The sequence below is a fragment of the Eptesicus fuscus genome, chromosome 6 (assembly GCF_027574615.1).
Source record: "Eptesicus fuscus isolate TK198812 chromosome 6, DD_ASM_mEF_20220401, whole genome shotgun sequence".
Lineage (NCBI taxonomy): Eukaryota > Metazoa > Chordata > Mammalia > Chiroptera > Vespertilionidae > Eptesicus > Eptesicus fuscus.
The window spans coordinates 103,611,563-103,752,402 of NC_072478.1; the positions used below are offsets into that span (position 1 = coordinate 103,611,563).

At 48.3% G+C, this 140,840-nt stretch overlaps 5 protein-coding genes and 1 non-coding gene across 9 annotated transcripts; 4 read left to right on the forward strand and 2 right to left on the reverse strand.

Moving 5' to 3' along the window:
* The first annotated feature begins 207 nt into the window (after positions 1–207).
* Positions 208–4,155, forward strand: RPL26L1 (ribosomal protein L26 like 1). The gene is made up of 3 exons (XM_008147605.3): positions 208–420; positions 2,756–2,896; positions 3,846–4,155. Exons 1-3 carry the CDS (start codon positions 262–264, stop codon positions 3,966–3,968), a joined length of 423 nt encoding a protein of 140 aa, XP_008145827.2. The 5' UTR covers positions 208–261; the 3' UTR covers positions 3,969–4,155.
* Positions 4,156–12,494: 8,339 nt separating this feature from the next.
* Positions 12,495–36,644, forward strand: ATP6V0E1 (ATPase H+ transporting V0 subunit e1). Its single transcript, XM_008147604.3, has 4 exons — positions 12,495–12,691; positions 17,073–17,120; positions 27,663–27,785; positions 36,168–36,644. The coding sequence occupies exons 1-3, from the start codon at positions 12,588–12,590 to the stop codon at positions 27,754–27,756; spliced, it is 246 nt and encodes an 81-aa protein (XP_008145826.1). The 5' UTR covers positions 12,495–12,587; the 3' UTR covers positions 27,757–27,785; positions 36,168–36,644.
* Positions 36,645–45,559: 8,915 nt separating this feature from the next.
* CREBRF (CREB3 regulatory factor) lies at positions 45,560–91,200 on the forward strand. Of its 3 annotated transcripts, none has more exons than XM_054718153.1 (10): positions 45,560–45,640; positions 62,926–63,113; positions 65,146–65,271; positions 66,234–67,323; positions 73,157–73,351; positions 74,802–74,991; positions 76,319–76,392; positions 80,268–80,390; positions 85,497–85,578; positions 90,728–91,200. In XM_054718153.1, the coding sequence occupies exons 2-10, from the start codon at positions 63,105–63,107 to the stop codon at positions 90,783–90,785; spliced, it is 1,947 nt and encodes a 648-aa protein (XP_054574128.1). In that variant the 5' UTR covers positions 45,560–45,640; positions 62,926–63,104; the 3' UTR covers positions 90,786–91,200. The 3 variants fall into 3 exon arrangements, with proteins under 3 accessions (XP_054574128.1, XP_028010374.1, XP_028010376.1); XM_028154573.2 differs by lacking the exon at positions 85,497–85,578 and adding an exon at positions 85,609–85,744 and having other exon boundaries at positions 90,728–90,792; XM_028154575.2 differs by lacking the exon at positions 85,497–85,578.
* On the reverse strand, positions 72,488–72,594 carry LOC114233790 (U6 spliceosomal RNA). Its single transcript, XR_003619938.1, has one exon. It is a non-coding gene; the product is annotated as a U6 spliceosomal RNA (small nuclear RNA).
* A 3,468-nt stretch (positions 91,201–94,668) lies between the features above and the next one.
* BNIP1 (BCL2 interacting protein 1) lies at positions 94,669–103,399 on the forward strand. Of its 2 annotated transcripts, XM_008147601.3 has the most exons (6): positions 94,669–94,824; positions 96,856–96,948; positions 98,733–98,824; positions 101,464–101,565; positions 101,765–101,883; positions 102,809–103,399. In XM_008147601.3, the coding sequence occupies exons 1-6, from the start codon at positions 94,741–94,743 to the stop codon at positions 103,003–103,005; spliced, it is 687 nt and encodes a 228-aa protein (XP_008145823.1). In that variant the 5' UTR covers positions 94,669–94,740; the 3' UTR covers positions 103,006–103,399. The 2 variants fall into 2 exon arrangements, with proteins under 2 accessions (XP_008145823.1, XP_054574130.1); XM_054718155.1 differs by lacking the exon at positions 101,464–101,565.
* A 26,578-nt stretch (positions 103,400–129,977) lies between these two features.
* NKX2-5 (NK2 homeobox 5) lies at positions 129,978–132,471 on the reverse strand. Its single transcript, XM_008147600.3, has 2 exons — positions 132,141–132,471; positions 129,978–130,618 (listed from the first exon to the last, which is right to left on the reverse strand). Exons 1-2 carry the CDS (start codon positions 132,469–132,471, stop codon positions 129,978–129,980), a joined length of 972 nt encoding a protein of 323 aa, XP_008145822.1.
* Positions 132,472–140,840: the final 8,369 nt, after the last annotated feature.

Here is a 140,840-nt window from a genome sequence, read left to right on the forward strand (position 1 = left end):
GAACTGTGACCTCTTGGTTCATGGGCCGATGCTCAGCCACTGAGCCACGCCGCCAGGCAACGCCCTGCTGGGTTTTCACACCCAAAGCCATCACCTGTCCCGCTCTCCCCCATCAGTCGCCTCCTTCGAGGCCACCCCTCGTAGAGCACTTGGGGAGGAGTGCCTGATGGGGAGGAGTGCCCGATGGAGGGCAGGCCCTGCCTGGGTCTCCCCTGAACGCCGCTCCCATCCCTCCCTCGCGCTCTTTGCAGAGGGTCAACCATGAAGTTCAACCCCTTCGTGACCTCGGACCGCAGCAAACGCCGCTTCAACGGCCCCTCGCACGTGCGCCGCAAGATCATGCCTTCCCCGCTCTCCAAGGAGCTGCGACAGAAGCACAAGGTCCGCTCCATGCCCGTCCGCAAGGACCGTGAGGTCCAGGTTCGTCTCCCTCGGGCTCTAAGGACCCAGACGCGGAGCACGCAGGCCCCGCCTTGGCCTCAGAATGCCGTGTGTGCTTGGACGTGAGGGAGTCCCAGCCTCCCTTCACTTGCCCTCAGCACCTCCAGCCAGTACTGTGCCCCTGCCGAGGTGTTAGACCGGAGATGGGGGCCCAGGGCCACCAGAGAGCACCTGCCCAGCCTAATGAACAGCATTCACGTTCAATTCTCTACTAATAATTTATTTTAAAAAATAGTGTGTCCGTTGCCCTGACCGGTTTGGCTCAGTGGATAGCGCATCGGCCTGCGGACTCAAGGGTCCCAGGTTCTATTCCAGTGAAGGGCATGTACCTTGGTTGCAGGCATATACCCAGTAGGGAGTGTGCAGGAGGGAGCTGATCGATGTTTCTCATCGATGTTTCTAACTCTCTATCCCTCTTCCTTCCTCTCTAAAAAAAACAATAAAATAAATTTAAAAAAAAAAATAGCGTGTCCGCCAAGCAAGCTGTGTTTTGGTTAGCCCCTGGCTGCTAGTGTGCCAGGCAGTGCTCAGGGTAGCTCTTTGCACCGGGCTTTCAGGAGATGCCTCCCAGGCCTTTGTTGCGGACCCAGTTGGCCCTCTTGCTGTTAATAGAATTTTTCACTAGAATGTATGTCTCCAGGTGCCAACAATTCAGCATATTTTCTCCTAAAATCTGTTTCCTCCCCCCATGCTCCATGCCTCTGGGGAAGAACGGCATATCCATCCATCCATCCAGTTGCCCAACCAGACCCTGGGTGCCATCCTCACCTCTTCCTCACCTTTTCAGTCCGTTGGATTTCGTCTTGCCCACCCCACTGGGTGAAGCGCTGGTCTGCTTCTCCATCCCAGCTGTTCCTCTGGACTCGCTTTATCAACACCTTCAGTCTGGATCATGTTCATAGAGCTTCTCCCCAGACCTCCGTGGGAGTCTCTGGTCACATAGAGTGCGGTGGGCTTTCACCGTGGTAAGTAAGCTCTGAACAACCTGGGTAGACATTTCAGGAGTATTGAGATTCTCCAATTCTTTTTTTTTTTTTTTTAATTTAAATTCTTTATTGTTGAAAGTATTATAGGAGTCTCCTTTTTTCCCCATTGACCTCTCCCCGGCCGCTCCCACCCCCCAGCACATGCCCTCACCCCCCTACTGTCTGTGTCCATTGGTTATGCTCATGTGCATGCACACAGTCCTTTGGTTGATCTCTTACCCCCGCACCCTCCGCCTTCCCTCATAGGTTGTACAGTCTGTTGGATGCTTCTATTCTCTGGTTCTATTTTTGTTCATCAGTTTACGTTGTTCTTTATATTCCACAAATGAGTGAGATCATGTGATATTTCTCTTTCTCTGACTGGCTTATTTCACTTGGCATAATGCTCTCCAGGTCCACCCACGCTGTTGCAAATGGTAAGAGTTCCTTCTTTTTTACAGCAGAGTAGTATTCCATTGTGTAGATGTGCCTCTCCAGTTCTTTATATGAGGTATTTCCTCTGTGCTTATTAATGAACATCACCTATTTGTCGCTACTGTTTAATAGGCTCTTGCTTTCAGGGAAACCATAATCTGGTTTATTTTTTATTTATTTATTTTTGGGGTTGATTTTTTTAATAGAGTTGGAGTGTGAGCAGTTTTTCAGTATGCAAAAATAGCCCACAAGGTTTTAATTGAACATTAAAATTGTCTTGACTATAAAGTATTTGTATTAATTGTAGAAATCTTAAAATTTGGAAGAATTTAAATTTTAAAAATAGTCATTTGTAATTCTACTTCCTGTCTACTGGCAGCCATTATGGACATTTGGATACATTTCAATCTCATCATGTTATGTACTATATATATGAAACATATACATACAAGATTCAGATTCAGACTATGTTCTATATGTATAGCTTTGTATTCTCCTTTTTTCTCTAAAGCATTTTTCTAGGTCATAAATTATGTTTTGAAAACATAGTCTTTAACCGTTCTTTGTTTAGGACTTCAGAGTGATTGTATTTTTTATATAACTGATATATAACATTGTATTAGTTTTAGGTGTACGGTGATTATATCTTTTACTCTAAGGATTAGTTCTGTGATGGCCATCCTAGTTCAAGGAATTTTTTGTCCTTCAGATATGAAAAGAAAAAAATTCAGGTAGAGAAATTCCACCTGACTTAGAATAACACAAAGCAGATTTATACCTAAAAAAAGCTGACTTTTTGACTGCCTGGATTAATCTGTTTTGTATAAAGTGTGTTGGCCTGTGTGTTCCTGATAGTGTCCTCACTAATGTCCATGCGTTGGAAATGTGTGGGTTTCTTCTGTATTTTCTCTCAGGTGGTTCGAGGACACTACAAAGGTCAGCAAAACAGCAAGGTAGTGCAGGTGTACAGAAAGAAATACGTCATTTACACCGAGCGGGTGCAGCGTGAGAAGGCTAACGGCACAGCTGTCCACGTGGGCATTCACCCCAGCAAGGTGTGGCCGGGCCTGGGCAGTGGTGGTCACACAGCCTGGTGCAGCTGTGAGAGTGGTTGACGTGTTGGTGCAGTTTACACGGCTGACCCTGGCAGGGACCTCCCGGGGGAGATCAGGAAGGCTTGATAGAGTCACTGGCTTATGATATCAAGGACCAGATTGGTTTCTTGTGTTTTTGTCATCCTTGGTGAAGGCTGTCTTCAAGCAGGTAGCAGGGGGTTCCCTGGCATTCCAGACCTCACTTCCCCACTAGATGATGTCCAGAGGAGAGAACATTTCTTCCCGGGGCCCTCACACCCACCCTGTGGGATATAATGTTCCTCCTCTGCACTCCCACTTTACACACTGTATTGTAGGGTGTCTCCCCAGTTTCAGATCCTTAGGGCAGAATGGTCAGGCTCTTACCTTATGATCTCTGTGTTGTCCAGTAGCTGGCAGGGGAATGCAGATGTTTCTTTTTTTTTTTTTTTTAATTGATTTTTTACAGAGAGGAAGGGAGAGGGATAGAGAGTTAGAAACATCGATGAGAGAGAAACATCGATCAGCTGCCTCCTGCACACCCCCTACTGGAGATGTGCCCGCAACCAAGGTACATGCCCTTGACCGGGATTGAACCTGGGACCCTTCAGTCTGCAGTCCGAAGCTCTATCCACAGAGCCAAACCGGTTAGGGCGGAATGCAGATGTTTCTTGATGCATTTGCCAGCCAACGGAGGATAGGCAAACCAGAAAGATGCTGGTCATGTAATTTCTCCCAACCCGAATGAGATTTCATATCACTAAACTCTCTAAGCGGTGTCCTGGTCCTCGGGAATTAGAGGGCTAGGAGGCTGGGTGGCAGGAAGAAGCTAGGCTGGTATTGTTGAGGGGCCCTGCTGTGCAAACTGACCGCGGTTATAAACCCTTCACACGCACAAACAAAGGTCTGTTTGTTTTCTCACTCCTGAAAGGTGGTTCTCACCAGGCCAAAACTGGACAAAGATCGGAAAAAAATTCTCAAAGCCAAATCTCGACAAGTTGGAAAAGAGAAAGGCAAATATAAGGAAGAACTTATTGAGAAAATGCAGGAATAAATGTTACCTGTTGTGTAACCAATGTTTAGCTGTAGGTTTTTAGCCTGGTGTGTATTCCTTTAAAATCGTTCAAGATGTCTCTGGAATGTATTGTTTCCTTCCTGGTTTGTTATTGATATGTGGCTCTGTATATCTATTGTTGCTGTTTGGGTTAATTTTATGAATAAAAATTGGAAATGTTTCCTAATTCAAATAGACTTTGCGTTGTTTTATAGATAAAGTCCATCTCACTATCAATCCCAGTTGCCATCCTTTCATAAGTTTAATCTGTGGAGCAGCAGAACAGCTGGTGGGATGGCCTGCTCCTGCCTGGACCCTCACACTGATGGGGTGGACAGGATAGGGCTGCGGCCTGATGCAGGGGTTGGTTCCACTCAGTGGCCATCATGATGTGAACTGAAATGCACGGCCCCAGTGAGCAGCTGGTGCTGTTTTGCATACCCACGTCTAGGGCCTGGCGGATTGCCCTGTAGCTCCTCTCCCTGTGCTCCCACCAAACCAAATGGCCTGCAGCTCCCTAGCCAGGCTGCCCTGCCCTAGGCCTTGACTTTGCAAGTGCCATTTCCATGTTACTAAAATGTCCCTCCTCTCTCCTAGGGCTAACTCGGAAAATAGATGGCCTGTAGGCAAGGATCAGCGCACAGATAGATTTGGTTTGCCCTGTTGCTTTTCACGATTTTTAAAAACTAATTTCCAACATTTAAAACTTAAGAGACCCGTAGAGAAACGTCGGTCTTGTGCTTCCTCTGGCTGCACGGGGCCCTGACGCTGCGCAGGATCGGCTGTGGAGCCAGGGGCTGGCCGTTCCCTTTCCAGCTCACCCATGTCCCTGAGTGCCTGGCCCCACTGCCATCTGAGTTTCAGATCCCACATCTAACTTAAAATTACTCTTCAAGATTCAGCTCCAGGGCCACGTCTGAAATCCTGCCTTTCCCCTGTGATAAACGATCTGTTCATTAAAATGCATCAGGTAAGACTGGGGAATTGTGGATTAGAATATCCATAATTTACACAGCATATGAAATAGAGAAGGTGCCCCACACAGCAGCTATGTTATTAGCATGCTGAGCTATATGTCTAGTCAGTATCATCAGTAGGTCAACCAGTAAGGTCTGTAGTTTGCTTGTATTTGAGATTTGTCTTTATTCTCTTTTTTTTTTTAATATCTTTTTAATATTTTTGTTTATTGATTTCGGAGAAGGGAGAGAGAGAGAGAAACATCAATGATGAGAATTATTGATTGGCTGCCTCCTGCACCCCCCACACTGGGGACTGAGCCCACAATCTGGGCATGTGCCCTGACCGGGAATTGAACCGTGACCTCCTGGGTCATTGGTCGATGCTCAACCACCAAGCCATGCCGGCCGGGCTGTCTTTATTCTCAAGCAACATGTTGTAGAACCCCAAAAATTGCATGCAAATCAGATTTCATACTAGATTAAGTTTAAGGATGACATTCTTTTTTCTTTTTGTAATTGATTTTAGAGAGAGAAACATTGATTTGTTGTTCCACTTATTTATGCATTCACTGGTTGATTCTTGTATGTGCCCTAACTAGGGATCGAGCTCATAACCTTGGCATATCGGAATGACGCTCTAACCAACTGAGCTACCCGGCCAGGGCACGCCAACATATTCTGATGCCTGTCGGAGCCCTAGGCTCCAGCCAATCCTGATAAAATTGTATTTTCTAGTAGTCAGACTTGGCTTGCTTGCAGCAACTTGCTCAATACAAGTGATACAGATAAGAGCTTGAGAGCTTATTCCTTGAGATTCTGCATGTAAAGCACAGAGTTGAGCAAACTTTAGCTATTGTCTCTCACAGGAGAATGGAAGTGGGTTTGTTTGCAGGCGCAGAGGGAAAAGTTTTTCTCAGGGAAGTTCAGACAAATGCTGGTTCTTGAGTGAAGGGGCGGGTTTGAGGGTAGCAGTATTGTGTTTTGGCTGCAGGAAATGGGGGCTGGAGAATGCCAGCTGGGTGGGCCTGCCTGTCAAGGTTCAGGCCCTGGGCTATTAGCGTGTTTTCTGGAATGACTGGATTAAGCAGTTTCCTACTGACCTTTTCATCAAATTTGCACATGTCCATTCCCTTGAGTGAGTCCCCTTGTGCTATTTTGGGAAGACTCCAAACTGTGAAACTTCAGACAGACGCTCCTGAATGCCTGCTTTCATACCGCACTCCGGCACGAGATGTTCAGCCACAGAGCTGCCCGTCGAGCTGGGGAGGCACGAACTGAATCCTCTGACGACCAGACAGAGCTCTCCTGACCGAGAGAGCCGTTCCCATCTGGTGCTAGCCTGGGTCGTTGGTCATTGTTCCTTTAAATTAGCATTTTTTTAAAGAATACTTATATATGACACAACATCAAAAGGTACAAAGGCACACAGTGAAAAGTAAGCTTCCTGGTCACTTTGACTCTCAGGCACTCACCTCTCCCCGGAGGAGCCACTGTTTCCAGTGCCTTTTGCATCGGGTGTTTACTAAAAGTTTGATCTAGGAAGAAGTCTGACGAGAAAGCTAGGCCATCCAGATTGAAGCAGCTGCGTGAGGTTGATTTATTGCCTGAACACCTTAATTGAAATGGAAACAAGCCGCCCTGGCCAGTGTGGCTCAGTTGGTTTGAAGCATCATCCTGTTCGCCAAAAGGTGGCGGTTTTGATTCCTGGTCAGGACACACGCAGCTTTGATCCCTGGTCCAGGAGCATGTGCAGGGGTGGGGGGTAGGGGCAGCCAATCTGTGTTCTCAAATCAATTCACATCGATGTTTCTCTCTTCCTCTCACTACAAATACACACACACACACACGCACACACAGAGTGGCCAGATTATTATGACCACCCCATCAGTACTTCGTTGGGCCACCTTTTGCCTTCAATACTGCGGCGATTGTTCTTGGCATTGACTCCACGAGATGTTGAAAGGTGATGTGAGGAATCTGACACCATGCCTCATGAATAGCACTGTCCAGTTCTGTGAGATTTGATGGCTGTGGAACCAGCTGCCTGATGGCTCTTTTAACTTCGTCCCACAAATGCTCAATTGGGTTGAGATCTGGTGATTGTGGGGGCCACCTAAGCAAGGTCAAGTCTCCCTCACGTTCTTGAAACCACTCCTGCACAATACGAGCCCCGTGGCATGGCGCATTGTCTTGTTGGAAGAAGCCTTCTCCATTGGGATACGCCATCAACATGATAGGATGAACTGGATCAGCAACGATACTTAGGTATGTTGTGCTATTCAGATGTTGTTCCATATGAATTAAAGGGCCCCGATCATGCCAGGAAAACATGCCCCAAACCATAACACTGCCCCCACCAGCTTGAAGGGTTGTACTCATGCATGTGGGGTGCATGCTTTCATGCTGTTTCCGCAAAATTCTCACTGGAAACGTGATTCATCGGACCACATGACTTTTTCCAATGCTCGACTGTCCAATCCTTGTGTTCCTGTGCGAATTGGAGACGTTTTATCTTGGTAACTGCAGACAGCAAAGGTGTTCGAACAGGCCTTCGGCTTCCATATCCCATACGATGCAGTGTACGGCTAATTTGCCTACAAATGTCAGGTGGTCATAATAATCTGGCCACTCAGTGTGCGCACAAATATTAAATAAAATATTCTTTGTCCATTGGAAATAGAATCAAGCACACCCTAAATCTGGAACGGGGTCAGAGGTCTCATTTTATGCAGTAAAGGTCTCTCTCTGGTTAAGAAGTGTGTGCTTTAGGGGTTTTTGCTGACTTACTATTTGAACTAGGAGGGGCAGCATGGCTTAGTGGGAAGAACAGGAGCTATGAAGGCTCCCATTCAGATCTCAGTCTGCCATTTAAAACAGCCACCCTGCCCTAACCGGTTTGGCTCAGTGGATAGCACGTCAGCCTGTGGGCTCAAGGGTCCCAGGTTCGATTCCGGTCAAGGGCATGTACCTTGGTTGCGGGCACATCCCCAGTAGGGGGTGTGCAGGAGGCAGCTGATCGATGTTTCTCTCTTATCAATGTTTCTAACTCTCTATCCCTCTCACTTCCTCTCTGTAAAAAACCAACAAAATATATTTTTAAAAAATTAAAAGCAAAATAAAATAAAATAAAAAAACAGCCACCCTTTGGGCAAGTTACAAATATGAGTCTCTTTCCCTACTATGTCAAATGGACTTCATAATCTCTGTGGTAGGTGTTGTGAGCACTGAATGAGGCAGGTAATGCAAAGCACCTCGTTCAGTGGCACATGGGTGTCACTCACATGGTAGATGCTGTAATCATTGGTGGCTGCCCACAGCACATACTCCATACACATGTGCTGAGCAAATGAGAAGTGAAGCATGCTGGGCCTTCAGCCTCTCCTGTAACTTCGGGCCTTCCAGGTCGGCTTAGGAGGAGCCTCGTGACTCCGTGGCCTTGTGACTCAGCGGGCCAGGCTTTATTTCCGGGGCTGGGCTTGGGAAAGGGGCTGCTCGGGGGTCGCACGACAGCATTGCGAGCAGCTCTTTTGTTTACTTCATCCCACTGGGGCTGCCTCTGAGGCTTTGCCTCTACGAGTGGCTCTCACACTTCTGGGTCTCAGCACCTATTTCCACATCTTGAAATTATTGAGGACCTCAGACGCTCACATTTATGTGGGTTCTATCAATCACATGATTCGCCACATTAGAAATTAAAACAAAATCTTGACCCTGAAATTCATTTAAAAATAATTTTTAAATGTAATAAACCCAAAGCATGTTAACAGAAACTAACATTTTTATATAAAATAACTATCTTTTCCAAAATAAAATGAAAAGAAAGTAGCGAGAAGAGGGACATGGTGTTAACATTGTTGCAAAATTCCTTGATGTCTGACCAGTGGATTCCTACAGTGCTTCTTTCTGCCTTCAATCTGCCAAAAGATGTTTTGGGCGAAGCTCAGGAAGGAAAATCTGCATCACAGATTGATGGTTGGGAAAGAGAGGCCCTCGGGGCGGCAGGGAGAGCCCCAGGGACTGCCCAGGGGTCCCTGGTGCACACTGCCCAGAGTCTGATTTATTTGCTGAAGTTGACTTGAAACGCCTTGAAGGCAGACAATATTTCTGCATTCGGTGTCACTCACATGGTAGATGCTGTAATCATTGGCGGCTGCCCACAGCACATACTCCATACACATGTGCTGAGCAAATGAGAAGTGAAGCATGCTGGGCCTTCAGCTTCTCCCATAACTTTGGGCCTTCCAGGTCGGCTTAGGAGGAGCCTTATGACTCCGTGGCTAAATCCTAGCTGGCTTTCCCTTTGGACAGTGTGATACAGTGTTTTTGACAGATTCACTGGTAGAGGGAGCTATTGGCCAATACTAGATCACAAATATAATGCCGAGATTAAGAATTTTTCTCATTTCACAGAGGATAAAGCGGACAGAACTGGTATCTGACCGTCACTTCCCTGTGCTCCTCGACATCTGCTTCTCAAAAAGGCTGCCAAAAAGGAAGACACAGTTAGGCTTAACGAGATCAACTTAAAAATATATACATTTGCATCGATTTAAGAAACAGGAAAAAATTCACAAGCGTCAAAAAGTGAAAGCAACCCAAACATGCATTGACAGGTGAGTGGAGAAACAAAGTATGGTCCATACATAGCAGAGGAATGTTATTCAGCACTGTGACCTGGGCTACAAACGGATGAAACGTCAGGACCTTACGCTAAGTGTCTTAAGCCGGATGTGTGTTAAGACAAATGCTGTATGATTCTACTTATATCAGGCATCTAGAGGAGTCAAACTTACAGAAACGAAAATGAGGATAGTGGTTGCCAGGGCTTAGGGAGGGGCATGGGGAACGGGGAGTTGTTAAATGGGTATGAAAAGATCTGGAGATTGTCCGCACAACAATGTGAATATACTGAACACTATTGAACTGTACACTTCAAAATGGCTGAGACAGCCAATTTTATGTTACATATATTTTACCACAATTAAAAATAAATGTAGAGATTTGACTTGGGGTGGTGAACACACAACATACAGTTGATGTGTTATAGAATTGTACAAGAATTGTATACCTAAAACTATATAACTTTATTAGCCAATGTCACCCCCAATAAATTCAATTAAAAATAAATTAATAAATAATTGAGTAAACTTTAAGAAAGGACATGGGAAGTAGCCTGGCGTTTCCTCTAATTTAGTTTTGGCTGATCTCACCCCTTCTTCACTATTCAGTTCAGTTGTACTAGTGTTTATTGAGCTCATTCTATGGATAAAGTGTCCCTAAAGGGCATAGATCGGTTAAACAGTGCCTGTTCTCAAGGAGTTTGCCCTCTTCTAGAAGGTTGGTTAAGATACACACATTGCCCTAACCAGTTTGGCTCAGTGGATAGAGCTTTGGCCTGCGGACTTAAGGGTCCCAGGTTCGATTCTGGTCAAGGGCATGTACCTTGCTTGCGGGCACATCCCTAGTAGGAGGTGTGTAGGAGGCAGCTGATCGATGTTTCTCTCTCATTGATGTTTCTAACTCTCAATCCCTCTCCCTTCCTCTCTGTAAACAATCAATAAAATATATATTTTTAAAAAAGATACACACAAGGCTATAGCTGGTTTGGCTCAGTGGATAGGTTGGCAGCCCATGGACCAAAGGGTACTGGGTTTGACTCCGGTCAAGGGCACGTGCCCGGGTTGTGGGCTTGATCCCCAGTAGGGGGCGTGCAGGAGGTGGCCCATTGATGTTTCTGTCTCTCTTCCTCTCTGAAATCAATACAAATATATTTTTAATTAAAAAAGACACACACACACAAACAAGTTCAGTGCCACAGAAGATGCACTAACACCGTGGTCAGCAAACTGCGGCTCGCGAGCCACATGCGGCTCTTTGGCCCCTTGAGTGTGGCTCTGCCACAAAATACCACGGCCTGGGCGAGTCTATTTTGAAGAAGTGGCGTTAGAAGAAGTTTAAGTTAAAAAAATTTGGCTCTCAAAAGAAATTTCAATCGTTGTCCTGTTGATATTTGGTTCTGTTGACTAATGCGTTTGCCAACCACTGCACTAACAGAATGAAACAGGTCTTGGAGAAGGAGGTGCTCGGACTGGAACTTAAGGACAATAGAATGTCTACCGAGGCTGTTTTGGGGGAGCAGATAAAGGCTTGGCATCATGTCTGAAGTGTTGGTACAGAGTTAAAGATTGTCGGTCCAACTTCCCATTTAACTCAAGAATCCATTCTAGTTGATGAAGAAAGAAATCAGGAAGTGAGGTGAGGGGCGGAAGTGTGACTTGCAGGGAAACACTGGATTTGGTTTATTGATCTGCTTTCCTCCTTGCCTCTGCCCGTGAGCTTTATCAAGCTCCTTAACCTCTCTGAGAATTGGTTTACTCCTTGTTCCAAGGTTGTGGCATGCTGTAATTAGCACATGTGAGAATCTGTGGCAAGCAGTAGAAACTCCAGGTTCATCTTCTCATTGTCCTGGCTAATCCCTACTCCTCTTTTAAGGCTCAGCTCAGGACTGGCTGGGGTGGAAAGTCCGACACTACTGTCCACTGTACCTTCCACTGCCATTGAGTGGCCCTTGGCAAGTCCATCTCCTCACCAGCCTGTGAACTCCCGGAGGGGGTTCTGATTGGTTCCTGGAACCCCAGAACCTGGCACGGTGCACAAGACGCACAATAGTGCAGTATAAGAGCATTGCTTTGCCCTGGCCGGGTGGCTCAGTTGGTTGGAGCCTCGTCCTGTACAACAAAAGGTTGTGGGTTTGATCCCCGTTCCGGGCACACATAGGTGGATGTTTCTCTCTCTTCCTCCCTCTCTCTCTCTCTTTATCTCTCTTTCTCCCTTGCGCTCTCTAAAATCAATGAACATATCCTCAGGTGAGGATTAAAAAAAAAAAAAAAGCACTGGCTTTGAATATCACACCATGAGAAGTTGAATCCTGGCTCAGCCACGTACCAGGCTTTGGGCGAGATCCTGAACCTCCTGCCTGAGCCTTAGTTTCCTCCCCTGCAAAGTGGGGATAATAACTACAACTTCCTCATAGGCTCTAGTGAGGTGCTTAAAACGAGTTCAGAGATGTTTCCTAAGTTACAGCTCAGACAGGAATTTATGAGCTTTAACGGTAACTTACAATTGTTAAGGTTTGCTGTATAAAAAGAAGAGAAAGCCCGGCCTGCGTGGCTCAGTAGTTGAGTGTCAACCTGTGAACCAGGAGGTCACGGTTGGATTCCTGGTCAGGGCACAGGCCGGAGTTGTGGGCTTGATCCCCAGTGCGGGGCGTGCAGGAGGCAGTCCATCAATGGTTCTCTCTTATCAATGATGTTTCTCAATTCCTCTCTCTGAAATTAATAAAAATATATTAATATTAAAACAAAGATAAAGCTGTAAATATGTAACTACACTCTTTTTTTTACCTAAAAGGGCCACGTTCTTAATGAGAAATACCTTGCAGAGCTCCTAGTGACTTGACCCTCGCGTGAGTGACGTCCCTCCGCCAGGTGAGGGCGGAGCCTGTCTCCCCAGACCCCCCGAGGGGCGGAGTCGGCGCGCGGGTCACGTGAGGACGCGGGAGGCGGGCCCGGCGCGCGCTGGTCACGCGGCCGGGTGTTGACACTTCCGGGTGGGACCCGAGCGCGGCGGTGGGGCAGGGGCTGTCGGCTCGGCGGCCAGCATGGCGTACAGCGGCCTCACGGTGCCTCTGATCGTGATGAGCGTGTTCTGGAGCATCGTCGGCCTCCTGGTGCCCTGGTTCATCCCCAAGGGTCCCAACCGGGGGTGAGTGCGCCAGGCCCGCTGGCGGAGGGGGGCCGCGCGGCCGGGAGCGGGCGGGGGAGGGGCGGCCCGCACCGCGGAGACCTCGCCGGGGTGGCCCCGACCCCGAGCTGGCCGCGATGAGCCGGTCGCCGCAGCGTCGGTGGCTCCCAGCCGGAGCGCGAGGAGGGTGACCTCCGGCGGGCCATTCTTGGGCAGCAGTTTTGGGGGAATTTTTTCTCGTCACCGTCCTGGGTGGGTGGGTGGGTGTCGTCGGAAACGGGTTTATACCGACCCCAGAAGACGTTGGGGCTCGGTCTGCTGCTCTCCACCCAAACGAGGCCTCGTTTGCCCCAAGGAAGGGGTCAGACAATAGAGCAGACATTGCCCTTGCACTTCACACGCCGTCGCAGCCGCTCGGGGCAGGCTGTGCAGCGACGTCCAGCCCAGGCCTCGCCTCCCGTGGGCGCCGGGAGGTCGTGGGGCCCGGTCCACAGCGAGGTTCTGACCGGAGAGCAGGAGGTGCTGTTGAGAAACCCCTGCGTCATGCCTTCTGGAGGGCGCTCCCCGCGACCTTGCGTGTGAGAAACACGTTCTTAGGGTGACTGGTTAAGAAATACACTCCCCCCCCGCCCCCCATGTCAAATAGAGCTTAACCTGTTTTGTAAGTAAACTTTTATTGTATGAAATAGAGGCTTATCTTCAAAGGAGCCTTAGCACACTTTTTTTTTTTTTTTTTTTGCCTTTTCGTTCCTCTTTTGCCTCTGAGTCATTTTTTCTCTGCACGATCATGTGGGGTGAAACTTAGACTGAAGTCACCGTTTGTCAGGGACACCATTTTTCTTTGAAATGAACTGGTGGCTTCACAGTGCTCCGCATGCAGAGCAAGCATTCACTAAGTGTCCCTTGAGTGGATAATTCCATGGCCTTTAGTCAAGAAAAGAAAATACTGTTACTTCCTTAATGTTTTGTGACCTGAACCCTTTCTTGCTCTCTTAAATAAATGTGTATTATTAGACCTGTTACTTCCAACTAGTTTAAAAGTAAAACATCATGCAAGAAGGAGAAATGGTACATGAATTTCTACCCGGTCCCCCTTACCTTCCTCCCTCTCATCTTCCCAAGCAGTAATAGATGAAATAGAGGGTCAGAATTCAGGGGTTACGAAGGCAGTTTATATTAACCAAATGTAAGTTCTTAGACTTGTTTCTCCTACTGGAGTTAGTGTTTCTGTCTTCAACGATGTCATTACGGCAGCGATGGTCAACCGCTGTGCCACAGGCATTTTTAAAACATGAACACCTGACTATTTAGTCAGGGGCTCTGACCTCTTCCCCTGGGATTGCCAAATAAAAAAAGGACAACGGCCAACACAACCATAGCCGGCCAACACAACCATAGCCGTCAGGTGAGAATGCCCTGTGATGAACCATAAATATAGGTCATATGATCGAGTTGCATCTTATTGGTCAGGTTGGATAAGGAGACATCTGATTGGTTCATTCTTGGTACCAAAAATCCTTAGACAGGCACCTGATTTTTTAAAAAAAGTCACTTTGGAGCAAAAGGGGTAGATAATTACTATTATTTATTAGTTTTTATTTTTTTGTAAATCAAAATTACACCTATATTTTTGTCAGATCGGCAAAAATATATATATTTTTGTGTGCCACAGAATTTTAGTAATTAGTTTCCATGTGCCATGAGATGCAAAAGGTTGAAAATCGCTGCATTACACTACTGTCTGCCTTTGCAGCCTTCATACTCAAAAGCATTTATTAATGTGTTGGTAGCATTACCACTCCTTTCTTAAAGACCCCCATGGGGGTCCCACCCCCTCACCCACCCCCAGCCTCGGGACTTGATGCCCATGCTGTTATCCAGGGTAATGAAATGCCTCCTAATGTGCATGGCTTCAAAGTTTCTAGCCCTAGTGTCATGATTCAAGTTTGACCTGCTAGTGACACATTATCCGGGTGTAAGCCACAGCCTCCCCCCCAATCCTTGTATTTCCTGCTCTTGGCAGGATTGAGCAGGTCTTAAAACACAGTGCCTCCTAGGAGTCACTGTATTACATTTTGAGAAGCACTGCCCCTAGCTGGATGATCCCTGTGACCTTGACCAATTTAGTTAACTTTTCCACATCCCCGTTTCCTCATTGTAAAGTGGAAATGTTAGTACGGAATTAGTACTGGTTTTCCTTTGCCTCCTGAAAAGACTGCAAATTAATTTTTTAAAATACATGAAGGAGATGAATTGCTTCAAGGACTATGGTGAATTTTTAAAACAGGAGAGCCTTTTTTAATATATATATTTTTTTATTTTAGAGAGGAAGGAAGAGGGAGAGAGGATAGAAACATCAATGATGAGAGAGAATCATTGATCTGCTGCCTCCTGCATGCCCCCAGTGGGGATTGAGCCCGCAACCCAGGCATGTGTCCTTGGCCGGAATTGAACCTGGGACCCTTCAGTCCGCAGGCCAGTGCTCTATCCACTGAGCCAAACCAGCCAGGGCCAGGAGAGCCTTGTTGATTTGAAGCATTGAGACAACTTCATTAAGGAGATAGTAAAGTAAAGCACCTTCATAAAGGTGCCCTGTGTGAGGAGAGGAAGGAAGACTTAGATGTTACATCCTCTTTCCTGCGAGACCCCTGCACATCAGAAGACAGAAAATTGGGTGATGAGGTTTTCAGGACCTGGTGGGGCAGGGAGAAAAAAGGGCAAAAGGGAGAATTTCTGAATCTATGTGTACCTAAAGCCCCTTCCTCATTCTCCTCTGTGACGGAACAAGTGTAGGATAAAAGGGTGAAATCAGGTCTGTGCCTGAATCAGCTTTCCTGGCCATTCCTGTTTTCAAGGTTTCCCTTGTTTCTCTTTAGGCATCCACACATCAAAGTTTCAGGTTTGTCGCGGTGGCTCCCTTAGCAGTAGGTTGGGGAGGGGATGAGGAGGAAGCACAGGAATTGATGTGCCAAGAGTTATAAGCTCATTTTTTTCAAACATACAGGACATTTTCAGACATACAGAAAAGTAGGAAGAGTAGTATGACTACTGTTTACCACCACGTAGATCCAGTAATTGTTATGTATTCACATTTGCTTTATCTCTGAATAAGAGTGTGTGTGTGTGTGTGTGTGTGCACATTTCATAGCACTTTTATCTCAGACTCCGCTGTACACCCTTATCCTCTATCTGCATTACTGACCTTCTGGCATATACTTGTAGATGGCATATACTAGTAGATAGATAGATAGATAGATAGATAGATCTTGTTTGTTTATTGTTCCACTTGTTTGTTGTCTGTCTTCCCCCACGATTACGTAGACTTCACCAGGGCAGGGGTTTTCCCCTGTTTCCTTCACTCCTGTCTCCCCAGAGCTTGTACATACCAGACACTCAATGAAAATCTGTCGAATGAATGAATGGATGTGCCAGTATAATAACCATAGAGAACACACACCCACAGCACTTCTAAAGGATGAGTTAAAAATATCACTCGGAGTTCTGATCTTTGCTTCCCGCCTTCTAGGAGACAGTCCTTCTTACTCTGTGTGGAGTGGAGACCTTTCTTTGGACACGACTCTTAGGGATGGGGGGGCACTGAGAGGTGTGAAGCCGCAGGGTGATGCGATGAAAGGAATATTTTAGAACGATGACTCCAGGGTGATTGCCGATAGAATGAAAGGGAAGGAAGACGCTTTGTGCCGCCAGTTAGCTGGACGAGCTTGATAAATTTCCGTGCTAAGGTGGGAACGGAAAGGAAGGAGCCCACACAGGGAAGGATGCTTTAGAAGGACTAGCCCACAGCGTTTGGTGACTCCGAGGGTGCAGAGGAGGCATGAGCAAAAAGATGACAGATACGAGGGTGGGGTGGTGGGTGGAATGGCAGAGCTGCTTCTGGGGCGCAGGAGATTCAGAGGAGAGCCTTTGGGAGGCGAAATGGGAAGAGATTAGCATGGAGCCAGTTTTAGAAGTGCTGACATTCACCAGATTTAACTGTTTTTCAGAGAGGAATGGAGATGGGGAGAGGTCAACACTAGAGCGTCACATTTTTAGAAGTACAGTGTCATTTTGTGGTAGAAATGCCAAATGGGGTAGTTACTTGGATGTCAGAATGAATTGTCACTGCAGCCTTTGCGTTCAGTTTCAGGTGGGTTTGGATTAGACATCTAAGCAGTGGCATAAGTGCGTATCCCTTTAAATACAAATAACGTTTAGTTATTTACTCTAACTTCTACCGAATCACCCCAGGGTGCAGTGCAGTGTGGGTGTTGGGGCAGATTCAGGGGCCTTTTCTGGGTGCACAGTCCCTGCTTGTTAGATCACTTGGGAAGGGACTTGAGCCATCCTGCAGTGTCTGCTTAGTTTGCAGTGATCTAATTGTTTGCTTGTTATTGTTTTTTAGAGTTATCATCACCATGTTGGTGACCTGTTCAGTTTGCTGCTATCTCTTGTAAGTATGTTTCTCTTGTAAGTAATTTTTTCCTAAAATAATAAGCATTATTCGTGGCATTTGTAATGTATGTGATGGGAAATGAAATAAGTGGAGCATGGTTGTTGTGAAACTTTACAGCTTTGTTACAATGAAGCTTGTTCTCATGTGTGAAGAATAAAATAATATCTGAAGAATAAAAGTAGCACACTTTAAAAAAAATTTTTTTAAAAAACCCCACAGAATTAAAAAAAAGAAAAATAGCACACATTTTCTATGTTCAATATTTATATTTACATAATTTTGTAATTATGCCATTACTTACATAATCTATACTAATAAAAGGGTATGCTAATTAAACCGGGAGACTGGACATCTTTCTACCTTCCTTCTGGACAAAGCCACAGTGGTGGGGGCCGAGGCAGAGGCGGTTAGGGGCGATCAGGCCAGCAGGGGAGGGCAGCTGGGGGCCATGGGGCTGGCAGGGGAGGGCAGCTGGGGGCCATGGGGCTGGCAGGGGAGGGCAGCTGGGGGCCATGAGGCCAGCAGGGGAGGGCAGCTGGGGGCCATGAGGCCGGCAGGGGAGGGCAGTTGGGGGCCATGATGCCAGCAGGGGAGGGCAGTTGGGGGCCATGATGCCAGCAGGAGAGTGGTTAGATGGCGATCAAGTCGGTAGGCAGGCAAGTGGTTGGGAGTCAGTGGTCCCGGATTGCGAGAGGGATGTTCGACTGCCGGTCTAGGCCTAAACTGGCAGTTGGACATCCCCCGAGGGGTACCGGATTGGAGAGGGTGCAGGCCGGGCTGAGGGACTCCCCCCTCCCTGCATGAATTTCGTGCACTGGGCCTCTAGTTAAATATAAGTATATTTACATAAGAACTGTACAGATACTCTCTCCCTTTCCAACCCAAGTACAGTTTATACTCACCAGAAATTGTCATTGTAGTGCTTTGTATTTCACTATTGTGAAATATTTAGGCCTCATTTCACTTAAATATCTCACCATCTCACTTAAATAAAGCAATTCTTTTTTGTTTGTTTGTGTCCATGGACTATGCATATATGTTCTTTGGTTAATCCCCCCGCCCCTGTAAAAGTCATACTTTTTTTTTTAAATATATTTTATTGATTTTTACAGAGAGGAAGGGAGAGAGATAGAGAGTTAGAAACACCGATCAGCTGCCTCCTGCACACCCCCTACTGGAGATGTACCTGCAACCAAGGTACGTGCCCTTGACCGGAATCAAACCCGGGACCTTGCAGTCCACAGGCCGACGCTCTATCCACTGAGCCAAACCGGTTTCGGCATTCTTTATTATGACTGTTCATCTACTGAACTGAAGTTGAGCTAGAATTGTAATCAAGTAAGAGTAAGAACAATTTTTTAAATTAAAAGATTTTATTTATTTATTAATTTATTTATTTTTCTGAATCCTCACCAGAGGATATTTTTTCCATTGATTTTCTTTGGAGAGGGTAGAAGGGAGTGAGGAGGAAGAGGAGGAGGAGGAGAGAGAAAACACATTGATGTGAGACAGAGAGACATCGATTGGTTGCCTCCTACATCCACCCTGACCGGGGCTGGAGATCGAACCTGCAACCCAGGTAAGTGCCCTTGACCAGGAATTGAACCCATGACCCTCCAGTGCACAGGCCAACACTCCAACCACTTAGCAATCCAGGATGGGGCAAACATTTTTAAATTTAAAAGTGTAATAATTAGCATCTATTTGAATAGATTATATTCATTTATATAAACTGTTGAGTAAAAACTATTTTTAGGGTATGTAAGGTAATCCTCAACATATGTTTTTGGGATACTGTTATTTAGCCTCATGAGTGGCAGAACTGCAGTTTAACTGTTTGAAAGATGTTTCCAGCTCTTGTCCACCATGTCCCCTTCAGTGGGGAGTGGCACCAGGCAGGCCCCGGGAAAAATCTGAATATTAGTCAGTTCATGGAGAAAACTTCAGAGTATTCAAAGGCGAGCTCTTACCTCTTCTGCCTACATTTAGACCATTTTCCCCTTCGCACCAACGTGTTGTGACAGCTGTGTTGACTGGGTTCATACTGTCATCGGTGTGTTCACAGAGGTAGTGCACAGATTTCCAAAATTAGGTTTTTCTTTTCCTTGAAACCTGATTATATGTCCTACTTATTAGCAAGTTACCTGTCTCAACATTGGGTGTAACTTAAACCCTAAATATTTTACATACCTGCTTCCACAAAGGGGTGGGATTCTGCAATAAATCACAAAGTCAAAGAAAGCTTCACTGTTTGGTGCTAGTAGGTACCAGTTATTTCTTGAAAGTACCTCTCGTGAAGGAAGACACACCCAAAGAAACTGGATTTTCTAGACAAGGTCATGTTTTGAAATACATTCATGGACTTTTTAATTGCCTTCTGTTTGTGGCAATATTTTCCTCTTCCCAGTTTGTTCTAGTTGAAGGTTAGATTCTGTGGGGCGTGACGTGTGTGAACTCTGAATAAGCCAGGATCTCTGCCGGTGTGACCAGTTTGTGTTCATAGTTCAGCAGAGGAAAGTCGATTTCAAAACAGAAATCCAACTGGGGCCCGGCCATCGTGGCTCAGTGGTTGAGTGTCGACCTATGAACCATGAGGTCATGGTTCAATGCCCAGGTTGTGGGCTCCGTCCTCAGTGTGGGGCATGCAGGAGGCAGCCGATCAATGATTCTCATCATAGATGTTTCTATCTTTCTCCCTCTCCCTTCCTCTCGGAAATCTATAAAAATATATTTTTTTAAAAAAGAAATCCAGCTGGGGACAGGCTAAGATTGCTGGTGAAATGTCAGATGGGAAACTGGATATAAGGAGCGATAGCTGAGGGCCTGAGACTAATGTCCTCAGGCAGTGGTTGTCTACTGGGGCTGCCACTGGCATCCGGTGGGCAGAGGCCAGGGATGCTGCTGTACTTCCTACAGTGGACAGGACAGCCCCCTCCTCCCAGCAAAGAGCTATTCAGCCCCAGATGTCAATACTGCTGCCGTTGAGAAACAGCCCTAAAAAAGAGAGGCCAGGGCCAGAGCTCAGGAATGCCAGCATTTAGGTGCACGGATGAGGAAGGGCCAGAAAACGGCACCCTTGAGCCTTCCCTGTTGAAGTAGGGGGAGTGGCCAGAATGTATGAAGGAATCAGAGGGTAGTAAACTCAGCAGGCATGCACCCCAAATTGGAAGTCAGTATTCCATAAGAGTGGGAGAGAACTCTCTGGAGGCAGCATGGGGGGGGAAGGGGGGGGGGCAAAGAAGTTTGTACTCCCATCGCCAAGCCTGAGCCATCTGGTGTCAGCCTTTCTGATTGAGAGCTTCCGGGAGCCAGGCTTCAGGCAGCTGGAGGCAGCCTCAGGGTGAGAATTGGAGGAGGTGTGTGAGTGAGTGAGTGGCAGCTCTTGGAGCAAGTTGCCGAGACCCAGTGGAAGCGGGCGGGAGAGGGGGAGGGCGGATGTTGGATCAAGTTGTGAGATGAGCAGACAGTCTGGGGAGGAGTTTAGATCATGGTAGATGGTCCTGGGAGGTTTGGGGAAAAATATTTTTTCTGGCAAAAATTGAGATAAAGAGGATAAGAGATCTGTTGAGCGTAGCTCTTACAGTTCCTGCTGTTGGGCCAGAACTGCACCTGAGGCTTCCATCGCGGGCAGTCGAGAGGCCTGGCGGTTGGGCACGCTGCTTGCCAGCCCCGGCACTAGGATGTTGGGGTCGGGCTTGGTTTTGTTTCTGTAGTTTGGTTTCCCAGCACAACTGCACCGTTGATTGAAGAACTTCCTTTCTCCATTCAGTTGCTTTGGCATCTTTGTTCAAATGACTTGACCACATACGCGTGAGTCTATTTCCAAACGATCTGTTCTGTTCAGTGACCTCTTTGTCGAGCCTTTTGACATACCATACTGTCTTGGGTATTGTAGCTTTGTATTGAGATCAGAAGTCTGAGTCCTCCGTGTGTGTTCTTCAAGGTTACGTGGCTATTGTAAAGTAGCCACGTACGTTTCAGAATCACCTGGTCAGTTTCTCCAAAAAGGCCTGTTCACTATTTCTTCTTTCGTCTCCAATCTGTTAGTAGGCCCACCCAAAGATTTTTTTTTTTCAGTTTGTGTATTATACTTTTTAGTTCTAAAATTTCCACTGGGTTCTTCTTTTCATTGTTTTAATTTATTTTCTGAGATTCCCAATCTCTAGTACCATCCAGTAGTTGGTTTTCACATTTTGTTATTAGAGTTTATTAATATACTGTCTATAGGATGAGTTCGATACTGCTATTATCGGAACCAGAACCTCACCTACGACATTTTTATTTTTAGGTAGTACAGTTTTTATTTATTTTTCTTTTTTTTTACAGTTTTTATTTCTATAGACGTTCTTCTGCTTCTTTTACAGTTTTGCTTCCCCCTCCCTTTTCCTTCCCTTCCTCTTTCCCTCCCTCACCCTCTTCCTTCTTTCTCCTTGCACATATTTTAAGCTTATCTTATTTCTTAAGACATAGTTTATTTATCATCTGTATCTGATCATTCCAGTATCTAAAGCCCTTCCATTTCTGTGTCTGCTCTTTGCTGCCTTCTACTCATGGTACCTTGCTTCCGTATGTGTTCAGTTATGGTTGACTGCAAGCTGTTAATTTTCCCTATAATTTTATATGTATCCCTTCTTCGAGGTCTGGTATGAAGGTGGGCCCCTCCTAGAAAGGATTCACGTGGCTTCTGTTAGATGCCTAAGCATCACCAGTGTGGCTTAAATTAAGTAAAATTCTTGATATGTGTTTATTTTTTAGAAACCAGAGAATGAATTTGATTTGTAAACCATTATGATAACCAGTTCTCAGTGATGACCAGTTCTTCCTTCTTGGTACTTATATTTAAGACAGGTGATTTTCCTGGCATTTCTCTTGAGGTGGTTCTGCTTGATTTGTCTTTACCTTGGGGTCTTGATTTTTTGTGGGGAGGTATGTGAACATTGTATTCGATTCTTTGCCTTGGCTGGGCCCTGGGCTTTATCTGCTGTTCCCCATGTCCTGTGAGGTCTCAAGTTCATCTGCTTTAGTATATGGTCTCAAGGAACAGAAAGCTATCTGCAGTCACTTTTCTTTCCTCTCTGGATACTTGCCTTCACTCAGCTTTTTGGTCTGAGAATTACTTACACTTCTCTCATGGATACATTGAAAATATTTGGCTATCTTGACTATTTATAGTGGAAGGGAAATCTGCTAGATGAAAAAGTTTATTTTTCTTATTCTGACTGTATAATTTTTTCCCTTTATAATTTGGCAGGTAAGAGTATTGTTACAGACTTTGAACTGGAAGGCCTGGTATAGAAAGTATGGAGAAAAGAAAGGAAAGATATTTCAAGAGCTGGCAAAAATAGGGCATATCCCTGCCGTATAAAAGGGTCATTAAAGATAGGGTTGGCATAAGGTTAATGAAAAATCATTTTGTGCCTTCTCATCTGGAGCTTGGGGTCCTCTTCTAAGCTCCCATGGCTGTGGCAGAATTAAGTTCCTTGTGGTTGTAGGACTGAGGTCCTACAACCTGCTGGTTATTCGTTGCGGGTCATTCTCAGCTCCGAGAGACTACCCACATTCCTTGTGGAGCAGCCCTTCCAACTTCAAAGCCAGGAATAGAGTCTCCTTGTGTAAAATCCTTCTCATCCTGTAGCAGTCTGAGTCTAATGAGATAAAAACCACACAGTAGCTTAGGCAGAGGAAGTGGAACAAAATTATTATAAGCTCTGACAAAAGAGTGTAAGATATAAGGAAACCCAATATGATCCTCGGGCTGCGGGAGACCCAAGGAAAGACAAACTTGAAAGGGATTCGGACCTCGTTGGAGAAGGTGTGGCTCAGCCCACCCGACAGCAGAGGCAGTTTGTTGGTGTGGCCAGGCTGGAGTTGGTGGGCTAGCAGTATGCCACCTCCTGAGTACAGGCAGGGGAGCAGGTGGCCAGGGCCCGGGTGTGTAGCCAAGTTCCTGTGCCAGTGCAGCAGGCCTCCAGAGCCTGCGGCCACGCAGGGCCTCTGGTTTGGGGGTCAGAGGGCTGCAGGGAGCTTATTTCCAGGCTGAGGCTGTGAGACCAAAGAGCAAACATGTTCTGGGCCCGAGCCTGCTCGGGCTTCACCAGATGTCCTCGTACCCACTCCACAGACTCCCTATCCCCGCCTGCAATTTCCCTCCAGCTCCCTCTACCGAGACAGCTTATCACTGTGCTCTCTGTAAGGAGAGAAAAAGGAATTCAGTTGTTTGTCTGAGTGCATACTAAAGGAAATGTTCGGAGCTAATCACTCATAAGTGATACACACGCTCCACATGCCTTTTGTCAGGGAGAGCCTGTCCCTTTTAGGAACTCTCCCAAGTAGGTCACGTCCACTCAGGATGACTTCCCTTTCCTCAGGCCAGCTGTCTGTTAGAAACTGATCACAGGAGTGACCATCATCGTGTTCACTCTCTTGGGTTTAGACAGGGTGTGCATGCCAGGGGTTGGTTATCTTGGGGGACATCCAAGAATTCTGCGTACCACAGAGGGGAGGGGTGGGAGAAGAGGCAGAGACGAGGATGACTCAGTGCTGCATGAGGAACTCCTTTGTGCAGTACACAGGTTGTATTTCATTCCGTGCCTCAAAGCATTGTAGCTGTCTCATGGGAAAGAGAAGGAGTAACTAGTATTTATTAAATGTCCGTTTGTCAACTACTCCATAGAGCACTTTCATATACTAGTATTCTCTCTTTATTTCTTAACATCTGGAGGCAGGGATTATTATCTTCATTTTACAAAAGGGGAAACTAAGGCTTGGGGTTGTAAGGCCACTTGCCTGGAGACAGTTGGCTAATATTTATGACTAGTGACCCAGTGCACGGATTCGTGCACATTGAAAGGAAATTAATTAGAAGGGGCTGGTGGGGCAGGACTGAACTAGATGGGCCAGACACGCCCTGGAGCCAACCTTCCGCAGTCCCTGGTCCCTCCCTGGTGTCTGTGGAGTAAGCAGGGGTCCCTCTGGCAGGTGGGGTCCCTTGGCCTGCCTGGCCTGCGGGGATTGGGCTGAAACTGGCTCTCCGACATCCCCTGAGGGGTCCCCGAGTGTGAGAGGGCACTCTGCAAAGTTGTTGTTGTACAGTGTGTGGAACGCAAACGCAATAGTGCAGTAAACCAGATTTGGGGGCCAACAGTGCCCCAGCAACAACATAACCCACAGCCGAAGGTGAAATCGCAAGGCCCCTTGAGGAATTGGGTTCCCTCTTATCTGGTTTTGGGATGTGTCACCGGAGAACCACCGCTGCCAAGTCACTGCAGCTCAGCAGCTCCTGTGTTGAGCGTCTGCCCCCTGGTGGTCAGTGTGCGTCATAGCGACTGGTCGGACGGTCAGACACAGCACATTAGCCTTTCATATATATAGATAGATAGCTGGAATTAAAACCCAACCCTGCCCAGTACTGAATCCATATTTTCTAATAGCATCCAATAATATGTGTCTTTGAACAGGTTTGTGTCAGTGGATTGGGATGAGGGCAGATAATGGAGATAGTGCAAGTTGCTCTTCTGTGTCTCTGCTGTCTCTTAAGAAAGCCACTGATAGAGGTCACTCGTGTCATCGCCCTGGCTGGAGAGACAGTGGATCAGAAGAGAAGTCCTTGCCAACAGGGAAGCTAGGCATTTATCCGCTTGATCTGTGCGTCACCTGGAGGTAACCATGCCTCTCTGTTTCCTGTTCTCATATCTGAATGTGAAACAAAAGAACAAAGCAAGATTTGAGAGAGCTGGGTGTAGCCTTATCTGTGGGGGAGGACATACTGTCTGGTTGGAGAATCCTGATAATCCAGAGCTGAGCTCCTGACCAGTGGCCAGGGAGTGTGTGTAGAATGAACGCTCCCAGAGCCCAGCCCCCTTCTGTCCTGGCTTCTCTCTCACAAGCTCATGGGCCCCGCAGGGCTTGGTCCCTCTTCTCATTCCTCTTTGCATCCCCAGAGCTGACCTGGAGCATGGCATTGGTAACGATTGTGGGATAAACCAGGACCTTTGTGTCAGCTGGTACAGTGGGACTCCAGAGCCCTGGTCCCATCCGGCCCTTTCACAGATTCACTGGGGTCATTATGCTCTCTAGGGCTTAGTGTCCTGTCTTTAGAATAAGGAGCATGGACTTGACTTCTGGCCCATGCCAGCTCTGCAGACTGATGTCACCGCCCCATAGCTGCCCCAGGCATTTGAATAATCTCAGATGGTCGGTTATGAGGCTGGACTTAGGTTATGGGGACATGTGGAACAGCTTGGCAGATTTGAAGGGTACATTTCGTTCTCTCTTCCTGGACACATGAAATAATAGGATCATTAGAATATGACCTCTTCCTCCACCCACTTCCATCAATTCAGACTGGATTTTCCCCTCCCAGTTCTCCGCCGTGTTTGTGGAAATTTCAAGTCGGGTCGGAGTCGGAAGGGCAGGCACAGAGCTCAGCTGGCCAGAGGGGGACAATTCCCCCATGAAATTTCAGAGGAAAGGCCTGGCCGTTTCCCAAGGAGCTTTTTGGAACTGTGGTTTGTTGGGGTTTTTAAGTGAGATGTTTTGCTTGAATCAAAACATTAAAAATAGTATGGAAAATTAAATTCAAAAAAGTTTCTCAATATGACCTGAGCAAGCAAAGTCGATTTTGTTCTCGCTTCTAGATATTTCTTCCTGACCTCAGGTACCGAAGGCTTGTCCTGGACTTAATCGATAATCAGCAGATGGCTTCTTTATCTCCTTATCCCCCAGATCAATTTAGATTTTGCTAATCGGATGCCTTGGAAACGTCAGTACTTCAGGTAGCTTTTGTAGTGGGAACATCAGTCCGACTGGTTTCTGGTTCAGGAGCTGCTGCCACCTAATGAGCATCGTGAGCACAGGCAAATCATGTAGCCTCTGCCTGCCTCAGTTTCCTTAACTGCGTTATGGGAGGATTAAAGGAAAGGTTCCGGCTGAAGCAGAGCGTCAGGAGTTTCACAAGCGCTCTGGGTCACTACAGTGTGCAGCCAGGAGGGAGGACCCGCCGCACAGCATCACAGAAAGTGCTGGGAGCTGGTGTGAAGACAGGGGACAGTCTAGTTCGGGTGCTAACATACTTTTTAGTCAGGTGTCCAAGCCTTAGCCGGTTACTCCAGTCTCTGATGGAAGGACGGGCGCTGCTTTTACAGTCGGCTTCTCTTGCCTGCTGGGGTTGGGGAAGTCCTGGGCCTGTGTGGAATTTTCCGTGACTGAGCTCTGCACCATGAGTGAGTGTTCGCTGCAGTCACAGAGCGTTCCAGTGTGTCTGCCTGTGCTGTCCTCCCCTCTTCTGTTACAGTGTCAGAGAGCTGTTACACCCCAACTACACGGTGTTTTGTTTGTGTTTAATACTCTCGTTCTCAGCACAGATCAGAGAATCTCCTCTGAATTAGCTTTTTGTTTATAAAGTGAGTCAGCTTGAGGTATCTACTCTGGCCCCATCTTCTCAGGTGTCATGTTACCTGTCACAAAACCACCTTTTGTGGGGGGGATGGGGAGGGCAGGTGCACTGTTTCTGTAGGCGCAAGCTTCTGTGCGGTGCTGGTCATAGGTGATCAGAACCGGCCTTTGGATCCTTTGATTGGAAGAATTCTAAAAATGACAGTAAATGGAAGAATAGAGATCCACCGGATAAAGGCCTGGCTGGGTTAGGCTGGTTCCCCTCTCATAGGGGAATTCAAGGTCCTAACACTTCTTTGTTCTAGCTCCGTGGTTCTCAGACGTCATTGGGTGTGTGAATTATTCTTCCAGATATAAAATCGCTGTGAGCGGTAGGAGACAACGTTAAAGACCATCTTGCTGCTGTTCACGTCTCACCCTGGGTTCTGTGGAACACCATTGTGCTTCCTGCATAAGCAGTCCGTAACCCAGAGCCACTCCTTGTCACGTACAGTCCGAAGTGAGCAGTTGTTAAAGCCAACCACTTGGTTCCGCTTTCCTGGGGCTCATCTTAGTGGCGATGGTGGTTAGAGAAGGGGCACTCAAGGGTTACAGCCTAATTGGGAGATGGTGGGCCGAAATGTAACCTGGCTGTACCGGCACAAATGGGTGTGGCATGTGGGCTGTGGGTCTTAGCGTTTGTAGAATGGATAAAGGAACACCCGTTTTTCCTGAGCTGGAGATTAGGTAAAAACACTCTGAGGGGGCAGCGGGGTGGGCTGGAGGGGGCCAATGGGGGGAAAAGGAGGACTATGTAATACTTTCAACAATAAAGAATAAAAACAACACTCTGAGGTAAAGACATGTGAATTCAGGAAATCTTAGATACTTCGACTAGGAATTGAGAAACTGAGAAAAGACAGCTGTACTGTGAGGAAGCCTCGCTGCTTTGTGACGTGTGTCGAAACCAAGGCCAGGTGTGTCCTGTGGGACAGCTGTGCTCCCTAATTTAGCACGATGTGCTATGAACTTGCATTGAAGGTTGGTCTGAACAGAGGAGACTTAGGTTTTATTAAAGCTCCTTTCCCCCCATCCTAATTGAAAAGGGTCCTGTTCCCGCATGATTTCACCACTTTCGTTGTCATTCCTCCCCCATTATTCTTTCAGTTGGCTGATTGCAATTCTGGCCCAACTCAACCCTCTGTTCGGACCGCAGCTGAAAAATGAAACCATCTGGTATCTCAAGTATCACTGGCCTTGAGGGAGAAGACCCGCTGCCCAGCCATCGAGGTGACTATACCCTTGACCTTTCTCATCAGTGTTGTCAGTCACTCAGCTGGAGTTTGCCTTGACTTTTTCTCCGAGTTTTGTGGCCACTTTAACACTTGGCAAGGGCAGGCACTGAAAGCAAACATGATCTCATGAAGAGCAGACGTAAATTTGGGACGTAGGTCATTTCCTTTACCAAAGGATTTATCCACGAGATTCTCTTAAATTCTACTGTGACCCGGCCGTTTAAAACCCAGTTTGATGTACAGGATTGACTTGGCATGCCGTCTGTTAGACACGGTTCCGGAAAGCGACCACTGGTAGTTGCTGTTACAAGACCCAGAAGCTTCAAGAAGTGGCCGGCAGATTTGACATTAGCATTTCTGAGTGCTCTGGATAGAGAGAGACAGGTGGTTTTTGAAAATTGGTCTTCAAACTGCAGCTTTTATTTGGTTCTGAGTATTGGCGGTCAGGAGTGGTAGAGCGGAAAGATTGAAACACCAGCTGAGAGGCAGGAAGCCTGTTGTGTGGTTTGTTCCTCTGTCTCCATCGTTTTGATAAAGTGGAGTCAGCGCTAACTGTTTGGGTTCTGGTGCAGCGTTGGGGCAAGGGCGCCTCTGGTGGCACTGGGCCTGTCAGGAGACACATGGTGTCCGGCTCCCCGGCTTTAGTGATGCCAAATGGGTTCAGGTAACGGCAGCCTGGTCCTCCAGTCGTGAAGTTCTCTGTCGGCCTTTCACCCAGTGATGTTATCCATTAATGAGTGTAGTCTGAATTGAGTGTTACCGTAGAAATTGCAAAATGGTGAGTTTCTAGTTCTACATTTGATTCGATGACTCTTTCTATAAGAACTTCCCCTCATCAAGGAGGATTATTGAGTAACCTTGAAATATAGATCATACAGGAAAAGCAGAATACATTTAACTTAAATTTTTAAAAATTTTCAGACTACAAGTTGTTGGTGCTCAAGTTTCTTCGAGGGTACCCAGTGAGGTTTCTTTTTTTCCCCTTTTTAATTGTAAGCAATTACATTTATTATCCTTTTTATGTTCAACTAGAGGCCCGATGCATGAAATTCGTGCAAGGGGCTCCGCCCTCGCAGCCCCGGCTTCGTTCGGAAGGTCGTTCGGCTGTCCGGTCTAATTAGCATATTAACGCTTTTATTATTATAGAGTGTTCTTTCTTTGGCCGATGGGAGCCTGTCTAGATGGGCTTCTATGTCCTTTTGATACTGCTCTTTGTTCGTCTCCTTACTTTCTGGCAACATCAAGATGTCCCAGACCCCTCTTGTATGTGTCCTGGCCCAGGCTTCGAACCAATTGCTCCTCCAGTTGCTTTCTGAATTCCCCACAGAAAGGATCCTGGCTCACTCGTCAGTCCTCCAGCCCAGCTGGCCCTGGTTCCTTTCAGTGGGAATGGTATTTACAAGTCAGGGTCTGATTGCTAGGTGCGCCTGTTCCTGCTGGGGTGTTGTTGCTTCTAAGTCTCTACAATAGACAGAGCCAGAGGTGTGTACTTTTAAGAAGAAAAAGGATCACGAGTTCATGTTAGCATTTCTAGTTCAAATTTCACGTGACAGCTTCTTTACTTCTTTGGTTTTACACTTGAGTATCATTCACATATACTGAAAATCTTAGTTCCTAAAGACAGTAACTTAATTATTTACTTTCCTTATCCTATAATACATGTAAAATAGTTTCAAAATAACACCATTATAACTACCAACTATAACTTTATTGAGTGCAGTTTAGGATATCTTTTCTGCTTTATTGTTTTTAGAACAAATAAAGAACAGGATGCTGTTTTCTGAAATCCTTGAAATAATTATTTTTTCTGGGGGTTATCAATTTGATATGTAGTTAGATTAAGTTTTATTTTGTGTTTAATTCATGGTAATTTTTTTATTTGCTGCTATTTTGAATATGTAAAACATATTTCCAAAGTCAAAATTATAAGCAAGATATATTCAGAGAAGTCTATCCTTTGGGTGTTTCATTTTGCTTAGGATAAGCAAATACATACGTGTGTGTGTGTGTGTGTGTGTGTGTGTGTGTGTGTGTGTGTGTGTGTTTTATCTCCATTCCCCCCCACACACACACACATACACAGCTATTATGGAAAACATATCTATACTATTCTATAGCTTGTTTTTTCCCTGAACACTGAAGCCTAGAGCTTGCTCCTATCAGTGAATAGAGATCTTCCTCAAGTCTTTTCATAGCCATTGATGTCCTTCTGGGTTTTTCTAGTCTTTTGCTATTGTTAATAAAGCCACAATAATATCCTGTGCATATGACATTGTATTTTTTTTTAGTCATCACCCAAGGACATGTTCATTGATTTTTTTTTTTTTTTTTTGAGAGAGAGAGGGGAGGAGAGAGGGAGAGAGAGCAAAAAGAAAACACATTGATATGAGAGAGAAACATCAATAGGTTGCCTCCTATACACACCTAACCGGGGATCGAAACTGCAACCTGTGCCCTGACTGGGAATTGAACCCACACCTTGCAGTGTATGGGACAGTGTCCCAATCAACTGAGCCACACTGGCCAGGGTGACGACGTATATTTTTGCTAGTGATCTTTGAGTTGGATTCCCTGAAAATGAAATCTCTGGGTTAAAGTTAAAAATACTTTTTTTAGATATACACATTTCCTTCTCTAGGGATTGTGCTGTTTTTGTATTCTCACTAACAGTATAGCCTGTTCCTCAGCTGGATTTGTGCCAATCTGATAGGTAAATAGTCAGCTTTTTTCCTCTTTGCCCAAAGGCGTTTTGATTTCCCTCTTACATGGATTTTTTTTAAAAGATCGGATTCATAACATTTTTTTACCTGCCTTTTTTTCCCGCAAGGTCTCCAGTTTTCTAACCTTTTTAACTACAGTGAATGTTAGGTAAGGATGCCCATGAGGCTTTAAAGCTGAGAACTTCCAGCACTGCCTTCATGACCTCTCCGCGCCTCACCTCCTTCCCTTAGGATTGGGCTTTCTGGCCCTGAATACACTGGTGTGTGGATCTGAAGGTTTCATTGGCCGTCTTTTCATTCTCGTGTGTGTGTGACCTAATTGATGAATTCCTAACGTTTGCACTCTGGTCCACAGCACCAACTGGGGCTGCTGCTTGAAACCCTTATATTAAAAGGTGGTTCCTTTAAAAGCAAAGTGCCAGGAAGCAGAAGGGCACAGCCAGGCGAACCCTAGTTACGTTTATTCCACGTCCGAGGTGGTGATTATGGCAGTACCAGGACTTGAGGCCTGTGGAGTGACCACATCCAGAGATCTAGTGTGTGTAGCATTGGAGCAAGCAGAACTCTTAAGACAGGACTTCACTGTTCTTGGTGGTAAACTCAAAAGATTGAGCTGATTTTGAACTTTGAACTTTTATGATGAAGTGGGATGATGAAGAGGTGCGGAACCCAGATGTAGGCCTTCTTCATCTGGTGAGGAACAGTGTTTGATCTTGTGCATGATTTGTTTAAGAACCCAGGTTTGGAAATCAGCAGGTGTAAGTTAGACATGGTATTCAGCAAGAGGAAAATGAGAAACAGTTGTGAAAGCTTTAGAAAAATTTTATACAGGTGAAGTTGACTTGATCTGAACAATACAGTTGAACACCTCGTCCACCTTTTGCTCCTTTCATCCCTCTCCCTGCCGTGATTTTCTTCCATGTGTCGATAGGCCGAGTGCTAGCATGTTATACTCATTGGCTGCAAGTTTTGTCCCGAAGTGGCCAGAACAGTGCTCTCTCCATCTTCGCCCCCGCCAGTCTTATCCCCTCACTATGGACCTGTCACAGCAAGGCTGCTGGTTTTGTCCATGTCCCGTTTTCCTACCGCCTTGGGGTGTCATGCTAGTCTGTAGTCTCCTGGGAGTGGATTTGGCTTCAGCCCCAGTGTCCTGCAGTTGGTTGGTTTGCCACGTCATGGTACTATGTTAGATGAGCTTATATAGTTTGCCCTGGTCCTGAAGGGCAGAAATTCTGTTTTAGTCCAAAGTCTAGACGGGGCGGGGGGGAGAAAGGGTATTGGTAATTAGGCCCCTGCCCTGGGGGAGCTGTTTTTCTGTGCATTCCAAAAATATTTGAGTGCTCATGAGACAAATAGCACTGAGTGGGCATTTCAGCGAACCCTGTGAAACAAAGCCATGCCTGTGGCAAGCGAAGCAGTGCGAGCTGCTGTGGGTGCCAAGTGTGTCTTTGATCTGATCTCTGCATATTCTGCTGCCACTTCAAACTCAGCCACGTCTCCACTTCCGTTCCTGATGTCACAGTTTTCTCTGTCACTTAGCATCAGAACCTCTCGATCACTTCTTTCTCCTCTTCCTCGAATCCAGTTGATCCTGTTGATGTCTCTGTGTCTGTTCCTTCGGACACCCTCATTTCTGACCCAATCACTCAGCTCCGAGTTACTGCAGTGGCTCCTCATCCAGTCTCCCTGTTCTTACATTCAGTGTGTCCACAAACCTCGCCCTGTGTGTCTTCCTGGTAGAGCACTTCCTGAAGCAGCTCACGGCCTGCCCGGAACCCTCGTCATTCTCCGTGGGCTGTAGCAGGGTCTTTTTAACCTGAGGCCCTGGGTGCAGCGGGTACAGGCCCCTTGACATGCTCTGTAACATGTTGTAAGCTCAGCTTTGTCAGGGTCACCAAAGGTCCCTGAGCCACAAAAGATAAGAAGGACTAGTCTGCAGGTATGTCCAGCTTTCTAACGTGGCGGTCAAGGCCTCCCGGTCTGCCCTCAGACCACGTTGGCAGCCTTTGCTCCGCTTCCCTCCGTGACCTATGGTTCCAGCCGCACTGTTTTCATGTTCTTGACCTACTTAGCTGTACTTACCCTTTCCTGCCTCTCGCTACCTGCAACGTTCGTTAATTTAGATAGCAGGTTAGTAAACACCACTTTTCATTCTTCTGTCTTATTCCGCTCCCCCGTTCTCTTGCGGTTCTTCCTGGTGCTTCTTGGTGAGTGTCCAGCCTGCAAGGCCTTGCACTTCTTTCCTGGCCACTTGGTTTCAAAGCAATGTCTTCCCCCTAAATGTGTTTAGCTCCCCAGCTTTTGCCATTCATTTGACTTGCTAAATACTAGGACACACCCTTGGTTTGCTTGAATACTTCTTGTTGTTCATCTCCTGCCGTAAGTACATACATTACACATAACAATAGACAGGGAATTATTTTGTGAATTTGTGATATCTATCTTTGAATAAAAATATATTCAGCCCTAGCCGGTTTGTCTCAGTGGATAGAGCATCGGCCCTCGAATGAAGGGTTGTGAGTTCGATTTCGGTCAAGTGCCGTACCTCAATAGCAGGCTTGATTCTCTGGCCCTGGTCGGGGTGCATGCAGGAGGTGACCAATGGATGTGTCTCTCTCACATAGATGTTTCTCTCTATCTCTTCCTTTCCCTTCCACTCTCTAAAACACAATGGAAAAATATCCTCGTATTAGGATTAACTATATATATATATCACTCATCCTTCCCTGAACAGATTTTCTGGTCTGCCTTGGTGCTTTGATGTTGTCTTCATTCTCAGTTTTATCTGAAAGTAGCCTTAGTGATCTTCTTACCAGGTGTACCGGTTAATAATGTGGATTTTATAATCAAAATACCATAATCTCAAGAGAAACATCAAAAGTGCTTTATTCAGAGTAATGTCCATCGCTAGCTACACATTTCCCCTATCTTTCAGGTAATTTGTGGATACCGTCCCAATAGAACTTTTCTTGTTTTGAGGCAAACCATTCAGAGACCCAATTTTCCACTTCTTTGTACGTTTTGAAGTGCTGCTCAGAAAGTGCATGTGCCATCGATCGGAACAAGTGGTAACCTGAAGGAGCAAGGTCTGGTGAATACAGCGGGTGGGTTAATACTTCCCAGGCAAGATCTTTTAACGTGTCTTTAACTGGTTTTGAAGTGTGTGATGGTGCATCATCATGAAGCAAAATTACTTTGCTGTGTCTTCTGGAACATTCTGGTCATTTCACCATCAAAGTGTGGTTCAAATTGATTATTTGTTGTCGGTAGCAATCAGTATTAACGGTTTCACATGGTTTTAAAAGCTCATAATACACCACACCTTCCTGATCCCAACAAACGCAGAGCATTGTCTTCTTTCCGAAGCGATTTGGCCTTGCAGTTGATGTTGATGGTTGACCTGGATCAACCTATGATTTTGTGCATTTGGGATTCTCAAAATAAATCCACTTTTCATTGCCAGTCACAATTCAATGCAAAAAAGATTGTCTTTCGTGCCGTTGAAGCAACATTTTATTGATGACTTTTTGGTTTTCCATTTGTCTTTTGTTCAGTTGATGTGGCACCCATTTTCCTTCCTTTAAAATCTTGCCCATTGCTTGTAAACGATCGGAAATTGTTTGCTGAGCAACTTTTAATCTTTCTGCAAGTTGTTTTTGAGTTTGACACGCATCTTCATCCAATAATGCTTGTAATTGTTGGTCTTCAAATTTTTTCAGTTGACCTGGACGTTCTTTGTCTTTCACATCAAAATCATCACTTTTAAAGCATTTAAAGGTGTGTTCACAAGTATCTTGAGATGGAGCATGTTCATCATAAGCTTCCTGAAATATATGATAACTTTCAGCAGCACTTTTCTTCAAAATAATGAATTAAAACTTCCAGCAAGTGTTCTTTTTTTGGCACGAAATTCGACATTTTTAAGCGTAAAAATATCTATGATGTTAACACCTTCAGAAAATTTGACATACGAAGTTTTCAAGCTTGTTGTCGATACAACAAAATAGAATACATATCAAGTCGCATATATATCAACATATGTGTAACTCCATCTATTGAAAAAAATCTGCATTATTAATCGGTACACCTGGTATTTTATAAAACGAGGGTGTGGGCTTTGTCAAGTTCCTTTCCCCCATCCCAGTCTAAGCAGAGAGATAATTAGAATACGGGCTTCCTTAATTCACTCCAAAAGCAAACCATAAGTGTATGCCATTTAACATTACGCTCACTCACATTTATCTTAAATTGGCTATCATTGAGCTTGAGTGAAAATTATTCCCGGATTCTCTGGTTTTTCAAAATTGAAGACCTACTTTTTCATTTCGTGATTATTTGTCCAAAAAAGCCTAAACGATGAGGAGTCTAACAAGTATGTTCTTCCTAGAAAATGAGCAGACAGAACATCTTCAGTGTCCTCAAGTGAATTCCTACTGGGCCTGGAGCTCAGGTCTGTGCAGAGAAGCCGTGCTGCTGGCCGGGGGAGGAGAGAAATGCTCCTTAGATGGGAGAGAATGTTTATGAAGCTGGAGCGCGGGGGGGGGGGGGGGGGGTGGCCTACAAGAGCCACCGGCTCTGGAACTGCCCCTCTGCGCCTGCTGTGGTTCTTTCCTGCTACATTGTGAAACTGGTGCTCTGATTCCATCTTGGGCTGAATGTACCTGCGGCAGGGTGTCCCGGCAGCCTGGTCTTGCCACCACCCAGGGCGGTTGCGCTGCCCCAGCTTGTACCAGTCTCTTGTCTACTTCTGGGCGCCTGGAGCCCGGGCCTGGGAGCCTTTTGCCACGCTGCCCTGTGGGTTCCCCTGGCTCTGCCCACTGACTTGCAAAGCCTCAAGGGCCCATCAGATCTCTCTGCGCACTGTTTGACCTTCAGTCTTGTCAGACCTGCCTGCCACAACCATGTCTCATCCAAATGTAACTAGCCCCTCCCACTTGCGCTTACCCTCAACCTTCTGGCAAACTGTGGTCATAACCAGCTCGTTCTCTTACCGCCAGCTCAGCCGTGTGTGGAAATTGCCTTTGAAGGACATTTTCTCTTACTTGCTTATTTAACTTCAGAAGTAGCATATGTGGCTGTATTTATATAGAGTTATAAAACAGGCTTTACATAAAGGCGTTTCCGCAACCACGTTAGCAGTTGGATGTGTGAAGATGCCTGGTCTGGATGTTTACTGGCTCTGCAAAGGTGGGGTTGCAGCTTGAAGCTTCTAGCAAAAAGGACTCATCTTTGTCACCTACACTTGTGGTGGTGAGAACAGGGAGCTCGCTAGGAGCAACTTCAAGCTCCAAGGACAGGGGATCTGCTCCTAGGAGTCGGACAGAACAGCTCGCGGGAGCCTCGCTTCCTTGCTGTGAGAGGGGAAGGGAAATAGACTCTTGAAACCGAAGTGAACGCATTAGATTCCAGTACGATCGGTCTTAGTCACTTCGCTCTTCCTCTTTCTGTGACACGGTCAAACCTACTTGTGATTCTCAGTGTAGCAGTGTCCTTGGTAATGGGACCTCTTGTCACAGCCCTGCAGCGCCTACCCATGTTTGCAGGTTAACTGAGCACCTAGGCATTACAAGTGACTGCCCGATGGACTCGGTTGATGTCAGCCTGTGCCCTCCTGCGGGTGGGGTGGGACCAGTGACTAGCCCGGCTTTGTTTTGCAGGTCATGACGAGAATTCCTCTAGATGTGCAGTCACCTCCACACCGGGCCGCCTTCCTTGGCTCGCCTGCTCTGGCCATCCTGCCTTAAACACCCACAGCACAGTTGACTCTCATTCTCCAGTGCAGTGTTTGTCCTGTTAGCCTTTTTACACTTTGATGAATCATGTGCCTCCTTAATCGAAACGGTGCCGATGCCATCAAATGTTTATGCACTCCTCTGAGACAGAAGGTGCTCGGGAAACTCGGCATCTCCTTGGGACTGTGGACCTGAAGATGGCTCCTGCCTGCTCATGACACGGGGACCGGTGACGTGTGCAAACGCTGTCACGAGACAGTAAGACTCCGGTGCGGCAGCCGTAGGAGAGCATGTTCAAGGGGAGATCTGTCCCGACAGAATTACACCAAAGTCTATTTTCAGGATGAATTTCTTACTTCTGCCATCTTTTGGAATAAATTATTTTCCTGCTTTCTATGGAAATCTGGTGTTTGTGTTTGTTAAGCTCATTTTTACAAGCTTCTGTGTCTCTAAATAATGCCTTTAAAAAAGGCCTTGCAGTTCGAACTCAGGTTGGATGGATAGCAGTGGCCATGTAGTTTGAGGTGCCAGAAGAGACTGGTAAGTACTTTTCTTAATTGTTCAGTAAGCATTTGAGGGCCTGCCCTAGCCAAGGCACTGGAGGAATCAAAGATGTAGAATTTGCGGTCTGTGCAAGTTCAAGAGCTGTTATGCTATTTGGAGAGGAAGATCAGTCTACATAGGGCCGTTGTGCATAAAAAAGTGGTTATGAGGGTGAGCAGGTAGCAGGTCGGTACCAGCCACAGGGACAGCTTGGAGCCAGGGGTTCATTGTACCATCACACCCTCAGACGTGGGACTGAAGAAACCCAGAGTGAGTCAAAAAGCCTGGCACGGGGACAGTAGTTCTTAATAGCAAGCATCTCAGTAATGCACTATTTGGGGGGCTTTATTCGTTTTAAGACATTAAAATGGATCTAAGTTTTCACCAGCTCATGGCTTTTTGACAGCCAGCCAAGAATGGATTTCCTGTTTTGCAATTTGTACTTTTCTATTCCTCCCAAACTCTGAACTCATTGCTTTGCTAGTCTCACGACCAAAGAGAGTTTCAAGTTGAAATGACTCTTCTGCTTTCATTTTTTTCTTTCCATTCTTTTCTTTGCTTTTGAACATGAAGTTTTCATGAGCGTTAGGCAATACCAATACTTTACATTTCCAGCAAAGGAGCCTGTTTAGCTAATTTCATGGAATCCATAAAACTGACAATTTGATGCCAAAGGGACCATAGTGGTATATGCTAAGCCCATTGTTTTATAGGTAAGGGATCTGAGCCCAGACAGGGAGAATCATTCGCTCAATTCAGCGCAGCTGGTTAGACACAGATGGGGAGGGGTGGGGGAAGGGGTAGGGGGTAGGATCGACAGCATTTCCCACTTGCCACCTTGCCTCACAGTTGTGGCCAGGAACCAGCTCTGTGTCTCAGTTCCATCAGAGCAACTTACTGACCCTTAATCAATCTTTGTAATCGAAGAAAGCAGTGCTGGTGGTTACTGTGGCCACATAGGATGCCGCAGTCTCTGAGCCCTGACCTCGGAGGGAAGTGTGGCCAGCACAGCTGTGCACCTGCATTCTCAAGTCAGTGCATTGCCGCTGGGGATCAGTCTGAAACCTTCCCAGCTCCCACCATGGTTTTGGATCTGAGCCTCATGCTGTCCCTAACGTAGGGGCACTTCCCTTGAGTGTTGCTTTTGCCTCTGTTGCGTTCAGCATCGGCGGTAGCTGCTAGGGAGCCCACAGGTGTGGAGGGCTGCTGGGGGCCTCTTCTCAGTCATGATCATGGTCCCTGCCTTGGCCTCATTCTGTGCTGATCGTTTTTCTACCTTCATTTGCTCTAAGCTGAATAGTGGGAAGTAAACTAGATTACATTGCTTTTTGCATTCGGGCTTGCTTGCCATTTGGTGGAATCTGGTTCCTGTGAGTGTGTTGACTACACGGGGACGGGAGCACCGAGGGCCTGGTGTTGTGCCAGGGAGGTTTGATCATTGGGGACATGGGGCTCAGTGAGCTTTCTAGGGAGAGAAAGGCCCTAATAAGGCAGAATTCAGGCCCGGACCTAGAGCGTTCTCTCCAAACCCTACTGGGACTCCCAGTGGTGGCCTAATGGTCTCAGCATACAGCCTGGGAAGAAGAGCTCATTTTCTAGCCAAACTGGAGATCAAAGCCCTTCCAGGAAGATCGGTTGCAAGTTCCTAGCGGCCAGGTACTGTGTCTGTCACCACCTCGCTACATCGCTGTTGTTGAAATGAGGGAATGATGAAATCAACTCAGATTTTGTGTGGGAAATGCAATAAAATTTCCTCCCCCCCCCCCCCCCCCGGGTCATTTAACCCTTGAGCCTGTTTCCTCGTTTAGGGAATGCGTGAGAATATTAAATGCAATTAATAGGTAAATTCAGATGTGTATTTTCTCCTCACCTAATCCCTCATAACTGACCCATTAATTACAATATGGCCCAGCATCTGAGGTGGCTGCCGTGAATCATTTTTCTTGACAGTTCCCTTGCTCCTGGGCTGGTCCGGCTCAGAGGGAAGAAGCTCCCTCCGGCCCTTTGAAAGGATTCTGGAGAGGTCCCTCTCCTGCAAAGCCTGTCCAGGTGGACCTGGCATGGCCTCTTGGGGTGATCGTTAGACTAGGAGAAGCCCTAACTTTGCAATCTTACTCCATCACTCGCTGGCTATGTAACTTGGGGCAAATCATTTCATTACTGAGCCTTAAGTTTTTTCATCTCTAAGAAGGGGATAACACTGCCCTTTCTGCTGTGTGAGGGTGTTACCAAATGAGATGCTGATGGTGAAGATGATTTGTAAATTATAATTATACTCAACGGGTATTTCCCAAAGAAATGACAAAATCCCTGGGACCTCCTGACAGTCCTTTTCTTTCTTTTTTAAATTTTATTTTTGTACTTTTCTGTAAAGATATGCCCCAGAGGGGCAGCCGGCTGATTTTTTCCCTTTTGTTTTGGGGTTACAGAAAAAGTAAAGGCATGTGCCAGGCTCCAGGCCTGAGCTCCGACAGGGAGATGGATCTCTTAGAAACAGTCAGAGTTTAAGTGGCGGAACCATGTCCTCCCAGGTGCCTCCAGTTCCTGTATGAGAATGGGAGTGTTCCCGGCATGCTTTTTGAAGATGTAGTTTGCAGGGTCATTGTTTTTGTTGTTTTCTTTAAACATCTAATGATGTCTACACCCTTGTCACTGACCTAATGATTATTTTCAGTCATGCTACATCCAAATGGAGGAGTATTGTGGTGCATTTAATAATTTCCCCTGCCCCAGAATACATGCTTAGAAAAGAGGTTGAAAAGACAACAAAATTATTTACGCTGCCTCTGCGTGGTAATTGCAGATGATTTTAATATTTTTTCAGCATTTTCTCCAGTGAAAATGTAACACTTCAGTAAAAAGAAGAAACAATAAAAGTTACTAACGAAAGATAATAGAACATTATGTTAAGAGAAAAAAACCACGAGATTTTAAACTTATGTACATAGCAAAAATCCTGGCAGGAAATAGATCAAAATGTTGATACTAATTTCTTTTACAACTTTGTGTTTTTTCCAAATTTTCCACAAAAGGTATGTGTTAGTATTATAATGAGGAAAAAAAATGGTGGGTTTTGGGTTTTTTTTTGGGGGGGGGAAGCAGGAAGCAATAATAGTGTTAGTACTTCCTTCAAACATATAATTCACACCCCCTTTTCTTAAAAGTAATTCAGGGTCAGGGGAAGTGAAGTCAGATTTATTCAAACACTGAGGCTATTCTCAACGATGAAAATTAGCGCGTTCACACAGCAGTTCTGATGAACTGTGTCCATGGTGGAGGGCAGAGCGCAGAGCACTCAGCGTATAAAACTGACCTCCTTTTGTATAGGTGCTCATAACGACAGCACCGGGAAATAAAAAGGGAACATCGATTTGGACTCAACCCACATAGACAGGTGGGAGCCCGGGGTATTCACGTGCTGGGGTACTGCCTGGGTTAGAAAAAGCCCGCTGCTCTTCCACTCCCAACTGCTCCGGCAAGTCTTCCATTCAGGCTGCTCCGGGCAAAGCCTCCTCCTTGTGTAATGTATTTCCCCAGCTCCTCCTCCCCGCTCCCAGGCAGCTCCCAGCAGGAGAATGCTAGTGGCTGAGGATGCTCTGCAGGTCGTGGCCCTGAGGGTTCCCACGGCATCCTTGGCTTCTTCTGCCATCACTACTGTCTAATTTACAGGGTGTTTTCCCCCCTGAGATTGCAGAAACCTTTGCCGGACAGGATCTCTGGCTTATTCAGCTGTGTGATCCCGGCAGCCTTGCACAAAGTAGAAAAGGAGGTGCTCGATCAGTTTGTAGTGAGGCGCTGACTGGGTGGGGCAGCGGGAAGGAGCTGCAGTCCGCTCCCAGGACTCCCGCAGCCACAACCCTCCTGGCTTGAGCCCGAGTGACACCACCCAGGTTGGCAGGTAGCAGGTGCCCTCAGGGTGTGTGTGGAAAGGCAGGCAGCCCAGCAGGAGCCCAGGTGGGCACTGAGTTGTGGGGGACCCCTGGTACTGCCCCTCCTACCAGGATAGCATCCACAGTTGGCGTGCGGGTTTGTTCATGTGTTTATGCTCCCTGTGACTGGAGTGTGAATGCAGGTACAGCCTATCGCACCCACTCACACGTCCCACTCCTGGCCGGGCTGGGCTTTGTGAACACGGGATGACACCTCAACACGGGTGGGCACCATCCCTGGTTTTGCTGCAGCGTGAGGGAAATTTACGACCTTGTGAATTTCTGGGGGGAACGCCCGCCTTAGATACAAAGGACCCTCCAACCTCACCTCCATTCTGTGAATGTTTTACTATTCACTCCGGCCCTCTGTCTGAACGGTTTACTTCCTGTAATGGAAACCCAGCTTCACAGTTTTCCCCAGATTGGGTCCTTCAGAGTGTGTGTCCAGTTGTAGTTCAACAAACTGTTACTGGCTCCAGGTCTTGGTTCCTGCTTCTTATCAGTCTGTTCCTCCACTTTCTGTTTTTATCGTCCTCCTTCTGGCCAAACCAGCAAGAATGTGTCATTGTACCTGTCCTTCGGGAGTCTTTCCTACAACAAACCCTGCATTGTTCTCGCTCCCTTGGCTTCCTGCTTTGCTATCAGTTAGAGTTGCTGATCCCAACTGTACATTAAGCTCAGCGCTGACAAGACACCAGACCGAACCAAAGAGCAACCCCCCACAGAAACCATTAGTTGTCCTAGAAGTTTTCAGTCCTAGGGAAACAGACAACACAATTTGGACAGGAATGCTGAAGACGGTGAACCCTGAAACAGCCTGAGGGCTTGCCACCTGCTCCGGCCAGGAGCTTTCCCTTCTCTGCTGCTGCTCTTCTCAGAAGCTTCCAGGCGCATCCCCCCTGGGAGGGAGAGTGGGAAGGTGGGAACCCGTGCTGTTGAGCACCCATTATGCAGCAGCTCCTGCATTTAATCCTCAGAGGCCACTTATGACAGAAATCAGGGAAAAGCCAGGTTAGTCACTTACCCAAATACATTGGGGAGAAAATGGCCCTGAAATACACGTCACGTTCTTGACAACCTCCAGAGCCTCCCCTCTTGTGAACGCTCTTGTATTGTCGGCTTTCCATGTCAGTCTGCCTCGAGAGGTTCTGAGTCCCTCCAGGGCCAGGACTGTGTCTTCGTATACCGTTAGACACTCAAGAATGTCCTTTCACTTCCCTTCCCCTGTTCATCACTTAATACAGGCTTGCACATGCTGTCTAATGATGCACCTCGCATTCCCCATAATCCAAGGATATATTAGTTTTTAGGCAACTTGATTTAATTGAGGAAATATCAACATACATGATGTGGATATTAAAAGCAATGAGTACATTAAGGGCTTAATTGGATGGTAGAAGAAAGGAGATTAATGAGAGCAGAAATAGATGTAGTAGCAATAGGTTTTGTGAAGGATGTGGGATCTCAAGTCATGGAGGGTGAATAGGATTTGGATGTTAATCTGTGCATTCAGACCACAAGCTGCTATTAAGCTCCTGTCCCATGGTGGGCCTAGTTCTGGAGAGTGAGGAATCAGGTTAAATAAGTACATGATGGGCTAGGGAAGGGCGTTTGGGCCTGAACTTGGTGCTTTCTGGGAGAAGTAAGAACCTGAAGCTCAGAGCTGTCACATAAAGAACACTGTTTCCTCTTGGGACGTTAAGGCAACGGGAAGATGTGATCTTTCTCCTTCCTCAACGAATACCTTCTAGGGGAGATGAATGAGGGATGGGTGCCAACTGCGAGCCATCCATTAGTATGTCTTTCAGACTCACCCTCAGCAAAACCCCAGTCTGCTCAGGCAAGAAACCGTTTTTACAAGTGTCAGAAGGCCACAGCTTTTCCTGGAGACCTCCCGGCTTTGATTTAATTAGTCTCAGTTCTGAAGCTGTGAGATCTTAATGTATCACACCGGCCCAGAGGGTCTGGAAGGAAGACACTGAGATTCAAATGGATAGCACTCGTTTAGAAGGCATGTGCATGGACTGTAGGTAGGGCTTAGTCTGGTTTCCAATGAAGAATGACACAAACTCTAGGTCACAGAAAAGTTAGGACCTGTGGCAACTATTTTAATTTTTTTCAGGAGAGCTCAGTGTTCGAGTTAGAAGGATTGGAGAGAACATTCAGTTCTAGTCCAGATTCCTGCTACTGAAGAAGCTGGAACACCGAGAGGGCCAGCCCTCACCCTAAGATCTCATATTTGGTCAAGCTCAAATTGGGGTCTTGGGTCCAAGAACAGTGTTCCAAATACATTGCGGTTTAAAGTGGGTCAATGTCGCATATACAAAGAATATCTCTAGAAGGATACAGAGTGAGGGCAACTGTGGTTGCTTTTGAGAAGGGGAACATGGGTGGGAGGGAAATTTAATAGTCACTGAAAACCTTTTTGTACCCTTTGAATTTTGTGGCATGTATATGTTACCTAATCAAAAAAGAATTAATTTAGTTTTAAGAATTCAATGGGGTCCTAAGTATTGCTTTGTTTCCCCATTGTCTCGTGTTTCTGTGAAACAGTTTCCTGACTCAGGCTATCCCAGTATGTAAATGCTTCTACAGGAGCAAGGTTAAGCACTTTGGAAGTGGTGATGGCAGTTGGTTACTGCTTTGTGGTTAGAACAAGAAGAGCCTCCTGAACCTCAAGCCAGTGCTATTCCAGAGTCTCAACTTCCTGCCAACTTTGACTGTGGCACAATCTGGCAGGATAAAACCCAGAGAAACACAAATCAATGAGCAGTCAGTGATTTCATTCACTTCAGAGCAGGATACAGTCATTAACAAACCTTGATGGAAAGGTCTCTGTTAGCCAAAACTCTGTCCTTTCCAAGACAACGGGAGATGCAAAGGCGGGAATCCACTGTAATTCACTAGTAAGCCCATTCAGTGTGTAGAGCCTTGTGCTCTCCTTGACCCAAGGAGCTGTTGCCCAATAGAGGCAGTGAAAATGTCTGTGTCCAGAGGGCAGTGTAACAGAGGAAGAGCTAACCATCTGTTGGGAGTTTTTCCAAAAATAGTATTTACGAGAGAGGATAGTATGTGATGTATTCCAAGGAGATTTAATGCATGAATCTCATTGAATGAGTAAGATAACCTGGCTCAAACTTTCCAAGCTAGTTTTTCAATTGGGATTTCAATTGAAACTCTAGATGATATGGAAAATTAGAATGTATATGTAAAACTTAAAATACTACTTTCTGGGTAGTAGTGAAAATACTTATTTTCTCATTGGGTATTGAGAATCTATGGCATGTTGAAGGATACAGAGGTGAGATTAACTTTCCTCTCAGGTTTCTACATATACCTCCCTATTATTGTTTACAAAAGCATGATTTTAGTGGCTGTTAACTGCTAAATCTAGAGCTATCCTTACTTGCTATTTAGCCCACAGTAGATCTTCTAAATGATGTCCTTGAAACAATCTAGTAATACTATCATTTATTAGTTGCTCACTATATGTAAAGCACTGTGGTGCTTTATATTATGTTTTTCACTCAATTCTCACTTCAATCCCATGAGATACTTACATGGAAGCCTCACAGAGACCAATTTGTGCTGTTTCACACATGGTAGAGCAAGGATTCAAATCCCAGGTTGTTATTCAGCCAGTATTTAAGACTGCATACATGCCAGGCAGGAAAGGTAGAGGATAAACAACACAGCTAATCCTGCCCTTTTGAAGCTTGTGATCTATAGAAGTCTTTCTGATTCCAAAGTCCATAGTTTTGACATCGACATTATACTACTTCCCTAGATCTGTGCAAAGATGAGCCACATTTCAAAGGCAATTACTCCTAAGAGAAAACTGGCATCCTGAAGGAATCTGGCCAAGCATTTCTGCTCCCTAATCCAACATTCCCTATGCTTACTAAGGTCAGATTTCTGGTCTGTGCTCAAAATACATAGTCTGAGACCTTAAGAAGTCCAAAGAGCAGTCTGGAAGCACAAGCTGTGATAGCTGGATCATTTACTAGCTGCCTGACCTTAAGCAAATAACTTAATCCCTCTGAGTTTTTATTCCTCCATCTGAAAGTTGGTATATTACCAGTACATGTGCTTGTAAGGATAACTAGATAAGGTGATAAGCCCACCCCATAGGACACGTTCAATAATAAAGGATCGCTGTTGTTACTATAGGATTAGGGAGCCCAAGAAGACCTCAAGCCACTATGTTATAAAGACTTGAAATTGTGTATAGTTCTCTCTCTCTTAAAGGTGCACACAATCTGATCCCTGTGTCTGGGACAGCCTTACGCAATGAATAGTAGTTGAATGAATGAACGAACGAACAACTGAAGGCAAGGTCAGTCTCAGTGACTTAAGTTCAGATGGATAGGGCATTTATAAAACAGAAAGTCGATACAGTCCCCCTTTAAATTAATGCCCGCTGTTCCCGTGGACCCCTTCAAGTTTCAGTGAACTTAAACTGTAAAATGGGCATGCCGACACTTGAGGCCCAACCGCGTAGTGTGAGATCAGAGAAAACACTGGACGTGAAAGCTTTGTAAAGGGAACGTCCACAAGGTGAGGGTGGCGGTGGCCGAGACCGCCCCGCCCACGCTGCAGGGGCCAGCGCCGAGCTCCCGCTCCGCCCCCTCTTCCTGGTTTTTCCCGGCAACCCGCCCCTCCGGCGTCATGTGACAGGGGTGCCCTGCCAGGCCGAGCTCCGGATTGGCCTGGCTGCAGGGCGCCTCGTGATTGGCCCGAAGCGGGCGGGCCCCCGCCTCCCTCCTCCTCCTCCTCGCCGCGGCCCACGTGAGGGGGGCGAGTCACGCGATTTCCGGGAACCCGTCAGGAAGGACATAAACAAAACAAACCCGAGGCAGCATGGAGAGGGGCCGCGGCCCCTGCAGCGGAACCGGACCCAGTCCCTGAGCCGCCCCACACCCACAGGTGAGCACCGCTGCCGGCCGCCCGGACCCCGCAGGGGCCTGGGCTGAAGGACGAGCCGGGCGGGGGGCGGAGGAGGGCCGCCGGCCTAGGAAGCAGCAGCGCTGGAGCTCCGGACCGGGCCGGCGCGGGGCGGGGGCCGGGACCAGGGCCGAGTCTGGGGCGCGCGGGCCGCAGGCTGCCGCCTGCCGGTCACGGGGGCTCCGGCCCCCTCCCCCACCCCCGGCCCGGGACGGTTATATAAAAGCGCGGGGCGGCGGTGGAAGGGACCCCCGGGCGGGAGGCAGGCTAGGTCAGGGGTGGGCAGCGCCGGGCGTACGCCCTGCCGGGCCGCCCGGCTCTTCACCGCTGCCTCGGAGCCCGGGGTCGTGGCTGCCGGCAACCGGCCTGTCAGAGAAGCGAGCGGGTGGGAGGGGCCGGGGAAGGGAAGGGAGGGGAGGCGAGGCTGGCGGGGGAGGAGAGAGAGAGAGGGGGGCGTGTGAGGAAGGGCCGGGGCCACGAAGGTTGTAACCGGGCTGGCAGTAGACGAGGAGGCGCGGGCTGGGGATGGGGGGTTCGGGCAGGGGTGTCTCGGGGGTAGCCGCTCCCCCTTCCCGTCCCCGCCCCAGCGACAGGCTAGAGGGGCCTCCCTCCGGGGATTTGTTTATATGTCTTCTCAAAGCAGCTTGAAGCGGCTCGGAGGCGGAGCCCGCAGCTCGGAGTGGCAGGCCGTGCCGTCCAATGGGGCCGGCGGACGGAGGCCGCCTCGCCAATGGGTGTGGGAGAGGCGGTGCCGCGGGCCCCCCCAATTTGTTAGGCTGTGCCGGGAGTGGGCCGGGCGGTGCGGCCATGTTAGATGGGAGGGGACCAGTGGTGGTGGGTCACTGAGAGGGGAGGAGACAGGGCAAAGGGCGAGGGAACCGGGCCGGGGGCGTTTCGGGTGTCCGAAGGCGAGTCCGATTGGACCGGGAAATAGCTCAGGGGAGCCTGACCCTGACCCGCCGCTCTCCCCACCCGAGCGGAGGAGGCAGGGAAGTACCGAGGGCAGTCCAGCCGTCCCTGGGGGTGGTTCCTGGGACCAGATGGAGCTCAGTCTCCGGATTCTCCCTCTTTCTCGGCCCTACGCTTCCTGACAGACTCAGCCGCCAAACCCCGTAATTGCCCTCCTTTAATCCAAGAAAGCAAACCTTTTGCTGTTTCTGAGCGGACTTGAGCGTTAAGAAGGTACTTGGCTAACTAGCGGTCTGAATTTCTGCACCAGGCCTCAGATAGAGGCAGCAGGGAGGAGGAAGTTCTGCTTTTCTAGATTTTGCAGAGAAGACTAGGACTAGAAAAGCAAAGAAAGTTAAGGGCGCGATTTCCATCCCTCCCCCACCCCCCCATCAGAAAACCCTCTAAAGATCAGGCCCTCCGGCGTTTGCTCCTCCTCACATTGGTAGCTCCTGTAAATGAACCTCAGGAGAAAACTGAGCCTTGAGAAAAGTGTTTATGTTTGAAGGTTCTTTAGGATTTTGTCTTGTGAATGAATACAGGTGAGAAATAGGATCAAGATCTGACTTTTTCTTTTTAAAAAGCAGAATTAAGACGTCTATATAAATCTTGTGATCTGTGGTAAACTGGTTGTCTTATACTTATTTTCCCTCTTGCCTTTTAATCCAAAATTGTCAGGAAAAACACCAAAAAAAAACCCCACAAAAAAGGTGAAGGGGGAAATGGCATGTGTAATTAGAAAATCACTAATTTTAATTTTTCTCGTGGTCATTTTGGCATCATGTTGGCCTTGTGAAATGCTTAATTTGGCTTTGTGTTAACATCAGCTTCCAAGCTGTGACTGCATTGGTATTGTCAAGGGTCCCAGGCTGTTGATGCTTCTTTGGTTAAGCACTTAGGGGTGGTGGGAACACACCTCAGATATATCATATCTTGAATAGCAGGGGCTATTCAAGAGTTGACTGTATTTATTTAGGAATTTGCATTATCTCCTATTTTGTTAACTGGAGAACAATAATAATTTGTAAATAAATGATTTATTGATGTCTATATTAATTTGACGTGATTGACTCTGTTAAGAATATGTGAAAATATAAACTGATTATTTGATAGACTTCAGTTCTTAAATACAACAGCAAGTAAAAAATATTTGCTTGTTTTTTCTCTTATTCTAAGAACGGCAAGTATATCCAGCAGGAGTTATTTGGGTGTAATTCTTTAATAAGACTGATACAGCAGCGTTGGCATTTTTAGGCTAGTAAGCGTAGAAGAGACTAAATAAATCCAGAAGAAGAGATTTGCTTCACTCACGATCCCAGTCTCCGTCATAACAGGTGAAAACAGACTTTTACAGAGACTGTGTCCTACTTAGTTTACCTCGTTCATGGTGGGTGGGTTCTAGGACGTCAGTGTAAGGAGTAAAGGAGTAACTAATATGGTTCCTGGTGGTGCTTAACTGAGTACACATGACAACAAAAGTACATTGAACTTGTATGTTGATTCTACGAACACAGCACAGATGTTAAAAGATTAAGAGAACTAAATTCACTGTTTGCTTTTCAAGTTTAGTTTTTAGTTAAGATTGACAGTGTGACTTTGAATGAATTAGTAGAGGTGGTTACATGTGGGTTTCTATTTGGATGTTTTGGGAAAGAATCCTTTTTCACTGTATTCAGTGGTTCATCTTCTGAGGTAGATAAACTCTTAGACTAGACATATATTTGTCAGATCATTGGTTCTGCTGATTCCAATATAGGGGATCAACAGACTTTTCTGTACATGGTCAAGTAGTAAATATTTAGGCTTTGTGGGCCATATCGTTTCCGTAACAAGGACTTAACTCTGCAAACTGTAGCATGAAAACAGCCATAGATAGTATGTTTGGGGCTATATTCCAATAAAACTTTATTTATAAGAACAGCCTGTGGTCAAATGCTGTGGTATGTCAACCCTTGTTCCAAGACATCAGTCAGTCATTGGGTTTTGAGAACTTCGATGTTCAGAACATGACTTGCACTAATATTTGAGCACTTGCATAATGTACATATCTTAAAGCACATGCCTTGAAGAGGTTTTAGAATTAGAGCACATGGCAATATTGTGTTCTCTGTTTTTATTTCCTTTGCAAATAGTTGTTTTCATGACAAAACATTTAAAGCAAATGTTGGAATATTAAGTTATAATTAAGAAATGCATACTGAGCAAGATTTTACAGTCCAAATAGTTGATTGTTTCTCTTATATTTTCTTAACAAACAATGGACTCTGACTTCAAGTATTAACAATATCACCTTTCTGTTATGATGAAATTAATAACAATGAATAAAAATTAAGGATTATAAAAAAATGCATACTGATTGAAAAAACTTTGTCTTTAAGATAGGATATCTAAGAACCTTAATATATTCAAGCGTATGGTCCTATTGAGGTTTAAAAGTGCATTTAGCATATCATTCCTTACAAAACCATGTATCGCTGTTTTAACCATTTGTACACCATAAGCATCTACAGACGCAAGTGGCGGACCTTTTTTTTTTTAAAATATATTTTTTTGATTTTTACAGAGAGGAAGGGAGAGGGATAGAGAGTTAGAAACATCGATGAGAGAAACATCGATCAGCTGCCTCCTGCACACCCCCTACTGGGGATGTGCCCGCAACCAAGGTACATGCCCTTGACTGGAATCGAACCTGGGACCCTTCAGTCGCAGGCCGACGCTCTAACCACTGAGCCAAACCGGTTTCGGCAGGCGGACCTTTTTTAATTCAAAATATCGTGGCAGTTAATTGGTTAAGTGATGTTAACCAATTAACTAGTCAACACACTTGGCTCATACAAATATCATAAAGTTAATTTGGAAGCCACCTTGATTGTTCCAGTGCCTGAGATGTTTGTAGGGTAGGATACTTTTTCAAACAAACCCTAAAAAGACACAGGTTGCCCCCTTCCCCTCCCTTGGAAAATGAAGCAGAGATATACCATAACCTAAAAATATTACACAGGCAATACTTTTTCATGGGTAGCTTTCGGCTTTGTTTTAATGTGCTATTTTGCCTGTTTTGTTGACAGGAACTGGATTTCAAGTGCAAGCCTGAGAGTTTAGAAAGGAGACTATAATGACTTATTCATTAAAACTGTTTCATCATGTGGCCTTTAACCTTGTTTCTAGTTTTAGTTAACCTACTGTTGGCTGGGGGACTATGAGGAACTCAATTAATTTGTAATGGTAGGGATTAATGGTGATCTCTAGCTCACAGATATTGGACAGTTGCTTGTTATTGTACTTTGAATATGCTAATACTTGGGGCTGCTTATACTTCAGTCTGATGGAAACCACCTCTGCAATCTGGATTCGCTTTTCTCTTAGCTTTTACTGCCTCTCAGTCCTAATCTTTTTAGCATTTGCCCCACTCTACAGTATTTCTCTACCCATTTAACGTGGGCTTAAGGTCAGAGTCAGCTTCTTATTTCTATATCCCCAGTGCTTACCACTGTGCCTGACGCTTTTTAGTGCTTCTGAGCAGTTGAAATAGATGATGCTAAAAACTGCTTATCTGGAAGGTAACAAAGTCAGTCTGCTATTAGTAGAGATGTTGGACTTTTCTTGGTTAGAAGGGAAGAATTAATCACCATTTGCTCAAATAAGAAACAACAACAACCGTTCTTTTAAAAATTGGCCCTTTCTTTTAAGAAGGTTTACGTAGAAGCTATTTTGATGATATCTAAAAATTCCTTGAATTCTTTTGCTAACTTTTCCCAGTGTAATTCCCTTAGTTAGACCTGTTGAATACTCCTTCCAGGCACAAAAACCTTGTTTTTTGTCCTTTGGATTTGTCTTTAGCTCTTGGCACACCGGTTCTCCAGGTGTTTGGCAAATGTGAGCAGAATCTCATTTCTTAGAGGTTTGGGGTTATTGTTCATCTATACATCAGAGACTCTTGTGGGTTAGCACTGTAAACTCATTCTCGCTAGTAATCCCAATTCACTGCTGTGGGGAGGACTGGAGTTGGATGCAGGTGACTTCAGTGGTACTTTGTGACTGCTACCCATTCCATCTCCAGCCAAGCCTCGTGTGCCTTTTCGCCAGTTCATGACCTTCCTTCTAAAATCTGGATATATTGGAGCTGTCCTCCCTAAACAGCTTTCTAAACTAGTCATCTCCCTGCTAATTCACAGCAGCTCTGCTCTTCCAATCATTCTGTCCTTTTAGCACCAAAGCCACCTTCACATCTTTTGTTACAAAGTCATGCTGTTGCTTATTTATCTTTGGGTATTGTTGACTTTAAGTTTCCCATGGAAGCTTCGTGAGCTTGCTGACTTCTTGTCTTGCTCCAGTTTTCTTCAGGTTCTTGTACATTTATTTTCTTCAGTAAGATCTTCTGTCTGTGAGAGTTTAAGGAGCTCCTGTTATTTATAGAGGAAATTCCTTCTTTGACTGCTATATGCCATTCCTGATGCAGTTTGCTTTGTTCTCTATTCTGTGTGCCACTCACTGAGAAATTTAAAGCATTACAGAAATCAAACTTTAAGAAAGGTAGGGCAGATGTGCTCTTGTTCAAACAATTCACTGTGGAGTCCCTTCCGACAGCAAGGCGTCTGGCATCCTACTTGAGTTGTATGAGGTGAGGAACTCTACAGGGTTGGAACTGCTTTTTAGTAAGGGTTTTTGCTCTTACTATTGAGTCTCCTATTGGAGTTGCTTGTGGACTAGCAGAGGAGACAGACATTGCAGTTCAACATTATGGTAATATTTGGAACAACATATTCTGAAAATAAAGAAGAGGGACTACGAACTCTGCATGGGAAAGCTGGACAAGCTTCACAGAAAAGGCAGCATAGGAACTGGAGGTTAAGACCAGTGAAGGAAGCATTCTAGTGCAGGGTGTGTGGGATGGGGTTAGGAAAGAGGGCTTCCCCTAAGGCAGGGGCGGAGGTGGGGAGCAGAAGGAAGAGGAGGCGACTACTTTGTGCGATTTAGGAGAAAAAACTTTCTTGCCTTCCCCTTTCCTCTCATTCTCCTGAGCCTGCTGTCAGGTCTCTGGCCTCTTCTCTGTAGCTCTGACTTTGGTTGGCTGGTCTCTTTTTTCCTCGTTTTTAGTTTTACTTTTAGTCTCTCATCAAGGTCTGATGCACCCACCTCCCTTCTCTGCTGTAATCTGTCAGTGTCAACATACTTTTGATTCTGACCCAGTGCATTTCTTGCCTCCCTTTCACCTCCTTGTTTGACTTTTCCTTTCATTTTGCTTTATTTAAAAAAAAAAAGACAGAACAAAATTTTTTTCACACTGTCTGCTTATATTGCACATGAACAGCAATATATATCTGAGTTGACTCCCTCTTGGGAAATCTTGTAAGTTCAGCTTGTCTTTGATACCTATCCAAGTACAATACTAATTATCCATCTCTATGAATTTCCTTTGGTGAAGCGTTTTCCTTTGTATTCAGATACCATTTCTCATAGACTACAGTGCAGAATATGACTACTTATATGCTGTTTTCTACTTCTTTTGCACCGTAAAATTGTTACTGTGATGAGATCCAATTCAAATTTCACCTTTTCCCGAAGCTTTCCTAAACTTTCCCAGGTCGAGATGGTAGTACTCTTCTCTGTAGTTATGAAGTATTTTCTAACTATCTCTTTTAAAAATCAGCTTTATTGAAGTATAATTTACATAAAATAAAATTCACCCAATTTTTAATTTTGACAAATGTATGCAGTCATTTAACCACCTCTACAGTCATGATGGAACATTTCCATCACCACAAAAAGTTCCCTCATGCCCCCTTCACCCCGACCCCAAGTACTGATTTACTGTCTATAATTTTGTCTTTTCTGGAATTTCATATAAAGGCAGTCACAAAGTTGTTGTTTGTTGAGTCTGACTGCTTTTACTTAACAGGATGTTTGTGAGATTCATGTTATTTTGAGTATCAGTTGAGCACTTGTTATTGTATGGATGTGCCACAATTTGTCTATCCATTTACCAATCAATGGATGTTTGGGTTTCTTCCAGATTGTAGGCTATTGTGAATAAAGCTGCGGTAAACATTCATGTGTAGTTTTTTAAATACCTCTTTTAACATTAACTACCTTTTATTTGGAGGTCAAGAGTGAATGTCCTGGAGTTAGTAGCTATAATCACAAAGGAGCTTTTTGCTAGCTCTGGTTTTGAGACTCTCTAAACTTAAATTCCCCATTTGTAAAATGGGGCTGGGTGGAGATTGGAACAGTTGGAGAGCACAGGCCAGTTAAAGGAATAACTGACTTCAGTGCAAGAGATTCAGTTCAAGTGATCTTGCCAGGAATATGTACCCAATGTTATCAGGTCTAATTTCTTTCTCCCTAAGACAGTGGCATTTGATAATAGGATTTAGGAATTTTATATGAAATTTCCAGTTTAAGTACTGGAAGTTAAAATTTAATGTTTTAGAAGCACTAATGTGTGACTCGAACAAAAATCCTTATGCTAGGCATTGATTTGTGGCTGCAGGACAGTTTGAGACTTTTGCTTTAAATCTTCAGCTAATTTTGTCTTTTGCTTTAAAGTGCGCATACTTCTAGTAGAATGAACTTGAACTTGTTAGGATTGTGTTACCTTTGTTTTATAGATTAGCATCATAATTTGCTGGTTGTCTAAACTTCCAAGTTGAAAACTAATGAATTCCTATAAGTGAATTTTATTCTTTCCTAGATTGTAGGGTGGGACCAGGTTCTTGTTACACTTTGCACTTCTCTGATAGCTGTTGATTCTATTCCAAGATATGTTTTCCCAGCATTAGGGATAGTCAGCCGCCTTTGTTTGACTTTCTCAGAACCCCGTTGAGACAAATACGGTATACATTAAACTATGTGTGTGCATGTGTCTATTAGAAACTGTGTAAGCTGTTATGGATATAAAGATAAATTTTGTGTAAGTGCATTCTCTCGAGTTGTCCAGAATCTCTAGTGAAGCCAGTAAAACTATAAAAAAAGATTGTTTGAACAGTAATAACAATAATCTCTCCGGAGAAGCCCTTTCCCCTTGTAATGTATCTGCCAGTTCTTTATTGTGTACAGAGATGACTAGTTTGCAGCTTTATGAATTAATTACTCTGTGAACCCAAAGATCTTTTGCTGATTAAACCAGCATAATTGACATTCACCCATTTAAAGCTGGGTGTTAAATGACCTGTGTTGTCTGCATGTCCCTTATTCACCCTGTTCCAGGTGGTTGGGTTTTTGTGATAAAGTTTGGAGTTTAGATAACCTAAGATTCTGAGTTGCGTTTAGATTTATACTGTCAGTAGCAGCAACATCCCAGAACACCTTATTCCAAGGAAGAATTCTGAGAATAAAAAACAGCCACCGTTTATTGAGTGTCTTTTTTGTGCCAGGGCTAGATACTTTACACAATATCATGAATCACAGTATCCCTACCAAGAAAGAAGTGGAATTCTTGTATTTACAAATAAAAGAAGGCAAGCAAGAATCAGGAATGAAGTTCCAAATATTCAGTTACAAAGGAGAACCTTCTACCTTGAATCTAGAGTTTTCTTCTCACTGAACAAGCCGTTTAGGAGTATTGGAGTCAAAGAGGCAGCCAGCTTTTCTCAGTGTTGAAAGAAATGACTTTAAAACTCTATTAGTAATCTCTCTGTGTCCCCAGCCCATAACCTCTGTATCAGCTGTTCTATAGTCTTGGCTGGTGGTATAGCCCATTTCACAGAATAGGGGGGAATTTTAAGGGAATTTCAAAATTGTCTCTAGTCTATATTTATGCTACTTTTGAAAAGTTCAAATCTAAGAAAGGAGACAGTACATCTTGAGGAAGAGCCCAGATCCTTGCTAACATGAGTACCGAGGTGGTTAGGGTACGTCCAGGTTGTCCTGTGATGGATATTTCCACAGAATCTTGCTGTATTGCTCAAACGAGTTCCCACCTGCACCATTGTCTTTCTGTGCTGCTGTCATTGTATTGTTCCCTTTTTACATGTTGTAGATTTCTGCAAAACAGCTCCTAAAACAAAATGATTCTTTAAAGCTCCAGTCTTCAGCTGCATTGACTATTTTGTTTTAATTTTAAAAATTTGTGTGGGGGGCGGGGGAGAAAGGGAGAGTTGGGGAGGGATAGAGTGTAACTTGTGGATTCCATAAGTTTTAATCCTCCTCCTTCCTCTTCCCTCTCCTCCCTAGACAAGAATTATCTCAGGTCTTTAAAGTTGAAATTCAAATAGCACTCTCTCTGGAAATTTAAAAGAAAACTAGGGGTACAATTTAAAATATGTTTACTGTATGATACTATAATGTTTGAAGCCTCAAATTAACAAGCTACTTATAAGATACTTCAGAGCACATAAAAGATGTTCAGTAAATATATATTGAATGACTGACTTATTTGCAATGTCTTTGTATATGAAGGTTGTCAAATCTCCTTATCCAGAAGGACCTGTGATCTTAGGGATTTCCTATTTATTGTCAGTCAGCTTTTGTCTGGGTAAGGCATTGCTTTTGGCATTGTAGTGAAACATACATGAAACATAATGGTCATCAAAGATTTTACAATCTGGTAGAGGAAGAAGAGGGAAAACATTAAAAAAAAAAAAAAAAGCAGCATGAAAGGCCAGAGTCTCGTTGTTATAAATCCTTAGTGAAGTGGGATTGTTAGTACCTCAAGGATTTGGTGGAAATTATAAGATCAAGTGAATATTAGTGTTATATTGATAGAAGAGTAGTAGAAGATGGGGTGGGAAAGGTAGTTTCATTGTGTCTGAGTATCTTGAACATTACCCAAGAGATGTTAGAGAGTTGCTGAAAACATGAGCAGAGTGCTAATATGATGTGTTAGTTTAGGAAGAATAATTTTATAATGGGACATAACTGAAACAAGGGGGAGGCTGGAGGCAGGAAGGTAGATATATAGGTCAAATATTGGGTTAGTAAATATAAAATGAGGAGGCAAGTAAGCATTGAGAAAGTGCGAAGGGACAAGGGAAACATACATGTATCCTTGCTACAAGAGAGCTGGCATGATTTAACAAAGTGAGTGGGGAGGAAGAAGACCAAGTCAAGGCTGAGACCCGTGTTCCATGCCTGGATGGCTGAGAACGATGGTACTATTGACAGAATAGGAATGTTTGTATGGGGAGGTAGCATGTTGTGTCTGAGGCATGGGATGTGAATGAACATGGAAATACCTGGATCTCAGATGGCAGGGTTTGTGCACTTGGGTGTTTAACTATTTTTAAAATATGTTTTTACTTATTTTTAGAGAGAGAGGGGAAGGGAGAGGGATAGAGAGATAGATGACCGAGAAACATTGAGTGGCTGCCTCCTGCATGCCCCCTACCAAGGATTGAGCCTGCAACCCAGGCATGTGCCCTGACCGGAATCGATCTTGTGACCGGTTCATGGGTCAACGCTCAACCACTGGGCCATACCAGCCAGGCTGCACTTGGGTGTTTAAGATGAAGATGTAGATTTGCGTGTCCTCTAGATAGGATCTTTGAGACACTGAGCGTAGAGATGGTGTCTATGATGATAGGCTTGCACAGAGGCATCTGTTTACTGAATGACCTTGGCAAATCTCTTATCCTTGCTGACCTTTTTTATTAATATAAAAATGGTTAGACAGAGGGTGGGGGATGGTAATGATGCTAATACTTACTTTACTTCGCCAAATATGAAATGACAAGGTATAGCAATGTGCCTTAGTAATCTATAAACAGCTACACAGATATAAATTTGTGAATATTTTATTGCCAGTGGTAACCAAGTGTGGCTGGGGTTAGAAATGCATTCTTTGGTTCTGTCTAAAACTGTCCCATGCTTCTATTCTTGTACTCTGAACAACTTAACTGACAGGTATCAAGGCTTCAGAAAGCCCCTAATACTTTACAGTGGATAGTTTTTAGAATAAAAAGTAGCTCTTCCAAAAGCCCTGCTTTCATGGTCTTTCCCAAAGCATTTTAACCAAGCTTCCATATGTCACTTCTGTAGCCCAAAGACTAAAGTTGGGCAAAGCCTTTGGAAAGGAATTGAATAAAATTCTGAGAGGTCTTGTGTCTTCCTCCAAAGGTCACCGCATTCCAAGGAGAGATCATTTTTGAGATTTAGTGTCTTAGCTCCTTAGGATTCTCAGTAAAATTGCTTTAACTAAGTTTTTGTGGCAAAACAAATTCAAGCCCCATATTTTTTAAACTCTCGCAATCTGAGGATAAAAGGAGACTTTGGATTGACCCAGAGACAGAGTCCACTAGGTAGTATGGTGGAAGGCTCACATCTGCTCACATCGTAAGTACTCCTTGGCTAGGAAAAGGCTCTTTTCTCACTCAATCTGAGGGGAAAGATATGCCTTCTCCTTCCTTCCTTACCTCTCTCCCCTACTTTCCTCCTTAAAGACCAGCAACGGCAGGATTGGGAAAATAAATAATGCAGGTCTTGTGCTAATAATTCCTGACATAAACTATAACCATCTCGGTTGAAGTTTACTTGCCTGCTTTATAAAATTTGGAGTTCAGAGAACATCAATGTTGAGAATCATTGATCAGCTGCCTCCTGCACGCCCCATGCCCTCTACTGGGGATCGATTCTGCAACCTGGGCATGTGCCCTTGACCGGAATGGAACCCGGGACCCTTCAGTCCGCAGGCCGACGCTCAACCCACTGAGCCAAACCGGCCAGGGCATAGTCACAGGATTTATATTACATAATAAAGGGAGAGCCAGGCCCCCACCTTTCCTCCAGTGTGCTCCTTGCATAAGCAGCCTCCGCTTCCTCAGTGGTTTGGAGATTTGGGGATCTCTGATTGCTGCTGCACCATAAAACAGGTAGTAGCTTGATTTAGTAAGCATCAGAAGGACTGTTTGGTTCAACTTTTGCTCAATCGTTTTCAAAAGGAAAGGAATTATTGAATGGGACATACGGAGTTTAGCAGAATGGATGGACTGCGTGGTTGATGGGTCCTGGTCTGTTAAAGAGCTTGGGCAAATGAATAACTGTCCTTGTCAAACAAGGGAATCTCATGGGGTATACATATTGTGGAAACGTTTAGATTACCAAGTCAGTGGTTCTTCCTTTGTCCCCCTCTCTCACCCTCTCCCTCCCCTTTCTTCCCTTTCTTTCAACTTTACTTGGGGATTAAGCTTCAAATGATTTATTTAAATTGGGGTCAGAACAGTTACCATCTTTTAGAATTTTGAATCTGGCACAGTTTAAAGACAACAAAGAAAGAACCCAAGAACTCTGCCGACATGAAAGAAATGATGAGCATGAACCAGCAAAGATTACGAAAGATCAAAATAAACCGTGGTATATGAATTATATAACATTGTAAATGTGTCAGCATTTCTTACCTCAAAAAATTTTTATTCCTGGCTGGTGTGGCTCGGTTGGGCATCATCCTGTGCACCAAAAAGTTGCTGGTTAGCTTCCTAGTCAGGGTACATGCCCAGGTTGTGGACTTGATCCCCGTTCGGGGGCGCGCAGGAAGCAGCCAATCTATTGATGGTTCATTTTGGTAAATAAATTCTGCCATTTAAACCATTTTTTTAAGTGTACAATTTAGTGGCATTAAGTACATTGACAATCTTGTGTAACTATCACCACTGTCTATTTCTAGAACATTATCATCATCCCAAACAGCCTCTGGTAACCTCTATTCTACTTTCTATCTCTCTGAATTTGCCTATTCTGGTACCTCATATAATTGGAATCATATAATATTTGTCCTTTTGTGTCTGGTTTATTTTACTTGGCATAATGTTTTCAAGGTTCATCCATGATGCAGTACGTATCAGCATTCCATTCCTTTTCATGGCTGAATAATGTTTTGTTGTATGTGTGGACCACATTTTGTTTATCTGTCCATCTGTTGATGGCCACTAGGGTTGTTTCCACCTTTTGGCTATTGTGAATATTGTTGCTGTGGACATGGGTGTATCTGTATCTGTATCTGTTTGAATTCCTACTTTCAGTTCCTTTGGGTATATATCCAGATGTGGAATTACTTTATGAGGAGCTGCTAAACTGTTTCCCAGCCGCACCATTTTACAATCCCACCAGCAACTCGCACAAGGTTTCTGATTTTTCCATGTCCTCGCCAACACTTGTTATTTTCTTTCTCTCTCTCTCTCTCTTTTTTTTTTATAATAGCCATTCTAATGGGTGTGGCAAAAATTTTTGACGGTCTACTCTGATGAATGTTGGATGACTCAGAGTGCTGTTTGCCATTGTGAGGATCCAGTTAGCTCAAGTTACTAAAGGGAACAGTGGCCTAATCCAGTGCCCTCTAAGAGGGGAGCCACAGGGAGATATTGGCCATCCTAGACAGTATCTGCTTCTTCATAGGACATTTTCATTTACAAAGAGGTTGGTGTCAACCTTTTTTCTCTATGTGGGTCAGGGATCAGCTGAAACTCTCAGGTTCAGAAGGGGAATAATTTAGGAGCTCTTGGATATGTGTGAACTCCTGGGGCATACCAGGCAGCTTTTGGGTTTGGCTTTTAAAGGTTGGATTAGTGGTTTGAGCAGTCCCAGGGAGGAGCTTTTGTAAGAAGTCCTTTGACTTTACTTAAAACCTTACTTTCCCTTTTGCCTTGCCTGATGAACATAGTAAGCCTCAACACATTTTCAAATGGAAAATCAAAAAAACCTAGAGTAGGACCTGGTGGAAAAGGGCTATTATGAAAAAGATGGAAACTCTGGGTGTCTTCAAGTGGTACCATTGCTGCTCATAAATCAATCATTTCCCCTTTTCATTGCTTCAGAGTATTCATCTTGCACCGAGGAGCTACTGTTGAATAGCTTTGAATGAGTCCTGGTATAGAAATCTGTTGGTAAATATTTCTGATGGATCACAGTCTTCTCTTCCTTGAAAAACAAACCTATACTGGGAACTGGTGAGACAGAGCTGTGAATAAAAGAAGTAAAGGGAATTAATTTAAGTCTTTCCCCTAGTTTATTTTTTTAAGAAACACTAGTCTTGAGTTCAGCTTGAGGACTGAGTGGAGGATTTTATGATCAAATAAGTTTGGGACATGGCATCTGTCCTATTTACCTATTGGTGATTTATAACGTGCATTAGCACCCAGCACCCTAAAATTTCCAGGAAGTCCTGCATAAAGGCAATATAACAGTTTTGTTTAGTATGGTATTTTCCAATACCACCCTTCTGTTGAATAAACATCTGACATTCCTTAGAACAATTATTCCTTAGGTCACACATTAAGACTCTTACTTTTTATGGACTTTAATATTAAAGCCTTGAGTAGAATAGAGGTTTTCTTGAGCCCAACAATGTGTGAAGGCATCCAGAAAAGCAAGTTACTATACCTTTACACCTTCCTCCGCAGTGTCACTCTGCCATCTAAGCATTAATGTACCCTTTATATCTGGCTCCCTGGTATAGGAGTTAGTTTTGTGTCGTTATGGAAAATTCTTTGTAATAGTAATTACTATAGAAGCTTTCTTCTGTGTAATGGTAATTGCAGTAGAAGTCTTTTTTCTTTTTTTTTGGTCCCCTTTCACTTTTGGGTGGGAGATTTTGTTCTTCGTGTTGTTTCTCAGTACATATTTGGAAGGGTACCAAGCATTTCTGGGAAATGGGTGCAAAACTTTGGGGATGAGGATAATTTGTTGTGAACTTGGGTCATTAGTTTTAGAGGCTATAAGAGTTTATCACCAAAAAGAGGTTCTACTGCTTGGGGTAGAGTTGGCCTTTCCCCCTCATCCTGTTTGCCGCTACCTGAGAGACTAGGAGAGAGGCTACTAAGGACCTTGATGTATCCCAGGTGAATGAGCTCAACCCTTTACATAGGGGATGCCCTCTCTTGGGAATGGGTCTCTTTAATACATTCAGCCTTTTGCAGTAGCTATCACAGATGTTGAGTTTCTGAGCTGGATTAGCTGTGGGACAAAATAAATCATTGGCATAATATACGTATTGATAATAATCATCTTTTAGAATTATTTTATTACTACATCCTAATTTAATATCTCATATAATTCTCATAACATCCCTATTACATGTTTAGGGAGAATAATTATAATTCCTCAGTCTTCGAGCTAAGACAAAAAAATTTAAGCTCTAAATTCCTAAGTCTGTTTAGTTTTAAGTATGCGATCAAAACTGGAATCCAGGTCTCCTATCTCCCAAACAAGTGGTCTTTTTGCTAACTGCATTGACTGAAGTTTTCTTTGAGGCCAAGTGTTTAAGTACAATTTTAAATAAATACCTGGTATTTGTATGAAAGTATTATGGCATAGAAAATTCAGTAGCCAGAGAGATGAGAAAAATGAGGCTTAGAAAGATCTATTCAGTGTTGTATAGTTTGCAAGTGAAAGCTGCAACTAGCATTTTAGCCCCTTTTTAATCCAGTGTTTCCCTGATAAACCAAGCTATTGATAGATGTTGTCTGTAGCATATGCTAATAAATATATGTTCAATACAACTCAATTTCTTCTTAAGTCTTCGACTCTTGCTAGGAAGGTTAAGTTTCAGGTTTTACGGAGTGTCAGACTTTTCTCTCAGATCCACATTGTAGACCAGGATTACACTGGTCCACTTTGTGGAATGCATCACTTGAATCATATGCCTTTTGGGGGTCTAAGTAATAGTTCTAGATAATGCACATGACCTCCTTCTCACAGGAATCGGGGGAAGAGTTACAACTGAGAATACATATCAGCAGTAGGACCAACCATGAAGCCACAAGGGGAGAAGCTGGGCCAGAACTGGCCTTTGGCAGGAGCAGGAATCAGTCAGTCCACTTAGAGTCTTAGACTGTAGCACTGGATGGAGATGCATAACTAATTGTCTTTGTAGGCCCAGGCTGGGCACTTGATGGTGTTTCTTAGGCTAGAACAAATAGCTCAGAATGACAGCCCCCCCCGAGGGGAGAGCCCAATGAAGAGCCAGGAAATACAAATGGCAGTCAGTGTTATTAACCTAATTAAGAAGAACAGTGATTGATGCCTGTCTCTTATTTATTCAGCAAGATATCTTTGAAATAATGTACCACTCTAACCTTTAGTTTAGAGAGTATATTAACTATAGAGGGCAGCTCAGCTTAACACATTGCGGACCAGTAGTTTTATTGCTAGCTTTACCCAGTGGCCAGATAAGTTTCTATTGAACAAGTACAAAAAAAAGTTTTACATAAATGTTAAAGGGATGCTTTAAAATTAAATACCCATTGCATTTTGAAGTTATTTATTACATGTTCTTACAAGCTAATGTCTTTTTAAAGAATTCTTGTGATCCGTCCGCATTGTGTTAAGTTGACTCTCAGTCTAAGAAATGATACTGCATCTAGACTGAAAGTGAGCAAGGAGTTCATTGTAGGCAGTGGTTCTCAGCCTTTAGGGAGGATCAGAGTCACCTAGAGGAGCAGGCTGGTTAAAACATAGAACTGGCCCCACTTCCAGAGCTTCTGCTTTAGTAGGTCTGGGCTGCGCCCAAACTTTTGCACTTCTGACAAATTTCCAGGTTGATGCTGATGGTGCTGTGCTTGGGATCACACTTTGAGGACCACTGATCTAGAAAAAAAATGATGAAATGGGTATAGCTGTTTAGTTCCTGTTGATTAAGGCCTTCACAGAGGAGGGTTAAGGGAGCTAACATTTAAGTCTCTACCTCAGTCAAGACCCTGTGCTGAGTGATTTGCAATCATTGTTTAACCATGAAAACCACTCTGCAAAGTAATCCTTACTTCCCCCTAGAGTAGCGGTCGCCAACCGTTGGTCCTCGGACCACTGGTGGTGCAGCAAGGTCTGAAAGGTTGGCGACCGCTGCCCTAGAGCATACACATTTAAAAACTTATGAATAATTCTTACTTCAAGGACAGCTTTCACTTACAGCTGAAAGAATAATGTTACACAAACCACTCTATGGATATGATTTTATTTCATGTAGAGTATGTTATATTGCATTGTTCACTATTCCCTGCTTTTCTTGTAGCTTTATGAGTGATGTAAATGTAGATTAACAGTAATGATTATACAATAGATGGAATTAAATGTTGCAATATATTTTCTCATACGGAACAGAAAGTGAATGGGAGCTTTACTTTAATATTAAGTATAGTACATCTTTTATATCACAAGAAAAATCAGCCTATGAATTTTTGTAATGTCACTAGTTGTTAATGACCAATTCTATTTTAGAATAAATAAAGGAAGGAATGGTGAATTTCAGAATAGTTGGTACTAAGAAAGGACCAAATTCTTTATATTGCAACCACAAGACTTGCTTCTTTAAAGTGTTCTTTGTTAAGGTCGTTTTGAAAGGTCAACTTGTTTCTTAATGGTGCTCAGTGAAGTTGCTGTGTGTTGCTGTTTGACAGATTCGCGCAGAAAAGAAAAGCAGGGATCTCAGCAGTTGAACTGAAGGCACTCCAGGGAAACCTGCCGTTTATTGTGAAAATCATCTTTGATCCTGAAATTAAAAGTAAAGCTGGAAAGGAATTTACAAACAAGAAAAAAAAGAAGTTTGGGATCGGACTTACAGGATCTGGGCTTGGAAATGCCTCAGGTAAATCATCCAGAGCAAGTGTAAGGTTTTCTGTTTTCCCGTGGCAGAAAGTCAATGTCATTGCTTCTGTAAGTTCTCCAATTCTTAACACAACTTGACACACTATCTTTTTAAGACATTTTCCTTCTGATTTCAGCTGGTTTTGAAGATGTGAACTTTCTTCCATTGCTTCTATTTTCTGCTTTGCTATATAGCTTTAAATAATGAGTGTGGCACAGGGAACATGGTGAATGGGAATTTAGTTAGAATGTGTACAGATCTGCTGGCTTTATGGGAGCTAAACCAACTCCCCTGAAATTAACCTGCCACCAAAAGCCTATTTTGTTCTTCTCTGTCTTCTTTCTGTTTCACAATTGTTCCTTTCCATTCATGCCTGTGGAATTTAAAAGTAACTAAGAGGAAATTGTGTATGTCTTTCATACACATACACCCCCATACACATATATACAGGTGTAGGCAAAAGTAGGTCTACAGTTGTGAGTATGCAAAAGTTTATTCTTGTATTATTTACTCTATTTCCCAAATGACTGTAAGCCTACTTTTGCCCACCTCTGTATATACCTCTCACAACACATGTTTAAGAGTGATTATATCCATTTATATTACTACTTGGAATTCATCAGTTCTGGTTTTAGGCAATCACTGAAACAATAAATGAAGCCCTATTAGTCCCCACTCTGCATGTACAACTTCTTCCCTTCCTCCTGTCATTATCTTCTCCCCTCTCCCCTCTTTGTGTTCAGTGCTGAGGAGAGATCTAAAAATAATGAGAGGGCATGGGTTCTTAGGTGGCTTTATGTGAGGCCAGGCAGAACTATGCCCTGAGTGAAGGAAGTCAGAAACTTGCTGGGACTGTGCAGCAACTCGGAGGCAGGCAGGCAGCAGAGGCAAAGAAGGGAATTTGCTGGCTGATGTTAAAAAGACCAGCGGCCTGCCTCCACCCCAACCTCCCTGCCAAGTGGGCCGGCATACCCATTCAGAGTTCTTTCCCATTCAAGTTTTAGTTTGCTGTTTATCAAGTACTTGAATTTAGGGCTATAAGACACTTATTTTGAGTTTGCAGTTTGGTAGGGTTGGGGGAAATCAGAGAAAGAAAAGAATGGGGTGGGATGTTCCAATGAAGGAAAACATGATGAGAGAGTATATGTATGATAGTCTATAAAGGTATATGTATACAAAAATGTAAACAAATAGACTAATAATTTTTTAATGTTTCAGCAGAAACTTACTGAATAAGAACAAAAAGGCAAAGAGGGAATTTTTATTTTTCCCCATCCTCTTCCTTTATGCTAGTTCAGTTTCAGAGGGAGACCTTATACTTGTTTGGACCAATTTAGGCGTGTGAGCCCCGCCTTCACTCTAGAGTGATTTATAGAGATGTTGAAATGGAAAAGGAGGATGGATTAACTCTGGGTGCCGAGGCTTTTTTCCCTTTTTTATTTATTATAGAATGAATTGCACACTTTTCAGGAGTCAGGATTAAAGCTGCTGAGCTCCAAGTCACTGGTCTCACCCAGGGGATTTTGGGATATTTGGCTGGTTGTATCTCCATCACGTTCCTGGAGGCATTTGTTGACTAGAGATGCCCAAGTTCTCTTCCAGCTTGTTTTGAGGACTCAGGAGTACAGAGTTAGACTGACCCGCTACCTCCATAGACCCCAGGAAATGGCAGTTCTCTTCAGGGAGTTAGTACAGAGAGTTATTAATTAGAGATGGATTTGAAGAATATTTATAGCCTAATAAAAGTATTCATTAGGTACTGTATGCTGACTGGTGGCTAAATAAGCTTTAGTTTTTAGAGGTTAAGTATTATGAACAATTGACACTCTTACATTTTTTGTTTTTATGCAGCTTAGTTATTTTCCTAATATAAGCCCACAGCTAAATGCTAGTTAAATGTCTTAGATGTACTAAACAGTAGAAGAAACACAATTGTTTTCTGAAAATAGTAGGTGTGGGGATGGGGCAAATGTGTAATAAATTGGTCTTGAGTGGTCTTTCAAGTTCTAAAATGAAAACCTCTCTGTTGTAGCCTAGTGTAAGCGGAATGGATCCGCCTTTCGGGGATGCCTTTCGAAGCCACACTTTTTCGGAACAGACTCTAATGAGCACAGATCTCTTAGCAAACAGTTCAGATCCAGATTTCATGTATGAACTGGTAAGTAACATTTGCTTGTATTCTTTGATTTGTGGTAAAAGTGTTGTGGTAGAGTTTTTTTTATTTATAAAGGCCAAATTTGATTCTTGTGATTGTGAGTCTAGTAATTTTAGAAGGACGTATGAGCCCATTGAAAATAGTAAGAGAAATGGTTTTCTGAATATCCTTAGTCTGGTTTTTGATGAGGAGGATGGGAAGCAGTCTTTCTTTAATATATCTAAATACTAAAAGACTTCTCAACTGGAAAATTTACAAATGGTAACATTGAGCAAGGCATACGACACAGAGAATGTGAGACAAAAATTAGCAATTCCAAGCAATATCTGCTTTTTAACCTGAAAGTATATGACGAAGCAGCCTTTCATGTTAGTCCATTAGAGCTTAACTGAATTCTTTGTAATGGCTGTATTGTCTTAATCACATTTTACAATCACATCTCGACTCATGAGGAGTATTTTATTTGCCAACCCTAAAAGTTGTTACGAGGTCTTCCAAAGAGCTGCTTTGTCTGTGGCTGAGTTCCAACTCTCTTTGGATTGCTCTTTGCCTCTAACTTTAAGTTCTCATTTAAGAAGGCATATTCTTCTGTGATGAAGGTAAGGTCTTCCCTGTTTGCTTTGTAAATGAGCTTGTTTCTAAGGAGGTCCCAATATCCTTCTAGGTCAAAGATCAGGAAATATAAACTTTTTTTCAGGAAGAGTGTTTATAGTAAAGTTTAATAGGCCTTGATATTTGCACCATACTTCAACCTCTCAAGGGACATGTTTTCCCTCTTTTTTTTCTTGCCCAAGGAAATGATGTTACGTATATGGAATGGTAAAGTTTCATGTAAGTAGCCTTTATCTTAAAATAAAACAGAGCAGAGTTCAAGCACTTGTTTATCAATTTGATATATGAACGTGGATGGAGGTGAATATTTCTTTCCTAAAATATGGTGTGTAATTTTTTTAAACCTTTCTCAGGATAGAGAGATGAACTACCAGCAGAATCCTAGAGACAGCTTCCTTTCTTTGGAGGACTGCAAAGACATTGAAAATCTGGAGTCTTTCACAGATGTCCTGGATAATGAGGGCACTTTAACTTCAAACTGGGAACAGTGGGACACATACTGTGAAGACTTAACGAAGTACACCAAGCTAACCAGCTGTGACATCTGGGGAACAAAAGAAGTGGATTACTTGGGTCTTGATGATTTTTCCAGCCCTTACCAAGATGAAGAGGTCATAAGTAAAACTCCAACTTTGGCCCAGCTTAATAGTGAAGACTCTCAGTCTGTTTCTGATTCCCTGTATTACCCAGATTCACTTTTCAGTGTCAAACAAAATCCTTTGCCCTCTTCATTCCCTGGTAAAAAGATTGCAAGCAGAGCAGCTGCCCCTGTGTGTTCTTCTAAGATTCTTCAAGCTGAGGTCCCTTTGTCAGACTGTGTCCAAAAAGCCAGTAAACCCACTTCAAGCACACAAATCATGGTGAAGACCAACATGCATCATACCGAGAAGGTGAACTTTCATGTTGAATGTAAAGACTATGTTAAAAAGGCAAAAGTAAAGATCAACCCAGTGCAGCAGAGCCGGCCATCGCTGAGCCAGGCTCACGCAGACGCAGCAAAGGAGAACACCTGCTACTGTGGGGTGGTAGCAAAGAGGCCAGAAAAGAAAGGGACGGAGCCTCTTCAGGGTCATGCCACTCCAGCTTTGCCTTTTAAAGAAACCCAGGAACTACTACTCAGTCCCCTGCCCCAGGAGGGTCCTGGGGCAATTGCTGCAGGAGAGAGTAGCATCCTTTCTGCCAGCACATCGGTCTCAGATTCATCCCAGAAAAAAGAAGAGCACAATTACTCCCTTTTTGTCTCCGACAACTTGGGTGAACAGCCAACCAAACGCAGCCCCGAAGAAGAGGAGGACGATGAGGAGGATGTCGATGATGAGGACCACGATGAAGGGTTTGGCAGTGAGCACGAACTTTCTGAAAATGAGGAGGAGGAGGAGGAGGAGGAAGAAGATTATGAAGATGACAAGGATGATGATATTAGTGACACTTTCTCTGAACCAGGTATTATAATGCTTAGAGGCTTACAGACTGATCTGTCTCCTCCTGTGTGGAAATAGGAAGTTTTGCTGTGGATGCTTTCTTTGTCTTAGTGTGAGGATTAAATGACTTAATATCTTGGCTTAGATATGTAAGTGCTTTTTATCTGTTCAGACAGCTCTAAAATAATCACTTTTGCTCATATTGTGGCTCATATGCTGATTCCTCGAGGGCTACTTCTAAATTTATTTTATGCTAAGTGACCTGATTTATCACTCTCTTGAGCAGCTGTGCAACGATGCCAAGAATTGATTGGCTTAAAAATATTCCCTTTTTATGCACAAGTCCTTCTGTTATTGTTGAGGTAAGTTAGGAGTCCCTAGAATGGGGAACCAAAGGATGATGGTTTATGTTACTCATGACTATAACCAACAAAGCCTACTGAGTGAATAATGTAAAAGAGCGTTTTTTCTTTGTCTGCTGCATCTTCCGTTTGCACAGTATTTTTCCACTGAAGAAAAATACCTGCTATAATTGAATAAGCACGAAGGAGACTGTTTTATTTATATATAGCGCTTACAAATAGAGGGAGAAAGAAAGTGAGACCTGTGGGGAGCTGGTCCGCTTCAGCATTTACATGCTTGGGCTGTTGCTGCTGTTGGCTTGTGCAGTTTATTTATGAAAATGGCATTGCCAAGTGGAACACAGTTAATACACAAAGAAGTGAAGATCTTCAAGTTTAAGCAAAAGTTATTTTCTTCAGAAATAATGTTGATACTGTAACACCTACATGAAAAATCAAGTTATTAAAAGACTTTAACATTGTCAAAGAAATCCCTTCCCGTTTGTTATGATGATTGCTGGAATTGCCAGCAGTATAAACATTGGTATTTAATTTTTGGAAGGGTTTTTAAGGCATAGTAGCTGTATTGTAGGCACTGAAGCACTGTTATTACTGAAAGACTCCTTTTAGTGCAATCTTACTATTACACAAATGCTTAGCTTGATGTATTTGATACAACCAAGTTGTTTGACTTGGGTGGGGTTGCAACTCAGGAAAAGGTACATTAAGTTTAATGTGGAGGAAAGGAGATTTTGCCTTTTCTTTGGTTTACTTTAGAACTCTGTATAGTCTAGATAGAACAATTGTCTTTCCTCCTTAGCAGGAAAGTTTTTCAACAAACTAATAAAATCTGCTTTGAAATATTTCAAGGGAAGTTGTCTTTGTAGCTGGTGGTTTGCTTAGCCTCCCTCCCATAGGAAGACCAGTGTGGTCCTCAAGTCTGGCAGGTCAGCCCTATTGCTGGAGTACTTATTTAGAATTAGGATAGGAGGGTAGGGGGGGGGGCAGAGAGACCAGCAGGAGACAGGTAGTAACTAAGGGAAATGGAAAGTGTGGGGAAGGAAATGCCTTTGCCAGCTGGTGTTTAAAGGAATAGATAAATCAGTGAGTAAATCCCACCACCACCACACAGGCAAGGACCTATGCTACCTGCCCCACTTCTGGTTTTAGCTTTTCTTCTCTTTGACTTTTAACTCCACTTTAAATTCATTCTTGAGCTTTTGACTTGGTTTTGTGTTGGGAGGTGAGTGGGTCCATGAAGAGAGGCCATTGGTAGATTGACCCTCTTTTCCATTTTCTCGGCCTTTGACTCTGATAAGGCCGGGGACAGTGTCAGAGTTGGTGTAGTCCTGGTAGGCTGCATTTCCTTGCTGGTGTTAAGAAGCAACCGGCGCTGCTCTAAAACAGAGCTAGGTTAGCTGGCACTCTGCAGGGCTGGCTCTCCTCTTGGTGCAACTCAGCAGGGCTGAGTGTTTGGATGGCATTGAATTCACTTACTTTCATTTGACTTCAAGTACAACCTCCTTGGTTAGTATCACTTACTAGTTCTCACAAATGTTAAAGAATGATAGTCTTAAATCAGCACAGTTTCGTGGTTGTAACTGGGTTTTATTCATATTTGCTAATGAAAATTTCCCTTTTTCTTGAAAGAAAGAGCTAAACAAGCGACTTTAGGGGTGCACAAGTGAATTATTGGTGAGAAGCAGGAAGGAGTTCTTTGAAGCTGCAAAGTGGGAGTAGTTATAGTTTCTTCAGAGTGCTAGATTTAGAGTGGGTTGATTGGTTTAATTTGCAGCAGACAGTTTATAAAGGCCCTTTTGTGGTGACTAGCTCCCTGGATGCTGGTTCTTGGCAGTCCGCTGCTACAGTGCCCGAGTCTACAAAGCTCTAGGAGAGGTGTAAATGGAGTTTCAGTCCCGACTCTGGACTGGCTCCCAAGTTTTAATAGAGCCTATTCTGTGGTCAGGCTACATTGCTTGGGGTCACAGAGTTACATGGGGTAAGATTAAGAATTGGGCCCCCAGAATGAGAGTTTATTTTGTAATCCCTAGTAAACATTTTTACGATTAACTTTACCAGCTTAATGGCAGTAATCCTCACTAACCAAAGATGTGGGATTGGAATTTTAGGCAATAAATAATCCTTTTTGACTTTTTTTTGATAATCATGTCAGGAAGGAATGAGGTCAGTATGGCCCATTAAATGAAAAAAAAAGGGAAAAGGCTGATGGGAAATGATTGAGTGCCTCCTTTTGTGTCTGGCACTCTGTGTATTAGGCATTGGCTGTACAGAGATGAGCAGAATAGACATGGTCCTCGTCTTCATGGAGCTCAGAGTTGACTGGATCTATTTACTGTTGTGATTTCTGTCTTCTAATACATTTATCTGTGCTGGGACTTGGCAAGAGAGAGGTGCAGGATGAGTTTCTTACAACTTATTTGACCGTAGAACTCACTTGGGGATGAAGGCATATCTTATAGTAATAGTGTTTCTCAGAACATACTTTGAGAGATATTTACAGACATTAAATGCTAGACCAGTGATCTGGGAATATAATATTTCTGCATTTTACTGGATCATGGTAGTCTCTGTATTAAAAGGTGGATGACTTTAGCTAACAAGTCCATTGTGTTTGTGTGTGTGTGTGTGTGTGTGTGTGTGTGTGTGTACATGTGTACTATGGTGTATGCTCTTAGAAAATGTGAAAATAACCCTAACCCTGTGGTCAGCAAACTGCGGCTCTTTGGCCCCTTGAGTGTGGCTCTTCCACAAAATACCATGGCCTGGGTGAGTCTATTTTGAAGAAGTGGCATTAGAAGAAGTATAAGTTTAAAAAATTTGGCTCTCAAAAGAAATTTCAATCGTTGTACTGTTGATATTTGGCTCTGTTGACTAATGAGTTTGCCGACCACTGCCCTAACTGGTTTGGCTCAGTGGATAGAGCGTCGTCCTGCGGACTGAAGGGTCCCAGGCTCGATTCCGGTCAAGGGCATGTACCTTGCTTGCGGGCACATCCCCAGTAGGGAGTGTGCAAGAGAACTGAATTGATGTTTCTCTCTCATCAGTGTTTCTAAGTCTCTATCCCTCTCCTTTCTTCTCTGTAAAAAATCAATAACATATATTTTTTAAAAAAGAAAATGTGACAATACTAGGTCAAAGAAAACTGATGATCCTTTAAGTACTTAAAAAAAAGACAACATATATAAAGTAAATAAAACTGGTAACTAATTTGGGTGGGATAGAAGAAATAAAAATCTTCATGACTTTTTGAATTTAATATGGATTGTATATGAAAAAAATCCATTTAGACATTTTAACTGGAGAGGCACAGGGAAAGTGAGACATTCACTTGGAGCTAAACTCCTTAAGTCTTGGGGCCTCAGTCAGTCCCAGGCTCTGCCCAATTAAACCCTCCATGAGTGTGTTTCTTTGTGAAAAGGGGGCTAATGATATTTTCCTATCAGGTTCTTATAAGGCTCAAATGAAGTATCTGTGAGTGAAATATGTAAGGACAAGTTGCTAGCTAAGGGAACATATCAGATAATGTTGGGGACATGGGTTCACCCCTTTAAGTCCACAATTCTGTGAGCTCTCACAAGTGCACGTAACCACCACCATCTGAGGAAGTTGTATATAAAGATGTCCGCCTGATGCTTGGGACTGGAATAGACTTAAATGTGGAATACCAGTTCTTGATGTTGGTGGGAAGATGGGAGTGTTTGGGTTGGTCCATCTGCCAGTGTTCGGTGTTCGTAGGCATATGAGGGTAATCTCTGCGAGCCAGTAATTTTGGGTTGGCCTGGGCAAGGGCCTTGTTACAAAGGCCATTTCAGGTGGCACAGTGTGGCCCTTGCGTCTTTTCCAAAGCTACGTGGAAAACTGGGAACAAGATAAAATCCTTCCGTTTGAAGCAAAGCATTCACACAAGTAAAAAGGCCAAAGCTATATAACAATTTTTAAAAATTGGACTTCTAGAAATTATTGTGTTGCTGAACTTGTGCATTATTTCTTATAAAAGAACCTAAGGTTTGCAGTCCCACTGCCTGCCATAGTGTTCTGAAGAACCACAGGTGCACTCTAATGCTGTCCTGCACTTGTCCTGACTGTTGCCTCGAAATCATTTGCTGCTTCCATCTGATTCTCTTTTAAAGGTCATGTGTATTGAGGCATAATTTTCACACAGTAAAATCCATTCCCTTTGTGCACCTCACCCTTCAGTGAGTTTTCACAAAGTGCATGTCATAATGTAATCACACCCCCCGCCCCCCGCCCCCCACCCCCCGTTTCTCTCGTTTCTTTATAGTTAGTCCCTCCCTCCACCCCCAGCTCCTGGCAATCACTTTGTCCCTATAATGTTGCCTTTTCTAGAATGTCATGTAAATGGAATCATAGTCTTAATTCTTAATCTGAGCAAAACCTGGTAAAATCCTAACCTCCCCCTCCCCCATCCCAAACGCTCAGATGTCATCACTTTCTTAGTGTCCGTTCCAGAGGAGTCACATTTTTAGTAGGGAAAGTGGTCATTTTGCTTGGCCAGTGCAGCCCAATTTCTTGTGGCTACCTTAGGTTTAGGGTTGTGGACATCCTGTGCATGACCCATCCGCATCACCCCAGGTACCTAGCCCTAGTGCATGGAATACATACCCGGTGGGCATTCTCTGAGGGTATGCGAGATTGACAGGGCAGCCTGTATTGGGACTGACCAGTCGTTCTAGCAGCTCAGAATTACGTATTTTCTGAAATTTCCTATTAGTAAGGAAAACAACTTCTTAAAAAATGAAGTAAATGCAGATTGTTTCCAGTAAAACATTAGAATAGGCATATATGTTTTTTTGTTTGTTTGTTTTTAATATGGAAAGCTTCACGAATTTGCATGTCATCCTTGCGCAGGGGCCATGTTAATCTTCTCTGTATCGTATCAGTTTTAGTATATGTGCTGCCAAAGCGAGCACGGCATATACGCTTTTAATAGCCTATGTGAGAACTGCCATTTGTGTACTTTTACAAAAGGGGTGGGGTGGGAGGCACTGCTGCCTCACAAAATTCTGCCTAGTAGGATATCACCCCAGAAATGCACACAGCTTTCTGTTGGGGTGTTTCAGAGGCATTGATATTAAAAAGAAGACATTTTAAGATCACAGTATAGTGGCTAAGTACCATTATCTCATGGTGCTTTTGACATTTCTGTAGCTGTATTTCATTCTCTCAATCCTATGTGAAGATACAGAGTGTCATATATTAACTTATAAAAACCAAAGAGAAACACCAAGAAGATAGTGTAGTTATCTATGTTTTTTATCTCTGTCTGAATATTTTATGAGTTAGAGATTTCTGTATGAAAAGGTATTTTATAGACCTGGTTTATAATTTTTGACATGCCAGTGATAAGCAATGATGTTTTCAGATGAAAGGAAACGTTTCAAGTGACAAATAGAAGGATCTTTTTGTCCTGATTGGTTTATTGAAATCTGTGCACTTAAAAAAATTGGGGTGGGGGGCTTTCTTTTTTTTAAGGCTATGAAAATGATTCCGTGGAAGACTTGAAGGAGATGACTTCGGTATCCTCTCGGAAGAGAGGTAAAAGAAGGTACTTCTGGGAGTACAGTGAACAGCTCACACCATCACAGCAAGAGAGGATGCTAAGGCCATCCGAATGGAACCGAGACACCTTGCCAAGTAATGTGTATCAGAAAAATGGCTTACATCATGGTAAGAGGGTATTGTGATCAAATGTTTTGTGTCACTTTGCATAGATACTAAACCCTGTCTAATCATTGTATGTAGATGTTCAACCCTTCCTAGCAAACGGGAGAGCGAAGCAGTAGAGCTGCTGTGTTTGCACAGCTTGACCAGGGCTGAGAACCGTTACCTAAACAGGGAGGCAAGCCTGTGCAAAGTGATTTCATTCCTAGTTGCTTCCAGGAAATGATTAGGAAGCTCTCATTCCTGACCTGTCACAGTTGCTATAAACCACAGGGTTGGGAAGAAAGAGAACGGGCTCCAGCACTCACTTTCATTCTCATTCAGTCTCCAGGCCTAATATCAACGGGAGATTGGGATCCACACAGTGGTGGATCAAAGAGGAGGGGGAGGAAAAGAAAGGAAAAATAGTTGTATGAAAAGGAATGGAGAGAGAAGAGTGGGAAATAAGGGTTGAGAGAAACTTACAATCTTAGGTAGGTCAAATTTCGAATTGTGAACCCAGGGCGATGTAATTAAATAGAATTCCTTCTGCAAAAATGTGATTTTTATGTTAATCCAAAATCTGTTCCATACTTTGACATTAACCCATAGTGGAGGGCATTAGTAAGATTGGTGCTCAGTACAGTTTAATAATCACTCATGCTGCAGACTTCAGTTGCTAAGCATTTTTGACCCTGGAATTGGATCAGAAGTATGCGTGTGCCTCATTTTCCCTGGTACCCAGGCCTGTACTTGACTGTCTCTCAATGAATAAAAACCCAGTTTTTGCCTTCAGATCAATTTTTCTACCTCATTGAAAAGACAGGACCAATACATAGGTCCCGAAAGCATGTGGAGGGCACTAGGAAAGTTGTGTGGTGGTTCTGAGGACAGAGCCATCCCTCATGCCTGCAGTGATCGGGCAGGAGCCCTGGATCTTCTGTGAGTTATAAACCGAACTAACCGAAGACGACCTTTCAAAAAAGGCAACCCTTACTTGATGGACTTTTCAGTCCAACACAAGACTATATAATCTGACACATTTTCAGTCAGAGCATAAAGCATCTAAAATCTCCAAAATCTTTTTCTGACCATATGCGGTATTACACCCTAGCCCTGATTTTTCTGTGCAGGTGAACTTGCACTCCAGTCCTAAAGTTTGAGATGCTTTTCACTGCCATGCAAATAATAAGAATCTGTCATACTGGGGCTGGAAACCTAGAGTTGAGAAGGAATGGAAAAGGCTTGAGCTGCATCATATCCCCCCCATTTCTTGCAGTCACAGAGTGAGTGGGAAAGAGAGAAGGCTAGTGGTTCTAGCATAGGGTGTTAACATTCTGAGACTTCTGAAACATGCCAAGACTTCTGGACAAGAAAAGGGGGGTGTGGGAGATGTGGTTTTAAAATATGGCTGTAGAAAATGTATCTCTCGTTAAATAAGATGGTGTAACTTAATCTTCTTTTAAACCATCTAAAGGAAAATACGCAGTAAAGAAGTCACGGAGAACTGACGTAGAAGACCTGACTCCCAACCCTAAAAAGCTGCTGCAGATAGGCAATGAGCTGCGGAAACTGAACAAAGTGATCAGTGACCTGACCCCAGTCAGTGAGCTCCCCTTAACTGCCCGGCCACGGTCAAGGAAGGAGAAGAACAAGCTGGCCTCCAGGTAAGTGCTGGTCCTGCTCATTCGTGTGAGTGAAGTCCAGGAGGTGAGGCTAGCCTTGCAGCGAGCTTGTGTAGAAGCTCATGTGACCCTCAAGCATTTATTCAGAAATGGACTTTTATAAATACTTCGAGAAATTACAATTTTTCCTTTGAAAGTAAAAGGCCCTGTTGATGCTTGATGGAAAAAGTTTTTAAAAGGGAGATGCAAATGGACTCAAGTCTAATACAACAATGAAAATTTTTACCATAGCCTCGTGCTTTCTTTATTTTGTAGTAATTAAAATTCTCCCCTTTTAATGTACACTTCTATGAGTTTTGACAAACACACTGATCATATAAGCACCACCACAATCAAGATATTGAACATTTTCATTACCTTAAAAAATGTCCTCATGGTCCTTCGTAAACCCTTCTCCCACCCTTACCCCTCACCACCACCGATCTGTGTTTTATTTGTAGTTTCTAGAAGGTCATAGGGGTGGAGTCATACTGCAGATAGCCTTTTGACTCTTGAGTTCTTTGGTTCAACATGATGCATTTGACATTCATCCGTGTTGCTGTGCGGAGTAATAGTTTGTTCCTTTGAATTGCTGAGTAGTATTCCTTTGTCGGGATGTACTATACAGTTTATCCATTCACCAGTTGAAGGACACTTGGGTTGTTTCCAGTTTGGGGCAATTATGAGTAAAGCCACCATAAACATTCACTTGGAGGTGTTTGTGTGAACATAAGTTTTCATCTCTCTAGGGCAGTGATGGGCAACCTTTTGAGCTTGGTGTGTCAGACTTCGCCAGAAAACTGAGCATAACTCGGGTAGTGTGTCACTTTGAGGGAAAAACATTATTTCGCAAATGTTTCATCCTCAGGAGCAGCAAATGTTTCATCCTCGGCATGCGGCTGCCTCAGCGGCCACGTGTCATCAGAAATGGCTACGCGTGTCAGTGCTGACACGCATGTCATAGGTTCGCCATCACTGCTGTAGGGTAAATACCCAGGAGTGTATGTTTAATTTTATAAGAAAAACTGTCTAAGTAGTTATCTCCAAAGTAATAAAGCAAATTTTTAAAAAGTTACTACTTTCAAAGTAGCTATATGTCCTATTTTACATCCCCACCAGCAATATATGAGGGCTTTATTTTTGAATATGCTTAAAATTTTTTTAAAATCAGTTTGGATAAATTATTATATTGTGGGTTTTTGGTAAATGAGTTACTGTCATTAGGCAGTGATTTTTGGTTACTATTAGAAAATGTCTGACAGCAATAAAGAGAAGTATGTTCTGAATGTTCACTTAAAAAAAGTGAACTAATTGTTTCTTCCTTTCACAGGGCTTGTCGGTTAAAGAAAAAAGCTCAGTATGAAGCTAATAAAGTGAAATTATGGGGCCTCAACACAGAATATGGTAAACCTACACCTTTAAGAATTTGATTAACCTCCTGTTACTTTGCTGACCACTCTTTTTCTTAGGTTTTTTGCTTTCCCTGTATTCTGCCCAGTTTTAGGCCAGCCTCCTTTTTGTTAATCCATTCAGTAAGCTACATGCTCTTCTTACTCACTCCTGTCCTAGTGTGAGCGTCTCCATCTGGGGCTTCCCAGTCAGATCTCATCTCTGCCCTGAGGAGCTCATTTACTTGTGAGCATAGTAATTTCTTACTTTTATAGTGGTGATGCTGGGTTAGCCAAATGTATTGACTACTGTTTATTTTAGCCTTTGAATGGATAGTTTAGATCTCTGGTTTTTACAAGGTTGACTGCTCATTGGATTTGTCTCTGTAAGTGTTGAAATACAGAATCCTAGACTTCTTCCCAGATCCTCTGAATTTTAATCTGTGCAAGGAGAACCAGGAATTGACATTTTTAACACCATCTTGGTTACTCTTATGCAACCTTCCTAGCGTATTTTGGGAATCATTGGTTTAAATCAGTACTTCCCAATCTTTCACATCATGGCACATGTCGAGAATTATCATCTCCAAGGCATCCTGGAATATAAGAGGGTACCCTACTCACAGGAAAAGGCCTCTGTGGGCGGAGAGGACCGTTCTCACACTCCTAGAACCCTTGATAGCACACTAGGGGGTTAGAAAGCTCTGGCTTGGGCTGTGTTCCTCTTTCCCCCTTGCTCTGTTCCTGTTCCGTAAGCTTGGGATCAGAGTTTGCATGTTCCTTTGCCTCTAAAATTGTCAACTTCACTGTGTAGCTTTTGACCAAGTTGTATCAGAAAGTGGAACAGTGGCAAAATGATTAATTATTATTTGTGTCTCGAGATTTTCTTAAGTCCAGCATGATGTCTGGCACATAGATGCTCATAAACTTTGTGTAGTTTTTCTTCATCCTTGATCTTGATGATCTTGTTTCCATTTGTGAGGGCAGGAAGAGGATTTCCAACTGTGAAGTTTATAACTTGTTAAACGAACTGATGTTGTTATTTATTAATGGCCACTCTAATCAAGGTAAATGAATTAGATGAAACAATAGTTGGCTTCTTGGAATGGAAGTTCCTACTATTCTTTCTTGCTGTTGAAGCATTTTGAGTTGAGCTCTGTGAATATGTATAGATGGAATTACTGTAATGTCATGGCATTTGTATGTCTTTTAGAACCCAGCTGGCTCACACTGCAGGGAGATGTGGTGGGCCACTGAGAGCCTTCTGAGTCTATGTTTCTTTGGACACATGTTGGCATCTATCTCTGTGTTGTTTGGTTAATGTATTTATCCATAATTATATACATCTCTGTGGCTATATATTTTTGCATTTGTTAAATCAATTGACCAGGTATGTATGGGTCTACTTCTAAACTCTGTATTCTGTTCCATTGATCTATTTGTCTATCTTTATTTTATGTAAACAATCTTAATTACTGTATTTTATAGTAAATCTTAAAGTCAGGTAGTGTTAGTCCTTGCTAGTCCTCCAATTTTGTTCTTTCCTTTCAAAGTTGTTTTGGTTATTCTAGGTCCTTTGCATGACCATATAAATTTTAGAATTTATGTATCACCTTCTTAAAAAAAGCTTAGTGAAATTTGATTTGGATTGCTTTGAGTGTGTGAATCAATTTGGAGAGAATTACCATCTTAACAAAATGGAGTTTTCCAATCCATTAACTTGGTATCTCTTTCCATCTAGTTAAGTCTTCTTTAATTTCTCTATACCTTCTTTTATCATTTTCAGTATGGAGTGCTTGAACTTGAACATCTTTTGTGAGATTTACTCCTGGGTATTTTATATTTTTTTGGTACTGCTGTAAATGGAATTATTTTTGAAACTTTATTTTCAAACTCTTTGCTGATTATAAATGCATATGAAATGGATTTTTTAGTATTATTCTTATATCTTATCTTGCTAAATTTGTTTATCAGTTCTAGTAGTAGGTATGTAGATGCTCTGGGATTTTTATTGAAGCAATTATCATTCTCAAATAGGAAAAGGTTGTGTGTTTTTTAATCTGCACCAGAGGATATGTTTTTATTGACTTTATAGAGAAGGGAAGGGAGAGAGAGAAAAACACATTGATGTGAGAGAGAACTGCACCTCAACCGGGGATCAAACCCTCAACCTTTCGGTGTATGGGACGATGCTCCAGCCAACTGAGCCACACCAGCCAGGGCTAAATAGGGAAGGTTTTATTTCTTCCATTCTGATCTTTATGCCTTTTATTTATTTTCATTGCCTTATTGCAATGTCTAGGACATTGAGTACAAGTGGTGATTACTTTGTTTGCAATTTTGGGGTGGGGATGAGGAACTTTTCACCTTTAATTATGATGTCAGCTGTAGGCTTTTTTTTTTTGTAGATGAGATGCTGCTATCATTTGGAGTAAGTTGAATTTTTTCCCCTAGTTTCATTGATCATGAGTAGCTATTTAATATTCTCATATAAGGGATTTTTTTGCATTTATTAGAATAATCATGTTGTATTATCCTTTTTTTCCTACTAATATATCACATATTCACCTGTTAATATGGTGAATTACATTAACTGATTTTTAAATATTAAACCAACCTTGCATTACTAATAAACTCTACTTGGTTATGGTGTATTTTCCTTTTTATAGTAGAGTCTATTGCAAATAATTTGTTAAAGATTTTTGTGTCTATATTCAAGAGGAATATTAGTCTATAACTTTTCTTTTTTATAATGTCTTTGTCAGGTTTAGGTTTTGGGCTATACTTGCCTTATGAAATGAATTGAACCATAATCTTTATCTTTTTAAAAAACTTAAAAGATCAATTTTATTTCTTCATTGTATGTTTGATAGAATTTGCCATTAAAACCACCTGTTTTTTGGGGAGGGAATATTTTTTGATAAATTCAACTCCTTACTAGAAATAGGCTGTTAGATTTTCCATTTCTTCTTGTTTTCAAGAAATTTCTCCATTTCATCCAAGTTGTTAAATTTGTTGGCACAGCATTTTCTTATTATCCTTTTAACGGCTCTAGATTCTGAAGTAATAACCCCTTTTTCATTCTAGATATAGATAATCGATCAGTCTAGCTGGGGATGGGGGTTGGGGGTAGGAGGTGGTATCCATTTTGTTGGTGTTTTCAAAGAACCAGCTTTAGGCTTTGTTAACTTTCTTGGTGTTTTATGTTTGTGTTCAGCTTCATTGATTTCTGCTATTATCTTTATTGTTTTCCTCCTTCTATTTACTTTTGGTTAATTCTGCTCTTTCTCTTTAAGCTTTTTAAGATAGGGAAATTAGTTCTTAAAGCTTTAGTCTTTGAAGGACTTGGATTTATTTAATGAACATTTACTAAGATTTTATGAATCGATATAGCAGGCACTGTCATAGGTCTTAAAGCTATGAGGACAAATAGGGCAAGTTGCTTACAGGATAGTGGACATTGATACATGTCTGCAGTGTTTTATCAAAAGTGGCACATCAGCCCTAGTTGGTTTGGCTCTGTGGATAGGCATTGGCCTGCAGACTGAAGGGTCCTGGGTTCCCTTCTGGTCAAGGGCACATTCCTGGGTTGCGGGCTCGGTCCCCAGTGGGGGGCATGCAAGAGGCAGCCAATCAATAATTCTCTCTCATCATTGATGTTTCTATCTCTCTCTCCCTCTCCCTTCTTCTCTGAAATCAATAAAAGTAAATTTTAAAAAAGTGGCACATCATTTGAAATTAGTCTGCTTGGATAAGAAAGCTTATAACTATCACTGCTTAAGATTTTCTTAAACATTTTCCATTTTTTAATTGAATATCTGTTATTACATAACTAAAAGAAAATTCTTCTATGTTAGTGACACACTCCAAGTATCTTGTTCTGTCTTACAGATAATTTATTGTTTGTAATCAACTCCATCAAGCAAGAGATTGTAAACCGAGTTCAGAATCCAAGAGAGGAGAAAGGACCCAACATGGGGCAGAAGCTTGAAATCCTCATTAAAGATACTCTTGGTAAGAAGGATATTGGATAATTAATAACAATAATAACATGTAGTGTAAAATGTATGCTTCAAGAGGATAAGAAAAAACTCAAGTGATCTCATTGTAGTTACTCTGTTACAAGTAGTTTTTTCTCTTTAAATATTTTATTTTTAAATACATTTTTACTGATTTCAGAGAGGAAGGGAGAGGAAGTGAGAAATAGAAACATTGATGATGAGAGAATCATTGCTTGCCTGCCTGGTTTTGTCCTTTGAGATTTATCATTCATCAACACCGACTGCCCATTACCACATGTTGTACTTAGATCTCATCACTGAACTATTTTAACTCTTAAGGAAGAAAAACTTCTAGCAATCTTAACTTTCTCTGGGGAAAAGGAAAACAAAGATCTCTGAGCTGTCAGGCCTGCAGTTTATACGGTAGTTGAGGTGCTTACCTATTCGTTTACCCTAATACACTCCACAGGATTCTAACCAACTTGACTGCCTGAGTTCCATTCCTGAACAGATTATATAACACGGGAAGCCCGATGCACGAAATTCATGCAAGGGGCTCGGCCCCCCGCTGCCACGGAGGCTGCCTGGGCCCCCACCACCACGGCGGCCACCTCTGCCTCGGCTGTGGCGCCAGGGGCCTCTGCTGTCTCCCTGCCTGCCACTGCGGCTGGGGGCCTCGGCTTCGTCCGGAGGGTCGTCCGGTGTCATTAGCATATTATGCTTTTATTATTATAGATGGGGAGGAACAGAGGTCTGCATCCTGAAGTCAGGCACAGCGCTACCTGACCGGGAGAGCAGGGGTAGCTAACACAGGCATAGACGTGGGAACGCTGGCACCGAAGCAGATCACTCACAGATCAGGAGCATCCCTGGGCTTGAGGCAGAGCGCAGTCATGAGGACCCTGAGGCATCATACAATTGCTTCGGCTACATTACATGTTCTTTGTTTAACGGCATTTGTTTTATATTCTTCCGGTGCATTTCTGTCTTCTGTTTCTTGTGCTCCAAAACGCTTTTCAGTCTTTGATAAGTAAAGGGAGGAATTTAGTACTATAAGAAAAATTTCTTTTTGCCTTCTTATTTTTTAATTTAAAGGCCTTCTATGTTGATAAGTTTGTGTATTCCCTTTACATCTAAAAGTCAGTTGTACCAGATACAAAATCCTTGACTCATATTTTCTTTCTTTGAGTATGTTAAATATGTTTCTCCATTTTTCTCTGGCACCAAGTGTTGCTATTGGAAAGCTAATAATTGCCTAATTTTTTTCTTTATAAGTCATTTGCTATTTTTGCCCAGAAGTCGACAGGATTTTTTTCTTTTTCTTTAAATCGCAGTCGTTTTACTAGCCTGTATCTTGGCATTGGTAATTTTAGGTTGCTATTCTCGTGTGCAGTGTGCTCTTTCAGTATGCAGTTTCCAATCTCTTTATTTTTTTTCTCTTTAAGTCAGGCATTTCTAAACAAGAGCGCATACATTAATTACATGAAAATAGCTTTTGAATCGTGGAGTAGGTCATGTTGTCGTTAGCAGCAGCGAGGAGAGAGCGGGACGGGGTGGGTGCTCCGGGGGACAAAGGTAGAGCTGTGTGTTTTCCTTAATTGAAGACAAGGTCGTCAGTGCTCTGACTTTGGGAAGGACAAGCTTCCTCCGGAACCACGGGCAGGGCCGCGGCCCAGCTCAGCGCCCAGTCTCTTCAGGACTCACTCCCGTGCTTTGGCTTTCTTCTTTATTTTTTAAAAAATATATATTTTATTGATTTTTTTACAGAGAAGAAGAGAGAGAGAGAGAGAGAGAGAGCTAGAAACATCGATGAGAGAGAAACACTGATCAGCTGCCTCCTGCACACCCCCATACTGGGGATGTGCCCTCAACCAAGGTACATGCCCTTGACCGGAATCGAACCCAGGACCCTTCAGTCCGCAGGCTGACGCTCTATCCACGGAGCCAAACCGGTTTCGGCGACTTTCTTCTTTAGGGACTTACTACCTGTGGGTTGGTTCTTCTTTGCCTATTTTTGCCTATTTTTAATGTTAACATTCTTTCTCCCCTTCACCTCTGTTTCTCTTAAAAGCATTATCTGTTACATTTATTTGCTCTTGTGTTCCTTTTAGTTTTTCCTTAATTTCAAGAGTTTTTTTTTAAATTTCTAATTCTTTTCTGAGTTCTATCATCTTATTTCTGTTTTTCTATTTCTCATTATGCTGTTCTTTCATATCTTGTATCATTTTCTTTAATGTCTTCTGGTTCATTTTGAAATAATAATGGGTTATGGTTTTCATCCTTTTTATGGTTATTCATGCCTTTTAGGCACACTTTTATTATTTGTAGCAATCTTCTTATTTTCTTTGGTCTTAAAATAACTTTTTATGGGATTTCAACCTTGATACTTTTCTGTTATTTATTTGTATGTGAAGTTAGTTTGTTTTTTTTTAACTTTCAAAAGTAAGTTTTGTTCGTGATAGCTTTTCTAACTTCAAACTTCACAGGATCCCCTGTTTTCGGTTAATGTAAAACAAATGGCATTTGTTGATGAGATGGTCATGCATGTCCAGCCACAAGAGAGGACACAGGAGAGGAGCAGGAAAAGAAAGTTGATCCTAGAGAGACAAGTCACTGCATGCCATAGTGCGGCCACATGGCCGGAGTCTAAGGGAGCACCGAAGCCAGCAGGTGGGGAGGAGACAGAGAGAGAAGCAAACCAGGGAAGTGCCTTTCATGGGGGTCAAGGTGGTACAAAAGCAAAGGTGTGCGGGGATTTATTTGATTCATTTGAGTGTCACTAGGCCACAGTCAGGTGAGGGCAAGAAGAGGAACTCTGGCAGGGCCAGCCTGTCCCACTAGTGCACACGGCAGCTTTCTTCCTGAGATTGCTTGTTCTGTATCCCTCCCCGTTTTATTTGGACCATTTCTCTCTTTCTTATCTATTGTCCCTGTCTTGCTCAGTTTTCATTCTTATCCACCCTGGCTCCTGTCCTGCAAGGGAGTCATGGCTGGTCAGTTTTCTGAGTTCACACGGGCTACACACTGCAGCCCCTTCTCATCTTACTGTGGGCTCCTTGCACTCACCCCGTACTCACTGTTCAGTTGGACTAAAACTCTAGAGCTCCAGCTGTTTTCCTGCGGCCTCCTGTGCCTCCCAGTGATTCACCTGTTAGCTGTTTTAGACTTCTTTTGTTCTCGGGTCCATTACTTCCTTTTGACTCACCCCGCACAAATATTGATATTGTTGATACCACGCAGGTTTTATAGCTTTTCGTAGTTTCTTCCCAATCTCTTGAATTTTGGGTTCCTATCACTTGTTTAAATTTTCCATGGGCTGATGGGGTTTTTGTTTGTTTGTTCAAGTATATTTTTATTGATTTTTTTTATTGAGAGCAAGGGAGAGGGAGAGAGAGAAACATTAGTTGGCTGCCTCCTTCCTGCATGTCCCTTTTGGGAATCGAGCCTGCAACCCGAGCATGTGCCCTAACTGGGAATCGAACCGGTGACCTCTTTTTTAAAATTAATTAATTAATTTTTTGTTAATCCTCACCTGAGGGTATTTTTTCATTGATTTTTAGGGAGAGTAGAAGAAAAAGGGAAAGACAGAGAGAAACATTGATGTGAGAAAAACACATCGATTGGTTGCCTCTTGCACAAGCCCTGACCAGGGCCGAGGCCTGGAGGAGCCTGCAACCGAGGTACGTGCCCTTGACTGGAATCAAACCTGGGACCCTTTGGTCTGCAGGCCGATGCTCTATCCACTGAGCCAAACTGGCCAGGATACAGTTTCTTTTTCTTAACAGTTTGTTAGAGCACTCTTTGAGACTATCTGGCCCAGTGTGTTTTTTGGTGATTAACTTTGAAACATCCTGTGTCCTCTATGATAATTTGTCAGATTAAAACCTTCTGGACTGTTTTGATAATTTATATATTCCTAGAAAATTATTCCCTTCCTCCATGCCCTCCAATGTATTAAAATTGCCTTTGTTTTTTAATTTCCTCTCTATCAGTGGCTAGTGTTCCATTTTTATTTTTTATTTGATACCTATTGTGTTCTTTATTTCTTGAGTCAGTTATAGTATGTCTTAATCTCCCAAAGAACCAGTTCTTGAATTTATTAGTTTTTCTAATTTCTTCAGTTAAATGCTTAATTCATTTATTTTTATTTTCTTATTATTAACAATTAAAGGCCTTTGAAATTTCTTTCAACCTCTATGTTAGCTGTATTTCATAAATTCTGATGTCGTATTTTAATTGTTTTCTGAATTCTTTGTAATTATCATTGCAATTTTAAATGTTTTGTAGACTTTTGAAAAGAAGATGTATTTTCTATTTTATAGCAAGATTCTAGTACATGTCGATTAGATATTCTTAATTAGGTCTTGTCTTCTTTTCCGTTTTATTTATGTAGGGGTGTCCATCTACATTACGTAGCACTGAGCAAATCCCCTTTAAGGTACTTCAGTGTCTTCTCGTGTTTTCTGTGGTCTTGCTTTTGGATGCTGGGCCGTTTGAACAGGATTCCTTACGGCTAGATCTTAATGATGTATCATTGTGGATTTAGTCTCATCTGACATAATCAGGAATGCAGCTTTCTTACTACTTATTTGTATATGCTTGATATCCCGTTGCCTACCCTTTTAATTTCTATCTTTCTGCATCACTGAACATTAGCTACATCTCTTTTAAAAAGACATTTAAATTTTAATTTAATTTTTGATTTGCATACCATAAAATTCACTCTTAGATCTTTATGAATAATACATACATGGATTTTTTTGGTTAGTGAATCTGGCAGTTTTTCTCCAATAGGTGAGTTTAGCTCATCTTTATTCTTGATATATGTTCGGTTTTAGTTCTGTCATCAAAAGATCTGTTAGGATTTGTTCATATGGCTTTTTTATTTTTTTGCCTTTTCCATGTCATTCACTGTATGATCCATTTTTATAGTTTCATTTTTGTATGGTCTGATAATTTGCAAGCTCTGCATTTTTGTCTTTTGGGCTGTTATTACTTGTTATCTACCCCACTTTAAAATGTTGATTAACTATTCTTTATGGTCATCCTTGATTTGACCCTTTTAATCTTAAAATTGTGGGCTCCAATTTTAATTGTGGAATTATTTTCTGGGCTGCAGTAGCAAGGAGCAGAGCACTCATCAGGGACCCCTGTCAGCTGAGGGCCAGCGCACTCCCGCCAATGCCCTCTCCTTTCTGTGTGTAAGTGTGCCTTTTTGTTCTTTTCCTCAGGTCTCCCAGTTGCTGGGCAAACCTCAGAATTTGTTAACCAAGTGTTAGAGAAGACCGCAGAAGGCAATCCCACCGGCGGCCTTGTAGGACTAAGGATACCAGCATCAAAAGTGTAATCAGCCTCATTGGACCACTGGTCAGCAATGTCTGAGTTTGTTATGTTATTCATTGTAAATTTCATTCTGTTTTGCATGTCAGTTTGGCATTATGTACACATTTACAATTAGGTTACATTGTTTTAAGAACTAAGTAGCATAAGTGACGCATGATCCAAAATACTTGATTATTGCATTTTCAGAGCATAAACCATGGTTACAACTGCTACTGGCATCAGAATTGAAACTCGTATATTTAACTGAATGTTTAGATACAGATTTCAAAAATCTGTTAAAAACATTTTGGAGGGGTGAAGATATTAGTAAATGCCATATATTGTGGCAGGTTTATGCTCTGAACCACACAAAAAAAATTGAGGAAGCATTTTTAAAAAAACAGTTTAGATTGTTTTTAGAATTATTGCTTTTTGTTCTAATTTTCCACAACCATTAATGTCACTGGTACATGGCACAACCCAGCACTCATGCCCGTGTGCCATATTAGGTATTCATTTTCTGAGCTCAATATGGTATATATAAATATATACAAATATATATATATACACATATATATATATAATGTCTGTGCAAGTAAGAAAAAAAGCATATTCTTTGTGCCTTGTATTTTGGGGAAACTATAAAACTGGTAATATTTTGTATGATGAAAACCCTAACGAGGAAAAACAAGATATATAGATGGAAAAATTATGGGGTTTAAATGTTTTTTTGTTGCAACTCTTTTTCAGATTTTTTGAATGTATATAAGACTATGTTGAAATGTAGATATATGCCACAGAGTCTATGTATTGTATAAAAAAAACAAAACAAAAAAAAACAAAAAAAAAAGATGGCTCTAGAAAACTCATATTTCGGTACTTGACCGGAAGAAGACAAATACTTGCACATTATTGCGATTGTTTTATTTTTTGTACCAAAGACAAATGCAACTGATATGGCAAACTGCCAGTCTAAGTAAAGTTTTGCACAGCTTACATGATACTGTATGAATGTATGACTAAAAGGAGAAAAAAAGAAAATGAAAAGGTCAGGGTTAGGGATCTTACTGAACTGTGAATTTTATTTCTGTTTGGGTCCAATTATCTACAGAAGGAGCATCTACACATACAAATATTATTTTGCTGTTCCTCTAGTTCGCTTCCATAGTAGATAAGTTGGTGGCCATTTAGATGTCTGTCTTTTTATTTCTGCACTTATTGTAGGAAATTTTAATATATTTCATTTTAGTAAGCTATTGATAAAATAGTTTTTGACCTTGAAAATTTAAAAGTTATTTAGCTTATTGTAGTATACTTCCACCAAACAACCAAAATACAGATTATTTTTATTGTATTATGTACATATATATATGTAAAGAAAGAGAAAAGCTAAAAATATCTAATTCTTTAGTTGCCACTTTTCCAATTGATGTATTATTGTGCATGTAATATTTTCAAGATCAACACAAGCTTAAAACAAAAACAAAAAATTTATAGATTTTTATATTTTTGTACAGGTATTTTCAAACTAGCTTCTTCAGACTTACATGTGACTTCTTTTATAGTTTCTAGAACTGAGAAATATTAACACATTTAGTTTTTAGGTGCTCTGTTTTGCTCACATAAAACAGCTTCATTAGTCAGTGTTTTAACTATGTTAAAGCTTTACCTCTTGAGGAGAAATTTCTTTGTCAAGGCAACATTATAAACCTTTCCACAGATCTTTCCATCCTGTCTCTCTTACTGTTTTATTCTCAAATCTTGTGGTTTGAACTCTGAAAAAACTATACTTAAAAAAAAAATCCCTACCTAGCCAGAAAAAAATAATACCAAAAATTTCAGACCTAGCTGCTGGGAGAGTATCTATTTCTCCATTACCCGTAGGAGAATTTATTCTTCAGTTATATTTTGTCTGTATAGTGTATTTCGTTTTCTTTTACTCACCTTTCCCCCGCCCATTTGTAAGTGACAGCACATGAAGCTATAGCTTATAAAGGTTTGGATCTAAAACACACAGCGACATCTGAGCGATGCTTAACGAGCTTCTTTGACATTACGAACTGGGATGCACCGGATTTCCCGTGTGCGTGGTGGAAATGCACCTGCTCAGTGCATTCACACTGAACAGATGGTAAGCTCAGATCGAGGGTTGAATAGGGTATGTAAGTTCATTGTTTAAAGTTTTTCCTTTTTCCCTGGGAGAAGGCGAAGCACAGGTTTGTAACTTGGGAGTGGATGAAGTTTTGACGGGTTGTGTCTGGCAAATTAAAATGTATTCCAAAATCTGGCAGTTTTGCAATCAGGTGAAAATCACTTCATGATAGAGATTCAACTGATGAGGTTTATAAAATTGCCCCTTTCTAGCTGCTCTGTTAGAAATTCTGGTTTTTGATACTTTTTTCCTCTCTGCAAACCAGAATTTGATTTTTTGGTCTTGCATTTCAAAAAAGACTTTGAATCTGTTTAGTAGATTCCATATCCTTGCATTTCAGTGTTTTATATGTACTACTTAAGTTAAATAGTTAAAAGCTTTTAAATAGTTGAGCTTTTTAATGTTGACACTTTATTTTGTACCTATTTATATATGTATGTATATCTTAGAAAAGCACTTTGTTAAAAAAAAATTGCATTTTATATGATTCCTGCCATTTGCTGCTAAATCTGGGCTGGTCAGAATGCTGCAGCGATACTTGATCTCAATAAAAACCTGGCAGTAAAATGTAGAGTGAAAGTTAAATCCTCTTGCTGTTTAACTTTATCATAAAGATGACATAGGCAAGCTGTGCAGCTTTACATTTTAACCAGGGGACTCTGTGGCATTTAAAACCGTCTAGAAATGGTTGTACTTTAATGCCAGTAATAATCTGCTTCCTCTATTGTCATTAAATATATCCGTTTAGTGTATCACACAAACAGATCTTATAAGGGTAATGTAAAAACCCCAACAATTATACATGTTCTGTTTTTGAAATTGTGGCATGTGTTTTGGGTGAAGACGGTTAGAGAAGAGCTCTCTAAAGGTCTTCTGTGTTCATACATGGTATCCGGATAGTCATAATGAAGTCCAGAATCCTACTTTCAGTGAAGGCTTTGTGAATTCACCTCCATTGAACCCCTTGTTCCAAAAGCAATGATAGGAACGTTGACTCTAGTACTACTATGATTTCAAAACAAAACAAAACAACCACACAAAAACGTTCTTCCTCGTCTTCGATACACTGGATCTTTGTAGAGTTTGTCTCCATATGAAAGCATGCTGTCCAGTTGTTCTTGTTAAGATCTTGTCTGAGTGTTGAATTGGGTGCCACACTATTTCAGTCAATACGATTGCTTGTTCTACTGTACCATGTATGATTCTTGTCCCTTCCTATATTCTTCATGACAGATTATGATGTGGCTTTATATTGTGCCTTACTTGTACATGAAAACAAAACGTCTTCATTCCCTCCACTTCCTCAGTCTTTCACTTTGACCTTTTTGGTAAGAGAATCAGAGCTATTACAAAAACATCATGAAGGAGTTCAGATGGGTACGGTTTCAAATTCCCTCTCTTTAGAGTTATTTTATATTTGTATGAAAGACCAGTTTTGAATGGTCTTTGAATATGAGGGGGAAAGATTAGCGGTAATTTCACTACATCCCTTTTTTCTGACTTTCATGAATTTGTCGTCATCTTTCTGATGCTTGACTTTATTTGCTCCTTCGCAATAGTCTGCATTTAAAGAAAGGTGTGTTCCGTTCATCAGCTTGAAATTGACTCTTTCATTTTTCCAGAATTTTTTAGAAGAGTACCCGTTTTGTTTGTTTTATAAAACAGATAAGTCTCTTTAAAAGAAACAGAAGTGCAGTACTTTTGAAATACAATGCTGTTCGTTTGGATTTCTTTTTTATATATACTATTCATACAATTATCTGATGTTTGCCTTCATTAATAAAGCTGTTAGTTTATTCACCAAAATGTCAAGAATGGATGTGCTTTTCTTTATTCCATACATTTAAAAATATTTTAGCTGCTAAGATTTAGTTCACTTTCTAAGCGACGAATTCAAGTTGCCTTCAGCAGGAATTAACAAAAACTTAGGTTCCCTTTCTTTATATAGTCTTCCTGAAATTCTGTCTAAGTATTTTCTAGTTCATTATGTAACAGAATGTTAGCATCTCTCCAAATCTTGAAACTTGAATTTTGAGAATGCATTGAATTAAGCTTTCAGTGTTACAGTAAAAGGTTTCAGTTATCCTTCTAGTGAAGTCTATTGTGGAATACCATTTCCCATGGAACTGAGGCCATTTCCACAACTTTGCACAAAACTCCAGTCTTGTTCTTCCCTTGAATCATGACAAATACGTCTCACACAGTGCCGTAATACTTGTGGGTTCTTTTGTAATCTTTGTAATCTTAATAAGGGCATTATGAGAAGATGACTCCATGTTTTTTTACTGTTTCAAACACATTGGGATGTAACAATGACCGTCAGCGGTAGGGATGGTTGTTTCATTTTAAGGAATAAGCATGTGGGGGAAAGGTGATGAAATGTACTACTGAACGCGGGACGCTTCCATGGGCAGGCGGGGCTATGTGTTGAAGCATAACCCTTAACCCTCATGCTTAGTAAACTGACGTTGTAGACATTGCACCTAGGAACTGAATGCTGCCAAACTGCCATTTTCCTTTAGAAAAGAAAGATTTGGGGGTAGTCGTGATGGAATAGAACCTTAAAACTACTTTCAAATAGTATTCCGGACACTTGTTGGTGACCAGTGCAGAACCTGAGTCGGGTATTTCCGTGTGCCAAGTTCTAGGTGAACGAGGTTTGCCTCTCTCATAACCATGTAAACACAGTGATGTAGTTCATTAAATTCCGGGTGGATGGGACGGGACTGATGACTGTGTCTTGCCCTTTGCCCCCCCTTTTTTTCCCCCCCAGAACCAAATAACAGAAATGTGTGTGTGTGTACTGTATCTGCCTTCCCAGCACGTTTTTATGACACTGTATTCCACTGCCTGCCTTCTTCACCTTCTGTCCCTAGCGTTTGTCCTGTAACTTGGCGTTGGTGGTTAAGTGATGCTAGGGCTGACCGCGCATAAGAAGTCACACAGGAGTGGAAGGGCAAGAATTCAAAGCATTTGTTCCTGTAATGTGGCCACCTCTCTTGCATAGCCACATAGGATCCTGTTTGTAATGCTATCATATTCTGTTGTTTTGTTCCCCTGTCCCCTCCCCCCTCCCCCACAACTGGAGCTATGAAACTTTATTGGATTCAGTCTTGTCTTTTGTCTAGAAAGAATTTTATCTTGTTGACGCATGAGCTGTTTAAAATTTATTCTATTAAATGTTGGTTAATAGTTGTGCAGTTTTTCTTTTCAGAAGAAAAGGCAATTCCAATGTTGCCTTTGTTCTCTGTCACCTTCCAACCCCTCGGCACTTCTAGTCAGATACAGACTCATCTGTGTATGCAACATCCTTTGTAATTTAAAATAAAAAAAAAATAAGATGAAAAGGTTTTGAATTGTTGGCCTCATGTTTTCGCCCTTCCTGTCTCTGTGGCTTTTTCGAGGCTCACCAAGGTAACCGTGTCCTCTTCAGGGTAACCCACTGCAAGGGAATTCCCAGCTAGAGGCAGCGGGGACCTTGAGGGACATTGAGCTGTTATGTAGATGTATTGATAAACATAGCTCAGAACATAGTTTTGTTTATACTTATTTCTCTTCGATTCTTTGGGCAAGTGATTTCTCTGTGGGAAATAAAATATTTTGAGTCTCTCCTCACTCGAACATTTGTATGTTTAATAATTTAAGTGAGAATACGCAGAGCCTGAGCCGGGACGGGAGTGAACACCACCATAGCGGAGTGTTCCTTCTGCCAGGCCCTCTGCTAGGTTCTGGGCTCCAAGGAGACTCGAGACCCCAGGGGCAGCTGTGAACAGGATCGGGGCAGCTGTGAACAGGATCGCAGAACAACACGGGAGTTGTTACATGCGCAGAGAGGGCTCTAGGCATGTTACCACCACCCAAGTATTTGTGAGGGCACAGGTGCCTCGTCCAGCGGGGTGTCAGAGAAGAATTGACAGGCCTGTGTGCCTGGGCCCTGGAAGAAGCCCTCTGCTCCTTTGGAGCGACACTGAGGCTGTCAGGAAGCAAACGGACATGGCCTCGCACCGACTTGTTCTGCCTCAGGACCTGACCTCTTGAGCCCGCCCCTCACGGGAGCCTCTGCCATGGCCCAGGAACCGGGAGCTGGGGGAGCCAGGTCAGTACAGTTCTCAGGAAACTAACGCAGTGGTCTGCAGTTCACCGACGCTGATTGGGAACCCGGAGAGCTCCTTAGCCGCCAAGGAAAACACTGGTTGGGAAATACCCTTGTGTCTCGACGGGAAGGTTCAGAACAGCAAGAAGGAGTTACAGTCCTAGAAGGCTAGGGTGGTGCCCATGAAGCCCCCCGCTAGGTGCTGTCCCGTCAGGGAACCCAGCGGCTGCTCTCAGTGGCCCAGCGAGGCGGGGAGTCATCAGACTAGACTTAGAGGAGGGGACTCTCCCAGACCCAGCCGACGTGAGACGATCCATGTTCATCTCTAAGGGACCAGGCCGTGTCCCAGGCACTGTTGGGAAATAAAGGGCTTAGAATCTGAAAACCAGGAAGAACCGAAGCCCAAGCGTAGCAGATGGAGGAACCAAAAGCTAGCCTCAGGATCGGTGGGGGAAGACGAAGGGAACAAAACAGCGCTGGCAGTTTTATTGGGACTGTGGGTCCCCAGATCGCACACCTATGCCTCAAAGAAGGCTTCTAGCCGGCGGGCTTAGAACTGGATCACTTTGTCAGAAGGGACTGTGTGGAAGGGGGGGAAAAGGGGAGCTGTGTTTTCTCTACTTGCAGAGAGATGCAATTGGAGACTGTCGATTGCATAGGAATTTCCAGCAAGAAGCAGGATGTGAAAGGGGCCCAAGGTCACGCGGGCAGATCGATCTGCTTGCCAACTTCGGGCTTCTTTGCCGTCCTAAATAGGGAGCGTCTGTTTGAGGATCCAGAACGTTTGACCTGAAAAAATGTCAACCTCCATCTCTTTAAAAAGTTTTAATCTTAAAATAACAGCCAGGAATTAACAGAAAATGTACAAGGTCCAAAGAAATCTTGAAAATACTATGAAAGACACAGAAAACTTGAACAAATGCAAAGATAGACCAAGTTCTTGAACAGGAGCAGTCAGTAACACAAAGCTGGCTGTCTTCCTGCGTTAAATAGAAAATTGAATGCCGACCCAGTAAGGACATAACAATGGGGTTAAAAAAAACAAACTGTAACCCGAGTTCACATGGAAAAAAATCATAGGTGGGAGCTACTGGGGGCAAAGCAGCTGGTGTTCAATCCCCAACATTAAGACACACTAAGCTATCATAATTAAAAGTGTCATTTTGGTGCATGAATGACTTGGTAGGCCAACAGACTAGAAATACATTCAAACTTAAGAATTTAGTATGTAAATGTGGCATCCCGAACCAGTGAGAAAAAGATGGATTATTCAGAAAATAGTGTTGGAACAACTGGGTAACCCCTCTGGAAAAAGAAAAGGCTCCATACCTCACACCAATAAGCCACCATGCATTTCAAAGTGGGTAAAGACCTAAAAGTAAAACAAGAAGAAAGCATAGAAACAATTCTTGTTGAGGGGCGTGGGGGGGAAGGCCTTCCCTAACTTGGACCCCAAATCTAGGGAGTCATAAAAGAAGATTGAGCCCTAACCGGTTTGGCTCAGTGGATAGAGCATCGGCCTGTGGACTGAGGGGTCCCAGGTTCGATTCCGGTCAAGGGCATGTACCTTGGTTGCGGGCACATCCCCAGTGGGGGGTGTGCAGGAGGCAGCTGATCGATGTTTCTCTCTCATCGATGTTTCTAGCTCTCTATCCCTCTCCCTCCCTCTCTGTAAAAAATAAAATAAAAATAAATAAATAAAAAATATTTTTAAAAAAGATTGATAAAGTCTATGTGAAACAAAAACACTGTAAGGTTAAGAAGCACTAAGCCAATTAAAAATTCTATAGACTAAGAAAAAAGCTCATAGGTAAGAGCTAAATCCTTCAGAAAATAAAGAGCTCCGGGAGTTGAAATGAGCAGACAATGAATACAAATAACTCAACCGCATTTATGATCAGAGAAATGCAAAATTTTAAAAACGGCATTTTTCACTTAATCAGATCGGCACACATCCCAGGGTTGAACACGCCATGGTGCCCAGGCCGTGGGAAGCAGGCATGCTGTGGGCGTGTCCAGCCCCACAGATAGGACCTCTGTGGAGAGCCGTGTGTTGGCCAGGGTCAGGATTGTTACATGCCCACGTCCTCGGCCCTGGCAATTCCATCTGCGCTGGGCAAGTCGTGCTTCCCGGTGCCGGTTTCCTCGCGTGTAAAACGGGATAATTCTACCTCCTGGGGCTGTCGTGAGCGTTAAGTTAGATGCACACATACAGCACTTGGTACGCAGAGCCTGCCACTCGGGAAGTGCTCCAATGTCGGTGTGCCCCTTTCCCACGCTGTGCTGGGTGCTTCTCCCGTCGTATCCCACGGGGTCCCCCGGCCAGCCCTGCGCTTACCAGCAGGTGGCCTCGGAGGGGACTGGGGCACAGCGGTGGGATGTGGGTTCACTGTCAAATAGGAAACATACACGAAGGCTTAAAGAACTAGAAAACATTGTCGATGCCACCTTCCAGGGACATCCCAATGGATGCTTTTCCAGGCTTTCTGTTCCCCCCTCTCTATGCAAAAAAAATCTGTAATCCTTAGAATGGCTCTTCTGCGGGAGATGGGGAGAGGCCACCCTGGAAGTGTTCCTGATGTTCCCTCTTCTCTTCCTCTCCGTTTTGTTTTTCCTTAGGACCACACGAAAAGGCGAGGCTGAATTCCCCCCACGTGGGGAGGAGAGTCCTGGCCTCAGCGCCGCCACCCTCGCCGGCCTCGCGCCGGCCTCTAGGGGGCGCTGTGGCAAGGCCGGGCGGCACGGAAACGCGTTTGAACTTGGCCACCGCCGCTGCCCGTAGCCGGCGTCTCCAACATGGCGGCTGCCCAAGATGTCCACGTCCGGATCTGTAACCAAGAGATTGTCAAATTCGACCTGGAGGTGAAGGCGCTTATCCAGGTACTGGTTCCCGGGGCCCCTGCTGGGCTCCAGCTGCTCTAAACCCGAGCTCCGCTGGCCGCCTCGGAGCCCGCGGGCTCCCTCCCGGGTTCCCCCGCTGGGTCGGGTCTCCCTCTCTGGTCGCCGGCCCCGCTCTATGGCCGGCTCCTTTCTCTCTGGCCCCCTTTGGCCCCTTCCCCTTGACCCTTGGTCTTGAGCCTCCATCCGGGTGACGTTGGCTTGCCCTTTTCCGGGACCCCCATGTCCCTCGCCCCTGCCCAGGCTTCCCCCTTTGTGGCCCCGCTGGGCCCCTCCCCTAGGGAGCCCTGGCTGCCGCCTCGCCCCGGACCACCTCACCTCGTACCTGTCACCGGGGAGCCCCGCCTCCCGACCCCGCCCTCCCCGCCGGTGGGTGGCGCTCCGGAGGCCTTAGCCTCGCCCCCTGCTGGCCAGCTCCTCCGGGTCTGAGGCCCGCGGCACCCAAGGCCGCCTGGCGTGGGAGGCGCCGGGGAAATGAACGTCACCTGGACCGTAGGTGTGACTTACGAAACGAGGAAATCGAGTCACGTGGCAAGGCCGGAATCTGAAGGCAGGTGGTGGCAAAGCTGGGGCCCGGACCACCGGCAGAGTCAGCCCCGGGAAGGGACTGAGGGCCCCGAGGTGCTTTAGCTTAATGAAGCCGTTGAAGGGTAGAAGGTAATAGTCCAATCAACCAGTTGGCATAGGCAGGAGGTAGGGATGTAAAAACAGTTCCTCAAGTTTAGCAAAAAAGAAACCAAGAGTTTTAAACCTGGGTTTTGGGCAAATCGTTTCCATTTCCAATAAATGTTACTAAAGGTTAGATGTAGATTCAGAGTTTGCAACTAGCTGGGACAAAAAGTGAAGAAAAGTAGCCCTCCCCCTCCCCTCCCCCCCAAACCAGATGCAAAATAAACCTAATGAGTTGCCAGGAAGTGCGATTTAATGATTAAGCCAGAGAGCAAGTGAGGAAATTTTATTTTATTTTTTTATTTTTTAAAATATATTTTATTGAATTTTTACAGAGAGGAAAGGAGAGGGACAGAAAGCTAGAAACATCGATGAGAGAGAAACATCGATCAGCTGCCTCCTGCACACCCCCTACCGGGGATGTGCCCACAACCAAGGTACATGCCCTTGACCGGAATCGAACCTGGGACCTTTCAGTCCGCAGAACGACGCTCTATCCACTGAGCCAAACCGGTTTCGGCAAGTGAGGAAATTTTAATGCAAACATTTACACTTCCCTTCTCCCAAGTGTAAACTACAAAATGCTGGGCCAGTTCTGAAATCTAATGAGAACGAGTGATCATAGCTAGATTCATTGCATTCTTACTGTGTTTCCGTTCCTCTGCTAAATGCTTTCTGTACATACATGGTCTATGCGGTCGGTAATATGATGAGGGGCAGAACTGAGGCTCAGAACTCAGCTGATTTTTTTCGAGGTTGCACGGCTAATGAATACACGGCCAGAATCTGAATCCGCGTGGTCTGGCTCCAGGGCCTGCTCTAAAACCTGGCTCCACTAACCCTGACTGTCCAGAGACGAATTCTAAACCTATCCTTGAGTCTGTCTGTAAACACTGCGCTCTCTAATAGATGGTTTGTAGAATCAGATTGAAGCTAATCTTGTCATCTGATGCCAGGAATTCAGCGCCCCGATTTCCAAAGATCTGAAGTTAGTAGTATCTGCTTTGGATTTACATTTTAGTTGAATCCACAAACTACTCTAAGGCTTTCATACTTGCCAGGTGGCGTTTTGTTAAACTTTAGGAACTAATAAGTCAAGACAGAGTTGTGTTTCTCTCTATGCTTTTATGTTACCTGTTCACAATCAATTTAAAGAGGAGTGAGAAAAGTATATAAAGTATAATGTGTTAGCTTGTGTTGCAGAGGTAAACAGCAAAGACGGGGCCGAATAACGGTCGGCGGGCCAACCTTGGTTGTGGTGTAAGCCAGCTCTCCCTGTACTGATGGTGTCATATTCTTTCGTTGCCCTGAGAAGGGCCCCCTCATCTCTTCAATGTCTCCTAGGATATTCGAGATTGTTCAGGACCATTAAGTGCCCTTACTGAACTGAATGCTAAAGTGAAAGAGAAGTTTCAACAGCTGCGGCACAGAATACAGGTGAGCAGCGCAGAACTGAGATGCTAAGGGAAGGGGGCGCGAGGAGGGGGGCTCGGTCCTAGGACTGACCTCTGCCTGAGAGCTGTCCGGGTTCTTCCTAAACGTGTGGACAGTGAGGGAGCTGTCCTCACCTGCTCACAGGTCACAGCCAGGAGCTTAGGCCCGCAGCGCCCGCCAGCTGTGATAGACGGTGGAGGGACACTGTTGCGCTTGGAATTTTTCAGCTTAAAAACTCTGCAGTCACTTGAACTACTTTCTTTTCTCTCCCACTTTCCAACCCATTCACCCCAGTCCATCACCAGTGTCTCCTGGGTAGATTTTTAAAAAAATATATATTTTATTGAGTTTTTACAGAGAGGAAGGGAGAGAGATAGAGAGCCAGAAACATCGATGAGAGAGAAACATCGATCAGCTGCCTCCTGCACACCTCCTACTGGGGATGTACCCGCAACCAAGGTACATGCCCTTGACCGGAATCGAACCCGGGACCCTTCAGTCCGCAGGCCAACGCTCTATCCACTGAGCCAAACCGGTTTCAGCTCCTGGGTAGATTTTTGAGGCTGTCGCTTTGCCCAGCCTCCTCCCCTCTGTTTTGTCATCACCAGTCACATCATATGCCCATTACGCTCCTGAATTTGACGATGGTCTATGTGCCATCTCACAAACACAACAGCGAGAAGTGCCGGTTTGGATAACGTAGGTGTTTCCACGCTGTGCCTTCAGTGAGGGTGGCAGAGAGCTGCCCACCTCTCGGAAGGTGTTGGGCACCTGCTCTGCCTGCACGTGGTGCTGGGGTGTAAAGCCTTCTGTTTTTCATATTGCGAGGCCCCAGATGCCAGCCAACCACTGAACCCAAGAAGACAGTCTGTTCCAGAGCTGGTGGGAAAACGGGCACTTTGGACCCTCAGAAACAGCATGTCTGCCCTGTGTGTTGTCTTCCAAAGGAACTTTCAAGGGCAGTTTTGAGAATGCGCGTGCTTTGATATTCCCATGATGGCTAAGTGGGGTCAGGCTCCTGGTTAGTATTTTTGTGCTGCGTGGCAGGCACACATCGTCCTCTCAGGCAGCCTGCACCGCTCATGGGCTGTCTGCGCTGGTCTCGGTCTCCTCCTCACTGTGGGGTCTTGGGATTGTCCTTATTTTCTTTCTTTTTTTAAAAAATACATTTTTGCCCTAACCAGTTTGGCTTAGTGGATAGAGCGTCGGTCTGTGGACTGAAGGGTCCCAGGTTTGATTCCGGTCAAGGGCATGTACCTTGGTTGTGGGCACATCCCCAATAGGAGGTGTGCAGGAGGCAGCTGATCAATGTTTCTCTCCCATTGATGTTTCTGACTCTCTATCCCTCTCCCTTCCTCTCTGTAAAAAAATCAATAAAATATATATATTTAAAAAAAAATAAAAAAAAATACATTTTTATTTATTTCATAGAGGCAGGGAGAGGGGAGAGAGATAGAAACATCAATGATGAGAGAGGATCATTGATCAGCTGCCTCCTGCACTCCCCCTGCTGGGATCCAGCCCACAACGGGCACATGCCCTTGACTGGAATGGAACCTGGGACCCTTCAGTCTGCAGGCTGACGCTCTATCCACTGAGCCAGACCAGCTAGGGCTGTCCTTATTTCCTTATAGACTCGGCTCTGTATCTATAAGGATGTTTGGTATTCCGTAGTGCCCTGCAGAAGGAGGGTCTCCAGTGCTGTTGATGGCCTGGCTAGAACCGGAAGTGCGCTCTGGTTTCGAATTGGCTTTACAGTGGATTTCACAGAGCTGCTTCCCCCATAGGAGCTTGAGCAGTCGGCTAAAGAGCAAGACAAAGAGTCGGACAAGCAAGTTCTGCTGCAGGAGGTGGAGAACCACAAGAAGCAGATGCTCAGGTAGGCGGCCTGGCCTCCCGCCAGTGGCCTCTGCTGGTCATGTGCTCCCTGGGAGACTCCCTGGGTTTGCCTAAGACACCTGAGGTTAATGACTTAATTGGGTCGTTTATACACGGACTGAATGTTCTCTCAAGATGAGTAATTCTCAAAGGGGAGGGCACGCAGGGGCTGTTGGGTAGGTGGAATGGGCACAGTTTACAAAAGCATATTTGTACGTATTTGCTTTGTTACACTGTATTTATATTTTTAAAACAAAACCAAAAAAAAAGTTTGCTATTGTAATATAGGTCCTTTTTATCTAAGGAGAATTGGTACCAGAAAAAGTCCACTGTAAGTGAACCTATTTAAGATGGACCAAAATTTAGAAAATTTTGAAGGGGACTTTATCTTAAAAGTGAAACAAGAACATGTAAATAAGCTCATCTTATATGATAAAAGCCCAGTGACCGAATGGCAGAATGACCAGAATGACTGGAACAACCACAGCCCCTCGCCCTGGCCGGCCCTGCCCCCTATCGTCTCCCATCGGGGCGGCCAACTGGACCCCACCAGTGCACAAATTTGTGCACCAGGCCTCTAGTGTTATATTGTGACTGTGTGCTAATACTTGATTCTGTAATTGAAGGTATGCACTATTTCTTGGTATTGAATTGGGGGACTTTTCCAACAAAATTGTCTGAAACAGTACCTCTCCCTTCACTTTTGACTTTTGTACCATAATAATAAGAGGGATTTTATTGCGCAAGTATTTGAGGGCGCCCTCGCCGGTTTGGCTCAGTGGATAGAATGTTGGCCTGCGGACTGAAGGGTCCTGGGTTCGATTCTGGTCAAGGGCACATGCCTGGGTTGCGGGCTTGATCCCCAGTAGGGGGAGTGCAGGAGGCAACTGATCAATGATTCTCTCTCATCATTGATGTTTCTGTCTGTCTCCCTCCCCCTTCCTCTCTGAAATCAATAAAAATAAAATGTTAAAAAATAAAATAAAAGCCTTTGTGAGGGCTCCATCACCTTCCCCAGCCCTACGGGAGCCAGTTCTTTCTCTCTGAAAGCCCCTGCTGGGCCCCTCCCGAGGCGTCCCCTTCATCCTTCGTAGGTGGTCGAACTCTGCCACATCCTATGTCTGCGGCTTTGCTTCTGATTTGAGAGACCTTCAGCATCTTCCCCGCCGACGGCAGCTGTTTGTGATACCCAGCGATCAGGAGGCCAGCTCAGCCGGCTGTGGTGTGCAGGCCGTGGGTGTGCCGGAGGCTGATCTAAGAGGGGAGGGAGGTGTGAGCGGTGACCAGAGCTAAAGTGCTTGGCTCGCTGATACTTCGTGTCAGGATGCCTTTTGCTTCCCAGGGCCACCAAGGGCACTAGATTACAAACATTGAATAGAGAGAATCGTCATATGATGTATAGCAAGTTATGCCAGACAAAATCCCTGAGCGTGGGTTGAAAGCTGAGAACGGCCATTCATGCTGTGGAGTCGAGGGCAGAGGAGCAAGCAGTAAATCAAGGCTTTGGCGACTGTGTGTGGGAGCAGTAGCTGGTCCTGCCTGGGTCCCCGTGCCTGTCACACCGAACAGGACATGTTGGCTTGCTTGTCTTTCTTCGCATAAATGTGAGCCCCTCGAGCGGGCACTGTTGCTCGTTCATCTTGCATCACAGGGCCCGCAGACTGCCTTGCTAATAACAGTTTGAAAAGGACACTGATTTTTTTAAATATTAGGCATGAAATAGCATAGCAGCCGCTGGTCAGGCGTCAGGGACTGACCTGAAAACTCAGCCTCGGGTGCTGGTCGAGGACCACCCTGTCAGTTCACGCACTCTCCGCTTCACTTGAGATTTTTCAGGGGGAGCACAGTGGGTGTGAGCCAGCTGCCCACATTCTAGCGCATCGCTTGGTTCTCTGAGGGACCCAGTTCGCTTTTTTCTGGTCCACCCACAAAGGCTGCCCTGCTGGCTCGGCCGCCGCTCACCACGTCGGAGTTGTCCCTCCCAGAGAGAGCGGGTAAAGCATGTAAATAAATCACGTCCCACCGCCTGCTGGGTCACTGTGTGCCATCCGCGATCTGGCTGTGGTACGTAAAGAACAGCAGACCTTGGAGAAATGTTGAGGAAAACTGCCTTTTGATGATTTTTCTACTTCTTACAACATATACTGGCTGAACAGCTGCTGGGCCAGAAACTGTCAATTTGGTGCTGGTACTGCAAACATGGGTGAGGCATGGTCTCCTGGGGCAGAGCCCACCGCATGCAGGGCAGAGCAGTGAAGTGTGGGGAGAGCGGGGCAGAGCCGGGCCTCGTGTGCCCAGCTGGGGATCGGAGGTTACCTGAAGTCTGGAGCCATATGGGCTGCATGGAGAGCTGTGCCAAGGCCAGACTGCTCCCTCGGGCTGCCCGGGGGACAGGGACAGTGCAGGCAGTAAGAGAGTATCCCGGAGGCGGCCGGGGTCCAGGCGAGAGGTGCCGGGGCCTGGGCTGCTGCAATTGCTGGGCAACAGGAGGAGGAAGCGGCGGGAGGTGGGGCCGGACTCCGCGGGCCACCCCTGCGAGCCCTCCCCCACCACTCCCTGCCGGAGGGAAGACCTGCTGTGACTGGAACTGTCAGCCCAGCAGGGTCAGTAGAAACTCACGCGTGCCCCTTCTGATTCCAGCAATCAGACGTCGTGGAGGAAAGCGAATCTCACCTGCAAAATCGCCATCGACAACCTAGAGAAGGCAGAGCTTCTCCAGGGAGGGGACCTCTTGAGGCAAAGGTATCTGTGTCTGCTGCAGAGGGCGGCACCGGACGCCCTGCTGGCCGCTTTAAGAGGCTCAGCACACTCCTGGGCACTGACCGGGAACATGTGACAAATAGGCATGCGCGGAGAGATTGAAGCATGGGTCTCCTTTGCATGCGGGCTTCCCCGCAGCCAGGCTTTTGTTGACCTTCCTCCTCCTCCTCTGGACTCCTAGGAAAACCGCCAAAGAGAACCTGGCGCAGACGTCCAGCACCATCACCGAGAACCTCATGGGGATCAGCAGGGTGATGTCCCAGCAGGTGCAGCAGAGCGAGGAAGCCATGCAGACGCTGGGTAACGCCGGGCTGGAGGGGAAGCTGCTCCCGGGACACCGGCACCTGCCCCAGCCCCTCCCGCCCGCCTCCCGCCCACGCTGCCTGCCCTGCCCACGGTTCCCAGTTTCTTCTATGTCGTCCTGCGGTCTCCAGCACGGATAGCGCCGCAAATTAAGTGTTATCCATCCGCCTCTTTCTTCCATGAATGGAAACATCTTTCACGCCTCTCTGTCCACGTGACAGCACATTTCATTCTGTGGCTGTTCCGGTGATGCTTTGTTTTACTTTGTGGGGGAATCTTGCCAGGCAACCTTCTTCCCCAAGTGGCAGGCCCAGATACCCATGCTCAGCAGTCAAGTCGACTCCTGGGCACAGCGGCCCCGAGGGGACAAGTGCCTCCTCATAGGTGTCACTCAGTGTCCAAGCACAGGTGCCCCATCTTTAAAGCTACAGCCGTGTCCCGGGACTGAAGGACTTGCTTGTGTGAGGCCTGGTGGCAGGGCCAAGCCCTGCCTTTCTGATCCCACAGAGAGCGACCTGGCCGTCAGGTGTCCTGGCACGGCGCCCTCACAGGGTGAAGGCCTGGTGCCCTGCAGCTTCTGTCCCCGGTCACGGGATTGGTTTTGTGGCGGGTGGTTCTCAGCAGCGCCGGCGGCTGCAGGAAGCCGAGGTCACGGTGAGGAAGAGCTCTCTGCCCTTCTCCCTGGGGGTGTCCACCTGGGGCTCCCCGCTGTGGCCTGTGACGCTGTATATAGGAAACGACGGCTCTCTGAGCTGGTGCGACCCAGTGGAGTTTTGTCCTGTTCTCCACGCTGGTTGTCTCTGTTCACAGTCTGGGAACTTGCTCCAGAGAGCAGTGTGTGTGCTGGGAGCCGGCCAGCGGGGCCAGCTTCGGACTCCGCTCTACAGCCTCTGAGTCAGGCTCCCTCCCTCTTCTGTTTCAGTCAACTCTTCCCGGACTATCCTGGACGCCAACGAGGAATTCAAGTCCATGTCGGGGACCATCCAGCTGGGACGGAAGCTCATCACAAAATACAATCGCCGAGAGCTGACGGACAAGCTGCTCATTTTCCTGGCCCTGGCCCTTTTTCTTGCTACGGTTCTCTACATTGTAAAAAAGCGGCTCTTTCCATTTTTATAAGAGCCGACAACTGCCAGCGTCTGCCCTTCAAGCTGCGGTGTCAGGACCCGCCGGGCTCCTGAGCTCTGGCCCAGCTGCCAGCGGACCCGGCTCCCCGGGGCTCCAGGTGCTCCGCAGGTCAGGTCGGATGGAGACGCTCCGCTCCGGGTTTTGCAGGCGGCTGCCTCGTAAAGGACGACAGAGCAAGGGGTAGGAGGCTACAGGCACAGGGTCCGAGAGCCACTGACACTGGGTGGCTGCTACGTGGGGCCCTCGGAGCCCACCCTCTGGGATGTGAAGTTCCTCTCTCTCCCTCCCGCTGTGGCCTTCATGCCCGATCAGGGGGAGGGGAGAGAAACGGGGGTGGGAGGAGGATGACTTGGGTCCATTCCTGAATAAACTTGACTGTGTTGAATAGAGTGAAGTGCATTTGGTTTTACAAGACCTCCCCCCAGGAACTTGTGTGCCTCTGTCGTTGGTGTCCAGGTTTCTAGGACATGAACTTCGGTCGTTTATTTGTTCATCCAACAAAGCAGCCTGGAGCCCCGGGCACACGCCGTGGTGTAGACGGCTGACTGTTACAGACACACTGACCAGCAGCCGGTGCCCTCCCTCAGGGAGAGGGAGACGACCTCTTTCCACGCCCAGCAGCCCGCCTGGCCTGGGTGCCGTGTGGCAGGGGCTGGCCCACCTTTCTCGTTGAGGTGCAGAGCTAAATATAACCCGGGAGAGTGAAGCTGCTGATAAGCTGAGGCCTGTCTGGGCCCGAGTCCTGGGGAGCCAAGGGGATAGGCCCTGGCCAGGCCAGGCCGGAGACGTCAGTGTCGGTGCGGTGGGCCTGGCTAACCGCACACGCACCCCAGCCTCCCCACTATTTATAGCCCAGAGGCCCTGGGAGGGAACATGGAGACAGAGGGGGGAGTGGGAAGAGCACGGACTTTGAAGCTTGGCTCTTACTAACGGACCACATGGCCATGGCAGGTGACCTTATGCCACTAAGCCTCAGTTTCCCCACTTGTACTGAGGGGCCATCGTCCATACAGACGCTCGCAGAGTCCGTTTGAGAATCAAACGAGAAGGCAAAGGAGCGAGTGCAGCTCCCAGGTGACAGCAACGGGAGTCCCGGGTGCGGAGCCTGGGCCGCGGGGCCCGCCGCGAGCAGCCGGGGCTTTGGGGGCTGGCCGTGCAGCTGCGGTTCTGTTTAGATGTGGTTGGGCAGCGGGGCCACGGCTAAGGCCTCAGCTCTGAAGTGCCAGGTGGTCACGGGACCGAGCGACGAGATTGGCTGCACACTGCAGGCTGACTCGTTTAATGAGTAGCTTTTGAGTCCAAGTGTGGGCATGCATTTATACTTTATCGCTAACATCCTTAAACACATGTGTCTTATTTATGGTTAAGCTGAAGCTGAGAGTAAAGCACAGATGGGAAAGTCCCGCTCAGATTCCAGCTGTAAGAGCAGCAGATGGATGTTATCAAGTTAGGATTTTCTTGTCTTAACATTTTTCTTTACTGCTTCCCACAAATTGTCAACATCCTCCTCACAATATGGAAATGTGTGGGCTCTGTACTCCTAAAAATTCTTTCTTTGACACTTTATTCCTCTTTTACTTGCCTTCTGAAAATAGTGTTGAATTTGATCTATTTTGAACTATCATCAATAACATTTATCTTACAACTCCAATCAGCCACTGGGGTTGAAAGTCATCCCCGCCCATCAGGAAGTAGCCGTCTCCACTTTCAACCATGAGGGGGCACTGTTCACATTCGCTCTATGGTCTTGGAGAATGTAGGACTAACCCCATCAGTCCATATGAAATGCTCTTGTGGACTTTTTTTTTTAAAAAAAACATCAGGTGTTTTGTTTTTTGTGTTTTTTTTTTTAAAAAGCAAATGTTCAAAGCTTACTTATATATCTTGTTTTTGAAGGACATTTTATAAATGACTATTTTTCACTGTTAAACAGTAAGGCATGCTTGTATTCTGCATTTTAATTAGCTGACAATCAAGGAATTAAAAGTATAGAGCCGTCAAGAGGGCTTTCATTCAAATATTTACTCAGCACCGACTTTGTGCCAGGCACTGTGTTAGGATACACAGTGCACAAGACAGATTCCCTGGGGCATGAGGCTTACAGTATGTGGGGGAAGGCTGTCAGAGGATACAGTTAACAGACCAAGAAATCATTTACTGTGTGAGGTGTGGGAAAAGAAGCGCTTGGGGGAAAGTGGAGCAGGCTAATGGAGATCTGGAATATAGGCATGGCCGTTTAGTAGGCTGGTTAGAGTCAGCCTCATTGAGGAGGTAAGATTTGAGCAAAGACTTGTGGGGGTGGGGATGGGACACACACACACACACACACACACAAGGGAAGGGGTGTCACACGGACCAGCTAGGCAAAGGCCTACGGTGGAAGCATCTATGATACTGTGATTTATAAGAAGAAAAAATACATATTTGGCCTTTGTCCTGTTCCTGCCCAAAGCCCCAGAAACCGTTGTATTTCCTGTGAGGAGAGGGACCACCATGCCTCGTGCTATGTTAATGGGACTTTGCAGCCACTGAGGAGGGGCTGGCTGCAGAGAAGCCAACCTTGTGATGGGAGGGCTGGGGCAGGGAGAGGGACTGAAGATGGGGTCAGTCACCATTCCTCTGTGCTGAGGCCTCCACAGAACCAAAGGGCAGGTGCAGAGAGCTGGTGACACTCCAGGTTCTGGAGAGTCAGGTGTGCGCTCGGGGAGGGCATGGGAGCGCCACCCCCTTCCCCATTCCCGGCCCCAGGCGTCTTCTGCATCTGGCCCTTCCTGAGCTGCATCCTTTCATGTAAACCAGTGAGTGACCCAGCCAGTGCTCTCTCTGACTTCTGTGAACCCCTCTAGCAAGTTAACCGAACCCAAGGAGTGGGCCATGGGAACCTCCAATCGACAGCCTGTTGGTCAGAAGCACGGGCAACAATCTGGACTCTCAGTTGGCGTCTGAAGTGGAGGGCGGGGCAGTCCTGGGGACTGGACTTGAACCATTTTTCTGTCCTGGGTCTCTTTCCCCTTCACTAGGCCGCCGCCGTCCTCCTCCTCCCCCTCCTCCTCCTCCACCTCCACTTCTTCCTCTTCCTCTACCTCCCCCTCCTCTCCCTCCTCCTCCTCCTCCTCCTCCTCCTCCTCCTTCCACCTCTTCCTCCTCCTCTACTTCCCCCTCCTCCCCCTCCTCCTCCTCCCCCTCCCCTTCCACCTCTTCCTCCTCCTCCACCTCCCCCTCCTCCCCCTCCTCCTCCTCCCCCTCCTCCTCCTCCTCTACTTCCCCCTCCTCCCCCTCCTCCTCCTCCCCCTCCCCTTCCACCTCTTCCTCCTCCTCCACCTCCCCCTCCTCCCTCCTCCTCCTCCTCCTCCTCCTCCTCCTCCTCTACTTCCCCCTTCTCCTCCTCCTTCTCCTTCTTCTTCAAATGTTTTTATTGATTTTAGAGAGAGAGGAAGATAGAGAGAGAAACATCAATGATGAGAGAAAATCATTGATCAGCTGCCTTCTACACGCCCCCTACAGGGGATGGAGCCCACAACCCGGGTGACCTCCTGGTTCACGGGTCCACGCTCATCCACGGAGCCAGGGCACTAGCCTCTCTTCTTGACGCCTCCTCCCGCCGCCCAGCAGGTGAGCCCGGACAGGTCCAGGTCAGCGCTGTTCTGTGCTGGTGAGGGTAGGGAGCTTAGGGCCCTGTGGGAGGCAATTGGGCAGGTGACTCCCTTTGGAGATGCTTCTAAGGAAAAGGGGTGTAAAGTTAGTTCTGTTTTCGCCTTGGCTAATGACGGTCTCCCGGGGGCCCTGCCTGAGGGCTCGCCCATGCCGACTTTCCTCCGGAGCAAGGGCAGAGCAAAAATAGCCGGGGCTAATCTAAGAGATACCGCATAGGAGTCCCAGCCGTGCTGTCAGGAACGGAGGGCTGCGGGTGTGTGTGTGTGTGTGTGTGTGTTATCACCCCCTCAGTCCCCAACGGCCAACCCCAGGGCCCGTGAGCACGTGGTCCAAGTGTGGCCCTGGTGGCAGCGAGGCCTGGGTTCGAATGGTACCCTTCCTGGCCAAACGCCCGAGGACGGGCCCTCTGTGGCTTGCTCATCGGGAACACGGGGACAGCCAGTGGCATTGACCCCGAGGGTGCTTGGGGGATTGATGGACGTTTTGGGTAGTTTCCACCTCTGAGCTGTTAGGAATATGTGACACACCTTTGTGAGAACTTGTGTTTTCACTTTTCTTGGCTGTCCACCTGGGAGTGGGGTTACTGGGGCCCAGGCTACCTCCAGATCTGGTGCGTGGAGGGAGGGCCAGCCCGCGCCCCGCAGGCGGCACCTGTCCCATCCCGGGCTGCGCCATCGCTGAGCTGTGTGCCTGGAGCAAGTTCCTCAGCCTCAGGTCCTCGCAGCCACGGAGAGACTGAAACTCAGGGTGTGGGAGGGTTAGAAGTGGTCCAGTAAATCTAAGGGTAATTTTTTTATTTTTTTATTTTTGTTCAATCATAACTGTATGTGAGTTTGGTTCTGCGATTTAGGGGACTTCCTCTCATCCCCAAGCACTACCAAGCGGAGACACGGAGGTGTTGTTATCGTCTGTGACCTGTTCCTGATAAGGACAGCCAGCCAGCGAGGGCCAGCTAGCGGGGGCCTCCAGGTCCCTCCTCCGCCTCCACTCAGAGCCCGTGGGCCGGGCTTACAGACGCAGCGATCACTGCCAGGGCCAAGCTGGCGGTCAGGGGCCGAGAAAGGAGGAAAGGGTCCCACCTCACCTCGGAGCCCTCACCACAAAACTAGGAGAGGAGGCCATGCCTTGCCCACCGAGCAGCAGCAACGAAAAGACCCACAATTGTTCGGCGTTGGCGGAGGGGGGCGAATGGCACAGGCCCCCGTCATCCCGGTCCTGAGTGTGCTGGGCCGTGAGTTGGGCAGAGCAGGGCTCAGCAGCGTCACTTAAATGGCAAGCCCACGGCATTGCCGGTTCATCGGGAATCCCAGCACCCCCCACGCAGCTCCGCGAGCGTGCCGTCTGACGCGCCTGGATCCGCAACTCGCTTCTGGGATACCATCATGCGTCCAAACAATAAACACGTAAGCACACACAAAGCGGGCATGTCTGTGTTCAACACAAATCATGCCATACAGGGCCACATACAAGTGCGTTTTCCTCCCTTATTTCTCCTGCTGACTTACTGTCGCTCCGGCCTTGCTCCCGGCTCTCAGGCCAGAGGCTTCCTTTACAAGCAGCTCAAGCAGCTCGCTGTTGTTGGTGGCCACCAGCTGGGGCACTTTCTAAGGAGACTTTTCCACTCGGTTTGGTGGGTGTTTGATATGCTAATGCCCAGCAGGTTTAAACAGCTGGGAGGGGTGGCCCTGACCCTGAGGAGCTGAGACAGATGTGCCCACTGCACCTCCTCCCTCCTCTTCCCAAGCCCATCCCCCACCCCCCTGCCCACCTGCGGGCGCATCAGCACCGGCTTTCCATTCAGCTGCTGAACTTGGGCTGAACAGTCTTGCAAGTCAGGGAGTGAGTGACAGCTGCCATCCCCCTCCTCTAGGCGAGGCCCGGCCCATCAGCTTCTGAGGAGGGCACTTGGCAATAACTTGAGTAACAAAACATGCACCCCTTTCCCCAAGGGACGCCACTTCTGGGTGTCAGTCCAAGGGCGTATCTGCACGTGTCCGTGCCTGGGGCGTGCGGGAGCCTTGGATGCCTTTGCAGACACCCTCGCCACAGGGGACAGGCAGAGTGAGGACGCGGGGCGGGCCTGGGTGGAGGCAGCAGCCCTGGATGCATTAATTAGCAACAACTTTGAAACGAACAGACGGAAGCAGGCAGGGCACAGGGCAGACTGAGGCCGGTGTGTGTTCCCGGCACCGTTTCCGGCAGCAGGAGGCCCTCGGTCCCTGTGGGTCACTTACGCCAAGTGCACGTGGAAGGCCGCGCTGGTTGGGGAGCGCAGAGCTCAGACTGAGGTTGGGGGAGTGGCGGGCTGGGCAGCTGGAAAGGACAGGAGGGAGAGGTGCCACCCGCGTGGCCGCAGCGCCTCCTGGGTGGATGGGCCCCTCGCAGAGCAGAGCGTGTGGGAAGAGGACGCTCTGGTGGGTCTCTGGGCCGCAGGGGTGCCGAGGGCAGAGGGTGAAAAGGACGCAACGGAGAGGTGTGTAGGCAGGGAGAGAGCACGGGGGTGGGGGGAGCTGGGCGCAGGGACCCAGGGGGCAAGTGGAGAGGAGGGAAGGGTCCAGGTGCCTGAGGCCAGGGAGGCCCAGGAGTCCGGGTCTGAGGCCTGGGGTGCCCTGCTCAGTGGTTTCAGGAGGCGGGAGGGCAGAGGGCAGCTGGAGGAGGCGGCCGTGGGTGTGGACCATCCCATCAAGAGGTTTGGCGGAGATGGCAGGAGGGAGGCTGGCAGAGAGGGGCTGTGAGAAAGGAGGCTTACGTTTTGCAAAGCAACAACAAAGGATTTACTGGGGAAGACAGTAGGGCGGTTCCTCAAAAACTTGAACACAGAATTCCCATGCTCCGGCAGCTGCCTCCTGGGGACCTCCCCGAAGGGATAGACAGCGGGCACGCAGGCACGCTCATTGTGCGGACTCACCCAGGCCAGAAAAGATGGCAAACATCCCCCTTCTGGAAAATGGCTTTGCAGGAAGGTGAGCTTTCAGGGACAATATTTACATCCATCTTTCAGTCCCGCTGCTCATGTTACTCAGCGTCACCCTGACTTCAAACACTTCTGTCCCGGGGCACAGGCGTGGCCGGCCGCCCCCTCAGGAACAGACAGGGTGTGAAATCCCAGGGCCTTCAAGGAATGCGTGGCAACGGGCTGAGTTTAACCATTTTCTAAACCAAAAGCCTGGAAAGCAAACAGCAGATCACATTAGCAATCCAGAGCTCCCAGCCGCCAGCCCCTCTGCCCTGGAGATGCCACTCCCAGCACTGGTCCTTGTGTTTTGCAGTGATGTCACTGGTACAACAGGGCCAGCGAGTTCCAGGGCGCCTCCCTCCCTCCAGGCACCGTCCCTCCTTTCCCTGGGGGTGGGGTGGGCTCGCTGAGGACACGGGAGGCTACTGGCTGTTCGGGATGGGCTTTGCAGCAGTTTGCTGCCTCCGCCAGGCGGCGGGTGCTCGGCGGTGCCCTGCATCGCTCTCTGCCAGGCTGTCCCCGGGTACAGGTGTGCTTCTCCCGACACGCAGGTGTGCCTGAGACACTGACCCCCATCCTCGGGGCATTCTGGCAGACCCGGGCTGGGAGCAGCTTTAGGGAGCCCGGGTGAGCAGGCGGGGCCCGATGGTGGCCCTGCAGTGCCCCAAAGGCCTCAGGAGCTGCGAGCCTCAGTGCCAGGCCCTGCCACCCGCCGCCAGCGACAGGAGCCAGCCGCAGTGTCCATGGAGCTGGGGCTGTGTCCCAGGTGCTCAGAAGCTGCAGGGGGTGGGGGGCGGGGGTGGGGGGAGGAGATACCCCCGCAGGCCCAGCACCCGGCTGCCGGCTTGAGTCTCCATCTTCAGACAGACACTTGTGCGTGTGTGCTGATGTGTCCCCGTTAGGGACAGCCGTGTCGCCTGCAGGCAACGCCCAGCCAGGCCCGCGTGCTGCACACGTTACAGCTTCCTCATGGTTTTCCAATACTTGATGTGAAGGAACGTGACCGGATCCCAGTCCTCAGGAGTTCCTACGTTATATGCTAAAAAAAAAGAAAAGAGAGGTTCTTAAAATGTGATTCGGACCACTGTACATTTTTTGAGGTGGCAAATCAGAATTTTTGGGCCACTTCCTTGTGCTGTGAAAGCGCAGTTTCCTGGCACCGGTGACAGAGATGGGAGCAGCCGCCCTAACCGGTTTGGCTCAGTGGATAGAGCGTCGGCCTGCGGACTGAAGGGTCCCGGGTTCAATTCTGGTCAAGGGCATGTACCTTGGTTGCGGGCACATCCCCAGTAGGAGGTGTGCAGGAGGCAGCTGATCGATGTTTCTCTCTCATCGATGTTTCTAACTCTCTATCCCTCACCCTTCCTCTCTGTAAAAAATCAATAAAATAAAGAAAGAATTGGGAGCAGCCATCGTAAAGCAGGGGTCACAGGCGGCGGAGGCCGGGAGCTGTTGCCGAGCTCACAGCCGTGGGCGGAAACCCTCACTCAGACTCCTGAGAAGGTCCCACCCACATCCCCACCCCGCTGCTCCTCCTCCTGTGGCTCACCTGTCTTCGAGTTCTAGAGCGGACGGTGCGGGCTCTCTTCACGGCCCAGAGCCACACGCCCACCCTCCCAGGCTCACGGGGTGCGGAGAGCCGTGGAACGCCACCATTTGGGTAAAGCTGCTGTGTGCCGCCGGGTGGGAGCCCAGGCTGCTCTGATCAGCTGGGGGCTGGGGCGGGGGGCGGGGGTCCTGGTCACCTGGAACCACCAGGGCTGAGCCAGCAGGGAAGGAACAAGTGAATGAGTGACTGACTGACTGAACGAAAGGAGGGAGGGAGGGAGGGCAGGAGGGAGGAGAGAGCTCCGCCTCAGAGAGGAGGGGCCTTTTCCTCCGGTCATCACTGTCCACCAGGAGAAGGAAAAGTCTGGCTGTAGCTGTCACTGAGCTGAGAAGCAGCTCACTTCCTGGCCCCCCGCCCCGCGTCCCCGCTCGCGCCCCCCCATGCCCTTGGGTCCCACGGTCATCCATTCCGTTGGGGTCCAGAGGGCAGTGACGGCAGGATGCACTCTCCCTGCCTCTCCCCCGCCCTCCTTCAGCCAGAGGCCTCCAGGTGTGGCCTCCCCTCGCTCAGGGCTCAGGGCCCACCCTGGGCTTCAAAGGCGCCTTTCAAGGGAGCAGACGGGCTCAGCTGGCCTGGTGAGTAGGGGTGAATTTGGGCTGATTCTGTCTTAGGGCCTCCATCCACCCGCTTTGCAGCCCAGCTGGGCGCCCTTGCAGCCTCCAGTGGACAGGGCTCAGGGGAAGGAGGCAGATGGCCGCATCCATCCACAGGCGAGAGTCCGGGTGCCGGGGGGTTTCTGCATTTCCCTGGGGGGCTCGGAGCCTCTGGGAGAATAACTCCGATGCTGCCTGTCTTGATGGCGCCCTTGGTCGTTAGGGAGGAGTGGCGCTCTGGGTGTCACGTGTCCTCAGGCCCAGGCTGGCCCGTGGGCGGCACCCTGGTGTGAGAGGATTGTGCCAGAGAGAGCTGGAGCGCAGGCCCGGGCAGGCGATGGAGAACTTGGATGCTCATGCCAGTGGGTTTGGACCTTATCCTGTGCTTGAGGGGAGGGCCAGGTGTTGTGGGTCAAATGAGGTGCACCCCAAAACCTGGACCTGAGGAGTATCTGGTGTCCTACTGGGGGGGGGCGGTAATTGGCTGTGCTGGTTTAGCAACATGACCACAGACTCTCGACACTTACTTGTCACCTGGAGGAGGGTCTCTGTCTCTGTCGGAGGCCCATGTCCTTCCTCTTGAAAGTCGGAGGGCTCAGGATGCTCTGACAGAACGCTGCAGCGCGGCTGATTCTGTGTGAGCCCCAGGTTAGCTGATCCAGAGCCCTTGTCCTTGGAGACCTGAGCTGCTATATAAGAAGTTCAACTACTCAGAGGCCGCCATGCTGTGAGGAAGCCCAAGCCACACAGAGGAGCCGATGGAGATGCTTGGGTTGTCAGATCCAGCTAAGGCCTGTCTTTGCGTCATCCCAGCCCAGGCACCCGATGAGTAAAGAAAGCTCCAGAGGATTCCAGCTCCCAGCCATTCCAGTCTCCCAGCTGGGGCCCCGGACGGACACCATGGAGCTAAGACAATTACCCACACCGTGCCTCCGCTGAATTCTCTTCCCACAGAAACATCCAATGGTTGTTGTCGGCCACAGAGTTCGAGGTGGTTTGTTACAGAGCAGTAAGGAGATGAGTGGAACATTCCCAGTCGTCTGAGTAAGCCGGAGAGCTTATCCCCGGATGCTTTCACGTGGGCGAGGCATGCAGTAAACATGTGAGAACGGGCTAGTGAGGGCCCTGGGTGAACATGCTGTCCTTGCAAATGGAACACCCACGTGATGGCCCTGGGTGAGCCCTTAGATGTAAATATGAATGAAGAGTTTTGGGGACACCCCAAACTCCAACCAACATCATCTGGGGCAATCTCAGGGAGGCCCAGCATCTACTGTGTTGTGCCCATCAAGAAAGCCAACCCGGTGATCATGCCAGGCAAGAGGATGGGAGAGGGCTGCCCCAGAGGCCCCCTCATAGTACCTCCAGCTCTGCCCCTCAGGGCGCAGTGGGTCCCGCCCTCCCCTGCCTCTAGGTCCTGTCTCACCGAGGACGTTTCTCCGTGATGGTGGTGCCCTGGTCCTGCCACCTCTGGCCTCCAGGCCTCCCGAGTGTCCCCAGGACCTGGCACAGTATCTGCACATAGTAGTTCTCAGTAAGTATTTTGGTGCCTGAGTAGGTGTCTTAAACCAGCAGGACATTATTGTCGCACCGTCCTGGAGGCTGGAGTGTGAAGTCAAGGCTTCGGCAGGGCCGTGCCCGCTCGGACGGCTCTCGGGAGGGTCCTTCGGGCCTCTTCTGGCTCCTGGTGGTGGCAGGCCGTCGTTGGCACTTGTTGGCTGTGGCGACACCGCTTGTCTTTGACTGCACCATCATGGCCTCCTCCCGCGCTGTGTCTCCCAGTTCCCGCTTCCCTTGTTCTAAGGACGCTGGGCAGAGTGGAAGAGGGCTCACCTCAACTAGTATGTCAGCAACGACCCTGTTTCCAAATAAGGTCACATTCTGAGGTCCTGGGGATCAGGACTTCCCATGTCTTTATGGGCACATGGTGCAACCCATAAAATCCAGGGCAACCTGCGTGACATAAGTCCACCCCTGAGATAAGGATCTGCTCCCAGGATGCTCCAGACCTTGGAGTCACAAGATGAGGGTGAGCCAAGGGGGGTTCACCAGGTTACCAGGGGAGCACCCACCCTCCTCCACCCAGAGAGCCCAATACAGCAACTACACCAGGAGCTTCCTGCCCCAACTAGCGGTGCTCCCCGCACCCCCCCCGCTTTTTTAACATTACTCAGTGTATATTTTATTTATTTATTTATTATATTTTATTGATTTCAGAGAGAGGAAGGGAGAGGGAGAGAGAAATATCAATGATGTTAGAGAATCATTGATCGGCTGCCTCCTGCACACCCCACACTAGGGATCAAGCCTGCAACCTGGGCATGTGCCCTGACCGGGAATCGAACCATGACCTCCGGGTTCCTAGGTCAACGCTCAACCACTGAGCCACGCCAGCCGGGCGGTGCTCCTCCCTTTTATTGTCTTTCTGCCTGTCTCTCGTATGGCAGCGCTCGCTTCCACGTGTCAGTGTTTTATTCACCATGAGCTCCAGGCGGGGCAGCTCAGATAAACGCCTCCCAGCCTCCAGCACAACGTCGCGAACATTGACTGAGCGCATGCACGCCTGCCTGGTGACTTGGAGGGAAGGACCGTCTCAGGAAGCTCCCTGTGACCGCGATGGGGGGCAGAGACCAGGTCCAGGAGGGGCCGGGGCGGGGGAGGCCGCAGCCACAGGCTATCGCAGAGCGTTGGGACGTTGATTGGTGGAGGTTTCAACCTGAAAGCAAAATCGCCGCCTGAGCCTTTCAGGAGATAAGGCGTCTGTGTCCAGCGATAGCGGCGCCCTGGGAGCCAGGGAGGCGCTGGGCAGGGATCAGCGCACACCCGGCCCCACGCGCAGGCCGGTGGGCGGTAAATATAGAACAACCGGCAAGTGGGCCCGGCCCCCTTCTTTCCAGCTGAGACGGTCAAGTAGGACGGAGCGGGCTTGTTAACCCGCCCCTTTCCAGCCTCTCCGGCCACTGCACCTTCCTCTCTGGCTCCGAACACAGCCAAGGTCACCAGGGCCCAAGGTCACCAGGGCCCGGTGTCAGCAGAGCGGAATGTGCACGCGGCAAAGCCTCTGCGAGAAGCAGCCATAGGGGCCGGCTGTGGCCAGTGGTCAGACAGCGGACGCGGTAATATCTCTCTATTCAACACAGTGTAGGAGCCCCATTCAGTGACTTTTTTTTTTTTTTTTTTTTTTTTTTTAATTTCTTTATTGATTAAGGTGTCACATATTTGTCCTCATCCCCCCATTCCCATCCCACCCCTCTCCCCACACATGCCCCCACCCCCCTGTTGTCCTTAACCGCTGGTTAGGCTCATATGCATGCATACAGGTCCTTTGGTTGAACTCTCCCCCTCCCCCCACCCTCCCCCTACCCTCCCCTATCCTCCCTCTGAGGCCCGATAGTCCGATCGATGCCTCCTTGCTTCTGGTTCTGTTCTTGTTCCTCAGTCTATGTTGTTCCTCATTTCCTCTAGATGAACGAGATCAAATGTCACTAGATATATACTAATAAGAACTGAATGTGAGACGAGCAATAATATTTATGCTGACAGGCAAATGAATCAATCTGTAGCGAGCTTCCCCCTGGACCAACAGTTCTTTTGAGACCCAATTTCGATGTCCAGTAGTTCCTTATGTGTACATGTCAGCACTGACCCCTCAGCTCTGGATGGTGGACAAATGGTGGTAATGGAGGTCTGACTCCCTCTGGTTTGGTCTCGGCCGATCCCAGGGGCACGGCGTCACCTGGACTAAGGGGCACGTGGCCTCACCCATACCCAAGGGGCGCGTGGTCTCACCCGGGCCTGGGACCCAGCCTCACCCGGATGGATCCAGGGGCGCACGGCCTCACCCGGACCCAGGATCTGGCTTCACCCGTACCCAAGGACGCTTGGCCTCTCCCAGACCCAGGGGCACGTGGCCTCACCCGGGCTTAGTTGCACAAGGCCTCACCTGGATACAGGGACACATGGTCTCTCCCGGACCCAGGGACGCTTGGCCTCTCCCAGACCCAGGGCCACTTGGGCTCACCCGGGCCTAGGTGCACGAGGCCTCATCCGGATCCAGGGACGCATGGTCTCACCTGGACCCAGGGACGCTTGGCCTCTCCCAGACCCAGGGGCACGTGGCCTCACCCGGGCCTGGGTTCACGAGGCCTCACTCGGATCCAGGGACACATGGTCTCACCCAGACCCAGGAACGTTTGGCCACTCCCAGACCCAGGGCCACTTGGGCTCACCCGGGCCTAGGTGCACGAGGCCTCATCCGGATCCAGGGACGCATGGTCTCACCCGGACCCAGGGACGCTTGGCCTCTCCCAGACCCAGGGCCACTTGGGCTCACCCGGGCCTAGGTGCACGAGGCCTCACCCGGATCCAGGGACACATGGTCTCACCCGGACCCAGGGACGCTTGGCCTCTCCCAGACCCAGGGCCACTTGGGCTCACCCGGGCCTAGGGGCACGAGGCCTCACCCGGATCCAGGGACACATGGTCTCACCCGGACCCAGGGACGCTTGGCCTCTCCCAGACCCAGGGCCACTTGGGCTCACCCGGGCCTAGGTGCACGAGGCCTCACCCGGATCCAGGGACACATGGTCTCACCCGGACCCAGGGACGCTTGGCCTCTCCCAGACCCAGGGCCACTTGGGCTCACCCGGGCCTAGGTGCACGAGGCCTCACCCGGATCCAGGGACACATGGTCTCACCCAGACCCAGGAACGGTTGGCCACTCCCAGACCCAGGGCCACTTGGGCTCACCCGGGCCTAGGTGCACGAGGCCTCATCCGGATCCAGGGACGCATGGTCTCACCCGGACCCAGGGACGCTTGGCCTCTCCCAGACCCAGGGCCACTTGGGCTCACCCGGGCCTAGGTGCACGAGGCCTCACCCGGATCCTGGGACACATGGTCTCACCCGGACCCAGGGATGCTTGGCCTCTCCCAGACCCAGGGCCACTTGGGCTCACCCAGGCCTAGGTGAACGAGGCCTCACCCGGATCCAGGGACACATGGTCTCACCCGGACCCAGGGACGCTTGGCCTCTCCCAGACCCAGGGCCACTTGGGCTCACCCGGGCCTAGGTGCACGATGCCTCACCCGGATCCAGGGACACATGGTCTCACCCGGACCCAGGGATGCTTGGCCTCTCCCAGACCCAGGGCCACTTGGGCTCACCCGGGCCTAGGTGCACGAGGGCTCACCCGGATCCTGGGACACATGGTCTCACCCGGACCCAGGGATGCTTGGCCTCTCCCAGACCCAGGGCCACTTGGGCTCACCCGGGCCTAGGTGCACGAGGCCTCACCCAGATCCAGGGACACATGGTCTCACCCGGACCCAGGGACGCTTGGCCTCTCCCCGACCCAGGGCCACTTGGGCTCACCCAGGCCTAGGTGCACGAGGCCTCACCCAGATCCTGGGACACATGGTCTCACCCGGACCCAGGGACGCTTGGCCTCTCCCCGACCCAGGGCCACTTGGGCTCACCCGGGCCTAGGTGCACGAGGCCTCACCCGGATCCAGGGACACATGGTCTCACCCGGACCCAGGGACGCTTGGCCTCTCCCAGACCCAGGGCCACTTGGGCTCACCCGGGCCTAGGTGCACGAGGCCTCACCCGGATCCAGGGACACATGGTCTCACCCGGACCCAGGGACGCTTGGCCTCTCCCAGACCCAGGGCCACTTGGGCTCACCCGGGCCTAGGTGCACGAGGCCTCACCCAGATCCAGGGACACATGGTCTCGCCTGGACTCAGGGGTGTGTGGGCTCTCCCAGACCCAGGGGCGCTTGGCCTCGCCCGGGCACGGGATCCAGCGTCATCCGGGTCCAGGGGCACTTGGCCTCACCCGGACACGGAGTCCGGCCTCACCTGGACCCAGGGGCATGTGGCCTCACCTAGACCCAGGGACGTGAGGCCTCACTTATACCCAGAGGCGTGTGACCACACCCGAGTCCAGAGGCGCGCAACCCCGCCCGCACCCGGGTCTCAGCGGGGCCCCGTCTTCCCGATCCCAATTCCTGCCGGTCAATCCCCCCTCAGCAATTCCCCTGGCCATCCTTCCAGAGCTCCAGTATGGCTGCTGCAGAACTCGTCGGGCTGCGGCTCGGCGAAGCTCCGGTGCACCCAGTGCATGGCGGTGGGCCGGTCTGGCGTCGCTGCGTCGGCCCTTGGGTCTGCATCGGTGGCCGGTCGCCGAGCATGCGCACCTGGCCGCTTCCGGGGCGTTGAGATTCTTGACGGACTCAGAGGTCAGCAAGCGCGGAGTCTCCCACCCCATGTCTCATAGGGGCTCGTCTGTCCGTGCTTGGCTGCCAGTGGAGCCGTCCCCTCAGCCGGAGACCGCCGGGGGAACTGCGCCGAGCACGTTCCAGGCCGCTGTTGTATCGCCTGAGCCATAGTTCTTTTGTGTCGCCTGAGCTGTAGTTCTTAAAGTGTGGTCTTTGGGTCGCCGGCATCAGCATCATCCCACATACCCCTCTTTTATTCTAGTTGTAGAGCATCTACTCAGCCAGCCCTATGGTGGTCTTGGATGGTGTCTGCTCTGCTCTCTTGTCGTAGTCTCAAAGTTGTTGTGGTAGGCAACAATCAGGCTTCCGCCCTATGCCTCCATCTTGGTCCTCCTTTGTATAGTTAAGTCTTGATTGTTGTTGGTGTCATTGGGGGGGCTCTCTTTGTCTATAAAGGAAGAGTTGCTGTGCAGGAGACACGTTTATGGGCCGGGTCTTGGTGCAGCAAAGCTTTGGCGCTCACTGAATATTCCCGTTGAATGTGTCCCTTATGCACGTGGTTGAAATCTGGTGTCATCTCCCACAGACCACTAGATGCCCTCGTTTCTGGGTCTCCAATGGGGTGTAGATCAGCTACTGCCTTAGGCACTCAGCAAGGATTACAGCAAAAACTGTAGTTTCTTCCTCCTGTCTGAGTGGCCCTGGAGCAGTCCGACTAGAACAGCAGATCATCTGGTCCGCTGCCAGAGGGCAGGCCACCCACATGCATAAGCCGTTGCTTGGGGTGCAGGTGTGCCTGCAAGACTTGCGGGGCAGGTCTTCAAAACATGCGGGGCGGGTCCCAGGGCGGGGCGGGGTCTCAGGGCGCCAACAGGCCATGGTGCGGCGAGCCTCGATGGCTGTGAGTCTGGTCCTTCTGCCTTCCATGCATCTAAGTCCCCTCGTTCCGCACTCCAGCGCAGCAAACACTGATTGCTGGGCGCACCTCCGCAAGAGTCCCGCCTCTCCCCGCAGGCATCTGGGTCTCCCGGGTTTCGCCAGAAGATGGGTTTCAGGGTGATGGAGAGCTAATCTCCCTTAGGTTTGGAACAAAAGCCCCTTTCCCCCGCCACCAGCCAGACCCACGCACCTCCACACCTCATCCCCTCCGATTTCGCTGGGTGCGAGGCAACAGAACAGCCTTTAACCTCCGCCGCCATCTTTTTCAAACTTCTCAATTTGTACTTCTTAATCCCTTCATTTCAGTCAACTCTACTGAAGTCTAGCGCCGCCGGGAGGTGCACGGAAAGGGCGCCCGGGCCTCCGTCCGGTGCGCGGTGCGCGCGTCCCGCGGAACCAGGCGCGCGAGGGCTGCGCGGCTGGGACGGGCGCTGGGCGGCTGCCGAGCTCCAGGCACCGCCATCACCGTGTTCCGGACGTCGCCGCCGCGGCGTCCCCCCAATTTATACTTTTTAATCCCTTGAATTCAGTCAACTCTACTGAAGTCTAGCTCCGCCGGGAGGTGCACGGAGAGGGCGCCCGGGCCTCCGTCCGGTGTGTGGGGCGCGCGGCCCGCGGGACCAGGCGCGCGGGGACTGCGCGGCGGGGACGGGTGCTGGGAGGCCGCCGGGCTCCGGGCGCCGCCGCTGCGGCGGCGTCCCCAGCGTCCCGGGCTGGGCGGCCTGCGGGGGCGGCGGAGTTGCGAAAGTGAGTGAGTTTCCCAGGGTTTCGCCCGGAATGGGGTTCAGTGCAATCGGAGCCGGCGCTCAGCGCACTCCGGAGCCTTTATCTCCTTCCTGCCAGTGAACTCCGGCCAGGTCATCAGCCGCCCCCTCCTCTCCGGTTCCATCCTCCCCGCAGGCGCGTGTGCTCGTGTCTCCGCCCGTTTCTCCATACCTCAGGCTTTTACGGCTTCCCCGACTGTCCCCGTGGCCTTCTCCTTCCCCCCAGCTGTGGGCATTTCAGTCCACCAACTTTTCTGTGGTTCTGGACGATGTCCGTTCTGACCTCTAGTTGTATTTTTGAAATTGTTGTGCCCGGCTGCAGGTTAGGTGTTTAACCTATGCCGCCATCTTGGTTTCTCTACCCATTCAGTGACTTCTAAACTCTCTCACGGCTGCCGTCGAGTGGGCGCTTCCGTATGAGCGTCACTCCCGGCAGGTAGGACGTCAGGAGCCCAGTGACGCACAGGAACCGCGGCCCCGCGGGGAGAAGCGTCTGGGCCAAGGTCACCCACCCCTCCCCTCCGATGGCACCGCCTGGGATTGTCCGTGAGGAGTCTCGGCTCTGGGACCTCTGACTCTGCCGTAGGCCCGACTCCTGCTTGAGACACAGACCCTGGGCAGTGGGGAAGAGAGCTGACGTGTGAGGAACCTGCATTGTCACATCTTACCCTCCAACAACATGCGTGGGGCTGTATCAGCCCCGTTTCACAGCCAGGGAAATCCGGGCTCCGAGAGGTTGCCCAAGGGGGCACGATGCAGAGCTGGGGTACCACCCCGGTCCCTTCCGGATCTCCTGCACCTGCAGGGCCTTGTCTGGCCCACAGGGCCTCCTGCTCCAGGACCTGCCACTCATGGCCCGGCATCCTTGGCTGGAGGATGTGGTCGCTCCGCCCACAGGGCGGGCTCTGTGCATGGAGGGTGCCCTGGCTTTAGGGACCGGGCAGGGGGGCATCCAGTCTGCACACCGCTCTCGGAGGCGGGGCGGGGCTGGGGTAGGGGCCGCCTGCTCCAGGGCTGATTGGGCCTCAAGGGAAGGACATTTGCCACATGCTGTGCTGAGCACTTGCTGGGGCTGTTCTGGGGTCCTTGCAGGGACAGCCAGACATTTTTCTGGTTTTTCAACATAAAATGTGCTCTTTTTCAGTTTTTCAAGGAAATGTCTGACCGTCGTACAAATTCAAAAAGAAGAAAGACAATCGCACACGTTTCCACGTGAGATGACCGCTGTCCACGACAGCCGGACACTTTGGTCCACGTCCACTCTCGGGGTCCAGGATCAGCATCTCTCCTCCTTCGGAGCGACGCCCTCTTCCTGGCGCCCACCAGGTTGCCTCCCAACCATCCAAGAAACTGGACAGGTCCAAGGACCTTCTCTTCATCTCACAGAATGTTCTGGTTCCTACTCCCCGGCTTCCGGTTTCCCCACCGTCGTGCGCCGATGCCTGTCCTCCCCTCCGGCCGCCCTCTCCCCATCTATTCGGGAGGCAGAGGCCACAGAGCTGCGGCGTCAGAAACACCTGGCGTCCCGAGGCCCCGGACGAGGTGGAAGGCTTAGACACATGAAAGGAGCAGGTGTCTGGGCCCGGGCTCGGGCTCCGAGGCCTCCCCGCCGCTGCCCCTGCGGCTCACCCCGCACTTGACTCTGGACCGCAGGCCCCAGAGGCTGTGGATGAAAGAGGAAGAGGATGGGGAGGAATGCCAGCCGCCGGGTTTCAGCTCTCGGCTCAGACAGCTGCGGGAGGCCGGCCTCATCCCACAGGGCAGCCAGCCCGCCACCTGGCTGCTGGGAGGCGGGCACCGTTAGCTGCTCCCACTTTGAAGAGGATCCCACAGGGCCAAGGTCACGTCCCGAGGGGACACTCAGGCGTGGAGCCCTCAGTCTCAGCGAGGCAGGTGGCTCTCTCCTGGCGGCAAACGGGAGTGGGGGGATGGGGGAACGCTTGGTTTCTGTCCTAACGAGCGTCACACGTGATGGGGACAGGGTGACAGGGAGCAGGTGGGCCATAGGTGGCCCCAAATGGTTTTGTGTGGTCACCTTTTGGTTTTCACCTGGGGGTTTTCTTTTAGCTGCAATCCCTGCGGGCCCACCACGTGCTTAGCCCTGTGGCTATCCCTCTAGACAATGCCCACTCATTTACCACATGTTTATTGAGCACCTACTGTGTGCTGGGCAGTGGTGAACCACAGAAGCAGTGAATGACAGGAAAGGCTCTGGACCCGCCCACCCGGGGCTGAGCTCAGTCGTGGGGCTGCCCTCCCTCTGTGTCCTGCTCGCTGAGACTTTGGCCTTACCTGTGAAACAGACTCCCACCGTGTCTTCCTCCAGGGTTATTGTGGGGGCTCCCTGTGATGCTGCCGTGCAGCCTGAGCTTCGGAGCTGCTCAGCAAGTCCCGGCTAGGCCCCCGCGGTTCCCGGGATGAAGGGGCCCTGAAACGGAGGATGCAGTTTGGACGAGGGAAGAGGAGGAGACAGGCCATGCCCCAGGACCGGTGGGGGGTGGGGGGGGGACACTCTGCAGCAAGGAGCCCAACTGGTGCCTGGAGTGAGCGCAGGGGCTGGAGAGGTGGGCAGGGCCTCGTCATCCTGGCGGGGAGTTCAGACTCCCCCACAGTGTGGGGACCCCCGGGGGCCTTGTGCAGGGAGGGGACAGTGTCTGGTTTCTGGGTTTTGGTCGATACCTTCGGCTGCCGGTGGAGAAGAGGCTACAGGGAAATGTGCTCATTTTCTGTTCCCACACACTTAGTGGCTTAAATTTTAAAACAATACATATTTGATCTTCCGGTTCTGGAGGCCAGGGGTCCTCAGATCACGGGGTCAGCAGGGCTGAGTCCTTCTGGGGGCTCCAGGAGACTGTGTGACCCGCCTTTTCTGGTTTCCAGAGGGGCTGCCTCTGAGCACCCCGCTGGCTCCTGTGGCCCCACCCCAGATAACCCAGGGTTACCTCCCCTTAACCGAACCCCACCTGCAGATGTGGGTGCGTTTTGTTATGTTTGGCTTTGCCATACAAAGTAGCATAGTCACGTGTCCTGGGGGCTAGGAGTGGAATGGTTGGGGCTGTTATTCTAACACAGGGCGCATTACCTACCTGAGTGGCTGGGGGCGTGCTGGAATCCAGATGGTTCCACCAGAGCCCTGGCTCCTCAAACCGCTCTCAGCGGTTCTCAGGCTTGCCCAAGACACTCTTTTATTTAAAATACTAGAGGCCCAGTGCATGATTCAATCATGCACGTGTAGGGTCCCCTAGGCCTAACCTGCCATCCAGGCCATATCCACTGCCCCACAAAGCCTAGCACGCTCCGCGGACACTGCCAGCAGCCTGCCCCCCGCTTTTGATGGCAGGGGGTCTGCTGGTGCCGGAGCAGACACACAGCTCCCCGCTTTCGATCGCGGGGGAGCTGGGTGCCTGTTCTCTGGTGCACCAGGCCTTTCAGAAGCCTCCTGCACGGTGGAGGCTTCTGAAAGGCCTGGTGCCGGAGCAGACAGGCACCCAGCTCCTCCGCTTTTGATGGTCAGTGGCAGGACATGGGCTCTCTGCCCCAGAGGCCCCTTCTGTGCCGCAGCACAGCCATGGCGCAGACGCTGAGCTCGTGTCGCCACTGGCAACGCGAGCTCAGCGTCCCGCCGGCCCAATCGGCCACCCCAGCCACCCTGAGTCCCGCCCCTCCGCGCCTCCTGGCCAATCATGGGCATAGCGAAGGTACGGTCAATTTGCATATTTGTCTATTATTAGGTAGGATATTTTTTATTGTTGGTGCTATTACAGATACCTTCCATTTCTCCCTCCTCCCTCCCCCCTTCTCCCCCAAGATCACACTTAACCCCCTGAGGTTCTGTCATTCTCTCCGGAACCCTTTCTCTTGTTCTCACGCCTTGATTTCCTCTCTTCAGTTAACGGGTCCCGGCCGCCGCCAAGTCCTCATCCGACCGTCACCTTGGGTGTACACAGACTAATGCTTCCTCGGCTTCTAGAAGGTCTGCCTCTTTTTCTTTCTTTTTTTTTTTTTTAAATTTTGGGACTTAATTTTTAAAAATTGCGGTAAAATGTACCTAACATAGTATTTACCATGAAAACCGTGTTTCAGTGTACAGGTTAGTGGCAGTAAGTACATTCACATTATTGCACAACCATCACGACCATCCATCTCCAGAACGTTTCTCATCTTTCCCAACTAAAACTCTGTCCCCATTAAACACTGTCTCTTCCTGACCTGCCCCCCCGCCGCCCTGCCCCGCCCCTCCCTTCGGCCCCCTCGGTAACCGCCACTCTGCTTTCTGTCTCCATGAATGGACTCTTTGGGACCTCATATGAGTGGGATCATCCAGTATTTGTCTGTGTCTGGCTTATTTCACCTAACGTAATGTTGTCAGGTTCATCCGCAGAGTAGCGCGTGTCAAACTTCCTTCCTTTTGAAGGCTGAGTGCTGTTTTGTTGCGTGTATGTGCCACGTCTTGTTTACTCCTCCATCTGTCAGTGGCCACGGGTGCTTCCAGCTCTTCGCGTTGTGAACGTGTTGCTATGGACACCAGTGTGGCTGCCGGTGTGAGTCCTGCCTTTACTTCTGTTGGCTGTAGACCCAGAAGCGGAATCGCTGGATCATATGATTAGTTCCTATTTCATTTTTTTGAGGAATTGCCATACTGTTCCCAGGGCAGCTGAGCCGTTTTGCACTGCCGCCAGCAACGCATAAAGGCCCGCACTCAGCCTCATCATGGCCAGCGCGTGCCATTTCCCGTGTGTTTTGTTTTGAATAGCGGCCACCCTGGTGGCAGTCTGTGTGTTTCTTCATTGCGGTTTGGGTTTGCATTTCCCTAGTGATTCGCGATGTTGAGTATATTCACGTGCTTGCTGCCTGTTTGTGTATCTTCTCTGGAGAGATGTCTGTTCAAGTCCTTTAAAACCCACTTAAAATCCCACACCTTCTGTGATATTGACTGTTTCCTCTCACAGTTCAATGGCTAAGGAGCTGCACTGTGCCGACGGCCGGCCACTCCAGGCTGCCTGGGCCCGGGCCCTGACCGGGTGGCTGCCGCTCTCCGGGGGTCACATGTGCGCGGTTCTCTGGACTCTGGAGTCTCGGCGCCGAATCGCTGTTTGGAGGAGGCCTCCTGTTTAAAGCGCTCAGTTCATTAGCGATGGCCTTATTTCCTGAGGACTCTGTTTCCCTGTAAAACCCAGGCCAAGCGATTTGGATAATGAATACTTAGATGGAGAGGCCTCTGGCGCAGTGTTGTGTATTCTTGTTCCTTTTTCTAACTGCTCTCTTGAAACTGGGTCCCTGAAAGCAGGAGTCACACCCCCAAATAGTCATCGGGTTTCAGCACCAGACATTAAGCTGCGTTGCCCCAACGCCGGATCAGCCAGATTTCCTGGAGGACAAACGGAATCAGAGTCCCCAGGGGAGGGCCTGGGAATGGGTTTCCGTAGGCATCACCGTGTGTGGGTCATGGCCAAGTTTAAGACACTGAGGATGAGTGTGAAACACAGCGGTCAATATTTAGTCCACATTCTGCTCAGAACTGACCCAGCACTGAGGGCCCCGCTCCCTGCCGGAGCGTCTCCGCTGACGGAGTGTGGCGCTCCCCCCGGCCCTCACCTCCGGCTCACAGGTTCTAGGCCTCCCCGTGAGAGGGGTCCGCCTGCTGCTCTCACACGCAGCCACTGGATCTCAGCAAACACCCAGGCGCCCCGAGATGGAAGAGCGGCCGGAGCAGGAAACCCGACTCCCGCTTCTCCTGAGCTGGGGCAGGGGCTCTGTGAGCTGCCTTCTCCCACTTGCCAGTGATGAGAGGCCCCTGTCACCGACGCCCCGCCCTGGGGAGCCCAGTTCGAGGGAGCCGGGAGGGCAGGGGTCTGGGCCTATCCCGCCTCCAGCCGTTGGTGTCGGGCAAGTTTGCGAACCGCTGAGAATGGTTCAAGGAGCCAGGACTCTGGTGGAACCATCTGGATTCAAGTTCGCCCAGGGAGGCCGTGCCCGTAGCTGCTTTAGCTTTCTGTGGCCTCCCTGGGAAATGAGGAGATTTGCAGGGTTAAAGCTTCTCCCCGGGCCTGGCCCAAGCTGAGCATGAAGACAATGATGCTCCCCACGCAGCCGGCTGGCTGTCAGAGCAGCGTGCAGAGCCCGCGGTGGCTCCGGGGGGCCAGCGTGTCAGGTCCACTCATGTCCCATCTGGCTCTTCAGGAAGCTCAGGGGGGCCAGACTGCCCCCTGGAATCCCCGCTGCTATGCCCCCCACTCCACTGCGAGGTCTTGGGTGAGTCACTTCTCTCTGTGCCTCAGTTTCCTCCCTGGTCCTAAGTGAAGAGTAATTGTGCCTACCTGATGGGCTTGTTCTGCCTCATGCAATTGGCACGTTGACTGGATTTGTCTTGGTGCCTACTTTCTGAGCTGGGATCCAAAGACACAGGGCTCTGGGCCCGGGAGCCAGGCTGCGGGGTCTTTAAGCAGCTGTGGCACTGGCCAGCTGTGTGACCTGGGGCCTATGAGCGATTTATCTGTTCCCTCAAAGGGGTGAAGGAGGATTAGAGGGGTTCACCTTGTAAAGAGCGCAGGACAGTGCTGGCATGCGGTAAGCTCCATGCGCGAGCAGTAAATGGAATCCGAGCACCAGCCCCTTTCCCAGGAGCCCCTCTGGAGGGAGGTCCACGGACCTGGGCTGCAGGGCTGCCCGCTCCAGTCCAGGCGGGGCCTGAGCCTGGAAGACTCACCGAGGAGGCAGCGGCTGGGCTCCGGGGAGGGCAGGGCTGCCGTCAGCTCCGCAGGGTGCCTGGCGGGTTCTGCTCCTTCTTTTAAATACGGGAATTGAAATACACAACATGGAAACCATTACAGAATAAAAAGATGGAAGCTATTCTGATTTGGCAAAACCTGTGTTTACTGGCCGGGAACGATGCAAGGGAGCGAGAGGTCTTCCGGTCCTGGTGCAGGGAGCACCACGTGGCCTAGCCTCTCCTCCCCGGACACCCCACCGCCCTGGCCAGCCGCTCCCGTCCTCCGGGCAGTGCTCCTCCCAGCCGGAGCCAGCTCCGTTCTTTTACTGTCGCCGGTTAGCTCTCACTGCTTGTTTGTTTTCACTGTGGCGTGTGCTTGTTTGATTTTTAAAAACATTAGAGACCCGGCGGGGGCCCAGTTGGTTGGAACATCGCCCCTGGACACCAAAAGTGTCGTGGGTTCGATTCCCGGTCAGGGCACATACCTCGGTTGTGGGGGTTGTGGGTTCGTTCCCCGGAGGGGGAAATACCAGAGGCAATCCATCGATGTTTCTCTCTCCCTCAAATCAATAAACATGTTCTCAGGTGAGGATGAAAAAATCATTAAATATGACTAGTCCCCTCCGTGCCCCCACCTCCGGGTGCCCTGGGCATGGGAAGCCCCGCGTCACCCCAATCTCCCAGCTCCTCGCCACCTGGAAGCGCCCACAATTCTCGTTTGTTTCCCACTTCTCTGCCCTGGCTGAATTTTCTCACTCTGCACGCGTCGCTTACATAATAATTTAAAAAACAAACGAATATACTACTGATTTAATTTGGGATCGGATCGCTATGTAGACGCGGGGGTTGTTAATTTAGGGTCCTTCTGACCCTGCGCCCCGAAGCCCTGGCTCCCGGAGGCAACACCCTTGGCGGAGCGAGAGCCCTCCGGCTTCCCCGAGCTCCGCGTTCTCCCGTTCGCCGGGAGTGAGCCTGGCTGTGCAGCCCGAGAGCCTCACGCCAATGGCGAGGGCGCGGGTCCGCCGGGCGCGGTGGCCCAGGCGCGGCCCCTCTGCCTCTTTCCAGGAGAGACCAACGCTGTTTCTCCAACAGCCCGCCGCCTCTGCCCTTCCGTGGGTGGTGCCTGGGCTTCCCAGCTCAGCCGTGAGAAAACGCATGACCTTGACCATTGTTTAACCCCCGGTCCTCAGTTTCCTGGCTTGCAAATGAGGATGGATTAGACGAGAGAGCTGTAAAGCCGTCAGCCCTGGCGTTTGGTGCGCCGTGCCAGCCAGCATTGTTACCCATTGGCGAGAGACCTCGGGTGTCACTCGGCGTCCCGCGGGATGGCACAGAGGAGGGCACCTTAGAAAATCCCTCGCCTTGTAAGGTTGAGTGAAAGAAATATTACGGACAAGGGAAGGTGGAAAACCAGGGCGTCCCGGCAAACACTCGGGTGTGATTGAGAGCCCAGGCGGGGATCCGAGGCAGAAAGAACTCTGCGGTGGCCGGAGCAGGCTGCCTGCGGAGGCTGCGGGCGGGGTGCCTGGAGGGAGGGTGCCCACGGGCTAAGAGCTGGTCCGGCGGAGCGTAGGGTGCTCTCCCTGGAGAAGGGACCACGCCACATCGTGGGGATGGGCAGAGCGCGCTGAACCCGCAGGCCGCTCGCCTCCATAGGCCCAGGCGGCGAATGCCGGGCTGAGCTGAACACAGCCCCTGCCCGTGGCCCTCGCCGCCCGGTTCGGACCTTACAGCCAAGGGCATTCACGTCGGGGCCCTGAACCCAGACCTGAGTTCAGCCCTTTCCCCTCCTTCCCACAGCGCAGCCACGACGGGGCGAAGGTGAACTGCGTGTACCCTCTCACCCACACCCGGAGAGCGCGGCGCCCGATGGCCCTCTCCCGCCGCGGCTGGGCGAGCTTGAGGGTCGCCCTTCTCCGAACAGAGGACACGGCAGGCAGGGGCAGTGCTCCCCGTCCGGGTCCCGTCCCTCCCGCAGCAAGAGGCTCCTGGGCCACCCGCCAGGGGCACCCCCAGCCTCACTAGGTCCCTGAACTCCACCAGCCACGTCTGACTCCACCAGAGCTCCCGCCGCCCCCGTGCCGGTGCCCCAGGCGGCCAGCCCAGCGATTTCAGGAAAATCACAGAAAACCCACATTCCAAGGAAATACGGAGCCCGACTCCCTCCTGTCCTTCCTTTTCAAGAACCGGCTGTCCTCCCAGCCCTGCCCTGGGGCGGCGGATGGAGGAGCGGAAGGTCAGGCCAAGGGACCTGGGCTCAGAGAGAAGTACTCTCGCCACCCGCACTTTACAGAGGAAACGCGGTGGCCGCCGTGGGCAGCCCACAGCCAGGGGTTTCGGCGGATTTCCCGAGCCTCGGTTTCTCTCTGTGAGCCCTGCGCAGCGACAGCACTTCCAGTGAGTGTCAGGGTCTCTGCGTGTTTCCTACCTGCCCAGAGGAGAGGAGGACAGCGGTTGGTGGGGAAGGGTGAATTCTCCTGGTGAGGCACTGCGGGACACGAGCTGGCGCGGGACATCTCTTGTGGGCCGAGTTCTGCCCTCGGCCCCGCTGAGCAGCCCGTGAGGCTCCAGCCGCACTCAGAAAGGGCTTTGGTTCTCGGCTTTTCCGTCTGTAAAATGGGCTGAGGCCTTTTTCTAAGGCAGGAGGAGGTATGGTGCCCTCCAGCCTCCCCGGGCCTGCATCCATTTGCTCTCCATGTAATGCCCAGCACCTGGAGCGGTGCCCAGCACACAGTAGGGCTCCAGGAGGCATGGTTGGGAGCTCTGGGCAGATGCTCTTGGCCTCTGAAGTGAGACCCAGAACCGAACCTTGGTTCTGCCAGGACCGGCTGTCTGCCCCAGGCAAGTCACTAGACCTCTTCAAGCCTTGGTCCCCTACGCGTTTCAAACAGGACCCTCCGGTCTGGGTGGTTGGAGGGTACAAGAGACAACCCCGGACATTACCGAAGGGGCCGGCGCGGGTCAGTATTCCTCTCGATCTGCTGATGACCGCCCTCGCCTGCAGCCTCAGGCCGGCAGGGCCGGCTCTGCCTCCTAGTTCCGTTCCCCAAGCGCCGCGAGTGGAAAGAAGCACACGCACGGGTCAGCGCACTCTCTTTAATGGGGCGGGTTCTCGGGACTTACAGCAACAGGTAAAAACATAAATACGGGAGGGCGGAGGGCGGAGGGCGGGAGGTGGGGTGGCGGCGAGGCAGCACGTGCCCGGGCGCCGGGCCCAGGCTCCGAGGGCGGCCCCCAGGCCCCACGGGCCCCGCGTTCGCCTGTCGGGGATGCCGTGCGCGCTCAGAGGGCGCTCTGGGGCCGGGCGAAGGCGTCAGGCTAAGGGACCCTTCACCGCAAGTTGTGTAAATTCGGCCACAAACGCTCCCCGCGTGGGGACAAAGGCACGCGGCGTGGGGGCGCTCCGAGGTCGGTGGCTGTGAAACCCGCGGGCCACGGGCGCCGGGAGCCCTCCCGCCCCCAGGTCTGCGCCCTTCGCCGGAGGTGGGACCCGGCGGGGGCGCCCAGGCCGGTCCTTCCCTACCAGGCGCGGATGCCGTGCAGCGTCGACACCCCCGAGTTGCCCTGCGGGATCCCGGGGCTCTGCACCGCGTTCAAGTCCCCGACGCCGAAGTTCACGAAGTTGTTGTTGGCGGCGGCCGTGGCGGACTGCGCGGGGGGCGGCCCGGCGGGGTAGGCGGCCGCGCAGCTGTAGCCGGGGCTGCAGGCCGCGCCGCCGTAGCCCGTGTAGGCGGGGTAGGCGTTGTAGCCGTAGGCGTTGAGGCCCACGCCGTAGGCCGGGGCGTAGGGCGCCGAGTCCCCCAGGCAGGGCTTGCCGTCGCGCACCAGCACGGGCACCGCGATCCTGCGCGCGGGCGGCGGCGGCGGCGGGGGCAGCCCCACCAGCTCCAGAGTCTGGTCCTGCCGCTGCCGCTTGCACTTGTAGCGCCGGTTCTGGAACCAGATCTTGACCTGCGTGGACGTGAGCTTCAGCACGCTGGCCAGCTGGTCGCGCTCGGGGGCCGACAGGTACCGCTGCTGCTTGAAGCGCCGCTCCAGCTCGTAGACCTGCGCCTGCGAGAAGAGCACGCGCGGCTTCCTCCGCCGCCGCGCCCGGGGCCGCTCCGCGCCGTCCGCCTCGGGCTTCTCCAGCTCCACCGCCTTCGGCAGCGGGCACAGCTCTGCGGGGACAGGGGGCGGAGAGAGGGCGGTCAGAACAGCCCGACCCGCGGAGCGCCCGCCCTCGGGGGAAGGGGCCCTGGTCGGGGCCACTCCGTGCGGCCCGGAGAGCCCGGCGCGGCTGCGGCTCCCTCTGCCCACGCACTGAGGGCCGCAGCTCCAGGTAGCGTTTGGTGAATGCCTGCCCTGTGCCAGGCATGGCCCCAGGCCCCGGGGAAGGAAACAGGAGCGGTCCCTGCCCCCGGGCAGTTCACACGCTGGAGTGGGAGACGGACAGTGACTTAAGGTTTCAGGCCGCACAGAATACAAAGCCGGGCGCTGCCCCGGGTGAGTTAGGGCCACATCGGTTCGACAGAGAGAGACCGAGGCCTCTCCTAGGGAACCGCAGACACGGGAGGCCAAGAGGGTGGGATCGGTGAGCTGAGGTGCCCGCGCAGCCGGCGCGGTGTGTGCAGCCCCCGGAGCCGCCGTGGGCAGGCGGCCTCGGAACCGGTCCTGCTCGCGCGCTCGTTGGATTCGAATTGGTAGCGAGCACTTCAGCCCGCCGAGCCCCCAGCATCTGCGGCCGGGCTTCCTTCCGCTCTGGACAGACCTCCCTAGGCTCACCCTCACCGCGAGATCCCCTCTGGGCTACCGCAGCCTGCGCCCGCGCGGCCTCCCTGTCTCCCCGGGTTTGCGCGGACCCCGCGCTGAGCCAGGGTGTCCCCAGTGCGCCCTCCCCTGCGCCGGGCCAGCCTCCCCCGCCGCTGGGATGGCAGGCGCAACGATCGGGCCGCTGCCCAGTGGCTCCTCCACCGCCCCGCACCTTTCGCGGCGCGGTATTTTCTAACTTTTTCCAGGGGCGAAGTCAACCCCGGGCACATGAGGAAATGGTGCTGGAAAAATACAGCTAGTAAGTCAGATCCGTGAGAGTCCGCAGGATCCCCACTTTAAAGTCAAGGCCCTTGTTCCCAAGATTCCTCTTTCCTGGAACAAAGGAGGAAAAGGCCCAGAAACGCGGGTTATGGTTGGGCTATGGAACATGGACCCTCCTCCGATTGTGCGCAAAAGCACGTCTGGTGCGCAGCATTTAAATCTGTTTATTGGTTTTCAAAAAAAAACACCCAAAAATACACACACAACCCCCTCACACAAACAACCCCCCCCATACACACACACAAAAAAACCTCTATACCCCAAAGAGTTTTTTGAAAACAACCCTGATACAGAGAATCTCTCTGTTCTACCACAAACTGACCGTCAACTTGAGAACAAACCCAGGAGCAGGGCGGCTAGCTGCTGCCCAGGGCTTTGTTAGGCCGGAAAATGAAATACAAAAACACCCTGTCCTTGTTTCTGATCATCTCGACCCGGCATTTTCTCTGAACCTCCGATGGGACTGGGGGGCCAGGCCCGTGCCGCCCTGCTGCTGCTCACACTCCGAACCCCTGCGCCCGGCCCTCCGCCCGGGCCAGAGTTTCTTGGCGGCGGGTTTGGGGACAAAAGCGACTGGGGAAGGAGAAGGACCTTGTGCTTCCTCCTCACCTTTCTTATCGGCTCGGAGGTCCTTGGCGGGGTCGGGGTCGCCGTAGGCACGCGGGTAGAAGGCGGGGGCGGCCGGGAAGGCCGGCGCGCACTTGGCCGGCGAGGGCGCGGGGCCCAGCTCGGCGCGCAGCTCGGGGAGGCCGGGCCCCGCGGCCTCGGGCCCCGCGTAGGCCTCGGGCTTGAAGGCGGCCAGCATGCAGGAGGCGGGCGCCAGGGTGGCCTCCAGGCGCGCCGAGAGCTCCCCAGCGGCCAGGCTGCGCTGCTGCTGCTCCAGGTTCAGAATGTCTTTGACGGAGAACGGCGTGGGTGTGAGCCCGGGGCTGGGGAACATGGTGGCACCGCGCGCCTCACCACGCCAGAGGGGCGGCAGTGAGCGCTGCTGCCCGCGGCCCCCGGCAGCCTCCCTGCATGGTGCCCGCTGCCCGCCGCCCGCGCACCCGCCTTCCCGCTCCAGTTGTGGCCGGGCGGCAGGTAGTGCGGAGCTCTGGGACAGGGGAGGCGGGACCAGGCCGGAGGAGGGGGACTCAGCGTGCCATTGGGCAGGGGCTGTGTTGACAGGAGCGATGAGCAGTTTCGTGTCACCTAATATAGTCATTCGGCTAAAAAAAAAAATCCTGCTCAGCTTTTTAAAGGGGCCTCGACACACTGGGAAGGCTCTCCTTTTGCTCCCACAGTGTTCGCCGAAAAACCCCACGGACTCACTCGCAGGGAAGAACTCGATTCTTCTCTGAATCCCACGGATCGGGATGTAGCAGGGGAGAGTGAAGGCCTGGGTGGGAGCTGCGGAGGGAGGGCCATTTCCAGGAGTCCTCAGGGCTTCATTGCTGAAGGCGTAGACCTGGGAAGAGTCTGAATAAGACCAGAAGGGAGTGTTACCCTGGGGTGATGGCAGGAGCGGGAGATTTGGGACAATTTGGGGGTTCTGTTTGGCTTGGCTTACAGGACCAGCCATGGCCCTGTGTCCCCCTTTTCCCAGGGGGCTCCTGGGTGTGCCAAGCAGAAGTCCAGATGGGGGTTGTGGTGTGGGAGCTGTAACCTCACAGCTCCAGGGGCACCGTCACTGCCAGTCTCTACCCAGAGAGATGACCCCCACCCCTCAATAATGAAACAAACCAGAATCCCAGCCGGCACCCAGGTTCCCAGAGGAGAGGGGTGTGCTGGGGGCTCTAGCTTCTTCCTCATTACTGCCTCCCTCTCCCCACCCACCCTTCCCAGCAGCGAGGGCCCGGGCCTCTGCCAGCCCCAAGGCCGCAGGCTCCAGCCCTGGCGTGGCTCTCAGGCGGGCGGGCGGGGCACCTTTGAGCACCGCTGGGGGAGGGTTTCTCTGAGGTCTCTGGGCCAGATCCCAGTGGGGCACCCTGGCACCCGTCTGGCCAGGCGCGTGGGGGAAGCGCGGGGCGGGAGGGGTGTTAATTTGTGGCTCAGGGTCAGAAGAGTAGGGCTCTCCTGTAGGACAAATCTACCAATAACTCAGGAGTGCCAGCTGCGGGCAGATCCCAGGCAGGTCGCCTCAGGGTCTGGGCACCAGGAGATCTGGTGCAGGCTTCTGGCCTTGCCCGTGCCCCAGGACTCTAAAGAGAGGTGCTCTATTGTGTGTGTGCAGTTCCAAGGGGGTTCTGGCAGGCAGAACGGTCCCCACCTAACTGTCTCTGGGGGTGGGGAGGCTTGTCAGGGGAAAAGCATCCAATTCCCAGGACCCAAGTTTCTGTGGGCAAGGCCTGGGCGGACGGGAACTTGCTGAGAGCGGAGACTCCGAGGGCGGGTGGGAACTGGGGTAAGACACGCTTGGGTTAGAAGGAAGGCGGCAAAGGGTCTCAGGCGAGCTAAGGGCCCGGCTCCGGCCCCGGCTTCATTCAGAACTCGCGCCCAGGGCCAGAGGAAACGCACAAAGCGGGGGACGAGGTGGCGTCTGTCTGTCCAGAAGGCTCCAGCAAAGTGGTGAGCCTTGGGGCAGCGCCGGCGGAGTCGGGCATAGGCCTGAGGTCGGGACCTTGCAGCTCCCCATCACAGCCACACTCCCAGGCCTGTGCCTGGGGCGAGGGCGCGGAGAGCGGAGCCCGCGCAGGGTCGGGGAGGCCAGGAGCGCTGCGACCGGGCTGCCGGGCGCCAGTGCCGGGCCTGGGCTGCGGCGGCCGAATCTCACGCGTTTTCCAGCCAGGGCCCACGCGCGTTAGATGGGCCTGTGGAGAGGTGCCTGTGGGGGCTCACCAGGCCCAGGAACCACCACCCGCTCACCCCCCCCCAACCCCCCCAACCCCCACCCAGCGTCTCCGCGGCCGGGTCGGCACACCCGCGGCCTCTCCTTGGCCCTTTCTCGCCAGGGTTCGGCCAACGTTACAATCATTGCTCTCAACTAACCTTGCTTGGGGGCCCGCCTCGCCTTTGAAGCTTGCTTTTTGGGGAGTGGGAGAGGATGCCTCTGGCCGAGGCGGTGACGTCTGGCAAACGAGCCACATCCGATTCAATTAAACGTCTGGCTGAAAAGAGCTCAGAGCGAGGGTCCTGGGAGCTCTGCTAAGTGAACGGGCTGCCAGGCGGCTCGCGATGACAGTTTGAAAGATTAGCGTGAGCCCACGCCTGAAATATTACCGTTTAATGGGAACTGAGGCTGCAGCCCGGATCCCTGGTTTTAGTGGGTTTGTTTGGGGGTGGTGGTGGTGGTGTTTTTTTGTTTGTTTTTAAAGAGACAGTTGGGGGGTGGGAGAGGAAAAACGAGCATTTCCTATGCAAATCAAGGCGGTGAGGGTTTGTCACTGATTTGGGGATGGGGGATACGGGGCTGACAGACCTGCGGGTCAGGTGTCATGAAAAGGGGAGGAAAGAAAACCCTCTTTATTTGGACAAAATCAGCGACTTCTCCCCCCCCCCCCCTCCCCGCCCCAAGTCCCGGAATAATTTCTTGTGGCTCTAAAGTATTTTCTTAGCGCTGCCGGAAAGAGGAAGCGGGGGCAAAATCGAAATTGGGGCGACCCACACTGGTCTCGGCATAGAAACGCCCAAGAGCAATCTCTAGCTTTTACTTGCAGTGCTCTCTGTTTCGGAGTGAGGGGGGAAAAAGGTTTTGTTTTCTTTAAACAGACGTCGACATGGTTGGGGGCGGGGAGGGACGAAACCGGATTCTCCAGCCCCACCGGGGACGTCTCCCTTCCCAGGGGCCGCGGGCGCGCCCCGGCCGCCTCCTCGCTAAGCAGCACTTTGGCCAAACCAGCAGGACAAACAGACCGCCTGCAGCCCAGCGAAAGGCCGGGAGGGCGGCGGGAGGAGGCCGGGAGGAGGCCGGGAGGAGAGAGCGAAAACACAGCCGTCTGTTCCCTGCCTTTTAGAGAGGAGAACGGGCGCTCTCAGATGCGCCGAATCCCAGGGTGACCCGGGCGCGCTCTGCGCCCATAAAATATTATTAATTGGAGAGCGATCGGCGCGGCCGAGCGGGCCTGCAGTGCCTGCCATCAGCCGGGCCGGCCGCACAAGGTAGATATGATTAATTGAAAGATAAGCTGGAACTATAACCGGGAATGTCATTAATGCGCCGGGGAGACGTGCATTGGAGACAGGCGGCGTTATCCGCGGCTTTATCTTCAACAACGCCTCGCTCCGGGCCGCGCCGGGGAAACAGATGGGGGTTTCTGTCTGGGACGCTCGCCCCGTGTTTATATTTTGGGAAGAATCGCAACTCGCGGAGTCCCGGGCGGGCCCCCTGATAAATGAACATTAGCACTTTTGGGGACTACTGTATCAACAAAGGGGCCGAGGCGCGGCAATAATTGGCGAGAAAGCAAACAGAGGGCCGAGAGCGCGCCTCTGCTCTTCGTCCGGCTGATGGATGAGCCGCGGCGGCTGCGGGCCCGGCTCCCGGCCCTCGCCCCGGCTCCCTGCCCAGCCGCAGGGCCCCTCCGCCGCCCTGGCTTCCTTCGGGGCCCGGGGCTGCTGGGGGCAGGGGCGACCCCGGGGGCAGCCGCCCTCGCCCCAGGCTCCCGAAGAGTCGGGATGCGCCTGGTTCAGGTGGCTTCGCCGGTACCAAACCCTCCTCCTGCGGCCGCGTCTTGAACGCCCCCTGGGTGAGCCCCTGCCCGGTGTCCCCGCTGATCAGCTCACCTCACGGCTCTGCAGAGAAGAGGGAGGCCCAGGGAGGTGACGTGACTTGCCCAAGGTCACACAGACGGGAAGTGACGGTGTCAGCCTCTGACTACAGAGTTGTGGTTGTCGCTGCCTCTCAGCACCACACCGACTGGGGGGGGGGGGGGGGGGAAGACAACCCCCTTCCTCCCAACAACACAGCTAGAGGAGGAGGTCCAGGCTGCTGGATTTGGGATGCTGGGTTCCCCAAAACCTTTATGGGCAAGCGGTACTAAAGCTCATTCCTTCTCCTCCATCCCTCCCCCACTCCTCCTCCATCTCCTCCATCCCTCCCCCACTCCTCCTCCATCCCCTCTGCCAGCGTCCCCGTCCTCTGGTAACAGCCTTATTAAGATAGAATTATCACATACAATTCACCCACTTAAAGGATGCAGTTCAATGATTTTCAGGGCATTTACAGATTTGTGTGACCACCACACAATTTTAGGACATTTTCTCTCCTGCTCCCCATCTCCCACCTCCCCAGCTCTAGACAGCCGTAAATCAATTGGCTTTTTGTCTCTGTGGCTTTGCCTCTTCTGGGCGTCACACACAAATGTAATCACATCACAGGTGGCCTTCTATGCCAGGCTGCATCCCAGTAGCATGCACAGCGTGTTGTGCCTTTTTATGGCTGAATGCTATTCTGTTGTGTGGACAGATCACGCTCTGTTTCTACGTTCATCGGTTGATGGGCATTTGGGTTCTCTCCACCTTTTGGCTGTTATGAATGATCCCCAGCCCACTTCACCCTCAAATGGGAACCTTTGGAGGCCCAGGAGGACTCTGGTCTCCCCCTCCCCCCATCAGTAACCCCTCCTTCCCTGCGGCCGGCATCCTGGCTGGGGCCTGTGTGTTTGCACAGACCTGGAGCTTCGGAGGCCCCCAGCTCTGCTGTTGCTCTCTCCAAATTCTTCACGTTTCCAACAGTAGGCGCCACGTTTTCATTTTACACGGGATCCTACACAGGACACAGCGGGCCTGCTTTCTGGGCCGCCAAGCAGAGCCCTGGAAACGCCATCTTCGTGTTACCACGGCCTCGGCCTCCCATCGACCTGGCTCTTGCTTTGCTGTGCCCCACAGTCGAGCCCCTGCTTGCCAGCTGGGCCAGGCGGGATGTGCCCCGAACTGCCTGAATGGCTCTCTATCCAAAGTCGCTTGGCCATAGGGAGGGCCCAGGGCCCACAGAAGGGGAGCAGGGGCAGGGCCGGTGGATGGGTATTGTCTGTGTATGTGTATGAGAGTGTGTGGAGGGGGCAGTGAGGGGAACGGCTGAAGAATGGGCTGGAACTTCCACCCAGCCTCAAGTGACTCCATAGCCCCGTCGCTATCAGACGCTGGGCCTGACCCCTGAGTCCTTCCCCCACGCTGACTGGGTGCTCACCACCACGCATCAGGCGGTGCTGGGGTTGCACAGCCCGACATGCAGACCCGGAAGGAGGCAGAGTTGGACTACACCAGTGGCTCCCAACCTTTTTTGGCCACGCCCCACCTAAGCACCTCTAACATCCTGATGCCCCGTGTGACATAGAATTCTTATTATTCAAAAAGTGAACTGCTATTCACGTGGAGGAAGCCTAAACACGCTTCCAAAGAACATGGCATCCATGAAAGAGAAAGATAAAAGAATGAAAGGACAGTTGAAATACCGAGGAAGAAATCACTAAGAAATTGTTTAAAAATAATAATATGAAAGTGATACGAAAAAATAGCAAATAAAGTTTCAAAACATGTGATAGAGAACCGAAATGCATAAATATGTCACAATATATATTTATATCCTGTACATGAGGCCCTTAGGACCACAAGAAATGCCAAAAATTCCCTGTTAATAACTCATTCTCGAATTGCCCCCCTTAAAAATCAAATTGCCCCCCCCCTGTGGGCCGTGGACCCCACGCTGGGAACCACTGGACTAGACTCTGCACCAGTTCTGGTTCTGGTCCCGCCTCTCTCATGATTGGCTGACCTGAGCACATCTTTCTCCTTCCCTGGTCACCGGTCTCATGTTTGTTTCCTTGGAGATGCGAGGTCCCTCCTGGCTGTGATATTCTGGGAAACACCCCGGGTTGTCACTTGGACTCCCCTGGGCAGTGGGGACGGGTGGAGGGCGTGTTGGTGGTTATTTAATCTACAAAGTGAAACTGGTGAGATGGGAATTCTGATGCCATGCTATTTGGGGGAGTGTGGGCCATACAGCAACACACGTTCAAGATAAAGTGATATTAGGGAAAGGAAAATGGATTATTCTTACACCAAACATGTTCAGTTGCAGATAGATTAACATTTAACCTAAGAAATGAAACATGCAAGTGCTGTAGATGGGGAGTGTCTGTATATTTGGGAGAGTAAATAAGAGAACTAGAGACCTAGACTTGTGCACAGCCCCAAATGCCATAAACAGATTCAAAGAGAAGACAACATGCAGGTTAAATGCTAGAAATAATGACAAGAAAATAAACCACTGCTGATTTCCACAATATGGAAAGAGTTTTTGTAAATCAATAAGAAAATGACCCAAGAAAACAATTGAAAATTGGCCAAGAATAGCAGAACTTTGCTGGTGAGAAGAAAGAAAGAAAGAAAGAAAGAAAGAAAGAACAGACTGTGGAACCTTAGAGGGAAGTTGGGGATGGGGTAGGGGAGGGGGGGAGGGGATTGGGAGTGTGGAGGGGGAGAGATCAACCAAAGACCTTGTATGCATAACCCATGGATATGGAAAATCGGGTGGTGGAGACTTGGGAGGGAGGGGGCTATAAGGGGTCAATGGGAGAAAAAAGGGGACATATGTAATACTTTCAACAATAAATATTTTTTTAAAAAAGAAAGGAAGGAAGGAAAATGAAAACAAAAAGAGACAAATGTTTTCATTGATCAGATTGGCAAACACCAAAACTCTGATAATTACTCCGCCTAGTCACTCTTTTGTATTGTTGATAGTATAAGTCTCTTTGGAGCAATTTTGTACTATTAAAATTAAAAATGCATAAGCCCTTTGAATAAGTATTTCCACTTGTAGGACTGTTCTATAGGTATATGCACATCAGAAGAGTATTTTTATTGAATTTTTTAAATTTTTAACCAAAACATTAAAATAAAACACCTACTTTAGGGGACTGCTTTAAAAAATGCTCCCCAACAGAACAGACCGCTTAGCAGCCCGAGGAAGAACTTGTTACATTCCCGCGTCCTCTTATGAATAGTTCCGAGATGCATTAAATATCAAGCCCAGTTGCATAATTTGAATGTTAAATGGAGCATAGGCTTCTGAGGGGTTTGAAGGAGAAAATGGTGCCGATAGCTTCTGGGGGAGAGAACTGGGGGGAGGGTCGGGAATAAAACAAGACATTTCCACAGCACGTTTTCAAGGACGATTTCCTTCCATCTTTGTTGCTGATTTTTCCACATGCATGTATTGTCTTAAAGAGGTTTTAAATGTGGTGAATCAAGTTTTGCCTTCATAGAAAGGGGAGAAACTCCAGGGGCTGTAGAAATATCTAGGCCAGAGTCCCCTGGGGTACGTGTGAGAAATGCCCATTTCTGGGCCCCACCCCTGGTCTTGGAGTTTAGGAATCACAGGTGAGTGCAGGGGGGAGGCAGCGCCCGCGCTTGGCAATGCTGGCTGCTGCGTGAAGCTGGGGGTCCGGTGGCTGGGAACCCCAGGGCTTGGTGTCCCCACCCAGGCCCTGCCCCCGCCGGTGGAGGAGTCTGGCACTTCCTCTTTCCCTGTCCTGGCCTCTGACCTGTAGTCCATCTGTCTCTTGAGGACCAACCTCCAAAAAATCTTTATGAAATAGCTCTGAATCCGGACCAGATCAGCCTGTCCTAAACACGTGACTTCCCTGTCACCCAGGGTGATAAATGGAGGTATTTCATGCCTGGCTCCCCCAAACAGATGAGACCCGGGCAGCCACTCGCCCCCTGGAGGCGGCCTCCGGGCCTCACCGGTCACCGGGGACCCGCCTGGCCGCTGGGACCTGTGGGGAGCCCGGTCTGCCTTCTCCCAGGGCTGCGGCCGCCCAGTCTTTGCTCCAAGCGGGATTTCACCTGCTCGCCCGAGCGGCAGCCGCAGGCTGGAACCCCCCCCCTGCCCTCGGCCTCGGCCTCACCCTCCGGCGGCCGGGCAGCCCTGTTCAGCCCTCAGGAGGTGAGAGCCGCCCACCCCACAAGGAAACACTGGAAGATGTCCCGGTCCTCAGGTTTCCTTGGCGTGTTAACCAAATAAAACAAACCTGGTCACTGGAGAGACACCTCCCGTTCCAAGAGCCCCTAGGTGTGGACAGCGTGGCCTGTGTGTGTGTGTGTGCGTGTGTGTGTGTGTGTGTGTGAGTGTGTGTGTGTGTGTGTGTGTGTGTGAGTGTGTGTGTGTGTGCGCGTGTGTGTGTGAGTGTGTGTGTGTGTGTGTGTGTGTGTGTAAATATTCTTACAGGGGGTGTCGGGGTGTGGAAGCACCATCCCTTCCGGCCTTTGTCGGTTTTCTTAGTAATTGGTTTACGTTCACATCACCGAATATCCTACTTACACATTCCGAATAAGTAACACACGCTAAAAACAAAACAATGACAAAAAAGCAAAAGAAGTAAAAAA

Coding starts and splice junctions, on each gene's coding strand:
- RPL26L1 (XM_008147605.3), top strand. CDS start 262: ATGAAGTTCAACCCCTTCGTGACCTCGGACCGCAGCAAACGCCGCTTC. Junction 421..2,755: donor GCAAGGACCGTGAGGTCCAG/GTTCGTCTCCCT, acceptor ATTTTCTCTCAG/GTGGTTCGAGGACACTACAA. Junction 2,897..3,845: donor TGGGCATTCACCCCAGCAAG/GTGTGGCCGGGC, acceptor CACTCCTGAAAG/GTGGTTCTCACCAGGCCAAA.
- ATP6V0E1 (XM_008147604.3), top strand. CDS start 12,588: ATGGCGTACAGCGGCCTCACGGTGCCTCTGATCGTGATGAGCGTGTTC. Junction 12,692..17,072: donor CCCAAGGGTCCCAACCGGGG/GTGAGTGCGCCA, acceptor ATTGTTTTTTAG/AGTTATCATCACCATGTTGG. Junction 17,121..27,662: donor TCAGTTTGCTGCTATCTCTT/GTAAGTATGTTT, acceptor TTATTCTTTCAG/TTGGCTGATTGCAATTCTGG.
- CREBRF (XM_054718153.1), top strand. Junction 73,352..74,801: donor GAAAAATGGCTTACATCATG/GTAAGAGGGTAT, acceptor AACCATCTAAAG/GAAAATACGCAGTAAAGAAG. Junction 74,992..76,318: donor AAGAACAAGCTGGCCTCCAG/GTAAGTGCTGGT, acceptor TTCCTTTCACAG/GGCTTGTCGGTTAAAGAAAA.
- BNIP1 (XM_008147601.3), top strand. CDS start 94,741: ATGGCGGCTGCCCAAGATGTCCACGTCCGGATCTGTAACCAAGAGATT. Junction 94,825..96,855: donor AGGTGAAGGCGCTTATCCAG/GTACTGGTTCCC, acceptor AATGTCTCCTAG/GATATTCGAGATTGTTCAGG. Junction 98,825..101,463: donor CACAAGAAGCAGATGCTCAG/GTAGGCGGCCTG, acceptor TTCTGATTCCAG/CAATCAGACGTCGTGGAGGA.
- NKX2-5 (XM_008147600.3), bottom strand. CDS start 132,471: ATGTTCCCCAGCCCCGGGCTCACACCCACGCCGTTCTCCGTCAAAGAC. Junction 130,619..132,140: donor CCTCCGAGCCGATAAGAAAG/GTGAGGAGGAAG, acceptor CTGTCCCCGCAG/AGCTGTGCCCGCTGCCGAAG.